The 144,179-nt window shown below is 42.6% G+C and overlaps 4 protein-coding genes across 4 annotated transcripts; 3 read left to right on the forward strand and 1 right to left on the reverse strand.

Moving 5' to 3' along the window:
- Positions 1-7,146: 7,146 nt before the first annotated feature.
- Positions 7,147-21,730, forward strand: iqce (IQ motif containing E; the record flags this gene model as incomplete). The annotated part of the gene is made up of 21 exons (XM_083972167.1): positions 7,147-7,645; positions 7,961-8,002; positions 8,705-8,750; positions 8,845-8,997; positions 9,576-9,677; positions 9,829-9,899; positions 10,897-11,010; positions 11,092-11,142; positions 11,234-11,304; positions 11,393-11,465; positions 11,732-11,772; positions 14,315-14,466; positions 15,380-15,435; positions 15,572-15,801; positions 16,025-16,132; positions 17,012-17,306; positions 17,437-17,523; positions 17,735-17,862; positions 17,984-18,066; positions 21,127-21,237; positions 21,558-21,730. Exons 1-21 carry the CDS (start codon positions 7,574-7,576, stop codon positions 21,728-21,730), a joined length of 2,259 nt encoding a protein of 752 aa, XP_083828293.1. The 5' UTR covers positions 7,147-7,573.
- Positions 21,731-23,644: 1,914 nt separating this feature from the next.
- ttyh3b (tweety family member 3b) lies at positions 23,645-58,029 on the forward strand. The gene is made up of 15 exons (XM_083973573.1): positions 23,645-24,230; positions 25,658-25,837; positions 35,985-36,181; positions 42,072-42,183; positions 42,693-42,913; positions 44,816-44,911; positions 45,002-45,074; positions 45,244-45,319; positions 46,780-46,835; positions 47,000-47,092; positions 47,327-47,419; positions 48,113-48,249; positions 50,230-50,403; positions 52,560-52,635; positions 54,600-58,029. The coding sequence occupies exons 2-15, from the start codon at positions 25,712-25,714 to the stop codon at positions 54,732-54,734; spliced, it is 1,665 nt and encodes a 554-aa protein (XP_083829699.1). The 5' UTR covers positions 23,645-24,230; positions 25,658-25,711; the 3' UTR covers positions 54,735-58,029.
- A 5,513-nt stretch (positions 58,030-63,542) lies between these two features.
- LOC310987360 (beta-1,3-N-acetylglucosaminyltransferase lunatic fringe-like) lies at positions 63,543-73,075 on the reverse strand (the record flags this gene model as incomplete). Its single annotated transcript, XM_083973563.1, has 8 exons — positions 72,662-73,075; positions 67,570-67,618; positions 67,067-67,169; positions 65,867-66,020; positions 65,551-65,636; positions 65,250-65,409; positions 65,030-65,115; positions 63,543-63,609 (listed from the first exon to the last, which is right to left on the reverse strand). The coding sequence occupies exons 1-8, from the start codon at positions 73,019-73,021 to the stop codon at positions 63,543-63,545; spliced, it is 1,065 nt and encodes a 354-aa protein (XP_083829689.1). The 5' UTR covers positions 73,022-73,075.
- A 50,130-nt stretch (positions 73,076-123,205) lies between these two features.
- On the forward strand, positions 123,206-129,220 carry LOC310984446 (neuropeptide FF receptor 2-like). The gene is made up of 3 exons (XM_083969663.1): positions 123,206-123,497; positions 124,847-125,399; positions 126,540-129,220. The coding sequence occupies exons 2-3, from the start codon at positions 124,858-124,860 to the stop codon at positions 127,549-127,551; spliced, it is 1,554 nt and encodes a 517-aa protein (XP_083825789.1). The 5' UTR covers positions 123,206-123,497; positions 124,847-124,857; the 3' UTR covers positions 127,552-129,220.
- Positions 129,221-144,179: the final 14,959 nt, after the last annotated feature.

Genomic DNA, 144,179 nt, shown 5'->3' on the forward strand with positions numbered 1-144,179 from the left:
CCCACCACTGAATATCATCCAAACCATTGCTCATAACTTTATTTCCCTCACATCCATATTTCCCACTATGTTCCCTCTGTCTAATTGAGCTCACTCCTCAGTTCCACATGGATGAAGCTATTCACCGACTGACAGACCACTGTTTGTCCCCAAGGCCCTGTCTCTCTCTCTCTCTGTGTGTGTGTGTGTGTGTGTGTGTGTGTGTGTGTGTGTGTGTGTGTGTGTGTGTTGGCTCTGAATCAAATGGATGAACAGTGAAAAACTATGAGGACACGACACATCTATCAGTCCGTCCGTCTTTGTGGTCAAAGGTAGACTGTGCCATGGTCATACTTTCATCTACTTTGTGTGTAGTTTGGGGCTGTTTATATGATTTGGGATAAACCCTTTAGTTACACACAAAGAAAATCTTAATCAGGGTTCCCACCCACACATCCTGGAAAATGGTTGACCACTTTTCAAGTCATGGAAAAATGAGAAAAAAAGGTCAAAAATCCTCGAAAAGCTTGAATTGCCCTGGAAAATTATTTATCATACTGTGACATCAGCTACTTTAGAGCTCGATTTGACTTTTTCAGACTCTGCTATAAGGATTTATTTTCCAAAGAAGTATCCATAGCGAGAAAAAATAGCGACTTTGAGTTGATGAGTGTTACTGGGCCACGAGCATGAGAGTTTTCTCTCTTCAGCTGAGTGACAGATAGAGGAGCAGCACAGAGCTGTAGTGGGCGTGGTTTAAAAACAAAAACAACATGTTTGCTTTGTTTTATGATACATTTGTCTTAATTTTTAAGTGTAAGAGATTATTTCATAAATTAGAGCCACAGACTGCACCACGTCTTTACATCAGACTTCTGAGAATAATGTACAAAATAAGGGACAACTGTCGAAAAGAGCACTTCTCCAAAGAATGAATGGGATTGGGGGATGTATTAGTGAATGGTGTGATAACATGTCTGAAAACGTCCTGGGAAATGATTTCAAGAAAAGTGTGTGAACTCTGTTAATACTGCAGCATACACAGTCATATTTTTAGACAATAGTCTGCAGCAGAGTTTGTATGAAAAGTTTGGGGAAGGTCCTTTCCTGTTTGAACATAAAAACGCCTCGGCCCATAAAGAAATAGTTTTGTGTGAAGGACCTCTCTTTTGGTACCTAAACTCCATGAAGCGCTTTATGGATGAATCAGAAGAGATATAAATATAAATCCTCCTCCTCCTCCTAGCTGCACTGTGAGCTCTCTCTGCTGCCGGCCTCTCGTCTCCGTCTTCCTCCTCTCTCTGCCTTTAATTGCCCCTGGTGACATCTTGTCATGGTAACGTATATGTGCTGTAGGGTGAGAGGTTATGTCTGTTATAACGTTCGTTCCCCACCCCCACTCACCCTCCCATCCCCTCCTCCTCACACACATGGTTTGATCTGAAAGTGCTGGTTTTTGAGTGCAGCTGTGCAGCCGTGCATGCAGGTATACAACAAAAGCAGTGCGTTAGGATACAGATGCGGTGAAAGTGAGTTTTTGTGTTTGTTGCTTCAGTCGTTTCCTGACCTGGTTCTTCCTGGTGTTGTGCTGGTCAGCGCTCCTCTTCCGTCCTGCTCCCCTGGGCGCAGCCTGCATGTCCACCTTTATTTATACTGGAGACACTGTTGATGGGTGTGTGTCTGTGTGTGTGTGTGCTTATCTTTTCCACATACTTAATACAATAATATCAGCAGGGCAACACAAAACCCCATGGAAAATATTAGTCCAGCTGAGACTTTTGAGCTATTTTGTTTGTTTCTTCCCCCGTGGCAGGAGTTTGACTGTCATTCTGATTATGTTAGCGCTGAAGTCTGATGTGGAGCAAGCGGGCTTTTACCAAGTCTCTGCTTCACACAGTCCATCCTGCTGACAGAGGAAGTTATCCTCAGATGGCTTCTGTAAAAACTGAAATAAACTGCACTCACACTGTTGATATGAATTTGAAAGAATATGACATATTCCATGGTGAAAAATCTTCAGTGTGTTGCTCACAGTTACTGTTGTGTCATACTGTTTATATGCAAATTACTGACCTGCAAAGCCTGTGAGGTGTGTGTGTGTGTGCATGCCTCTGTGTGTTTTGATGTACATGCTGTGTCAATCAATGAGGCATACATCTGCTCATACACATGCACATGCTTTACACGTCTCTGCATATTGAGATAAAGAATAAAACAATCTGAAAAAAGGAAAAAAGAAAGAAAAAATCATAGTTGTGTAAACAAACATAGTATGTATGCAATCACTGTATACCTACACAACAAAAGGAAAGGAGGACAAAAACACAAGACAAAGAAAAGTAAAAAAAAAAAAAAAAAATGTTTACAGCAAGTCACTCTGGTGAGAGCTCACAAATTTTGAGGTTTTGCTTTCAGATCACTGTACACTGAGTTTTTTTGACAGTTATCTAAATGCAATGGACAGTTTTACCAAGCAGTTTTGGTCCGTGGTTATGTGTTCATTGATAAAGTGATTATTGCTCTTATGGCTCGCACTAAGCGTGAAATGCTGTTGCTCTTTCGTTCAGTCTCTTGCTGTTTGAAACGTTTTAATCTCGCTGCTGTTGTGAAATGTAGGAGGAATATTATTGCAATAGGTCCAGTGCTTCTGTAGATAACAGCTCACAAACTGATTTCACCAACAATGAACTCTGCATTTGTGTTTATTGATTAGTGTATAGACTAAATATAGCTGCAGGATACAAAATCTCTGCTGGTTACCTATAATTCTCTGGTGAAGTGATTGGGCAGGAGTTTTGTTTTATAACAAGATGTTCACTGAATTTGTTTGTGTTGTGTCTATCTGCATAATGTTTTCTTAACATGTGGTGTATTGGTCTCTCAGGGTCAGTGTAATGTGTGAAGGGATCATGTTTAGGGTCTGGGCTGTGGACCAGGACTGGAGCAGTGAAGTAATTGGGGGGAAAAAAAGTTGGATCCAGCTCAGCTCAGACCACATCGCCCCCATCTGGACTTTCACAGAACAACAGCAAGGACATGGACCTAAATGTTATATCCAAAGGTCTTCAACAGAGTGGGGTTGGGCAATGGGGGTTGCAAGATTTTTTGGTTGATTAGACAATTGTTATTTTTTTTTTCATTTCCACATTCTATTACAAATAAAAACATCAATTTGAATAGCTCTTATTCATGATTATCATGCATTTGACAGACATTGTTCATATCGGCATTGGTATCAGCAAAGATACTCTATCTTTGGTATCAGTTACGTAACAAGGTTTGCTTATAAATGGCAGTGGCACGACCCCCCACTCACTGTACTTGTACATGTTTAATATATGAACCTGTGTATTATTTGAATAGCTTTCTACATTGGCACTAGGCCCAGTTTAATATAAAATACAATTTTATACAATGTACTACAAGCCGATGTATCTTCAGACAAGAACAATGAAAATCTACACAGAACATAACGTGAAACATTTTGCAGAGTAGATTGACTGTATAGTGACAAAGATTGTTTTTTTTTCTTCTTTAGTATTAACCCAAAGCCACATAGAAGTACAGACCACGTCTACAACACAACTTCTATATTTATTAGATGCTGATTTTGCAGTGACGGCACGAGACACAAGTGTTGATTGGAGTGTTGTTTGCTCGCTGACACCACTGATGAGGCGACTGTTTTCCAGTAGGTCTGACTCTGGACATGTATGAAACACTGGTTGACCTTTAGACCTTTAGGAAAAAACTATGATGTGCATGATAATACAATTTTTAGATTTAGTTTATCTAAACTGGTTCTACTACTGTCCTTGTTAATGTACTTTATTTATTTGTGAGTATAGGTGGGCATGTATACAGCGGGGAAAATAAGTATTGAACGCGTCAACATTTTTCTCAGAAAACATATTTCTAATAGAGCTATTGACATGAAATTTTCACCAGATGTCGGCATCAACCCAAGTAATGCACACATACAAAGAAATCTGAACATTAATGTCCATAAATTAAGTTATGTGTAATAAAGTGAAAGGACACAGGGAATAAGTATTGAACACATGAAGAAAAGGAGGGGCAAAAAGGTATAGAAAGCCAAGAAAGCAGCTGGAGTTTGTCAGTATTTAGAATGTAATCCTGTCTCCTATCAGTGCAAAGTAATATCTGCTGGTTTAGTCCTGATTGATACCTTTTAAAAAGGTTTCTCACCACCAAGGTGTCCGACAATAAGAATTGCATGGTGGGCAATGGCAAAGAGCTGTCTAAGAGCTGTCTAAAGACCTACACAACCTTACTATTGCAAAACAGGAGTCAAAACAATAATCAGAAGGGTTCCCTAACAGTCCAGGACACTGGTGGAGAGCTTCAGACAGACCTGGGATCAGCAGGTACAGTTGTTTCATAGAAAACAATAAGTAATGCACTCAACCATCATGGCCTCCATGCACACACACCATGCAAGACATGGAGGCCATGGCGGTTGAGTGCATTACTTATTGTTTTCTATGAAACAACTGTACCTGCTGATTCCAGATCTTTCTGAAGCTCTCCACCAGTGTCCTGGACTGTTAGGGAACCCTTCTGATTATTGTTTTGACTCTTCTGTCTGAAATCTTTGGTTGTGTAGGTCTTTAGACAGCTCTTAGACAGCTCTTTGCCATTGCCCACCATGCAATACTTATTGTCGGACACCTTGGTGGTGAGAAACCTTTTTAAAAGGCATCAATCAGGACTAAACCAGCAGATATTACTTTGCACTGATAGGAGACAGGATTACATTCTAAATACTGACAAACTCCAGCTGCTTTCTTGGCTTTCTATACCTTTTTGCCCCTCCTTTTCTTCATGTGTTCAATACTTATTCCCTGTGTCATTTCACTTTATTACACATAACTTAATTTATGGACATGAATGTTCAGATTTCTTTGTATGTGTGCATTACTTGGGTTGATGCCGACATCTGGTGAAAATTTCATGTCAATAGCTCTATTAGAAATATATTTTCTGAGAAAAATGTTGACGCGTTCAATACTTATTTTCCCCGCTGTATATAATAAGAATCCCCTCGAAGATGAGGTGGTACATCTCAAGGGGCTATCCTTTGAAAATAAAGTCACATAAATTAGTTTTGTAGCGTGCCGTGCTATGTGCTGAGTGTCATGATGTGTTTGTTATCTCTGGACATGGTCAAAAATATTATAATAACTGAGGTTCTGCAGGGACAGTCTATGTTTTGAATTACATTTCTAGTAAATGAAAAGACTAACGTTACAGCGTATAGTGTGCTGGTTTGTTAACTCACAGCTGGGGGTCGTCTCAGCTTTTCTGGGCTCACAACAACCCTTTTAGTGAAGCGGTTTAACTCTGTTGCAAGAAAACTGATCTGCAACGGGTTTATTTGCTCTGGCTGCGTGGACACGGGGGTCCACCACCTGTAAAAACAGAGTCTGCAAGAATATGATACAGTACCAAGAGGTCGCCGGCGTCTTCTCTGAATCTGCAAGAGAAGAGGACAGTGTGTGAGGAACAATGCAAAAAGCAGGGGTGAGCAGCAGTGTAAATGTGGGAATAGTAGAGGTTTACAAAGTTTTATCTTCACCCATAACTCTGAACATATACAAGTGACTATACAAATATATGTTGCATGATACAAAATTATAAAAACACTAAAGTCCCTTGCTGTGATCAGAGGTTAATGAGCACTGAACAGGGAACTCTGTCTGTCCCTCCTCTCCTTTGCCCCCTCTTTCTCCTTGTCTCTTGCTATTGGAGGAAATTGTTTAATTCCCTCCTTTTAGCACCTCTTCACCAATGGGCAACATGAGGAAATGAGCCAGAAGGAAGGAGAGGTAGAAAAAGTATCATCGTCCAACCCTGGACTGCAGTTTGATTATGAGCTCCGTCAAGCTGAACAAAGCTGAAAGGGCACAACTGGTTTGGAATTTCAAAATAAAATAAAATTACAATTACGTTTTTTATCACAAGTTTCCTTATCAAATAGCATATTTAGGTTGCAACCCATATGAAATACAAAACTAAACATTATTTGGGACAAGTTTGTGCCCTCACTTCTATCCATCTATCTATTCAGCAGCCACACACCTCCAGCCGAACCTCCTGGCTGTGTTTTTATGGTGCCTACCGTGGCCGTTAATGAGGGACGTGAGATGAGCTGAGACGCTCTCCCCTGTGGTTTCTCCTCCCAGGGACGCCCTCAGTAGTCTCCAGGCTGCCACCACGGCTGCTCTTCTGGGGTTCACACTCAGGCTGGAGAGGTATGGAGACCCACCACATAACAGTGATGAAATGTGGAAGTTTGTTACAGAAGCTGCACAAATTCACCAGGTCTTACTTGGAGAAGGAGAATGCTTTACATAAGATCTCTTCCTAGTTTTCTGATAGAGGACAAAAACAAGATGTTGAAGCACAGTCAAGTCAAGTCAGCTTTATTTATAGAGCGCATTTAAACAAATGTTGGCCAAAGTCCTTTACAATTATGTGTAAAACAAGAACTACAATTATAAAAAAAAAGAGAGAAAGACAAATTAAAGAACATTGGGTAGAAAATAAAATAAAAATCAGAGGAAGGTGGAGCATATGCCGAATCAAATACTATGGAAAGCTGACCTGGATTTAAAAAAACCAACCTTTTAGTATTTAGGTTTTAGTATTGTTATTTATTTACTGTTTTTATTTAGTGTATTGTGGAGCCCCCCACAACCTACGTTTTTCACAATGCATGTAGGCTACTTACTTAGCCTGTGTGACAATAAACATCTTGAATCTTGGGTTTTTAGCTGTGTTTTGAAGATATTAAATGGAGGGTGAAGAACAAGCTGAATGTGGCAAAGTATTCCATAGTTTTGGACCAGCAACTGAAAATGCTGTAACACCTCTGCTGGTTTTTAACTTTGCATGTGGGATGGAAAGTAGAGATTTGAGATAGATAGATGTAGCCTATTCAAATGCTATTAACAACAACAAACAAAACAAAACAATAAAGTTAGTTTAGTTTAGATTAGTTAACCTTTTCCAAAAAGTCAGCAGAGCACGAGAAGCCATCCTCAACCGAGGCTAAACAGAAACATGCTAACATGAAGTGTTTTATTTTGAAGGCGCTCTCCCGTGGTTTCCGGTGCCGCTCTGCCGCTGCCTAGTTACCTTAACGCAGGTTATTAACAAACTGCCTGGTTGCTATAGACGACTCAATCTCCAACAGTGATGTGAAAACAGAAACATCTGCTCGGACAGAAAACAGCATTTTTTAACCGGGTTTCGTGGAGCGATGGTTCCCAGAGTCCGACACCGAGTCACCGGCTCGTTACTCCGAGGGTCCGCAGTGTTGTTGTTGTTGCTGTGGACGGAAATCTCCGGTTGTTGTAGCACATAACAGTTAGCTAACGTCTCTTTTGTTGCCCCATGTTTCTACTACTACTACTACAACTACAACTAGTACTAGCAAGCGAGAGAGGGTGAAACCTGGACGGAGAAGCTTCACTTGGAAAAAAAATGAGAGGATTACACACGGGGGGGAAAAAAAATCAAGTTTTCCGACTTTACGTAACGTAACGTAACGTAACGTTTTTCCCCGGTGATGTTCAGTGCAGCTGCGAAAATGTCTTTGGAGGCGAGTGATGTGCAAACAGATGAAGACTGCGAGGAGCTGGTGAGTCTTTTAAGTTAAATGAGTCTAGTTTATGTGTTACTCGATGTTACTGTAAAACTAAACTCAACACAATAGTTTGACAGTTATTCACAAACCTTTTAGCATTAAACCAAATCCATGTTCATGTGGTGACAGTTCAATCTGAGGGACTTTTTTAACGTGTCTGTAGAGGTGACATTGGTAGATAATGTAACGTTAAGAGTTGGTTGGAGTTCAAAAAACAACAATCAAACAGAATGATATGAAATGTAAACATATTTTTGGATAGATCTCAGACTGAAAAAGTTATGATCTTTCTCTGCGTGTCCAACCCAGGTTGAGGATGGCTTCTTGTTCTCTGCTGACTTTTTGGAAAAGGTAAACTAATCTAACTAAATTTATTATTTTGTTTTTCCATTGTGTTCCATTTGTCTGTTGTTGTTAATAGCATTTGAATAGGCTACATCTATCTCAAATCTCTACTTTCCATCCCACATACAAAGTTAAAAACCATCATCCTCCGATTTTTATTTTATTTTCTACCCAGTGTTTTTAAATGTTATTTCTCTCTGTCTTTCTCTCTCTTTTTTTTAATAATTCTTTTGTCATTGTAGTTCTTGTTTTGCACATAATTGTAAAGCACTTTGGTCAACATTTAGTAGTTTTTAAGTGAGCTCTATCCACAAGTTTCCGAACGTCATCTATGGTCAAAACTGGCTTCCGGTTTGCCGGTTTGGTGGAATTTTACGTTTACGTTTCCATGGTTTTCAGGCGTTGTCATAGTTGCGGTAAACGCATGGATCTATTAACGCTGGCTTTTAACACGGATGTCAATTTGTGTGATATCCACTGTTAAAAGCTGCTGTGATGATCCATGCGTTTTACAGATTTTCATTGGGGAAAAAAAAAAAAAAAAATTCATGCATTTACCGCGGCTACTGAAACCATGGAAACGTAAACATAACATTCCAAAACCGGCAAAACAGGCTACGTTTTTGACGTTCGGAAAAAGGTGGATAAGTTAAATACAGCTGACTTGACTTGACTGTGCTTCCACATCTTGTTTTTGTCCTCTATCAGAAAACCAGGAGGAAGAGATCTTCTGTAAAGCATTCTCCTTCTCCGAGTAAGACCTGGTGAACTTGTGCAGCTTCTGTAACAAACTTTTGCACATTTCATGACTGTTATGTATATAATATGTGTTTGGTATATACATACAGGATCTCCATACCTCTCCAGCCTGAGTATGAACCCCAGAAGAGCAGCCGTGGTGGCGGCCTGGAGACTACCGAGGGCGTCCCTGGGGGACACCAGAGGAGAAACCACGGGGGAGAGCGTCTCAGCTCGTCTCACGTCCCTCAGCAACGGCCACGGTAGGCACCATATCAACACAGCCTCCCTCCGCCATGTCTGTCCTCAGGAGGGTCGGCTGGATAGAAGAAGTGAGGGACTGTTTTTTCAGCTGCTTGCTGACTTTGAAGGTGTCTTGCTGATGATAAGAAACTCTGCAAATGTTACAAAAATATTCTAATTGGCTCGTTGCAGCGGACACTGAGTAACATTAACATTACCGTAGAGTCATATTTTTGTCTATCTGAGGAATGTCAGTCCAGTTTCCACCTTCCTCCTGCTCTGTTTGTGTCTTCACCCATTATGAAAGCAAATAAATGTCATTGTGCTTTCCAGATGCTCCTCTAGGTTCACTTACTAGTCCCTTTAAAAAAAAATGTATACCCTTTTATAATGAATTTTGAACAAATAGGCAGATTACTCTTGTATTGTGTATAGGATGTGTAGCACTGAATTCCCACTATATATAAACTGATTTTGTTAATATAGAATGTGCGCTATGTCGCAGATACGTCACCTTTATAGAGCGAGGTGCTTTGTCATACGATAATGAAATTGTACAGAAGCGTAAAAATTGTTGACGTTCACAATTTGTCTCCAGATCTGTCCCAGACTCTGAGATCAGAGTGTGACGTCACACCGGAGCTGCTCAAACAGACGCTGAGCATGAAGAAACACAAACATCACCACTCTGCAGCTAATGGTGAGAGAGAACGTGTGAAAGTGTGGCGAGGGTGCACTGCACAAACGACTATCGGTAGTTTCACACCTGCAGGATGAGAATGTCATTGAAACGTATGTGTGTGTGTGTGTGTGTGACTGTGTTGTTTCCCTGTTTTCCTCACGTGTTGCAGGCTTCACCTTCGGCACAGACGAGCACAGAGATAAGGAGGGCATGTACGATGAGATTATTCGCCTCAAGAAGGTAAAGTGTCACAAAACTAACAATGCATATTTAGAAAAAGAAAACACACAAGTTACACATGTGCGTCAGTGTGGTGTTGTCAGCAGCAACAGGATGGGACATTTTTCTACTGCAGGAGACTTCGGCATCAAACGTCACAGTGTAAAGTGATGCGTGCATCTGTGATCAGTGGAAGTGTCCTTGAGGAGAGCATTGAACGGCGACCTGTTCAGAGTGCTGTTCTGTAGTTGGCTCAAGCCTTTATCACTGTGCAAAAACCAAGATGGCTTTTGAGGCATTTCGCTAATGCAGATTTACAGTTTGGGGGATTCCAGGTGTATTCAGATAAGACCTATCAGGATTAGCATATGTACTCTTTATAGAAGATCTATGCAGGATTTGTAGTTTAACTATGCTACATTTTAATCTTAATTAAACAGTTTTGGAGTAATTGTTATGGTTTAATAAATAAATGAATAATAATATATGAATAAATTTACTTGTTACGAAGGAGAATGGAGGCACCGCGACACAAACACGCCCTGTCACCTGTAATCTCTTGTTTATGACAGATTAAACTACACAGACATACACGTCGTAGCATCGTATATGATATATATCATCATCTACCGCTCTATTTATTGATTTCTCGCCGGCTTTGTTGTAAACAAATGCACATGGCCGGGAGGAGGGTTAGCAACACAGCAGAAAAAAGCGACTGGACTTTCATAGTTCCTCTTTAAGGCTGACTCTCTTCATGCCTTTCCGCTGCACCAGCTCTTTATGACTGAACTACACAATTTTTCCATATTATCACATATTCTATGTTGTAAACTGTTTTCTTGTCTTTACACAACATCTATTGCACATCTGCCCGTCCTGGGTGGGAGTTTTTCCTCAGTCGATGTGAGGATGTTGTTATGATGCTGTGTAAAACACTGTATGTTGTAAAAATGGGCTATACAAATAAACTTGCTTTGCCTAACGTGTGGTTAATCTCTAGTACTGTTCTCTGCAGAGTCTCCTGGCGCAGAAGTCTGACAATCAGCAACTGAAAGTGAAACTACGCCGCCTTGAGGAAGATAACGCTAAAAGAGAAAAACAGATAGAAGAGCTGTTGGATCCCACGAAAGTACGATCATTAAATTGCTTCAGATTTTTGTCGTAGATTTAGTTTAAAAACTTAAATAACCCGTCTGATCTTCCTCCGCAGGGGTCTGATTACACTCGTAGTCTGGTGGATAAGAAAAAGGAAGGGAGCGTGGTGAGTATGTGCAGTCCGCAAATACCATAGATCAGTTTCAGGATGCGGTCTCGGTGTGAACAGTCTCGTCAAACTGAATCTGTCTGTCAAGGTGCTCAACGGGCTGAGGCAGAGAATCCTGAAGCTGGAGCAGCAGTGTAGAGAGAAAGAAAACGCCCTGAGGTAAAACGTCTCACCGTCTATACGTCAGCCCATTTGGTCCACATATGAGGCAGCGCGATGTTTAGTTTATCACCTCTCACTTCTGCAGTAAACTTCAAAGTGAGCTGAGGACGACCAACTTAGAGGAGCTGAAGATCACAGTCGAAACCTACTCCGAAGAGGTAACACGCTGCTTTTTGATATTTTTTCCCCCTCCCCACCTGAATATCAAAGTAAAAATTCATCTCGGCCTGAACACCTGAAACAACCACCACAGGAATGAGAAGATTGGAGTCGACACTAAAAATAAAAGTGTTCCTCTTGCTGCTCTGTCTGTGAAAACTGATGTTATTACATTTACTTTGGTCGCAGCGAGTGTGAGCCCTGCTGTGAAAAAGCGGAAATCTGGCCTAACGTGTGTGTTGTGTTCGTGTGCCTCGTCTTTCAGATCCAGAGACTCAGGCTGCTTCTGGAAGCTGCAGAGAAAAGGTCTGAAAACACCAGGATCATGCAGAAAGTAGAAACATCTTACACCAACACCCCTCACACACCCTGAGTAAACCTTTACATGTGTCAGTCTCACAGCGCTCTGGTATAAGAGTCATCATGGGCCTCATTTTATAATAAGTAGGGGATTTCTATACAGTAACTGTAAAAATGTTATATAGCATTACTGGAACCCCTGTAGTTGAGTCTGGTTGTAACTTGTTCTTGAATATGATTGCAGGTTTTTGAGTGGGTGCTGGTTCCCTCGTTAACTTTTTATGAGTTTACCAAATAAGGAAATGTCCTATAAAATTACAACTCAATGTAAACATTGTAGTTACAAATTATTTGTTTAGTTTAATTTATTAGTTTATTATGTTGTGGGACAATCCCAATTCATTAACTGTATCATCAACAGTAAAAAGGGCAGTCCATGTGAATGGGCCCTTAGCCAACATGGATAATATAATATCCTGCTGTAGTTCCAGGCCAGATGACAATAGGCACCCTAAAAAAACAACAACAATATATTACAGCACATTGATTAAAAAGAGAGAGTTAGGACAGCTAAGAGACAAGATAAATCAATAAAGATGAGAGAGAATAGTGAACAGTTATTTCAAAATGTTCCCACAATTGTGGACATGGTGTTTAGTATTCAGACACAGAAGGTTTTAGGTTGTTTTCACACCAAGAGGAACTCAGTTCAATTGAGGAGCTGAAAGTTGATTTATCATTTATCACTTCGGTTCGGTTCGGTTCTGATTTCACCCTGCCATTTCTGAAGCGTGCCAAACTTTTTGAATAACGTCACGCAGTTAAAAAGGATGCTCGTTGATTGGACAAATTTGGGGGGGGGGGAAATCACTCTCTCCTGACCCGCAATAACAAACAGCAAACATGGAGCAGCATATTAAGTTAGCTGTTTTATTTCATGTATGCCACACACCACCGTATGTGGCGTGTTTCATAGAACCACTGTTACCTCCGTAATTATCCGCTTTGGGGGATTGTGTTTGTTCTTTTTTTACTTATCAAATGCACATGGCTCAGCAAGCCGTTTAATATGACCATCAGGTTAGGCAGCGAGGCAGAGAGCATTTCATTCAGTGAGAAAATGAAAGAAAAACGGCACCGGAGGAAAATTCAGTTGATGCTGGACGTTTAAAGCGGACCAAACAGGTCTGGTGAAAAAGCGACTTTAGACTTCCCTCTGCCTTCATCAACGTAAAAAGGGCTGGCAGGTCTTTTTGTTGAGGAATGAGACAGAACTGCTATAGCACACTTTGACCCTCTGGATGTAGAGGTCGTTCTGTCGTGGATCAGTCAGAGGGAGGGGATGCAGGATTTGTGATAAAAAATTAATGAGACCATCTGGTGATGGGATCACACCGGCCAGGATGCCCCTCGGACATGCTCACATAGGCCGGACCACGCACATCCTAAAACTCGGCCCTCTTTAGTAGTTTAATTTAGTTTTAGTTTATTGTCAGATACATTAAAACAGTGTTTTTCAACCTTGGGGTCGGGACCCCACGTGGGGTCGCCTGGAATTCAAATGGGGCCGCCTGAAATGTCTGGTAATTGATAATTAAAAAAACAAACAAATTATTATTATTTTTAAAATGATGATTAAAAACACAATTAACAAAAGTATTCTATCCACCACTTTCCGGAGAACGACGCTGGGTGTCGCCATGACACTCCATTCATTACATTTTAGATTAACGTTAGCTGGGCTAACCGTTAGCCATTAGCAGTGTCTTAAATAACTCAATAAACACTAAACAGCCCATGAAAAATATTTTTTTTCCAGCAGATATCTTTGTAACAACATGACTGAGCTAACTGGAGTAGTTTCATGTTGTGTCCGACAATGGGAGGGTTTTAACAGCTGACGTCCTGATGTTGGTTTGCTGCTGCTGTTAGCTGTCAGCAGCAGCAAAGCTAACGGCTATGATAGCCATGACTAGTTGCAGAGGCGTGCACACAGAAGTGGTGGTGTTTGTTCGGTAATTAGTTTTGTAGACTTGACAAACATCAGATTAGTCAGGGCGGTTTTGGCAGCCCAGAGCCCCCACATTTGGTGCCTACACCGGTGGCTAGCGCTACCAGTTAGCCGCTCGCTATAATGCTACTACGGGGTTGAAAACCGACTTCCGTTGTGGTGTGACGCAATGGATTATGGGAAAATAAAGTGGTGGATACTTTCACTTTCTTGAATATGAGTCGAGTTTTTAGTGTGTACAGTCAATGTAATGAAAAGCAGTTGGCCAGATGCCTCTTCAACCCTCATCACAATAACAACAATTAATAAGTCAATAAATAGTTATTCATTAAAATAGTCTAAACAACATTCAATAAACAAGGAAAATGATTTCACTTCACTTCCACAAAGTACTTTTAAAACTGCCTCAGAGTGTTGGTTCCAGCTACATGACGACACTCACACACACTAACAAGACAAAAACAACAGCAGCCTGATAAACACTGTCACCTGCCTGTCTTATTAATTCTGCCTCCCTCCGTCTCTTCCTGTGTGCAGCAGTCGAGCAGAGAGCAAATGCTCCCAGCGCCAGCAGAAAGCTTTAAGCTCCATGGTTCACCGTCTGTCTGAGAGCGTGAAGCGGCTTCAGCAGGAGAACACGGCGCTCAGAGAGGAGCTCAACACTGACAGTCCTGCTGGAGGAATCAAAGGTCTTTCCTCCTCGCACACACACACCCTTTAAAAAACACACACTGACATGCCAAGTCCCAGAGCCTCCAGAGCCAGACACACTCAACACTTCATTTATTCCTTTTATCACTTTCTACTTTCACTCCTGCTCTTCTGCTTCTAAATGTGACACCTTTGTCTCGGTTCATACATACCCGTTTCAAAAGCTGGAGTCAGTTTATATGATATTTTGAAATTGCATGTTGCATACACAGGGAGATATACAATGTATTTGCTGCTTTCACAGCCTCTATAATACAAAACTGAATGTTTGGGGGATTCATTTTTCTGGTCAGACAAAACACACAATCAGAAGTGGTCAGCATGGGCTTTGAAAAATTATAAAGAGCTGCTTTTTTAAACAGTTTTCTGACATTTTATTATTACACACAGGGTTCCTACACAAGTATGGAAAGAATAGAAAAGTATGGAATTTGATTTTATGCATTTCCAGGTCTGGGGAAAAGTATGGAAAATGGAAACTATTGTATGGAAATACATTTATCTTAATATTTATCTGGGTTTGGTCTTATGTGAAGTTATTTGGGTTTATTATTTTTGCGCTATTGTACCTATCTCCTGGAAATTATTTGGTGACATAATGGCATACAAATTAAGAATAATGAAAACAAACAATTTATTGCATCATTTATTTACACGATGCACATCTAATTACTCTAATGTCACAAATTATTTGAATTGTTTATTACAGAAAAGTCTGGAAATTGGGGTCTGGAAAAAGTATGGAATTTTAAAATACACTATGAAAACAATCTTTAGCAGCAGAGCTAATCAATCCTCAGCCCAGAGTTAAAGTATGTAACAGCGTATTGTGGAGTCTGCACTGTGATGAAAATGAAAAGCTGTGTGTCTTTATGTGATTGTGTTCCCTAGGTTACAGAGAGTGGAGTAAACAGAGGCTGTTGCGAAGGTTGCTGGAGCTGGAGAAGGTGAGAGGAAGAAGCTGTAAACTAGTGGCTTACACACCAGCAGCAGCAGCAGCAGCAGCAGCATCTCAGCAGTAATGTAAACACACAGAGATCAGAGCTGCATCATCACAGACTGACTCCCGTCTTCTCCTACCAGAGGCCGGAGGACGGCAGGAGACACGCCCCCTCGGGGAAGAGCGGCGGCCGATTGGATCAGGAGGCGGAGGCCACACCCGCCGAGATCCTGAGGCTTTCCATGGCAACAGAGGCAGGGGTCTCCGTGGGAACGAACACTGAAGAAGGGGAGGAGAATTCAGAGCTGAGCGAACGCCTCGGCCAATCGGAGAAGGAGAGGGCGGAGCTTCAGGAGATGCTGTCAAGTAAAGAGTGAGTGAACGGCAACATGATTTAGAATAAATACATGTTCTTTAACCTTTGTACATCTTAATTATCCAAGATTATAAACCATACCAGTGGGAGGAAAGTGTTTTAACGTGGTTTACCAGATGTTATTACAACATTTACAGTGGTTATGAGCATAAAGATTGACTGCATTTTGTTAGTGAGACTGAATCTGAGTTTTTGTTTGTGTGTTTTTTTTTTTTTCCAGTGATGAACTGAGACAGTCGAGGACAGACAGAGAGGAGCTGGAGAAAGAAACAGAGCGATGGAAGGCTGAACAAATGAATGAACGAGACCAAGAGAGACTGCAGCACAAGTATGTTACAGCTGCGAAATGTCACATTTTATATGTGATCTATTTGTTATTATTATCCATATATTATTATATAAACCTTTGAATGAGAGATTATTTAGAGATCACAGCTGCTACGTTTGGCGTGCAGGCTTTGTAGTCCCTGCAAGCACAGTGGGGATTATTATAGAGATTCACCTGAGAATTGTCTTTATGCAAATAATGGTTAAACATATGCACACAGGTGAGAAATGTGACTGAAACAAACCAGGCAGTGGCAGTTGTGTGGGTCTAATCAATATTATAGATCAATAGTTCTCAAAATGGGGTCCGTGGACCCTCAGGGGTCCTTGAGAGGGTTCGAGGGGGTCCCCAACTTTTTTTTCAAAATTTTACCAATTTATTTTTTTTACATAAATGTTTAATTTTATTCCAGAAATTTCTTGAATCCTTCCTAAAATTCATGCCATTGGCAGTAATTTGAACGTATATTGACTAAAAAACGTAACATTATTTAATCTCGGAACAAATATTTGTGTATTTCTGGTGTTTGCTTCAAAATCTTGTCCAATGGTGGTCTGTGGTCTAATTTGTGTCAATTTAGGGGTCCTTGATGTAAAACAGTTTGAGAACTACTGTTATAGATAATAAAGCTTTCACCAAGTTTTTTTTAAGCTAAACTTTTTCACCCCTGTACAAGCCAGTTATGTTTAGCTCAGTCTCTGCTACCGCAGTGCATTTGCCTAAAATCAAAATCATCACATACAAAAGCAAAGCTCTCAGAGAGTGAACTGGATATTGAGCTGTAAACTAAGAAAGCCTCAGCTAACCAACTACCAACTGTCAGAGGACATCCATTATTTCCATATTTATATATTGAATATATTTGTGTGTGTTTCTCAGACAGGAGTTGGAGCAGTTGTGGACGAGGATCCGAGCTCTGGAGGAGGACAAAAGTAAACACGCACAAGCTGAGCTGAGTGCGGGAGGAGACCATGAGGACAGTCCACGGCACAGATCAAGTCAGACGGAGAGAGAGGAGAGGGAAGCCGGAGATAGAGAGGAGGAAGGGGGAAGAAATGGAGATTTGGAAAATATAGAGAAGAATAAGAAGAAGAGGAGAGAGACGAGACAACATAAAGCAAGAGAGAGAGCTGCGAGGATCATCCAGTCAAACTGGAGGCAGCACAGGCACAGGGTATGTAACTCACCACGGTTACATAAAAGGGAGTTATTGATGTGTAAGAGAAATATTATATAAAAACATCCAGACACTCTGTCCCAGATTTCTTGTTCCATCTCCATCTCTTTGCATTTTCTCTCTTAAGGACATTGTGATGCTGCAGTCGGCGTTAAAAGGCCATCTCCTCAGAGCGTCGCAGCTCAAGGACCTGCTGAAAGACACGCAGAAGAAGGTCTCACCTACACACACAAACGCACGCTTCCACACTGTCACTGTATAGCAGTAAAGCAGCTGGAATCTACATATCACTCTTAGTAATAAGCATCATCACTATTAAACTATTGGCCATATAAAAAACATTCCTCTGAACCTCCATTGTCTCCTGTACTCCACCTCTTCCCCCTTTTCTCTCTCCCTCTCTCATCCCAAACTCATCTTTTCAGGCCGTGGAAGCAACAGCCCACGGTGATGAAGCTTCCTCTGTAGCTGGAGAGATGGATGAGGTTGCCTTGACGATTATACAGTCTGCTATCAGAGGACACCTGGCTCGCAGTAGTTTTGCAAAAGAGAGGTGACTCATTTTTATACACACAAAGTTAATTTAAAAATGCATGAAAACATACACAGTAATATAATAATGCAGGAGTGTTTGTGTGTTTTTGTGTGTGTGTGTGTGTGTGTTTGTGCATCAGCTCAGGGTTCTCTGTGCCTTCTCCGATGGGAAACAGTTTACCCAAACTGGAACCGCGACGACCTCGCTCGACCAGCAGAACAGGTCAGGTTCACATACACACGGCGTTCTCTGATCAGATACTTGTTGTTACTTATTGATGTCGTACCCGTCTAATAACAGAGTGTCTTGATGTTGGAGATGTAGGAGACACATTATCAATACAGTCACGATTTTACATTTTCTTGGTATGCTAATTGTCAGAGAAATAATCACGGTATTGCGATTATTATGCATTAAATAATTTCACAACACTATGAATGTGTAAAATCAGATATAGTCAAAATATAATTACATAGCTAATTATATACACAAAATATTCAAAGTATCTATTAATATATGACCAATTATTAATCCCCCAGGGGAAATGTTTGAAATATGTAATATAATAAGTCATTAATCGTCATCTATACCAAATGTTTAAAGGGATAGTTCAACATTTTGGCAAATTGGCCCATTGCCGTAATCCCTATAGTCATAGCAGTAGGTTTGTTACCTTTAATTGTCGGTGCAAGCTATTTTTAGAACGGCGGAGCAGAGCGGCGAGCTGCTCAGGGCTACGCTATGGGGGCTAAGGGAATTTCTTGGTTTCCCTCATCAAATACACAATCCAACAACTCCAAAACGCTCTGGTTGACAAGTTGTGACCTGCACATTCACCACGCTATGAGATAATAACAGAACGTTACCAGACAGAGTTGTTTTAGAGGGAAATTCATGCAAAACCACTGATGCACGTTGCCTTCAGGGACAGATTTTCAGCAAGCAGTCTCTGTATTTACCCTGTATTTACCTCGAAAACGGCTCCGTTTCGTAACGTTCTGTTATTATCTCATAGCGTAATGAATGTGCAGGTCACAACTTGTCCACGAAAGCGTTTTGGAGTTTTGGGATTTTGTATTTGATGAGTTTGATGAGGGAAACCAAGAAATCCCATTAGCCTCCGTAGCGTAGCTCTGAGCAGCTCGCGGCTCTGCTCCGCCGTTCTAACAATAGCTTGCACCGACAAATAAAGTTAACGAACCTACTGCTATTACTATAGGGATTATGGCAATGGGCCAATTTTCCAAAATGTTGAACTATCCCTTTAAGTTTATTTTATTCGTTTTTCTTTTATTACAAATGACCTGCTAATTTAAATTCCTACAAATTCATTGTTAGGTCAAGTAAGCTGACATTAACATAGTTGAACCCAGTTGCTGTGCCTTTAGGGGAACTAAACCCCTCAGTTTTGGATGACGTGCTCTAAGCTTGAAATTCAAAAAATGCCTTGATTATGGGCGGGACTCAGGAGCACTCTCCGATCCCCCCTCCCCCCTCCCCTTGCGCCCCATTCACACCCGCGAAATCACACAAAAGAGAAAAAAAAGTAATAAACACACATCGACACTTCTGCTAGCGCTAACGAGCTACTAACGAGCGACTCAACAGCACTAGTAGCGCGGACACTACTAGGAGAGGACGCCAGAGCCGTGACACAGCATCTACAGCTGATCCGCCGGCTCGTTAGCTCGTTAGCGCCAGCGCCGGCCGCACTAACGATTCCCGTTCAGGCAGCTGTTAGCAGCTGTTAGCTGCAGCAGAGCAGCTAGAGTGCCTAGCAACCGTTAGCGGCAGGCAGCAGCCGGTGCTGATTGGTCGGGGAGCTGGTGGCCGGTGACGAAAGCTGCCTCCAAAACGTCATCTGCCTCCATCTCAGCCAATAGAAAAATTCGATTGTAATAGCCGTGTTTCAACCCATAGAGGGCAGTCACTCTACATTTTTACTACAAAATACACCAAATTGAAATATTTTGACTAAAATGTCAAAAGTTGGACCAGAATCAACTGACAACACTACCTTATACCCAAATATATTTGTTTTCAGCAGAAAAAAGTGGTTTGGGGGTTTAGTTCCTCTTTAAGTAAATGCTAAACTCTTGACGGTATTGAGGAATCTTTATCGATTCCTCAACACTGCGTTAAATACGCGGTTAATTGTGAAAACAAGTAATGGTGACCTCCCTAGTGTGTGCGGCATCATCAGCATCACTGTGGTGCAGCCCTGCCATCAACCTCAGACTCCCTCATCACGTCTTCCCTGACACGTTTATGAGTAGTTATGGATAACGCTGCCACACTGATCTAATTCCAAGCTGCCTGTCTCCTCTGCACCAGCCAGAGCTTTGATATCCTCCCATTAAATGTGATGATGGCACTCAGCAGCCATGTGGTCCAGTGATGTCGCTGCCTCACATCACCCTCCAAATATCTAAATTTAACCACCGCTCAAGAGTCTTGTCCTCAGTTCTCCTCCGACCTAATTGACCCTGCCAGCCCGCACGGCTTCCACCGTAACACCTCCTCTCCGCCGATCCCCTGAATTTCTAATAGGTTGACAGCAGATGGGTGCAAACTAAGAGCAAGAGCGGTGATGTCAGCAGTTTCCCTGCATGTTTATAGACTGCTGCAGGCTTCAGTTCTTGGACTGCACCACCTTCACTTAAGGAGGAACTATGCAGGAGGTTTCCCATAATAATGCTACATTTTTACCTTAATTAAAAAGCTTTGGAGTAATTGTGATGGTTAAATAAATGACTTGTAACTTGTTTCAGGGAGAATGGAGGCTCTCTACTCCTACTCTACACCTAGCATCTCTTGGCTGAAAACCAACCTTGTAAGATCAGCACCTCCGGTGTCCCAGCTCTCGTTTCTGCGCTCATCAACACAAACGCGCCCCGTAGCCAGTAATCTCTTGTTTATGACAGATAAGACTATACAAATATACACGTCGATACATCATATATGATACGGTATCTAACGTTATGCACCGCTCTATTGATTGATTTCTCACCTGCGTCGTAAACAAATGCACATGGCCGAGAGGAAGGTTAGCAAAACAGCGGAAAAGTGACCGGATTTGCATAGTTCTCCTTTAATCTTAGTCCAAGGTTGTTGTTTTTTTTTGCAAAGTGAAGTCAGGTTGTCATAGCTCTGGTTTAGACAGTGCTTTGTTTTACAGAGGTTACGTATATGTTACTGTGTGAGGAGCAGGGATTTAAGCGTGACATGGTCTGAGGACATGTGTCTGAACTGTGCCACTGGTTGTGATGTTTTGTCATCAAGGTGCTGCATCCCTCCACATCGACAAAAAGAAGCAGGCTGATGAAGAAGAAGAAGGAGGCGACCTGTGGCCTGTTTCTAGCCGCCAGTCCAGCAGATCGACACCCACGACAGGTCAGAGAAAAGAGAGAAACATATGTCTCAACGTGTTTCTACGTTAAATGTTATACAGTGTTACCCACTATTTTACATGTGCTGATGTATCTGTATGTAGAGTTAAAGCTTATTTGATTCCCTGACACTATAATAAAATGTTTGCCGGAGGGAAATATGCTGAAACTATAAAATCTGAAATATTTATGTAGAAAGTGTGCATATTGTAAATTTCAGCCTGCTTAAAATTCAGTTTTGAGGACTCTTTAGGTTAAATATAATAAATTAATATGATGCCCAGGTGATTAATCACAAGTATAACTGTGTATCTCCTGCTGCAGACCAGACACGGCTCCATTGCACAGCTGAGACAGGAGGAGCTGCTGCTGCTGCTGCTGCTGCTGCTGCTGCTGCTGCTGCTGCTGCTGCTGCTGCAGTGGATTCTGATGATTCGGACGATATCATTGTGTCTCCCTCACGTCCTCTGAGGAGCAGGGAAGTCTTAATCTCATAGACCTTCTTCTGCCTCTGTGCTCTACTCAGAAACGTAATATCCGACGGCCGTGTTTTTGTCCAGCTCCCCGTCGAAGCTGCAAAACATAGCTTGGATATTCCAATATTATTCAGGACAATATAGAACTTGTGTTTGCCTATTTCGCTGTCATCAAGAACTTCTTTTGAAAGTAATAAACAGAGTATTCTGGGAAGTCAGGAAATAATGGCACATTAACACCTCACTTTGATTGATTTTGCTCTTATTTAGTAAACTGCACCATGTAGAGACGTGTCCAGAGTCCTGACTGACTGAGGATCACCCGGTGGTTTATTTTTAAATTCTTGGGACCATTTGTTTTGATCTGTAATTCTCATCGTTTATCATTTGAGCCAAATATTCTCAGTGGTTTGCCAAAGTGCCTCCTGCATGAATATTCAGATTTAAACTGCATCAGTGAATGCATCAAGTTCTGTTGGAGTGACCGATCACAGATCCTGTCTTGACACTCCAGATGTGCGACACATCTATACACTAATATATCATGTAGGCTTATTAAATTATGACTGATTGTGAGGTATGATTGAGGAGATGATTCTCAACTGATGCACTATCGAGTGAAACTGTGAATAAATTATAGATCAGCCTGCTGCAATACTCCACACAGCTGGTAAGTACAACGGCTGGAGGAATACACAGTATGTCCGACCGACGCCAATGTTTGTTCTCTCAAATAAACTAATGGTAAACAGTAGCGAGGACAACAAAAACGGTGCAGGAGTGCAGTTTCCATACATTGTATGTAACTTAATTTCACTTAATAAAATGCTTTTTTCTAATAATACCTCCTGTGTTTTGATGCAGATCTTTTCTGAAGTACAGTGCAGCTTTCAGGAAGTTGTACTTCACGTAGTGCACACTTTTTTGGCACCGCCAAACCTTGCAGCTGAACTGCAAACTTAGCTGGGTTTAATTTAGAAACGATGTTCTTGCATTGGTCGTCCACTAGAGAAATATAATGTGTGTGTAATAATAATTATTCATTTTGTGGTTTTCTCATGTATGTAGGTTTGCCTCAGCACAGTGTGGGACTGACTAAAGCTTGTGCAGACAAAGTAATTACTCATTATTACAGGCTTTTGCCCTTTTTTTCATAGCAATTTTTTTTTAAAATGTATTTTATATACAAGTTTACTGCAGTGCTGCACTGATGCAATTTTAAACAAACAGTTATGTATTCTTAAATGGTAAAATGTTGCCCCAAGTGGTTGAACCATATTTGGTTTATGTAAACATAAGGAATATCTGCAGGGTAAAGCGTTATCTGACTCTTTTTTTTTACTCTCTAACATCAGGGTTAGGGTTTTGATTGATTGAAACCTTTATTTATCAGCAACAGTTAAAAAAGGAGAGGAAGAAGACATTTATAAAGTCATTTATAGATAATTGGTTAAAGAAAGGTAATTGGCTAATAAGGTTAATAAGTAAGTAAATGAAAGGACAGCATGAGAGATGCATACCCAACTTCTGAAGAAAGTAATAAAATGCCAGGTCATAAGAGAGACATGTCTGTTCAAAAAGTGCCATGTCCGTGTGCAGTGTCCTGAGTTAAAGCTTTTGATTTGGCATCAGCTTAAAAAAACAAAACAAAAAACATATCAGTCGTACCTTACTTTTTATTATTATTAATAATAATAATTTGCTTGAAAATCAGTTGATGGTTGTACTTGGGTTTCAATTACCATGTATCTATGTACAATCTGACTGCATCCTTCAGCGGTGCTGCAAGGGTCCTGGTTGAACATGTACTTCCGTGAATGCAACGCTAGGGGGCGATGTCTCTGCGCATCTGCTCACTCAAACACACACAAATACTCTCTCTCCCTCTCTGTAACACACATACACACACACATACGCGCACAGTGAGAGCAGAGCTGGAGCTGCCGCAAAGCCCCGTCCTCAAGGGCTTTTTAAACACCGTGTTTGCTTCACGCTCCAGCAATATCACCCAATTGAAGAAGCCGCAGCGCTGAACGCACTGAACCGACGACGGACGGTCACCGTGGGAACAGCGCAGACGAGCGCGAGCCGTGATGATGCTTTAACGACTCTTTAAAAAAAAAAAAAAAAAAAAAAACGAAGAGAGAGAGAGACGCTGCTGGGTTGCGGGTCAACGAGTGTAAACGTTAATCTTCCGTAGCGCTGCCGCCGTTGATGGACACGGTGCTCTAAACAAGAAAAAGGCAGCATATCGGTTGAAATGTGAGTGAGTGGGTCCGTGACCGTTATTATTCCGTTACTTTCAATGTGGTTGGGACCGCAGCAGCAGCAGCAGCAGCAGCCGACGACTCGCTCCTCGTTGCAGTTAGCTCGGCACGGCCGCGTTGATGCAGCAGCAGCGCACGGGCTGTGGGGTTCAAATCCACCACCGGATCTGGGAAGACAATAGGTGAAATATATACACGCCGGCCTGGACTCCCCCAAAAGACTACGCTAAAACGAAGAGTCTGCATCCGCCTGGGTAAGTCATATACTCGGTTCCTCTTCCTCAGCAGCACCGCGGGCTTTGATGTCAACGAACGGACATGGAACCTTCAGCTCAGCTCAGCTCAGCTCGTGCCTTTGCCTTTTCTCCTCCTCGTTGCCTTGGCGACTCCGTCCGCGAGACTGCGGTAGTTTTAACGGACAAAAGCGGGATAACCGCTAAATACAGTAACCTAGATAATCCGGGTTTTTGCTAACATTTTTATTGACTCGACGTGGAGGAAAGAATTGAATTGAATCATTGGCTTGGCTTCATGAATATGCGAGGTGAGCCGCGACTGAGTTTGACCTACATGTGTTGGCACAGTAAAAAAAAAAAAATCCAACATAATAGAGCAGCAGAGTCGTGCCTGTGTTTCTGTTTCTGTGTCGGTTTGAGATAACGGCCATTTCACCGTCCACATCACGTTTATCTCACCGAGCCTGTTTTTTTTTTATAGCATGGGCGTAAATTGGGTGATGCGAGGCAGCTGTCAGCCATGCTATTGTCATGTCATAATTCATGTACAGTAGGGATAAAGACAGTATGACCTCATAGGTTTCATGCTCGCTCACAATGGGTTATTTAAATAAATATTTTTTATAGTTAAATAGTCCCTCGGTGTGATATTAAATTGCACATACGCGTGCTATTGACAAGTGAGATGTGTTATATCATTAATATAGCCTACTGCTGGCCATAATTATCATTATACAGACTCATTACACGCCATGTTAGTTACAAAGCAGTAAACCACAATACACCAGGGACTGTAAAAAGGGAATACAACCCCTCAAGTGGTAAAAAATCACATTTATTCAATTCATTTTGGGGGCACTGTCGGTTTAACAGAGACAACAGAAATGAAGTAATGTGTCATATTGCAGTGTTTTGCCCCGTTGTGTGAAACCACACTCTCTCTCACACAGCAACATGTTCAGGAATGTCATTGGTAGGTAAGGGGCATGCACACGGCGGAGGAGGAATACCCTGTTTTTTTCCACAGCTGATATCTGCATCAGCAAATGGACACTTGAAAAAAAAAAAAAAATCAAAATTGTCATGTGAAATTCAACGGCGTGACATTTAGAAACCAGCAAAGTGTTTTCCCAACTAATGGCCAGGTGTTGTGTATGCAATGTTTTGGCATTTTAATGATGACTGACGTGTTTGTTCCACCAGTGCTGGTGACTAATCACTTGATAACTCATCACACAGACCTTATGATAATGTTAGTCATGAGTAATTGTTGTAATTGATTGAAGCAGATTTTGAGTTTTAGTGGTAACTGTATAAAGGACTGTGCATGCCTCATATGTTCTAGTCTCTAGCAGCTTTGCCACAGCCATGTTAGGATGTGTTACATGTTCTTCAAGTCATTGCTTTGCCCTGTTAACTAACAATGGTTGCTGATTTCTTTACAGTGTCTGTGTGAGGAATCGGCTTATTGAGTGAAGCGGGCAGGTAGCTTCGTCGGGATGGCGGCTGTAGTGAACTACTCCCCACCTTGGTGGGTGAATCTACTTCACCGGTTGCCTCATTTCAACATCGAATTCCAGATGGTGAGCAGTGACTTCAGACCTGAGGACTCTGAGTACCAGAAGGTAAGAAGACAAGTGCGGGGGGGAATAATTACGTCCCACTCAGAATTCATCATCATCGTCATCATCATCATCATCCCCTTCATCATGCAGCATCACCTTATCATCCTACCTCCTGCCACCTACCCACATTGTAATTTCACAGCAGAGTGGCCGAGTAGTGACTGAGGCTGTCCTGCAGCCACAGAGCGCAGAGTTGTGGCTTCCCTCTCTGCATCGATCAATGCTGCGTGTGTGAGAGAGACAGTGGATGTCCTTGGTTCAAGGCACTGACCCCACTACCCACTCCATCATGGCTTGTTTATTAATGGTCGATTAGTTTGGTGATCCCCGGTCTGCGGATCAGGGCTCCTAATGGGTGCAATATAAATCTCAGGGGTTGCGAGATTAATAGCAGGACGTGTAGGAAAAAAGGAGAAACATTTTGTTAACACCGAATTATCTTATTACTCTGCAGGAGTTGTGTTCGAAGGCAAATGCAGAGACTGCTTGCCGAAAAACTGCCCCTGACAGAAACGCACATCAGTGGTTTTGCATGAATTTACCTCGAAAACAACTCTGTCTCTTAATGTTCCCTTATTATCCCATAGCGTGGTGAATGTGCAGGTCACAGCTTGTCCACCAGAGTTGTTGGATTGTGTATTTGATGAGTTTGATGAGGGAAACCAAGAAATCCCATTAGCCTCCGTAGCGTAGCTCTGAGCAGCTCGCGGCTCTGCTCCGCCGTTCTAAAAATAGCTTGCACTGACAATTGAAGGTAACGAACCTACTGCTAAAACTATAGGGAATATGGCAATGGGCCAATTTGCCAAAATGTTGAACTATCCCTTTAAAATGACATGGTATCCAAGGGAACATCAAGCTTTGGATGAAGTACTTGCAGCTCACAGTTGAGACATGCAAGCTATAAATTTGGTTTATTGACAAGCTAACGCACTGCTTGCTTGGCTGTCCAAGGGGCACAGGACAAAAAGTGTGGGAACCAGTGGATTAGTGAACAGAGACAAATGATTACTAACAATACTGATGATTGATTAACAGTTTAGATGATTTATGAAGCAGAAAAGCCAGTTCCACTATCTTGATTCTGACGTTTGCATCTATCTGCAGCAGTATAGTATAGATAGATTGATAGACAGATAGATAGACTCTATTGGTCCAAAACTGTATTATTATGTCGTTTCACTGGATTGTGTTAATGTTAATTGAATATGTATGGGCTGTGGGCTTTTAGTTGGATAAAACAAGAATTTTTAGGATGTCTGTTTGGGCTCCGGGAACTTGCGATGGGAATTTGCAAACCATTGTCTGACATTTTATTGGATAAACTATCAATTAATTAGTCGCAAAAATAATCTGGGAGGAAAAACAATCATTAGCATAAGTTAAAAGCATAAAATTAATTGCTTTCTTTCTTTTGATAAAACACTCGGCAGCGCTGCCTTAGAGAGCGGCTCCGTCGAAAGAGGGGCTTTGGCCCAGTTTTCCTACAATTCATTAGAATCTGCAAACAAGGTGACTTCCCTGTCTCCGCGGCAGCAGCGTCTTCTCCTGGAGCCCCGCATTAAACCAAAGACGCATCGTTTAGAGTCGTGTGTTTATATATTTTTTTCATGCGCCGCAGTCATCCCTCAACATAGTTTAGCCGACATGTATTGGGGAGGAGTGGAGGGGGAGGGCGTGCAAGTTCAAGAGCCGGGCGTGGGAAGGCACCCACGGCCATGTACAAGGGACGGAGATGAGAACTGGAGAGAGAAGCATGAGAGGAGGAGGAGGAGGAGGAGTGAGAAAGATAAAAAGAGACTGATTGGAGGCGAGAGGAGAGAGAGAAGGCTGGATGAGCCATGGGAGGTGCTTCTAAATTGCCAAATAGCCACTTCCTGCGAGCTATTCAATGTTTAACTAAGGGCCTTTTGTGTGTGTGTGTGTGTCAATGTGTGTGACCACTGGAATTTTAAGGACCCCCGTTTTTTTAGTTTTTTTTTAGACTAATTACATCCTGACATGTTTGAGCAGACGCTGCTGTTTCTATGTCACTGACCATCATCATCCTGCAACGACGTGATCGTGTGTGTGTTTGTTTGTTTGTTTGCAGGTGATTCGTTAACGTACAGTTGTGCATAATATCATCATATGCGCTTTACGCCACACACTCTGTACGTTCAGTTTCTGTGTCAGTGAGTATTTAGCGCTTAGTGTTGTTTGTTGAGGTGAGGTCACAGATCTCCCTCAGGGGTTGTGTGTGTGTGTGTGTGTGCGTATATACGTATGTGTGTGTGAATATAGGGGTTCTATTCAGGGTGAAATCATTAATTCTGGCTAGACGGGGGGAGGGAGAGGGGGGGAGATAGAGGGTGAGAAGAACAAGAAGGAGGAGGTTGAATTGGGTAGGGGGAGGGAGGGAAGAGAGGGTAGAAAGAGGGGAGAAAGAGGGGAGGGGAGGGCTGTAGTCTGTTGTGAAAGAATGCTCTCTTTCTTTCTTTCACTCTTTCACTGAAGCCCGTCTTTAGATTGGCTCAGTGTATCTGTCTCAAAGGCTTTCATGCATCCACTCATCCAGCTGAGAAACACACACACACACACTCACACATATATACAAACAACAAGGTCCTACACAGTGTCCTTCAGAGAGAGAGAGAGTGAGAGAGAATCTTCTGTGTAGTGTTTTGGCTCAGGTTCATTTGCATTCAGCTCTGAAACTTTATTCTCACACCGTCCCTCTCTCTCTTTCTCTCTCTTTCTCTTTCATTTTCTCACTTTCTCTCTTAAACAAACAAACTCTTTCGTATTCATTCACCAGAGCAGTTGGTCTCTGATGACTATGACTTTATTTGGGATGCGGCTGCTGCTGCTGCTGCTGCTGACTCTTCTGACGCTTTTATTGTTGCAAGAACACTGTTTTATTATTATTTTATTTTTTTCCTGAAGAGTTGAAATCGGAGCTCTCATCCTGAGGTTCTGCAACTCATTGCAATAGCATGTGTGCCTGTGTGTGTGTGTGTTCATCTGTTTGTATTACTGTAGATTTGCAGAGTCAGCTACCAGCCACAGTTTAACAGCTGCAGAACATTACAGAGGAATCATGTGACCTGTAATAACACACACACACATATTCCCAGCTGTGGAAAGTAAGTCAGTAATTGGTATTTTGCGAGTGGTGTGTTGAGGAGGTTTGTACAGTGGAAGACATTATCTCAGTATTTTGAAAAAGGGTCAGTGGACAAAAGGTGCTGCTCTTGAATCTTTTAGAGATTAAGGGGATAGTTCAACATTTTGGCAAGTTGGCCCATTGCCATAATCCCCATAGTTTTAGGAGTAGGTTTGTTACCTTTAATTGTCGGTGCAAGCTATTTTTAGAATGGCGGAGCAGAGCCGCGAGCTGCTCAGAGCTACGCTACAGAGGCTAATGGGATTTCTTGGTTTCCCTCATCAAACTCATCAAATACACAATCCAACAACTCCAAAACGCTCTGGTGGACAAGTTGTGACCTGCACATTCACCACGCTATGAGATAATAACAGAACGTTACGAGACGGAGTTGTTTTAGAGTTAAATTCACGCAAAACTGCTGATGTGCGTTCCCGTCCTCTGCAGTTACCTCGAAAACAACTCAGTCTCGTAACATTCTGTTATTATCTCATAGCGTGGTGAATGTGCAGGTCACAACTTGTCCACCAGAGCGTTTTGGAGTTGTTGGATTGTGTATTTGATGAGTTTGATGAGGGAAACCAAGAAATCTCATTAGCCTCTGTAGCGTAGCTCTGAGCAGCTCGCGGCTCTGCTCCGCCGTTCTAAAAATAGCTTGCACTGACAATTAAAGGTAATGAACCCACTGCTAAGACTGTAGGGATTATGGCAATGGGCTAATTTGCCAAAATGTTGAACTGTCCCTTTAAGACTAGACTATCTGGGTCTACGTCTGGGCACGTTTCTTGGTCGTCTGTGTTGTGGTTGACCTTTGACCCAGTGGTACAGGTGACTATAAGCAGGATGAACCCGAGGTCAGACAGCACCTCTGAAGGGAAGTTGAGAGGATCGTAGGCCAGGCAACAGAGTAACACACAGGCAGGGAGAGTGCAAGGACAAACCGCTGTAGTGGAAGTGATTGATCCTGTCAGCTAAATCACACACACACATTCGCAGCTGAGCACGCACGTCGCACGTACACACACACACACACAGTTTTTAACGGACAGATTGAAAGTAGATCACTGTGCCTGGGCGTTTAACATTTAGCCCCTCCTCCAGCCCACAAGCTGATCTCCAGGAGCAGAGATGCACACACTCACATGTAAGCGCGCACACACATGCACAGCCAAGCTCACCATGCTTATTAGTAGCTAATTGATCCACACTTAATCTGCTCTGATGGTTTGTCAGCCCGACAGTTAATCTAGCAGCCAGGAGGGGAGGAGAGTGAGGTGGCTGCACAGACCTGGTCCTCAGTCAGATTACAAGTTTAACACCAAGAGTCCCGGCTCTGTTGTTATTACTCCATATGCACACTAGTTCTTAGATGATTAGTTGAGTAACTTAGTTAATTGACTTCTTTTTTTTTTTACTTGACAGTATACTGTAAAAGCGACATTCAGTGGCTTTAAAGGTTTGGGAATTGGACTTTCAAGTCATTTGAAGATATCGCTTTTGTTTGTTTGAAATTGTGTTCAACATTATTCTATGTCTAGACATTTTTGAAGGAAACATTTTCCCAAAAACGTTTTGTGATGGACTACAGTAGTGTTAAAATTGCTGCAGCCAAAGGTTATTTTCATTATTGGATAACCTACCAATTGTTTTCTTGATAATCCTTTTTTAAAATGTGGGAAAAGAGTAGGAAAAATTGTAGATAAAAATCTTTCAGAGCCCACGGTTACTTCTTGTAATTGCATGTTTTGTCAGTTGAATATGACCCAAAGAAAGCAGCAAATCCTCACATTGGAGAAACTGAATCGTTTATGAAATTGTAACCCATAAATGTCTCTTTGATTAACCACATCTCCAGCTCGGACAAATAATGATTGGTAATAATTCATGAAACAAAATCTACTTTTTTCCCTTACCCTCTTTCCTATCATATCTGTCTCATCCCTTTGTCATCCTTGGACCATGATTTGTTCGAGATGTCATGACAATATCCATGATTACATATGGCAGCATGAGATTCATCCTCATTATGCAAAGCTTAATGCATGTTAATGTATATGTCATTAAGTCCTGATGTTGATTTTAAAGTCACAATGGATCAAACAATGCATTAGAGGAGCACACAGCACGCCTTCACCTCAGCACAACGTCTCTATCGCTGGCTAAGCTTATAGATAATAACAGAGGATAATACCAGAGACTAGGAATCTGCAGAGCTTATCTCCCCCTTCTCTCCCATCAGGAACCCCCCCACCCCCCCCTTCCTCCACTCATCTTCTTTAACCTGTTGAAGAAAAAACAATCAACTGATTTCCTGTGGCTCAGCCTTAGCTTACCAACTGCTCTCCTACCAGAGTAGGAATGTGGGTATGACAGAAAAAACTGTATCAATGACACATAAATGTGTAAAAGTTGAAACTTGAAAGTTGATTCCTAGTTGTTGTTGTTTTAAAAAAAACACACATACTGTTTCTCTATTGACTTTTGAACTTGGTAAATTATTCATCCAAAAGAATTTGTTACATCTTTCAAGTCTCTAAACAACTTCCCTCCATCTACCCAACCCTGAGCTCATAGCCACCAGTCTAAGAAAACAGTGATACTTGGTAACTGAAAATAAAGAAAATAACGTATATAGACATACTATATCCCTATGACTACAATATATACAGCACACGTGCATGTCATCTGGTAAAAGTCGATATTTAATAATCAACTGAAATAAATAGGAGAGAAAAAAGCACACGTTTATAAAATAAGAAAAAGAGAATATTTATGTATGAAAAATTAAAAAGATATATATATAAATAATAATAATACCTAAATAAAACATAAATCAAATTAAAAGGGTATAGTCTTGGTAGATGTTTGATTTAAGGAGTTAGAAGGATATCAGGTCTTGATTTCAAAAATAAGTTGTTTGTTAGTTTGTCATAGTCAAAATGACTTCATCGCCCAGTTTTTATAGACATTTATAATCAACAAGGTATCTTGTACCTGTTGGCTTCTAGGCAGACAATATTGATGCTTTTAATATCGACTGAGACTTTCAAAGTAAATGCTCCTCTCTCTCTCTTCCAGTGTCACATGACACCAATGCAGGTCACATCCTGTCATATATCGTATTGTGTCCTACAGCGGTCTGGCTTAGTGACCTACAAGCCTGGTAGTAGGATTGACTGAAGCCCTCCAGCTCTGATACATTAACCTTTGCTGGCCTGGTTATACATCTGCTGCAGTTCAGGATTAATGCTGACCTTATTAGGCTCAGGCTGCATTGTTTTTCACGGACAATAAAGGTTTGTGTTTGCAGTGACAGCCAGAATATATCAGCTGCTGGCTCCACATGGACAGCTACTTCTCTGATGCTTCTCAAGTTTAGGAGTTTCCTAGGAAAAGACAGCATGGAAAACACAAGACTACAGGGATTAGAAGGTTTTTCAGATAAGAATAAATCACATTTTGCATACAATCTACATTTGCATGCACAGTGTCTTTTTTTTTTTTTTTTAGCAGTTTCTACTTTGGTGTTCCACCTCCCACCCTCCTGAACAAATTGTTTTCCACAACACAAGACCTACACCAGATGACTCATTCTCAACATTTCTCAGTTGGAACCCACATGATAATATGGTAACATTTTACACTGATCGAGGCTGGTTTTAAGTAAAAGTTGTCACATTTTGGACAAATGAAAATGGCAACAGGTATTTTTTATAAAATGCCTGAACAGAACACAGTCACTGACATTTAAATTCTGAAGGTCACTGCTGCTTCAGAAACACAAACTGTTTAAAAGCTCACAGTCCAAACACAGGGTTTTATTCCTGCCAGGAAATTGAAGCTTAAACATGTTCACATTTTAGAGAACGTCATTAATATTTTCCTCATACATCATAAATTATTTCACTCGCCCAGAAAACCATCCGCTCTTAATCAGAATGTTAATTTTCATGGATACGACTCAGCTCGGAGCATCACCAGTACAGACATCCATGTCCACCGCAGGATGAATTCAAATAACTATGTATTAGGCACACATTTTACAGTCAATTTAGCATACTAACATGCTAAATGAAGATGATGAATATGGTAAACGTTATACATCAGCATGTTTGCATTGTCAGAGTGTGAAGATGCTCGCATGCTGATGACTGATCTCAAAGAATTTCATCAAATATAGATAATAGATCATAAAAATGAAACAATGCCTATAACACCAGCACTAGTTCAGTTTTTTTTTATTCAAGTTAATTTGAACACATTTTTCAGCGATTCATTCATAGATAAGAGGAAAATCAGAAGACTGTCCTTGAAAACCTTGAGAACCAACTTCTGATACATTTTTAAGACACAAAATAACATCATATATAAAATTTTTTTGATTATAATGTCAATTTTGGCAAAGATTCACTCATGCAAGATAACGTCCATATTTACAGTAGAGGTGCATAAATCGCTGCAGGGTGAGAAAACGGCTGGCTGGCTGGCTGGCTGGCAGAGAGGGAAAGAAATGAGGTCAGTAGAAAAATGGTCTGTTTAGTCGGTCTTGGAAGCCAGGAAGTCTGTTGAGTGAGTATCTTGGAGGTGGAGTCAGTCTGTGTTATCATCCACAGAGGAGTCCCCCTGAATTACAATGTTGCTGTTTCTGAACAAGCAGAGCGGTGGGAGGAGGAGGAGGAATCCTTTGTCTAAAATCTAAAGTGATCCTGCAGGTGGAGGAGAGGAGAGGAGGGATTTTGGTTCACCAGAAACGTGCCGTGCCTTCCTTTGGTCCTGTGGCAGCCGAATGACTTTCTCAGACTGATGATCCAGAGGGGAAAAGAAAAACTAACATTGTGTAGCAGCAGTGTGTGTGTGTGTGTTAAAAAAAGATTTCGTCAGTTCCAGGCAAATTGCTTTAACAGGCCTCATCTCTGTCTTCATCCTTTCCTCCCCCCTTTTTTTTTAGTGTTGAGCTCAGTCGTCTTCTTTCACATCTTCTTTCTGTTCTGTCTTTCCAGGCTGTCTATTTTTTTTTTTTGTTCCAAATTTACACCCCCCACCCCCCTCCCCCTCCGCCTCTCTCTCTCCTTCAGTTCTCCGTCTGTCTACCACCACCACCCCTTCTTCCTTCTTTTACACTTCAAAGCTTTTAGACGGTATGTGATCTGTGTGGTGGGTCTCTAGCGCACGCAGCGCCCCAACAGCATCGCTTCCTCTCACACTGTGGAGGTGTGTGTGTGTGTGTCTGTGTGTGTGTGTTTGATGGTGTGCAAATGTGTTTTTCACGGTATCCATCAACCGAACGTCGAACAGACACTATCTCCTTAGTCTCAAATAGCTGAAGAGAAGCACAAAGTGTATCTGTATCTTCTGTCTGCCTGCACAGGAAAGAAAAAACTAAATCATGTGGTCTCTTTCTGTGTCTCTCTCTCTTTCTGTCTCTCTCTCTGTGTATCTGGTTTCTGCTCATATCAGCTAATTTCCTTCCTGTATCCTTAACCCACTTCCTAAATCTCCTCTCTCCCTGAGATAAGGACGACTCTCAAACATGATACGTTTGCGTCCTGAACAACCCAAAAGTTTGACAGAAAATGTGTCACATAAACTGTGTCATGAAATCATACAGGCCACTCATTTTAGATGGTTTGCTTGATAATCCTTTTTTCCAAATGATGGAAAAGAGAAGGGTAGATAAATATCTTTTGGAGCCCAAGGTTACCGCTTGAAATAACATAACAATTTTGTGAATATAGTAGTTAGTTAGTAGTGTTAAAATTGCTGCAGCCAATGGATATTTTCATTATTGGATAACCTACCAATTGTTCTCTAAAATGTGGGAAAAAAGAAGGAAAAATTGTAGATGAAAATCTCTCGTTGCCCAAGGTTACCTCTTGAAATTGCATGTTTTGTCAGTTGAATATGACCCAAAGAAAGCAGCAAATCCTCACATTGGAGAAACTGAATCATTTATGAAATGGTAACCAATAAATGTTTCTTTGATTAACCGTATTTCCAGCTCTGACAATATAATGATTGGTATTAATTCATAAAACAAAATTTTCTCCCTTCCTCTCTTTCCTATCATATCTGTAGCTGCGTTTTCATTACAGGTTTTCTCAAAATAAAAGCGATATTTCTGAAATTTCGAAAAAGTACAATTGCTATTTGCAGGTGTTTCCTTTGAAATGTGTTTTGCGAATGAGCCGTAACTCTCATAAAGTCTAGTCTTGCGATAACCCATAATTCTCGTCACGCGAGACCTCACTTTAAAGCAGAAGTAAGCGGAATGTTTGTGTTAATATAAGTCTTAAATAGTTATATCTTTTGGTCTGAAACACGGGTCTGTCAGTCACTCTGCTCTGCTGTAAGCCGAGGAGAAAACTTTCCTTGTATCCTACAACCTTTATCCAATGAGGAGAGAGAACAGCATAAAGGGGCGGTCCTCTCTGTGTGTGCAGCCAAGGGATGCGCGTGAATGTGGTGACGTAGGGACGAGGGCGGGGACTGCTAACTCCATCGGCTGACAAGAAGTTATCCAAAACGACCGGATCGCTTACTTCTGCTTTAAGAAAGATGGACGTAAGCGTGTTGCTGCTGCTACAGCCATCTTGCTTTAAATGAACTGGTCACATGACCCCCTGCATCATCTCTGGTGAAGCCGGTGATGTGTAAATGCGAAATAAGTGTTTCCACAGCACTTTTGCGATACATTTTTATATCGATACGTCTGAAAAACCACCATATGAGAGTGTTAAAATGTTTTTGCGATATATGAGAGGTTTTTCGGAATGTAGGCGTTTCCATTACCATTTTTTTATTGCAATATGTAGGTTTTGTGCATTTCTAGGGGTAATGGAAATGCACCTTGTGTCATCCCATTGTCATCCTTCGACCATGATTTGCAAGAGATGTCATGACAATATCCATGATTACATACAATGCATGTTACTGAATATGTCATACATGGTATTAAGTCCTAAAGTTGACATGCCACTAATTGTTTCTCTCTCTCCTCTTCAGTCCATCCTGCTGCTCGGTGCTATTGCGCTGCTCTGCTTGGGCCTGGACCTCCTCTTCCTCCTCTTCTACTCCTTCTGGCTTTGCTGCCGGAGACGCAAGAGCGACGACTCCTCGCACTCCCATACGCACTCCCAGCAGCCCAGCGCCGACTGCTGCTGCACGGCCTGGTGCGTCATCATCGCCACACTCGTCTGCAGGTGAGAGGTTATTCCCATAACATAACACACTTACACAGCGTGTGTTTGAAGGTGTTTATTATTTATAAGCTCCTCTAACTCTTTCCACTGCTTCCTCAAGTCAATAAGATTTGTTTTATTAAAGGGCTTATTTCAAAGTTTTCTCTGACGCATAGCCTGGTTCCTTGTAGGGAGCGAGTGGTGGTGGGGAGTGGGGGTGATGGTCTCTTGCCAGCAACAGCTTCAGCTATTGTTGCATTTAACAATACAGGAGGTTGTAATACTCCCTCAGAGCAGCGCCACTTCTTCAGGGCGGCCCGGACGCCACAGTGAGTCACTATCAGAGAGAGGGGGTTAGGTCCTCAGCATGCTCACTTCATCAGAAGAAAAGAAGTCATAGAAGCAGCAGCAAAGCCAGAGTCGACGCTGGAGTCAGCTCCTGGTGGAGGAGCAAGAAGAAAAACTAACAAATAGCTCCTTAAAGTTGATATAGTTCATCTTTCTACATGTGTAAATGAATTGAACTGTAGAGTTAAAGGGATAGTTCAACATTTTGGCAACTTCGCCTATTGCCATAACCCCTATAGTCATAGCAGTAGGTTCATTACCTTTAATTATCGGTGCATGTTGTTTTGAGATCAGTGGGCAGAGACGTGAGCTGCTCAGTGAACACAATGGAGGTGAACGGTACAGGTCGTCCCCTGTCCCTCATCAAACTCATCAAATACACAATCCAACAACTCCAAAACGCTCTGGTGGACAAGTTGTGACCTGCACATTCACCACGCTATAAAATAATAATGTAACATTACGAGACAGAGTTGTTTTCAAGTCAAATGCAGCCGGAACTACATTCCAGACACGGCTGCTGGGCGGAGTGATTTCAAAGTGATTTCAAAAGCACAAGTAGTTCTGAGTGTTCGCTTCATGTGTCGTAATGTTACATAATTATACATGATTATTTCATAGCGTGGTGAATGTGCAGGTACAACTTCTCAACGAGAGCGTTTTGGAGTTGTTGGATTGTGTATTTATTAGATGAGTTTTGAGGGACAGGGGACCTGTACCGTTCACCTCCATTGTGTTCACTGAGCAGCTCACGTCTCTGCCCCGATGATCTAAAAACAATTTGCCAATTTGCCCAAATGTTGAACTATTCTGTTAAAGTTGATACAGTTAATCTTTCTACATGTGTAAAGGAATTGCCCTGTAGACTCAAGTGGAGACTCTGTTTCTCTGGGGATTTGTAGGGGAGGGAGAGGGAGAGGGGGAGGGGTGAGGGGCCGGTGGGGGGGGAGGGGGGGGGGGGGGGTCCACTCATTTGCTGCTTCTGCATACCACAGCACAGCAGCCTGTTGATGTACAGCTGCACAGGACAGTCAGACAACGTGTCTGAGCCACATGGTCGCCCATACCAAGTGGTAGGCTACTACTGTAAATATCCTTGAATTAATAATCATATTTCCTGCCACCAGTTTGTGCATAGTTTCTATTTTGCACGATAAAAACATGTGAGGAAAAAGTGTCAGTATCAGAGAAATGATACTGTAGCAGCTCCTGTTAAGGCTGCTTGTACCTCATAAAGCATTCATGTGACCGGTTCTTGCTAACACTCCACCAGCACGCACAAAAAAAAGACAAAATGCAGCAGCAAAGGACTGGTTAGTGAAGGTGGAGTACAATAGATGAATTTACTAAAACTTAAAACTTACTTCACAATTTTTTGTGTGTAAATTTTCCAAAAATGTGTGTTTATCCAGCCTGTGGGGCATACTGGACTGTAGTATAACCATGTACATACTGTGTTTTTGCAGTTGTGGTATGAAATCATTATCCTTTTTGGGTTCAGTGTGCCTCTCTGTGAATTTGGAGAGAAGAGGGGACAGACAAACAGAAGCAGAGGGAGGGCCTTTAAAAACAAACAGACCATTGTTGAGACAAAAAAACAAAAAAGTCAGTCAAGCATGACACATGGCCACTTTTTTTCACTTCCCTCAAAAAAACAACAGCAGCAGCCATATGTCTCCATTATGACTGTGCATTGCGCCAATCAAGTCCAGTCAGTCTGGTTGAAGCCTGAGAGTCCATGTGGTGCAGCTGGGAGCCGGCCAGGTGGTTACACTCCTGTGTTTGTGTTTGTCTGACTCTGAAGGCCGTGTATGTGTGTGTGTGTGTGTGTGTGTGTACACTGAGGTCGTTGACCTAAGTGGCCCAGCAGCAGCAGCAGCAGAGAGCGCAGTGTATCTCGACCACTGAGCTGCGTGGACTCTGCTCCTCTTGGCACATACCATAATAAAGGGCGCGTGCAGACAGACACAGAAAGAAACTATTCCTCTTTCATTCACCCTCACTCCTTACTTTCCTCCTTCCTTCCCTCCTGACTTTCTCTTACCCTCTTCCCCTTTTCTTCATCTCCGTCAGCCCCCCCCCCCCCCCCTTTGTTATTTATTATTTCACTCAGTTCGGCCTTCTCCCCTGGCCTAGAAAGGTTGCCATGGAGACAGAAGCGAATTTGATGCAGAGACTAGAAATGAATTATACAGTCAGGGGGAGCTATGTCTGTGTGTGTGTGTGTGTGTGTTAGCGTGACTCAGTGCTGAAGAGTGTTTTTGCAGGCTTTAATATTTTATGATTAGCTATAATATTTCTTTTTGAATATTTGATATGGATCTGAACATGCGCACACGTGTTTCTGTGCGTGCTTTTGTGTGTGTGCGTGTGCGACTCTTTGTCCACAATTTAATATGACATCATGTCTTATTTTTGGCACAACACAAACCACATGTGGGCTTCCTCCATTTGTCTGCAGGTGCAGTGTGTTTATCTTCTATTATGTTGTTTACTGTTTTTTTTTATTCTCATTGTCTTTGAGTTGCACATTGTTTGCCACAAATAACGTATTAACGTAAAGGCCTGTGGAAACTGGCAGGCTTCCTCCTTCATTAAAAAAGATGGAGATATTACTGACAAAAATCCTTGGGGATACATACAGATACATTTACATAGTATAGTCCAGTTATTTTGATGTGAAGTGCTGCTGCTGTAACAACCGACTCTGCAGCCAGATTTGTCACTGAATGAACCTGTAACACTAATCACATTTTTGAAATACTTTTTTTGGTCTGCAAATAGAAGAAGCATTACGACATAGTCTATAAAAAAGAAAAGATGCAGCAGTCCAGTACGGTACAGTCCAGAGTGTATAGGTTGCTGCCATAGTTTAAAGGGACTACGAGGAGATTTGGAAGTGTTTTCATACTACATTTCCCATGAGCCTCTGCTTGCACGGTGAAATTCTTGGACCGGCGCAAGAAGGACGAAAGCGAAAGCATTTGCCAAGAATCTTTTCATTAATCAAGAACGAAAGTCGGAGGTTCGAAGACGATCAGATACCGTTGTAGTTCCGACTATAAATGATGCCAACTAGCGATCTGGCCGCGTAATTCCCATGACCCGCCGGGCAGCCTCCGGGAAACTGAAACTAGGAAATGCTGGGCGAGTCGACCACTAAATAATAATATCAAAATAACTATAAAGACAAAATTATATCGAAAATGGACCCACTTGTCCCAGTATCTGGGGATGAGTGAAAGTCATTTTGATTACGTTGTTTAGAAGTGTCAAGGAAGGAGGATTCCTCTGTCGCCGGCACTTTGTAATTGTACCATAAAGATCTCCAGAGTTTTGTATTCTGCTGACTGCTGAGACATGTAGGGGTTTCTCCAGGGACTACAGTAGGATATTAGCCATGCTGGCTAAAGCTGCCCTTTTTACTGTATTTAATGCAGTTGATTAATTGGGACTGTCCACGTACAATAAAACAATAAAGTAATAAAGTAAAGTAAAGGTTCACAAACTTGAAATAGAAATCTGAATTCAGCTCAACATATGGACAGAACCAGTATCTGCCACCACCAGGGTTGCATTTTTATCAATATAGTGACGGAGAAACTGGATTTAAACTGATGATTATTCCACCTTACATCCTGGCGAACTTGGCAATGGTAGTGTTGATAATAGTATAATGTGTATTAGTTGAGAAATGACTGAGATCTGGTGCTAATAAAGTGTCATAATGTGCACTGGCACAGATTGGTTTAGTGTCTTTCTAAAAATAATCCTTAGTTGCCACCCTCTTATTATATTGCTTTATATTTCTCAGAGTAACTGTTTAACAGTCAGTAGTGTGTGTGTTTGAAGCCTCACTTTGTGTACTCAGGTTATAGACTATTACTATCCTATAAAATATTCATGTGTATTTTTTATTCATTTTGGATTCAGGTGAATCCCATTTTGTTTGGCCTTGAACTCATCATGAACCCAATTGTGACTGAGCTCAACATTTACTATGTCATCGACTGAGCCCAGTTCAATGTAGTTTGGTCATTTAAGTGCAGCAAATCTCTACCATGTCACTGGGTTTCAGATGGAAATGGACTGAATCTGTGGCTGTGCCCTGTCTCTCTGAGTGAACGTCATTCAGAACAGGTTGCTGTTTCTCAGGGGCAAAGTTGTGTCCCACTAATGTATCTGTGTGTGTGTTTTTGTGGAGGCTTTTTTTTTTGTCAGAGCTGAGCTGGTCAGTGTTGGCTGTCAATTTGGCTTCTGAACTTGTGCCTGGCCGCAGCTCCTTGCTCGTGTCTCATATCCGAAGCTGTTGGTTAATAAAGTTATGAAACCTCTCGACAGGAGCAGCAGGTATTAAAACAGAGAGGAGGAGGAGAGGAGAGGATGAAGTGGGAGTGGGAATGTGTGGTTGAAGAGAGGAGAGGAGGATGAGTAAGACAGAGAGGAGATGATTTCCTGTTTTAAAACTGAGATGACATGGAGGATGGAGTAAAATGGTGGGAGGCACAGGGATGGGATGGGATGGGATGGATGGGGGAGACGCACAGATGAAAGAGAGCAGCATGTTTACATCACATCAGCGTACGTACGCAGCTCTCATCTTTATTCTGTTTCTCTTATCACGTCTCTTTCTCTCTGTATTTATCGTTGTGTGTTGCGCGCTCACATAAAGTCCATCGTAAAGCACTGAGACATGATGTGTGATTACATACACCACACGCACACACACACACACACACCATTTTGTGTAACACGGGGCTAGTCAAGATCTAATGGGCCAGAATGAATTGCTTTAACAATGGCCATAAATTTCCCCTCCACAAATCTGCCCAGTGTTAGTTTGCAAGCAGGCAGCAGACATTGTGAATGCAGGGAGTACAGTCACACACACACACACATGCACACATACTGTACACAAAGGGGAGGAGGGAGGGGGGTGAGTGGGGGTAAAAGCCTTGTGCGGAGGAGGAGGAGGAGGGGTGTGTAGGGGGCAAATGGTTAGATGTGGAAAATGAGAGTGTGAAAAAGATTTGGTGCAGTGGTGATGGTGGTTGTGAGGGGGTTTTTCAGGGGGTGGGGGGGTTGGGTGGGGTGGGGGTGGGCGAGTGGTTAGTTTGCAGTGTGAACATGGTGAACAGAGGAAAACTCGGGTTTGGAAGAAAGAGAGTTGGGGCCAGGACCCTAAGATATTGTAGCATGTGTCATGTGTGAATGTGGGGGCAGAGCTGCAGAAGGACCATATTATGTGCGGTCTGGTGACCCAATTATTGTGTAGACTCAGTGTGTGTGTGTGTGTGTGTGTGAGAATCATTCCTGGTAGTCCTGTGCTCGCCGGAGGCCCGAGGGTGACACCAAAGAGCTCAGTGCTGCCTGTTGCTGGTTCACAAAGTAACTACACTCGAAATGAACTTGTTTTTGCAGTTTTGGTGTGTGTGTGTGTGTATGTGTGTGTGTGTGTGTGGGGGGGGACATGGTTCACCCACATTGATCAAGTCGATGCCATCCAATGGTTGAATTAGTCATTGTGTTAACATTTGGCACTTCCTGTTTTTCTGCCCCCCAGCGCTGGCATCGCTGTAGGATTCTACGGAAACGGGGAGTCGAGCGATGGAGCCAGTCGTTTGGCATACTCCCTGCGCCATGCCAACCGCACCGTCTCTGGGGTGGAGAAACTGGTCAGTAAATGTTAGAGATGTACTTCCGATACCATTATTTCCCTTCCTATACCGATTCCTATGCTTGTGCTGTGGGTCGATACCAAGTACAATACTAGTGTGTTATTAAAAAAATAAACACTTTATACTGTGTGTTTAGTACATACTACTACGCCTGCATGGATGTGATATGATTATCATTGTTGTAAGGTGTGGTTCAGGGTAAACCCTTTGTAAAACATGAATGAATACAGCTTGTCTGACAGTCAGACACAACTGAAAAACAACATACATAAATATTAAGGAATAAATAACTGGTACAGTTACATGTGGTATTAGATCGGTGCCTGGACTCCAGTACTCGCCGATACCGATGCCGGCAATTTCAGGGGTATCTGGTAAATACTGGTACCGGAATCGGTGCAGATATCTACTGTGTTGTTTGACCTCCTCAGTATTATCTCAAAATACAACTAAAAATGTGATTGACATTTGTTTTTCTACATTTTCTTTGTTTCCGTGGGGCCCAGGTGTCTGACAGCGCCCTCGCCTTAAACCAGACCGTGGAGGAGAGCCTGGTCCAGTTGGAGACGGCTTTCCAGGAGCAGACGGACTACGTGTCTATCGTCCAAAAGCTGCAGGGACAGCTGGACGAGCTGGTCAGGCTGATGGTCGACGTCCCCTTCTGGTCCAACACTGATATTTCCCTGGAGGATTTGGCCCGCAAGACGGAGGCCTTTGACTTTTACAGGTCAGTACCAACGAGCATTGGTCCGTGTTCTGTGCATTTCACTTGTCAACCAACCTGTGGCTTTAAAGTCCCTGAAAAGTGACACTGGATTCGTTTTCTGAGTTAATCACATCCCAGACATATGTCCTATTAACCATCCTGCCAATTTTGGATGCTAGAAAAATTCGTTTAGTAGGTGAAATTAGGTTTTAAAATCATGACTAAATGAGGCAGTTCTCGCAGCTCTGGATGTCTGCTGCAGGCACATAAGCCCCGCCCACTTGCTGAGCTTCGTCAAGTTTCAACTGTCAATCAAATGGCCTACTGCTAACTGTCACATCGTATCCGAGCAGCTACGGGCTTGAGCCTGGGTCTGAGTCCAGCTCTTATCTGAATGTCTCGGATACACACTGAGCAGTGAGGGAAATATGCTGGGGGCACACGAATCTCCGCTACCCTGATAGCGTTAGCTCGGCGGCTAATAGCCCGGCGTTAGCGCGTTAGCTCGACTAGCCCGGCGCTAACCGTTAGCTCGGCGGCTAGCCCCGTTCGTCCCGTTCACCCCGAGCCTCCATGGTCCCGAGCCACTGCAGCATCGGACCCACGGCTCACCACCACAGCAACGGGAGCCTTGAAGGCTACACCACAACAACAATGAGGGCCGCCACCGTCAGCACAGGACGACGGGCCTAGCGCTAGCCGCCGAGCTAACGCTATCAGGGCAAGCGGAGATTTGTGTGCTGACGGCGGCGGCCCTCAGTTTTGTTGCCGGTGTAGCCGTTGCTGTGGCGGTGAGCTGTGGGACGGACGCTGCAGAGGTTCACCTGGACTGTGGCTGTTTTGGCTTTTAGAGTTTTGCCACCGAGCGCCGGCTGGTCCCACTGTGGCAGTCTCATTAGTTTGTTTGAATTAAAAGTGGAGCTTCATGTTTCACATAAGAGCAGCGCTGCCTCTGGGATCTGTATAGACTATGTTCAAATAACACCACATTTACATCAATAAATAAATGTTTTACAATGACCTGATAAGTCTGCATTACATTTTATTAAGACAGAGACCAAGCTAGTGGACTGGTAGCTCCGGCGGCGCTGGTAGCTCTACGGGTAGTGGCAGCAGACGCTCGTTGGCATTCTTGAAGTATTTATAATATTACTGTGCACATGGGAGGAGTTATGAAAGTAGGGACGCCAGTGCGTCACGGCGCCCCCTCTGTAAGCCTGCCCTTAAAAACAAAGACCACTGAAGCAGAGTGAAACTGTGAAACCCTAACCTCTAAAATTAAGCACTGCACAGAAATGAGTATTTTTGCATGTTTTTATCAATACATTTCGAACACTTTTAATATATTTTGAAACAAAACTCCAATTTCACTTTCCAGGGACTTTAACACTGAAACAGTAGAAACATTTGATCATTGATCATCTAGTGCAGGGGTGTCAAACTGATTGTAGTTCAGGGGCCTTATGCACACCTACGGAGGCAGACAGGTGCGTCGGAGAGAACTACCAGAACGACCAACAAACTGAAACAGAGGAAGCTCCCGCACACTGTATTGACTTGCATATGATGTTTAATGAAAGAACAACGTTTCGGTCGCTGGGACCTTCATCAGGTTATGTGAAGGTTACAGTTCAGGGGCCACAAACAGCGCAATTTGATCTCAAGTGGGCCGGACCAGTGAAATAATAGCATGATAACCTGTAAATAAAAAGAACTTTACATGATTAAGATGTTTACAGTTAGTGAACTCTCCTTTTACAAAACATATCATGAACAACCTGAACTTTCGTGATAAAAATAGGTGCCATTTCAACATTATTATGCTTCTTCTCTCTTCTATGTAATTTTCACGCTTGTAAAATTCATCCTGAGGTGTGACACCCCCTGATGTAGCGTATCCTCTGTTTGTATATGTGTTTCCAGGTGGTTGGGATATCTGGGCCTGCTGCTGTTTGATGTGCTCATCTGTCTGCTGGTGCTCTTCGGACTGATACGCAACTCTAGAGGAACTCTGATTGGGTACGTTACCTCCCATCATACCCCAAGAGTTGCTCCTATTGGTCGTGTAAACCTTGGTTTTAAAAATATGCATTTGTTTTTGTCCTTCAGAGTGTGTCTGCTCGGGGTTCTGACTCTGATAATCAGCTGGGGGTCTCTCGGCATGGAGCTGGCTGTCGCTGCTGTAAGTGTAACCATGGCAACATCGCTCGAGCTCTCCGGCTCCGCAGTGATGTAATCTCTCTCTCTCTCTTTCTCTCCACCCGCTGCTCGAGCGAGTGTGTTTTCAAAGACGATGTTACTGTAGCCTGATGTGTCATGCATGTGTGTGTGTTGCTTTTGCCCACTTACAGTCGGCCAGCGACTTCTGCGTTTCCCCGGATACCTACATCACCAGGGTAACCAAGGAGAACGCTGTCATCAACCAAGGTACATATGAAACACTGCATGGTTCCTGCCCATTTATTCGCCATGTAAAAAAAACAACAAAGCAGCGTCTACCCACAGCTCCTTAAATATGACTTTTTGTCGTGGGCAGTTCAAACAAAGACTCATTTTCTTTTCTCCAGACTGATTTATTTTTAACCAGTCTCATTTATGTTTGCAAGAGGAGAACAAAACATTGTATAAATTGTGAATAGCATCCTCACTTCAGGGATGGAGGGAGCCTGGTCACTATAGAGATGCTCCGGGTTGACAAACAAGCAGAAACATCCAGAATAGACTCCACTTCCACACTGTGACAGTTGAATCTCACCCTGACATGTTGCTTCTATTTAAAGAAACCAGTGTGTGTGTGCGTGTGTGTTTATATATGTGTGTGTGAGTGAGTGTATCCAAGGGGATTGTGTTTGATTGACACTCTTGTATCTAAAAGCTCTTACTCTCTCTCTGCTGACTGCAATGCATCAGCAAACCCCTGCACACTCCCTGCTCTCTCTTTCCTCCTGCTCGTCCCAGATGTAAAAAAAAAAGATTCACAGAACATTTTTGCTTTTTTTTTTTTCCACTGTGGATCATTATCTGATTTGTTCTCCCTCTTCATCCTTTTATATCCTACTTTACTTCTCAATTGCTCCCATTCTTCCTCTCCCTCCCTCACTTTTCCTCTTTGCACTCATCTAATGAGTTCTATTGTCTGTCGGTTGTTTCCGCTCTGGCTGTCGAGCTGCTGTAGAGCACAGATGTTGCCTTCCTAACACATATAAAAATACATACACACAATTTTGCTATCACACTTATTTATTTATTTAAAGGTTTAATAATCAGGGACAATGCACATTAATAAAACATTGTAACAAATGTAAACATGCTAGAATTAGCCAAAAGGCTATTTTACGTCTGCTGTCCCTGGACTCATGTTTAGTAGTCAACCTAAAAGAGAATAAAATGATTTAGTTATATACATACAAACAATACATTAAAGGATTAGAAGGCTTAATTTGAATAAAGATCAAAAGGCAGAAAACTATGCAAAAGTCCATACATACACACACAAGCTAACTTAAACTCAGCTCAAACAACAGCCAGTTGCTACAGACAAAACAGAAGCAACGTAAAGCAGCAACACCAACATCAACACAAATTAATTACACAAGACATAATAACAAACTTGCAGGTCACAGCCAAGCAGAACATAAACACTAAACACATTAAAAGCCACGCACAAAAAGCAACAGTAATACTAGACAATGAATAAACCGACAGACAACATGACGGATGGCACCGACAGGCAGAGCAGCAAATGTGGGGAAAAATTAAGCACTAAAATGTAATGTTGACAGCTTTGACCACTAATTAACCACTTTCTTAAAAAGCATAGTTTGCTTGCTGCTTATCTTTTCACTAAACTATTATATTTGAACTGTGTGTATTGTTTGTATATGCAGATATCCTGCAGTATTACCTGAGGTGCAGCCCTGGCCAGATTAACCCCTTCCAGCAGGTAACGACGTGTTTGATTTCTTGCTTTTAAACTGCAGCGTGTATTTTCCTTTTTTGGTCCTTTTTATCCAGGTGATTGAGCTGCTGCGACGCAATAACCAACAGATACATTTGTTTGTGCTTTGGTTTTGTGCGTGGTGCGCCTGACTGTGTGTGTTTTTGTAGAGGCTGTCAGGGAGTCACAAAGCATTGGTGGAGATGCAGGATGATGTGGCAGAGCTACTGAGATCAGCAACACGTGATTATGCCAACACCAAGGTGCGTGCACTTATGTGTGTGTGTGTGTGTGTGTGTGCAATGATCTGTACTGTAGGTCTTTATTTCCATGCATGAGTGGTCGCGCGTTAAGCCGGAGCGAGATGAAAGTGGCATTTATACAAGTGTCGGTACACATGTATTTATTTATCTGTGTGTGTGTGTGTGTACATACATGAAGGTGTGTGTGTGTCTGTATTTGAGGCTGATTGTGTAACCTTTGCTGTGTGTTTGCAGGGGAGTCTCGAGCAAATCCAGTCTGTGCTGAATTCCACGGAGGTCGGTCTTCACCAGCTGACGGCTCTGGTCGACTGTCGCAGCCTCCACATGGTGAGTCACTCTGTTTGTTGTGTTTGTGGAGACGGGAGAGAGAGAGAAGACCTCACATCATCCCAAGGTCTTCTCTTCTCTTCTCTTCTCTTCTCTTCTCTTCTCTTCTCTTCTCTTCTCTTCTCTTCTCTTCTCTTATTCTCTTTTCTTGTTCTCTTCTTTGTCTCCTCTTCTTTTTCACTTTCTTTCTCTTCCTCTTGTCTTCCCTTCTTCTCCTCTTCTCTTCTTTGTCTCCTCTCCTCTTTTTCACCTTTTCTCTTTCTTTCTCTCCAATTCTCTTCTCTTCTCTTCTTCTCTTTTCTTGTTCTCTTTTTTGTCTCCTCTCCTCATTTTCTCGTCTCTTCTCTTTTCTTCTTCGTCTCCTCCTCTTTTTCACTTTCTTTCTCTTTCTCTTCCTCTTCTTCTCCTCTTCTCTTCTTTGTCTCCTCTCCTGTTCACATTTTCTCTTTCTTTCTCTTCCTCTTCTCTTCTCTCATCTCTTCTTCTCCTCAACTCTTGTTCTCTTCTTTGTCTCATCTCCTCTTTTTCCTCTTTTTCCTCTTTCTTCCTCTTCTCTTCTCTTCTCTTCTCTTCTCTTCTCTTCTCTTCTCTTCTCTTCTCTTCTCTTCTCTTCTCTTCTCTTCTCTTCTCTTCTCTCATCTCTTCTTCTCTTTTTCATTTGTTTTCTTTCTTCCTCTCCTCTTCTCTTCGTAGGACTACGTTCAGGCGTTAACCGGCCTGTGCTACGACGGCGTCGAGGGTCTCATCTACCTGGTTCTCTTCTCCTTTGTCACCGCTCTGATGTTCTCCTCCATTGTGTGCAGCGTGCCGCACACCTGGCCTGGCAAGAGGTAACACACACACACATACACACATACACACACTCATACACACACAAACACACACACACAATCAGTCTCTCTCATTGACACAAACAAGCCACACACCAGCCTCTCTGTTAATCTGTACACTAACAGCTAACATGTTACTAGCTCTAACTTCCTAATTGTCGTATGAATTCAGCTGATGGATTTGAAAACATTAGAGAAACATAAATAATCTCCTCGGTGCCCATGCATGTCACACTTTGAGTGTATATTTACCTCCTGAGCTGTCGTATCCTTCTGTGCGTCTTCCTGCTTGTCTTTGCATCCATCGAAGTTCTCTCTGCAAGTCTTTTTGTTGTTTACTTTACTGTTTGCCATTAGCTCCGCCAGTCTGGCTGATTTGTTTGTTTCTATGTTTGTACATCTCTCATTTTATTTTCTCCACCGTGGACTCGGAGCGCCACTGTTGTGTTAGATTGTGTATCACTACGTTTTTTTTTTTTTTTTTTTCCTATGCCCCACTTCCTCCTTCTGTTCCTTCCCTTCCTCCTCTCTCCCTGTCCTGATTTGGAAATGCTTTGGGCTTCAGCGAATGATGATGGATATTGGTGAAACCTTTGACGACCCTTTGGTCCAATTACCGGCCCTTTTCTTTTAAAAAAATACCCATACAAGCAACCAAATAACTCTGTGGTAAACTCAGCGCCAACAGCTTTATAGACTAATACATCAAACCATACGTGACGGTTTTCACTCTGGTGAATGATTTGAATTCTGAATCACAGCTGTGCCATATCAGTGGTGTTTTGTGCTTGTTGGTGGGAGTGTATTACCAGCAATGCTACCGTATGGCTCGGTGGGTATTAAACAAACAAAAAAAACCAAACGAATAATGTCCTTTAATAACCGCTCACCGGATTGGTTGCTGACTGTGCCGCAGCTGCCGAGTCTTTTCTGATGGGCTGCACAGTTCAACTCCATTTCGGGTGAAAGAGCGAAACGCCTCCATCTGGTGGTCGACCAGTGTGGTAACATCTCCTCAACCTTTTGTCTGTGTATGTTTCAACACAGGGCCCAGCCTTTGGTAGCAGTACGTGGGCAGTTGGTATATAGACAACAAAACAGTAGAGTTCACATATACATGTTATGATCTGTTTTGTGATCAATCACCACAATCAATCAAACTCAGTACAAATCTGTAGCCGCCAGAGATCCAACTTCCAAATCAGCACATATCTTATCTGATGCCTCATTCTGTTACGTTGCTGGCCGTTTATTTATTTATTTATTCTTTTTTTTTTTTTTTACATTTTTGACCATTTTATGTCTGAAAATGGTTTTGCCCAAACCAGCCATATTATCTCCTTTTTTCCCCCCCCGACGTTTTTTGCTTTAATTTCCATGTAGCACTCCGAGATGCATGAATATTTTAATTTTTTCTCTCTAAATCAACCAGACAATGGATTCTTGACATTTGACACTGTTGAGCTAAATTGAAAATTTGGCAGTAAATACCAGGAATCCTCCTCTGTGTCACTGGAGGACGACTGCATGGAGAAAATGACTGCATGTTTCTGCGCATTACAAGAACTTTCCAAAAAAAAAAAGGAAAAAAAGGGGGGTTTTCTATTTTCATACAGTTTAATATCATACAGCAACAATAAAAATAAAAAAAGCTGAGTTGTGCATTAATAATCAGAGACCCTACTGTACTTGTTGTGGACCTGTTGTGTAGATAAATGCTGCCCCTGTTCCTTTTCTTCTTGTTCAGCTGCTTTTGGCGGCTGGCGGCCGTCTTAACCAGGTCTTTTGTATCAGGGGACTCCTCCTCCTCCTCGTAGTACCAGAACGCCTCCCCCCTCTCCTAACCTCCTCTTCAACCACTTGTTTACACTCTGTTGTCTCTCTCGGATCTCCCTCCCCTCTACCTCCCCCCTCCCCCCCTCCTTACCCTCCTCCTATCCATCACGCCCTCTCGTGCCCTGCCCTTACCCTGAATTGAAGGACGGATGAGGAAGACGGAGAGGACGAGTCGGGCGCCTCACGGGGCGGTGTGCACGATAACCTGTACCGCGTTCACATGCCCAGTCTCTACAGTTGTGGCTCCAGCTACGGCAGCGAAGCTAGCCTGCCCGCTACAGCCCACACTGTCAGCAATGCCCCCGTCACTGAATACATGTGAGTTAGCAGCACCCACCGCTAGCTAGAGGCTAGCAGGTCAACACACTGCCTGCCGTAGGTAGCTGATGCTTGCCCCCCTGTGACCCAGACTAGCAGCATAGTAACGCTCACTGCCTGTGAATATGACCAGTTACAACAGCTACTTTATGCTATGTACGGCTCTCGCATGTCCTTTGTGACACTCTGTCAGCTATATTTGTCACTCTAGTTACAACCCTTCACTAGCTTCCCCTTAACGGGATAGTTCAACATATTGGCAAATTCTCCTATTGCCATAATCCCTATAGTCATAGCAGTAGGTTCATTACCTTTAATTATCGGTGCATGTTGTTTTGAGATCAGCGGGGCAGAGACGTGAGCTGCTCAGTGAACACAATAGAGGTGAACAGTACAACTCCCCTGTCCCTCATCAAACTCAACAAATACACAATCCAACAACTCCAAAACGCTCTCGTGGACAAGTTGTGACCTGCACATTCACCACACTATGAGATAATCATGTAACATTAAGAAACAGAGTTGTTTTTCGAGGCAAATTATTTCAAAAGCGCAATAGTTCCAAGTATTTGCTTAGTGTGTCGTAATGTTACATAATTATACATGATTATTTCATAGCGTGGTGAATGTGCAGGTCACAACTCGTCCACCAGAGCGTTTTGGAGTTGTTGGATTGTGTATTTGATGAGTTTGATGAGGGACAGGGGACCTGTACCGTTCACCTCCATTGTGTTCACTGAGCAGCTCACGTCTCTGCCCCGCCGATCGCAAAACAACATGCGCCGATAATTAAAGGTAATGAACCTACTGCTATGACTATAGGGATTATGGTAATAGGCGAATTTGCCAAAATGTTGAACTATCCCTTTAAGTAGATAATTAGATGCTTGCTACATCAGCCAGCCTGCCTGTTTCAGTCCACAGTGTTAGCAAAAAATCAGATATTAAACAGTTAATTCAAATTCTGCACTTGCCGCAGCACAAGTTAATAATTTCACCCTGCTTGCTACGTGTTACAGTTTGCCACAAGACAACTGCAACTGCTTGCCCTGATTACAACCACACACACAAAAAAAAAAAAAACACAGAAGAGAAAGAAGCATCTCTAGTCTGCCACTGCTTGCCTCTGTTTTTAGCTGTGTGCTGATAAAGGACCACTTGCTTTTTGCTGCAAAGCAAATAAATGTAACTTCAAGAATGAGAAAGTTAAAAAGTTAGATCAGTTAATTTGTGTCTGTTCTGAAAAGCATGTGTTACTTTGAGATTCTGGTCATTGTCGTTCATGTTTTGGGACTTGAACAAATCCTGTATATTTACAGTCAGAATACTGGTGGTGACTATACTCCAATAGATACCACAGGGTTGTAGCAGGATTCATTTCCCACCACAATCAGCTCTCAGCAGCAAGACAATCAGCTGGACCAGATTTATATAATCCAAGAAAATCAGTTCAGTAACTCACATAGACATATAATGAATGTGTGTTGACCTGTGTGTGTTTATGCCCAAGACACCTAGATAAAAATATCTTTGTGTGGAAAGACTGGACTATTTTAGCAACTGTTTTATGTGCTCCAACTTTGTTTTAATACAATGAACCTTATCTGTTCAGACATTTATAATATCTATTTGTTAGACAGTTGCACTGTCACATATAAAATAGTCGGTTTAATTTGGCTTATGAGACACCTTTGAAGCTTCATAATATTATTTTATATTTAAAACTTTTCTTCTTGAAACTGTTAATAGTTGAAAAGTGATCAACATATCCTTTTATAAACAATGTGTGCTACGGCCGGCAGCCTGCAGGTCCACACACTGATAAAAGCAGGATTTTCTTGAGCGTGTCCCATTGTGAGACTTAATGTTTTTCTTTTTTTTCTGCATTGTTAAGAAAGAATGTAAACTATGTTGGACTGTGGCAGAGGTGTTTAACCCCTGGCTCTATATACGCTACCAGGCTTTTGGTCCCTGACGTGTAATTTACTACTTGAGGCCATTTGTTGTCAGAGGCCATTTGTCTCACAGAAGGTCATAAAGTTTGAACTCCTCCTGAGCAGAGCAGACCACAGATCAGCAGCAGCTCACTCAGCTGAGCGACCAGCCAGCGGCAGGGTGACCACATGCAGTATGTAACCTCTGATTCTGTAACGCAGGAGCCAGAACGCAAACTTTCAGAACCCTCGGTGTGAGAACACCCCCCTGATTGGCAGGGAGTCCCCTCCACCCTCTGTAAGTGCACACTTTCTAGATCACACTCTCCCTCCCACTATCTTCCAATACCCACAAGTGCTGCTGGGAAAAAAATAAATACTCCAAACTGCAGAAAAAACCCACAGATTTTGTAAATTTCAGAATGTAAAGAAGGAAACATCGTGTTGATGAATGTGCTTTTTATTGATGATGTATTGTTGAGTGCATGCTAGTGTGGATATTGGAAGGTAGTCCCCTCTCCCCACACCACTGCAAGTGTCCTCTGTGCTAAAAACTAGTCCGTGATCATGGATCGCCTTCATGAAGGTCATTTTGGCAGCCTGGGATTACCTGGAAGTTTTATCTTATTATCATAAAAGAAGCCTGTTGTTACTGTAGCTGGATGTTCTGCACTTGCATCGAAAGAGAAGCTCGACTCTTTTGATTCGAAGTGTAATTGTTGGCTCGGTCTAATACACGATAAGTCACAAAAGTTGTTCTCTATTTCTGATGTAAAAAGGTCTGGTTGGTTTCACAGTGAAGCGTGAGAGAGGACTTGCAGATCGATCATCATCTGAATATCTGGTGCTGTTCAAATGTTTGGCGCTTTTTTTTTTCCCTTCAATATGAAACAAACCCACCACCACCACTCTACCAGGGGCATGTGTGTTCAGTATGTGACTGTTTTAAAAATACAAACAGGTTGATTATTCTGGCTTTCACTTCTGGTGCTGAGCCTGTTAGTTGTGGATGTTGTTCCATGCTCTATCAAACAAACATTTTATTTTGTTTTGTTTTGGGGGGGGGGGCAACAGAACAGGAGCGTGGACCGACTAAATTTAATCAACAAAACGTAGTAATAACAATAATAATAATAATTCAGAACACCTGCACACCTTTTTAGGATTCCTCATGACCTGCAGTGAAGCTGCAATGTTTTTTTTTTGGGTGACAGTTCAGTTCAGCCCCCACCTCTGAGTAAACTCGAGCCCAAGCCTCTAAAGTCCCCGCTCCCCCTCCCTCCACTCCCCCCTCCCCCCACCCCCCCATCCCTTGTCCCCCACAGTGTGTCTATGTGTGCATTCTCCGGTCGAGGTGTGTGCGTTGTTGTGTGTGTGTCCTCTGTTTCTGTGCCCCCCCCCCCCTCCACCCTTCACCATTTAACAGTCACAGGAGCACACGTTTCCCACCTCCACCGCTGAACCGTAGCAGCCAACCGACAAACGGCCCACAATGCATCACTCCCGTCCTGTCCCGTCCTGTGCAGAGCTGCTCTCCTGGTGTCTGCGGTGTGACGTGGGAACAACAACAAACCCCCCAGCAGAGGCCGGCTCCATGAGAGAGAGAAGCACTAACTCATACCAGGCTAACCTAACTACATCAGAACTAGAGCACTAACTACAAACCACTGACAAAAAAAAAATCAATCAATCAACCACATCTGCTAATAATTTATTGACAATAATAACATCATCCAGACGTAATCAGCTGCTATAATAATATAACTAAGTGACTGTTGTGATCAAACTCCCCCGGCTGTCCAAATGACTGGTCAGAGTACTTCTGCTGTACCTGTGTGTTTGTGTTGTCACCCCACATATCTATCTATCTATCTATCTATCTATCTATCTATCTATCTATCTATCTATCTATCTATCTATCTATCTATCTATCTATCTATCTATCTATCTATCTATCTATCTATCTATCTCGAAACCATTCATATCTGTTGATCTACTGCACATAACTGTGACACTTACAGTATTTCTATGATGCTTCTTTTAATTTTCAGTGTTAAAAAGAGTTCAAGATCATAATCTGTGCATGTTTTTCTTCTCCTTGTCTTTTTTTGTCCTTTTTTTGTCTCTCTCTCTCTCTCTTCCTTTCCCATTGTCTCCTGTTCTTATCTCAAATTCTCACTCTGCTTGTGCCCCCTCCCCTCCCCACCCCACATGCTCATCTCTCTCTCTCCGTCCTCTGTCACCGTCTTCCCGTCTCTCCAGTACACCTCCAGTATGAGAGCCAAGTACCTGGCCACCAACCGACCGGACCAGAACCGACGCTCCGTTCCCAACGACCAACTGGACCCGGCCAGCCGGCCTCACCCCACCGCCCGACCACAGTCCTCAGTCCACTAGAGAAACCAGACACCACACCGGTCCACACAACAACAACAACCCCCCACCACATACACATACACATACACACACACCCACACAGTACTGCCTGAATCCAGTTCTCACAGCCAACAGCAGCAGAGCTCCACCAAAGCCGGGCGCTCTGAGCACCGACAGGACCCCACAGTTGGTTTGAGGTCCAACGAATTTCATCAGAAACAACAACGACAACAGCAACGACAACAACAACACCAGGCCAGAACTCATCAACCAAGCACCTCAGTACAGGAACTGCACTTTGAAGGTTCAACTCCTCTCCTCTACTCCTCACCACAGTCAGAGCCCATCCTTCCTTGAAACATCACCACTTCTACCAACAACACCGCTGTGGCGCGGACCAGCCCAACATACAGTACAGTACCCACAATGCACAGCAGCTAAAGCCGCGGCTCCGGCCTCCACAGATTCTTCTCCTTCTTCTTCTGTCAAAAGTATCTCCACTGGGATCTGTACACCGCCCTCCAGTGGAGACAGCTACGCCACTCGCACCACTCAAACCCTCGACCCCCCCCCCGGACACCTTTACATTCAGATCACACACTCGCAGTTAGACAAGCACACACACACACACACACACACACACACACACACACACACACACACACACACATATATACACACTGTACAGAGCTGTAAATAGTGAACATGTGCTTTGTTCTGATTTCATGAAAAAGTCGACTGTTGAATCATTACTGGTAATGTGGTGTGATGCGTGTTTATCATGGAAATTTTTGCTGTATCTCTCATGCACACACACACACACACATACGAATACACACCCCACACACACACACACACACACACAAATAGGTTGATAGTCTTAACTGAACACTCATCTGTATAGATAATAAGCCAGTGAATCAGAAAGCCATGTTAAGATAGAAACTCTAGCACATCCACATTTCTCTCTTTAGCTTAACTTTGTCGTCTAACCAAGACTTGAATCGTGAACTCGAGGGGGAAAAAAAACGGCGTCCGTCCACGTCGTCTCTCTACTCGTACTTGTTTACGTGCACAAACACTGCACGCGTCGTCAGTTTTAATGCATTCTTGAATATGAGCCAGGAATCCGGTTGTGGAATAACTTGCATCGAAAGCCTTTTGGGAAATGGAGCGAGAGACAAGACAAAGGGGACATAAGACGGCTCAACCTGTGCCAAAAAACTATATAATAACAATGAGGGATGCCTGATTCTGTCTTCTTCCCCTACTGCCTCCACAAGTCTCAAACACAGGAGGGGGAAGAAACCTTCTCTGGGATGTTTCCCTGTGGCTGTAAATAAAATAAAAAAAAGGGAACAGGACAAGACTTTTGAAAAGACAAGACAATTGTGACTTACCGTACACATTTGCCAGGTGCTACAGTACGAAATCCAGTCGAGGTCCCGGGAGACGATCAGCACTGAGAAGGGACGGAAACATGTTTTGTTACTATGATGTTTTGTTTTCATTCAGGGATGTGATCAAGAATATAAAAAAAAACACACAAAAAAAGAGGAAGAAGAACGGCTTTTCATCATTTACTGAATGGTTGTGTCGCAGAAACCTGAAAAAAAATCATGTCCCTGATAAATAATGTTACATAAGTGTTTCAGAATAAAGGCCCGAGGGTGTTTTTTTTTTTTTTTTTTTTTTTTTTTTAATGTTTTATTATAATAAGCTGACATTCGGGATGTAATACTGTGACCAACTGTAGTATTCTGTTTCCTCTGTATTGTCAACTCTTTCTTCCTGTGCTTTTATTTTGGTAACTGGTGACCTTGGATCGACCTCTATTCACCAGGAGTACGTTTTTTGTTTTTGTTTTTGTTTTTTTTCTTCTTTTTTTTTACCCACAAGCACAAATTCTCTTCAAGGTGACTTTGTGAGATGGAGAAGTAAAAACGCACTGCCTGAAACACTGCCAGTGGTTTTTCCCCTCCCGCTCTAAAAAACTCTGTGTACAGTGTATAAAACCTGTAGTCGTGAAACCTGTGTGTGTGACATCACTGCAGTGTGATTGGCTATCGCTATCGATCTCAGTGTTACTGTGTGTAAGTACAAGTGATCAGTGTGTGTCTGAATGGCTGCAAAGAAAAAGGGGCCCACAGCCTATCTAGCCTGAGTCATCGCCACACCAATGCCCTCATACACACACACACACATAGAAACCCAAACACACATACACATGCTGTACAGACACATACACATTCAACACACACACTGCAGTTACCATATTAAAAAAAACCCCATCTTTCCCTCCTTTTATCCTGTTTACATTCACATCTAGAGCTGTAGTGACTGCACGCACGCCCTCTCCCACAGCTGTGACATCACGCCGATAACCATTTGCATTATGGGTGATGTAGTAGGACGTACGTAGCTGCTTTTCAGAGAAGCCTGGAAACCTCGTTAGTTATATAGTTGAGTGAGCAGAGCCCTAACATCCAGACACCTTTCAAACCACCATCCCTGTACAGCATTTTAATATTTTATTATTAATCAATGACCACTTCTCGTATTAGCGAGACAATCTTACATGTGTGATTTTACTAGAAAGAAAATGTCCATGTTATGGTAACAATGCTACCTATGGTCTAGTACTTTACAGTGTTTTTTTTTTGTTTTGTTTTTGTTTTTGCACCATTGATGCAAACAATGTTAAGATCTGTGGGACTAGTCACTGATTAATGGCCTTTCATAATGTTTTTAAACTCTTACAACACTCTTCATATCACAACATTTTTTTTTTTTTTTTTTAATTTTTTCTCTGTCTTGTAAAAATCAAAAAGTTTAAAGATAAAACAATAGCTAGCTGTTTTGTAGGAGAATAAAGGCAAGAGCAGCGTTTTTCCTCTCTTATTAATGGTGAATGACTCTCTGTCTTGCAATGTTTTAATAAAACTATTCCAGTGTAAAGTCTGCATACTTGACATTAAGTTGTATTTGAATTCCTGTGCAATGCTTTGTGGGATTTATCCGACCTGGTACAATGTGACCCGATGTGAAAAAGATAAAAAAAACAAAAAAAAACAAAGGAGCCCTGCTGCTCGTGTTCAAAAGTCAGCGATGTGTGTGTATGTGTGTGGGTATCTATCTATCTACAGGACTTCAAATACACCTCTGTCCAGATGTGACGGACAAGCAATGTTTTCTATGGCTGTTTTTATTTTCTGATGGTTTAACTAAGATATTAATGATGTACATGTCAAAACTGTGGTAATGATATCATTCAGCCTGGAATAAATGTTTTAAAAAAAGAAATTAAAGCAACTTTAACGTACTGGTCAAGATTGTGGCTCGTTATCATTTCATAGACAATAAAAATTTATGGAGGAGTTCATCAGACCTGTGGTATTTTATCTCAGGAGCTCAGAATAGAAACCAGGTTCTGGTTTTAAAGCTTTACTTTGCTTTGTGCCGTTGTTATTATACCTCACTGACAGTTTCCATCCATTTGTATTATTGATGTGTTCATAATTTCAAACTGCCAAGTCAGTCGATATCCATTATATCGAGGAGTATAAATACAAATGATGATTGATGGTGATAAAATGAGTTAAGAAGTAACATCTATTGATCGTAACTGATGATAAGTGTCTTTTAATGTGATGTTTTAAACTTGTTCCATTAGTTTTACAGCAGCCGTTGTATATAAAGTTTCTTTACAAGAGGGAATCGAAGCCATGAATCAGTTTCATCTGGCTGTCATCAGGTTTCACGGTAAATACAATCACAGTTATCAGGTTTATGTTTTAATTTCCTCTAATCTTATAATGAAGATGTCAGTCTTTGTAAAGTGTTTCACATAGTTGCTGTGTTAAATCTTAAAAAAAAAAAAAAAGTCCTGTAGAAAGTAGAAACCCATTCAAACTCACTTCCTGTCTTGTGGAAAGTTTCTACAGTGTGATAAACAAACATCCACCATTCCTGAAACAGCTGTTTTTCTATTTACATATTCTGTATTTAAAGAACAGCATGCACTAGTCAATGTTATGTTTTATTTATTTATTTTAACTTCGTTGTCTCCACCTAGTGGCCTTTTAGTGCAGGAACATCATAGCAAAATACCAAGAATCTGAGGATTGTCTCTGCAGTGGTACAGTGCAGTGTAAAGTAAGTTTCACTGTGATGCTTGTTGTTGCTTCCTGCTTCATTTTCACATTTTTGAATAATTGTTATAAAACACTTCTATGCTGATGATACTATTATCTACTGCATCACTGATTCTGTACAATTAGCCACTGACAGGCTGCAGGCTGCATTTCACAGCTTTCAATCAGCTTGTTCTAAATGCAGACAAGACCACATTTATGATATTTTCAAATTCTAAAACTGTTGTTGATAATGTTTCAATTTCTTCATTAAATGGCTCCCGTATTGAAAGGGTCTTGGAGTATAAATACTTCGGTATCTGGATAGACCACAAATTCTCTTTTAAACATCATATCGATAACCTTGCCTGCAAGCTGCGTCAGAGCTGCATCTTGTACAGAAATAAAACTTGTTTTCCAATATTCTGTGGGAAAGGGATTGTGGAAGCAACTCTTTAATTTATAGGCATGCAGCTGCATCAAAACCCTTGAAAATGAGGGTCTCCCTTTATGAGTTATAAATAAAGGTTTAAAGTAAAAATTTTCCCTGACAGTTACACACAGAGACGACAGGCCTCAGGAAGTCGCAGTGAAACCTGGGCCATGAAACCTGTCACCTGTCAACGTTCAACCTACATGTTCTGCAAACGTGTTGGCGGATGTGTGAAATGTCAAAGTGTCACCAGAGCTTTCCAGATGTCATTTCCAATCAAGAGCACGCACAGTGAAACTGAGCTTCACCTTCAGTCCAATAATCGTTCTGTGAAATTAGCATCAAGTCAACTGACACCGTGTTGTTTCTATGTATGCATGTATTGCTCTTCAGATTGTGAGTTGCTCCACTTCTGCACCATGAGTCAGCAGCACAGAAAGCTTTTCACAGAGGTAATCATGCCTGTCGTGCTATTTCTAGATGTGCTAACCTACTTATGAAAGGCAGAAACAACATTTGGGAAATGGAGGCAATAATGTACAGTTACTGGACCAGTAGGTATAAGAAGAAAGCAAATATGGAAGTGTAAACTCATGGATTTATTATAATATTGAAAGATACCTATTAAGGTATCAAATGTTGTTATAGATAAAATCATACATTTTTGGGCTTATTTCCATCACTGACAGTTGACTTTCCTCCTCACATAAGCTTTTAACAGCATACCTGACCTGAAATACATTTGAAATACCTTTTTATAAATAATTATAATTGTATTTTGTGACAAATTGTTGAAGATAGCGATCAAAGAAGTATTGGATGAGCACCTCAAGCAGCTCTGAACCAGATCTACTTATCAAAACTTTAATTTTTTGGTAAACTTTCTTGGTTGTTGCAGTAAGTCTTGCAGCCAGCAGGTGTCAGTGTCCACTCAGCCACATGTATTGTAGCTTAAAACCTCTGGACTATTTCACAAATTCACTGCTGTGTGTTAAAGTGTTTCTCTAAGCGCTCCCTGCGGTCCACTCAGTCCAACAACATCTCTGGAGTATCCAGTTGGGAGAGAGGCCATAACACACGCACACACAGAGGCATGCAGGGCGCTAATCTCTGGGTTCAGACTTTATCTCCGCAGGGCCGTGTGTACGGCTCAATCAGATAAGGGGACTACTGTTGTTTCAGTGTGTTTGTGAGTGGGTGGGTTTGTTGGAGGAGAAGTAGGGAGAGGGGAAGGGGGATGAGGGGGTTAGGTCTCCAGACAGGAACCCAACAGCTCATAAACAAGGTCAGAGTTTAGAGGTCAGTGCTGTGTCCCTCATAACCCCGATTTAAAATCCCCTAAAGTATTTCCACCATGCACAGTCTCACAAGAAAAGAAGGGAAAAACATTGACGAAAAGCAGGTTTTTATTGTTTTTTTTTTTATTGATTTCAGCCATAACGTCTAAAGACAGTCCAGATACTGGAGAGAGCACAACAGTTCATCATATACATTCACTTTAACTTTAAGGGTCAGAGCTTAACTTAATAACTTTTACTCAAGTTATATATATAAAAAAAAAGCTGCTTTCAATGCACAGAAAGATTAGAAGTCGACCCAACATGAGTCATTTCTCAATAAAAACCTCAAAGGGGATAAAAAATCGTTGTTACGCTGCTATAAAGTTTTAAAAATCAGCGTAACATCACCGACAGATAAAAGCACAGATAAAGACAGGTGATGTCTATTGATTTAAAGGAACAGTTTGACACATTATTGACTGACCGCCCTCATGTCCATGTGCTAAATATGACGCTAAGTAGTTAGCCCATGTTAGCATCGCTCATGTGAAAACAGCCCTCTGGCAAATACTTTTAGTTATCTTATTCTTTTAGTCTGGATGAAAAAGAAAAGTATGAACATAAACCCAAGTTTTACTGGGAGCACATCTGGATAGAGCTAACTAGATTCATATTTAGCGCACAGATGTGAGTGGTGTCCAACTTCCTGCAACAAACTCAAATTTGCCAAAAATGAGCGATACATTTGGATTTGTGATGATTTGATAAGAGGCCTCATTTGTTCATTTTGTTGTTCACGAGTTGTTAAAACAATAGATTGACGTTTAATCGACTTTATTGCTGGGAGTAAGATGAGTAGATTATTGATACCATCTGATTGTCTGTGTTAAATATGAAGCTTGTACCAGCAGCAGGTGAACAACTGAGTTTAGCCTAGCATGGCATAAAGATTGCAAACAGGAGAAAACAGCCACCCGTGCAAAAAAAAGAGAAAAAAATTGTATTAATTAACATTTAATATCATATTTTTTAATCTGTCCAATATGGGAATTTGGACAGAACTGGCTGGCTTCACATTTAGCACACAAAATATGATTGGCATCAACATTTACTCCCAACTTTCTGCAGGAGAGCGAATCTGCAAAAATGTCAAACTGATCCTTTGATGTTCTTTTTTATCAAACGACGACTTGAAAACAGCAGAAATAAAAAACAGCAAGTGCTCAGCCGTACAGTCAAGATAACGCACTTCAAAGAGAGGATAATACTGAACACTGATCAAATGAAACTTCAGATAAGGAGTCTGGATCCTAAGAGATCATTAAAATGTTTTTTTTTCTTCTCTCCACCATTTACCTCATGATGATAAAACATGATTGATGACTGATCTTTGCCTCTGAGTCTGTCTTTGATTGCTATAATGCACGAAAATCCACACTGGTTGGAGCATGTGGGTGAAGGCGGCTACGCCCTCAGTCCATCACAGGTTCGACATCCAGAGAGAAACATCCCCATCATGCCCACATTTACACCTGTGGTGCACATATACAGCTGTGAATTAACCCAACGTGCATGTGTTTGGACTGTGGGAGGAAACCTGAGAGGGTGAACATGCAAACTCCAGACTTGAACCCTTCTCGTTATATGTTCACACCCATTACATTCAAAATACTGATCTCCCATATGTGAGGAGGTGGAGAGGGGACACTGTAAAAATGTTTACAGATGTTGTTTCTGTTTCTTGGCTCCAAACAAGTCTCCACTGTCTGATCTATTGATTCATAAAATATATAAAATAAGCAATCCAGTACAGTTTTCTTGGTCTGTTTTCTGGATTACCATTGATATTTTGGTACAAATGTTTATGGTCTCCAGAGGAACGACGATCTGGTCATTGTGTTTATATCACCCCCCCCAAACTTTTCCTCTGGGCCCCAACGCCCACAACGCATGGGTAAAGGATTAATACCTGTCTCCTTTAATACATCATCTCTAATAATTCATTATGCTGTTGGGGCAAGACATGAGATGTGAGCATTGACATGATCATACAGGTTAAAAACGTAACCGCCTAGAGTTGTTGGCGAATACCTGATCAGGATTATTGCTGACATTTCATGGGTTTGCTCTCTGTTCTCACTCCAAATGGATAGATTTAGATGATCTGACAACATGGGACGTTTCTTAGCGTTGGTGCCAAGGCTTAGATGCAGAAGACAGATAACCACCTCATGCCTGCACAAATAAAATGTGAAGCCGGAGCCAGCAGGTGAAAACTTTGGGAAAAAGAGGGGAAAAACTGGCAGCTCGGCTCATTTTCTTGACAGTTAAACCTCAGTAAACTTAAAACGATTTAAAGCCTGCGCTCATGTTTCTTGTCCCGTCTTGCTTTGTTGAAGCTGCGGAGGCCCTTAGATAAAACACCAAGCTGCCATCGTTAGCCCCTAAGCCTCGATACCGCATGCAAACATTAGCATTGAGTTCATAAAGAGCTGAGACTGAAGCCGAGCGTCGAGAATAAAACAGGAAGAAAGAAGCTCAGCTCTGAGTTTGGTGCTGACATGGCTTTTCCATCGGGACAAACTTTTACTTTTTCTTTCCTTCTTCTCCTTCTTTTTCTAAGAAAGTGGTTCCTCTGTTTTCCACCCATTCATCCGTCCGTCCATGTATCGTGACTTTCCATCCTCTCGTTGTAGTATTTGCCCTTTTGACACCACATCACGGTTCACGGGGTCGGAGTTCAGGTGTCACACTAACACAGTGGTGTCACTCGTTCCTAAAAAGTCAGTGTTGCTGCTGCTCGGACAGCTGTGGGAGCGTTTTGGAGATTCTCCAGGAGTCACGAAGAGGGCAGCGGCCGCTCCAATTTGTCTTTTTTTCCCCTCCTCCTCCTCCTCCTCCTCCACGGACATTTTACTCTTTCTTCTCCCCCAGTCGGTCGGTCTGGTCCATCCCTCCCTCCCTCTTTGTCTCTAGGAGGCTGTTACGGTCGCCAGGGGCTGGGGCACCAAGGAGTGTCTGGGTACAACAGACAATGGACAGACCTGAACCTGAGAAAGAGAGGGGAAATGAGTGTCACAATGCCTGGAAGCCGCCAACTGGGGATTTCAAAATAAAACAGCGAATACAATTAGTCATGCCCACACACACATATGCAAACACAAGCACACACACACACACAATGAACAAAGCCAGGAAACTTGTCGTAATAGTAAAACACACACAATCAGAAGCGCTTACATAAAGAGGAATTGTAGTACACGACTAAGGACTGAAACTTTTCCTGAAACAAACCGAGCAGCTCTACTGTATTGACTGTCTTCAATATGAATATAAATGTGTAAACAAAAATACAATATACTGTAAATCTGAGTTCCTACTGAGAGTTTCTTTTTCCATGAACCCATCCGCCAGTAGGCAATCCAACTTATTTCATTATCTGCAGCCCCTCCCTCCCTCCCTCCCTCCCTCCCTGTAGGCACACTGCCATCAGTGTCTGTTTACCTGATACAATAATGACAATTAGCTCAATTCAATACACAATGATACGATTACTGACCAGAGAGTCAAGAAGAAAAGAAGGGAAGGCAGAAAGGAAGAAGGGGGGCAAAGAAACACAACAAAACAAAAATCCCCTTAAGTCAGGAAGAGCAAAGATAAGATCAGATTGTGTTTTATCCTTTGTGTTGTTTAGTTTGGGCTGTGATGCCCGTATGAATGCTGTTCCTCTCGCTGATGTTTTATAGCCTCCGTACTGTAAATATTCAAAGTGAAGGCCGCCTTTTGTGTGAAGCCGGCTGCCTCTTTTTGGGAAAAGTCCAGAGAAGAACCTTTTTTCCCCTCCATTAGCTCATAACATTTGCTCAAAGGAGTCGAAATAACAGCTGCAAACAGACGAGAAGATAAATCTGAAATTTATGTGTAGGTAAAAGGTGGAAAAACTTATCTTTAGCTGCATAAACTACACAACTGACAACTGGTCCAAGGTAAACGTCATGTGGCGGTGGTGCAGTGTGGGTGATCTCAGCTGGAGAAGCAAAAATAATGCAGCAGCACAACCAGCGATATTGAGTTTGATAACTTTTTTTTTTTTTTTTTAAACTGAACCTTAAGATCAAGATAAAGCTGGTTTTGCATTATTTCATTATGATAAAAGTCCATTAAGCGCAGCAGCAGCAGCAGCAGGAGCAGCAGGAGATAAACAACGACTACCGATGTGCGGCACCGAGCTGGGAGGCAAAGAGCCGAGTCAGCAGTCCAGCCAGCGACTGTCACAGCAGCTTTGGTTAAACCCATTTCCCTGTGTGGATATTCAATTTTCTTTGCCTTCTTTGTGTAATGTTCCTGAGTGTATTATATAGCAACAAAGCCGTCTGACTCAACACACTGTCATGCAGTGACGCACACAAACACACACACACACACACACACACACACACACACACACACACACACACACACACATTTCACCTTGTAGGGTCTTCAGTCACTGAGAGTGGGCCTTTCACATTCACCGTGTTTCTGCTGTTTTCCACGGTGCCGTAGCTGAGAGAAACCTGACAGGAGAGGAGATAAGTGAAAAGTTGCGTCGATGTTTTTTAAAAACCTGCAGTGGCAAGAGAGAGATAATTGCTGCAGTGTTGTGTGTGTGTGTGTGTGTGTGTGAAAGTGTGTGTCTGTGTGTGTATACCTGGTTGTGTATGTCTGACACCAGCCCCAGGTTCTCCAGGTGGGAGTGGAAGAGAGCCGAGCGGGTGAGGCTCACGCCGAGCAGCGCCTCCACGATGTAGCCCACGGTGCAGTCGTCGGGGAGTCGGATGTGCTCGGCTGTCGCCATGAAAGTGCCGTCGCTGGAAAGAGAAGAAGAAAGAGAGAAAGAGAGGAGCAGAGCGGGGTAAAAGGAGGAAAGATTTGATTAAAGAGCTGAAAGGGGGAAAAAAAAACACACACACAAACAAACATCAGATGGTTTATCTAAATGAGGGGTTTACCTCGCCCAGGGTTTCATCTTGAGAGCGAGACCACGGCTCAGACAGAAGCCGGCTCCTCCTGTGGCGAACCAGAAACGCACCTGCTTCTACACACAAACACACACACACACACACACATATACACACCATGAATAAAAATGTATGTGGTGCAGCAGCCTTGGCTCCAGTGCACTCGATCAGTATAGAATCAGTATAGATCTGTGAGCAGTCGAGGCCTGGGGATGTTTCCAGATACGTCATCATGGAGCAAGAACAGAGAGTTGAGGGTTGAGGGAGGGGTGGGGATGTTTGTGTTATCATCACGTGTTATCTTTACCATCTCAGCCGTGCCGAGCTTCTCCGTGGCCTCTATGGGCCGCTCCAGGCTGGGCCGGCCCAGGTAGGCGTCCTGGCTGTGGCTGTACCGGGACAAGAGCTTGAGGAGGGCGCCGACGTTCACGTAGTTATCGTCATCGAAGTGACAGAACCACCTACGACACAGGAGGTTTAGAGTTAGTGTCAGTGACTCAGGAAATGTCAGTGACTCTGTGTCGGCTTTTAAATCACTTCATAAAACCAACTTTAACAGACTTGCTTTTATGTGATGTCATCCTCTTCTTTCTATCATCTATTTTATCTCACAGTTTCACTCAGATGCTCCTAGTTTTACTTTTACGTCTACTCTTTTATCCCATCTTTTCTTATCTTATTGCATCTCATCTTATGTCCTTTTATCATGACGTATACTGCCCTTTAATTTATTTGATCAAATTAAAGGCATAGCTCAACACTGGCCCATTGCCATAATCCCTATAGTCTTAGCAGTAGGTTCGTTACCTTTTATTCGTCGGTGCAAGCTATTTTTAGAACGGCGGAGCACAGCCGCGAGCTACGGAGGCTAATGGGATTTCTTGGTTTCCCTCATCAAACTCATCAAATACACAATCCCACCACGCCATGAGATAATAACGGAGCATTACATACATTGCATGAATTTACCTCTAAAACAACTCCATCTGGTAACGTTCTGTTATTATCTCATTGCGTGGTGAATGTGCAGGTCACAACTTGTCCACCGGAGCGTTTTGGAGTTGTTGGAATCTGTATTTGATGAGTTTGATGAGGGAAACCAAGAAATCCCATTAGCCTCCGTAGCATAGCTCTGAGCAGCTCGCAGCTCTGCTCCGCCGTTCTAAAAATAGCTTGCACCGACAATTAAAGGTAACGAACCTACTGCTAAAACTATAGGGATTATGGCAATGGGCCAATTTGCCAAAATGTTGAACTATCCCTTTAACTGCACCCTGCATTTTAATTTGAGTCCTCCTGGTCTCAATTTGTTGTTGGGTTCCCGTATTCCCTGTGTTGCTTGGGCCGTCCATCTCTTATGGTTTCAAAGCACTCGTTTGTGACTTGTTGGTTTGTCAACCACTTTGTAAACTTGTGTTTTTAAAAGTGCTATATAAATAAAGTTATTATGATATTATTAATAAAATGTTCTTTATGACACATGTTGGATCTATGTTGTGGATCTTACTTCTTGCCAGAGGAGATGAAAGCGTCGTACTCCAGAGCCATTTTACAGGACAGGGCCTGACGGTTGTGGGCCGCTGAACAGTTGGTGTTGATCAGGTGAGCTCCTGGTGATCCACAACAGAAAGACAACATCAGTCATTGTCAGAAAAGAAAGAAAGAAAGAATAAATGAGGTTGTTCTGTTCTTTTCAGAAGCGATTCTGCTGAAACACGACAGGAAACAATAAATTTCATGGTTGCACATTTTTCTGCCCTGGAGTCGGTACAGCGCGTCTGATAGTGAGAAGAATACCTCATTGAAAGTAAAACAATTCAAATGAGTAAGATGAGGAAAGGCCTGTTGATTACACTGAAGTGACTTCCTGCACTTCATGGAAACATAATATTGCCCAGTCAGCAGCCTGGTTCCTGCTTTCCTGCCTCTGCAGATAACACTGCTGCAACTCAGCGAAACTGCTCAGCATGTGTGTGTGTGTGTTTAAGCGTGTGTGTACTGTGCACTCACCCATCCTTTTCCTCAGCTCCCTGTCCTCTCCATCGGTGAACACGTACGTCTGTGGAAAATAAAAAAAGGGGTGTTTTGTGTTATTCCAGGCAGCTTTCACTGACCAGCAGGGGAAACAGAAACAGCATCGCACCGAGGCTCCCGCTGCTCCACCGTCATTGTTCGCGGCGGGTGATTGTTTATAATCTCAGGTGAGGCTCCACCTGCTTCCTCGCGGCAGCAACAAGCAGCGCCGCTGATTCTGGATCCAGGCCCAGGACAAAGGTAAAGCCGGCAGCCTATCAGCAGCAGAGCAGCTGTGGTCACAATCCTGGAGCCATGTGTGTGTGTCTGTGTGCATGGATATTTGTGTGATGAGTGACAGGGGTTGTGGGTCAATGCGCTCAGGAAGCCACGAAGACCCCATAACTTTCCACAGGAAGTGAACACACGCAGCCTGGATGCACAGAGCGCTCCGTTAATAGTCTGCTGCTGCTTCGGCTCCGAGCTGCAGGACCAGAGATTTGAAATTTAAAACGATGACAGAAAGGTTAAAGCGCAGACTCTCCGCTTCAACCTGAGGCTGTTTACATCTGCACTGAGTGAGCGGTGGACAGACTGTTTTTTTTTGTATAAAATAGTCCCTCTGGTTGAGGATAATGCACCAGGACAACAACAGTGACCCTTATGGCCAGACAGGCATCCAAAGAGTGATACGTTCCTGTCTGTCCATGTCAGTCACATGACTTGAGGCCAAATGAAAACAATCAGTTTGCTTTAATTCCTGATCATGACACTCAGTAAACACGATATGATAACAATGCTAGCAGCTGCACATAGCTGGCTCCCAGCTACAGAATAGATGTTAAAGTTCTGCTACTGGTTTATAAATCACTGAATGATTTAAGTCCAGAATACATGAATGATGTGTTAGTAGCGTAAAAAAACCCAGTAGGGCTCTGAGTTCTATTGACTATTGGTCAGATAGTGGAGCACAGAGGTCAAACCAGACATGTGATGCTGCACACATCTGGAACAAACTACCAGCAGAACTGAAATCAAATGTAAGCATTTAAAAATACAGGTTAAAAACATTTCTCTAGCATTAAACACAAAGTGGAGCTGAGGCTGGTTTCTGGTCATAAATTGAAGTGCTGGACTGTTAAAGTTTGATCTGATGATGGAGCTAATTAAAAAGTTAAAGGGAAAGTTCAACATTTTGGCAAATTAGCGCATTGCCATAATCCCTGTAGTCTTATCAGTAGGTTCGTTACCTTTAATTGTCGGTGCAAGCTATTTTTAGAACGGCGGAGCAGAGCCGCGAGCTGCTCAGAGGCTCATGGGATTTCTTGGTTTCCCTCATCAAACTCATCAAATACACAATCCAACAACTCCAAAACGCTCTGGTGGACAAGTTGTGAGTGACCTGCACATTCACCACGCTATGAGATAATAAAGGAACGTTACAAGAGAGAGTTGTTTTAGAGGTAAAACTGCTGATGCGTGCTCCTGTTGGGGGCAGTTTTTCAGTGAGCAGTCTCTGCATTTGCCAAGAAATCCCATTAGCCTCCGTAGCGTAGCTCTGAGCAGCTCGCGGCTCTGCTCCGCCGTTCTAAAAATAGCTTGCACCGACAATTAAAGGTAACAAACCTGCTGCTATGGGATTATGGCAATGGGCCAATTTGCCAAAAATGTTGAACTATCCCTTTAAAAGGGACCTCCAGGTTCCTACAGTTCATCTTGTGTTGGACATGAACATCTGTATTATGATGTGTTACATCTGTGGAGTCATAAACATTAATACTCTGGATCTTAGCTTAGTTTTCTAATGAGCAACAAACCCATGTTGTGACAGGACTGTTGTTGATAGTTAATCATGAACTAATTATCATTCAAACTGTGAGTTGATGACGACCTGAAGAGTTTTGAGAGTTTAAATGATTGTTTTGTACCAGATTTCACGTCCGCTGGTCCAAAACATGTCGAGGGATTTCAGTCTATAGACCAAAGCTGTGGAACGACTATTGTCACAGGATTTCTGTCACAGTTTGAATATTTAGTTTAAACCTTTGTGACGATTAAATGTGGTTATTGAAGTGCTGTTTAACCATTCTGTCCTCTGAATCCACATCTTTCACTTTTTAATCGCTGACGCAGCAACGTTCGACTTTTGAGCCAACAGATCAATAACCGGCTGCTGTGGTCCAGGTCTGACACCATTAGAGGAAGCTCTGCTGATGTTTGCGTCTTGTCGCCTTCAGGCATCGACTGATCGCACCGGACTTGACACCGAATAATAGAAACGATGACTTAAACCTCAGCTGGTGTCAATTTATCTGTCTTTTTTTTTTTTTTTTTTTAATTCACGTCCCCTCAAAGAATTAGCCTTGATGCATAGTTCATCTGATGTGGTTGTAAACACGCTGCGAGCACTTCTTTGAAGTCAAAGTCTTTGTTTCATTTCGAATTCACAGCGAAAAAGATTACAGCTGAAAAATGCCCCTGATCCTCCTCCTCCTCCTCCTCTCCGACTCCACCGGCCCGCTCTGAAGGAACAGGCTCGGAGGGGTTTCCACTTTGCAACCCACTTGCCAAGCAGCACAAATTCAATAATAAATCTTTGGGTGCGAGTTTTTTTTTTGTGTGATCACATCCCATGGGCTGTGGTGGAGAGAGGCTGAGAAACAGAAACACAGAGGAGAGAGAGAGAAGAGAGGGAGAAAGAGAGAGAGAGCGGCCAGCTGTGAGTTTTTGTCAGTCTTCCTTTTTTTTTCCCCACTCTGAGCCTCTTAAGCCTCTTGAGAGCAGTCGGGCTTCTGCAGCGTATGAATGTTTGAGTGTGTGTCTGTGACACCAGTGCAGCAGGCTGAGCTGAGCTGAGAGGGCAGAGGAGGGGGGGGGGGGGGGGGGGGGGGGTGAAGGGGAGGAGGTGAGGAGTGGGGGGGGTGGGGAGGGGGATTTACAACACAGGAAACGGCAGAAGCAACAACAACCACCGGCCAGGAGAAAGTGATGAGGGTGTCTGTGTGTGTGTGTGTGTGTGTGTGTGTGTGTGTGTGTGTGTGTGTGTGTGTGTGTGTGTGTGTGTGAGCACGCGCATGTTTACTCTTGTGATCAGACACATTTTTAACTTCCCATGAGAAATCTGGTGAGTTCCCAGGGCGTGTGTGTGTGTGTGTGTGTGTGTGTGTGTGTGTGTGTGTGTGTGTGTGTGTGTGTGTGTGTGTGAAGGTAACACTGTGGGAATGTGTATGAGTGTGTGTGTGTGTGTGTTGTTGCTGCATTTCCATTACTCAGCAGTCTTACAGTATAGAGGTGTGTCTGGGAAACAGGTAGAGTTACACACACCTGACCGTGAGAGCAGATGCAGGAATGCGTCACACACACACACACACACACACACAGCAGCTGACCCCCCTCCCTCCTCCTTCATAAGCTGTGTTTACATGGCAACAGTGCGGCGGCGGCGGCTGCAGCAGCAGACGAGAGAGAGACGAGACCAGAGCGAGTCCTTTCCCTCAGACTCCGGGGGTTTAAACGAGGAATCAGAGCGACCGCCGGGCGCTCCACAGTCACGTCTGCCTTCCATTAGGAGCTGTTTGAAGACGCATGGGTGCAGCTCACCACAGAGTCCCATCCCATCATGTGTTTCATAGCAGCAGATTCATCCTTGACTCACCCACTGTGATTCAGACCAAAAAGCTGTCTCTCTCCATCTGCTTTGATCTCAAATATTTATCTGTGAGGCTCTGTGACTGAATCGCTCCCTTATTTAAACTCCAGTAATCATGTTCAAACTCCTCCAGATCACACGCCTGATGATTTAATCCTCTACCTGGAAACCGACTTGCAGCAGTTTTCATAATCTAACTGGTAATCTTGAGAAAATTTTTTAGCTTTTGGCTTCTGAAAAAGCAACTTTTTTTTTTTTTTTACCTTTTTCTTCCTCTTCTATGCTAGTGCACTGAATATTAGGCTATGTGCTTTTAGACAGTTGTGCAGATGAAGAGGAAATCACCCCAGGCTCTAAAATCTGAAAATCAAGAAGCGTTCAAATGGAAGTAGAAAGCAGCAAGTTGAAAGAAACCGAGAAATTCATGTAACATACTAGGTGCATTTGTCACGTCCACCTCAATCTGAAAAAACAGCCCAGAAAGCACTTTGAAATCCAACTTCAACGAGTTCAAAGCCTTGACATGTCAGTTCATATGATGCTTGAAGCTGTTTTTTTTTTTCTTCTTTTTTTATTAATGATGCAGAGCTCGACACGTCTGTGCACGGTGAAGCCGGCCTGAGCCTCGGCTCAACATTCGTTTTCTCCTGGAAACAAATCTGCATCATGCACCTCGCTGAGAAAACCAGGGTTCATGCATCCGTCTCATCAGTCCTTTAGTGTCCTGTCTTCATGCCCCCCCCCCCCCCCCCTCTCCTCCTGCTTGTGTTATACCAACATGTTGCAGCAGCAGCAGCAGCAGTGTGGTCGGCCTGTTAACCCTCAGATCTCCCTCTCATACATTACAAAGCCCTCTATCTCTGTTTTACAATGCACAGGCTGCCTGGATCAAAGAGCCACTGGACCCAGTCACATTACAGGGGGTTTACAACTTACAGCTTTGCAATTGCAGCAGTAGTAGAGGATGAAGGAAACATTTTAAGGATACTACTTCCCCTTCTGTACTGGGAACTATTATTAACACAGGGACAATGTATGAGATTATGTGCATCTGGCCTCTGATCTTACAGGATCAGCACAGATCTGTGAAGCAGCAGACACCTTTTATTTATTTATTTCCCTTCATGTGACCTGACCTTATAAAATCACATTAACACAAGGTCACACAATGTACTATGGCACAGGCAGCCTGTTTAATTCCCTGTAGTGTGACCAGCAATAGCACAAAATAAACACAATAAAGGCTGATGATTGTTCACTTCCTGCAGTGAAGCATGGACTGAGTCTGAGATTTCTCACAGCTGCAACAGCCAGAGTATGTGTATGTCTATTTATTTATACATCAAGTGAATCTCTGTGTGTTTTCTTATAAAAAAAAAAGAAAAAGGAAAAAGGAGCCTGCGTTATTTCCCAGTGACAGCCAGGTAAGTATCAGCTCACCTGTTGCATGTTTCTGGAGATCCAGGTGTCCAGCAGCAGCTCCAGCCTCTGCCGGTGGTACCTCCCGGTTGTCTTCACCGCCAGGAAGAGGTCAGCGGGGGTCAGATGCTCCACGGGTCCGGCGGCAGCGCTGCTCTGCGGGGGCCGGCTTATCGCTCTCCTCTCCCGGGCCAATCTCTTGAAGTAAGCCGAGAAAACTTTCCCGCCCGCCGCTGCTGCCGGAGGCTCCGGAGCCTCCCCCGGGTCTGTGCTGCTCGGGTGGCCGACGGTGACGACGAGCATCCCGGTCACGAGCAGACAGGTGACCGCGGCGGCAGCAGCGGTGAAGGAGCTCCTCGGTTCCCCGGTGGGTTTCCACATTATGTCGGTGAGGACGGTTTATTATTATTAACAAGAATTAAAACATAAAACAAAAAGACAAAAACCACTTCCTCCAGGTCACAACATCTCCGCGGAGCAGACACAAGTCACACCGCCTCACAGCCTCCGACAGCGGGTGACCTCCCACTGTTTGAGTCGCTGCGTTACTTTACAGTGAAGTTATAAACTCCGCTGGTGGGCGGGGCTTCCCGGTCCTCAGCCAATAGCAGCTCTAAGCGCCCGATGTGGGCGTGGCCAAGCAGCAAGGAGGCGGCCATGTGGATCTCCACATGGCAGGTTGAGGGCCTCATAGAAGTGAAATGTGGTGGTGGATCATCCTGTTAGAGGGCTCTCCAACCTTTTAAATTGTTTATTTAATTTTGTATTAAATAGTTTATATGTTTTTGTTTTGTTTGAGCCACTGTGGTAAAATAAAAAGTGCCTGAGAGAGCTTTGTGTATGCGGTTATATTTATTCTTGTCTAATATCAAAACACTCAAACTTGGCTCCAAAACAAACCAGATGAATAAGTTAACTCACAAACTCATCAAAGTTTGGACGAAAAAACATTTGAAACTCACATCAGACAAAAATCTGAGTCAGGGTGACACCAACACAATAAATCTGATCTGAAATCAAAGAAATAAAAAGCTCCTTTGTAAGTTATCAAGGCTACATCCAGTGGTACATAACAAGCAGAAACATAAAAAAGCTTTTTTCAGTAAACTTACATTTTACAAGATGTAAACAAACAAGGACTAAAAAAAGTTTAACTCCTCTCATCCATGGCAACACATTTCCTGTTTGTATAACAAGTTTTGTTTATCTCTGTTCTGTTATCAGAAGAGTTGCTATCACTTCATGTTGTCCACAGCTGATCAGGTATAAACAAACTTGACAATAACTGACAAATTAAAGACTTAGTGTTAGGGGTGTATATTTGATTTGGTTGCATTTAGACTAGAATTACTGACTTGTGAATTGTGTGACTTTAAGTTTATATTATGCATCCTTGGTTTGTGCCACTGGTGGCCAGAGAGAGAGCTGTTACAGACCTCTGTCCTACTGATTTAATGTTTTTTCTCACCTCTCCGACTGAAAATAAACAACTTAAAATTATAATATTGAGATGTTGGTGCAACTTGAACATCATCATCATATACAATAAACCAAATATGTTCACATAAACTCACATAAAGACCAAGTGCGGTATAAGTTTACATGCTCTGTTTCCATCAAGTCACTATATGTCCTCCTACGGCATTTTCTTTTTTAGCACACTGGTATTTTTACATCACTACATGATGCAAATGCAGCGACAATGACAATAAAGCTTTCTTGAATGTCATGGACGAAAAATGGATGACCTGCATTCTTCCAAAAGATATTCCCTCATTAATCATTCAGTCGTCCCTTGAGCCCTACATGGAGACATCTACATTATTAATGTTTGTGACTAATTTATTCAGACTTTTCCTTTAATTCATCATCTGTCTCCATTTGTGTGTGTATGTGAATGTGTGTATGTGTTTAGAAACATTTTAAGGCTGCAGTGAATTGGGTGCAATCTAGCAGAAAATCTCTGATTCTCAAAGGGGCGCCGCCGTGTCACGTGCACATATGTGGCCTTTTGCCTCGCAGGCAGCAAACCTTTCCATTGGTACAAGGATTAAAATATGGTTGTGGTAACATGTAAGATAAATCAACACATTAAAGGCATTTTGAGTTCCTGAGGATGAAAGCAGCAGTTTGATTTGCTGGAAAGCAACGTGCCTTGAGTTCCTCTGTGCGGAGAGGCCTGGTGGGTCATTCTCCAAGTAGACAGATGTTGAAAAAGACCGTGACATTGGAGTGTGTGTAGCCGTGCCAACTGCACACACACACACACACACATGGACACACACCCATGCAGGACAGGAGACTGACGTGCCAAACGACCAGGTTGCCAGATCCACCAACCATTTGAGGAATGTCTCCTCTAATAATGTGTGGTGTGTCTGTGCTGCATATCTGTGCTGCTCCCTCGAGCAAAGTCGGTATAATATTACATTTTCAAAATATACAAACGCCCTAAACAAGTATATGAGTACATTTAGAGAGAAAATGTGTGCCATCAAGCATGACAGTTGTATTAAAGACTTAGGAAAAGCGCAGCAAAGGTTAGACTGTCACACTTACAAAACTATTTCAATTTACTGAGAAATGTTTCATTTCACAGAGAAAGTCTGACTCAAAGCTCCCAGACCAGTTTTTCCTTTGACTTTCGAAAGTGTCTCACAATATTGATCAACAGAAAAAAACTTGAAAATTGGAAAAACACATAAAAAAAAAAAATCCCTTTTAAGTACACTGAGTCATAATAGCCAGCCACAGAGCAGCTCCACACTGTGCAAACTTTTCCATTTAGAAAACTCATATTACTGTAAGTCACTGAGCACTTTATAAACACCAGTGCACCTTCTTATCCATGCACTAATCCAACCATCCAATCATGTAGCAGCAGTGTATAGTGTAAAATCCTGCAGGAGCTCCAGTTCATGTTTACATCAAACATCAGAATGGGGGCAAAAAAAAATAAAAAATGTTTTTGATATGATTGTAGTTAATCAACCTCTAGCAGCACAGACGACCACGCCTGGGGCAGAAAGAGCAGAAATCTGAGGCTGCAGTGGATAAAACTTTCTAAAACTGGCAGGGCCGTTGCATAGGAGATCCTAGGGGCCCACAGCCCAGGAGGCCCCACAACCCCCCCCCAGTAGCCTATAGTCTTTCTTTGAATTATTCTCCACATAACCATGACTAATACTCATACTAATGCTGCATCAGCATCAAAACAAAGCCGCATAACAATGTTTATAAAATACATTTAATTTTCCAAGCGATAACCCTCTGCCTTCTCTTAAAAAATGGTTTAGTCCATGCTGGAGCAACTAGTAGCCCCCCACAAACTCTTTTAGCTCACATAGCACAGACAGGTTACTATAGTGCTAGCTGAAAGAACAGAGAATGACAAAACATATCAACAAGTGGAGAGTAGGGATGGGTATCGTTTAGCTTGTATCTGATACCGGTGCCAAACCGGTACTTTTAAAACCAGTGCTTAAAGAATGGAAAACATACAAACTTTTGGTAACACTTTATTTTAAGGGGTCCTTGTTCCTGTGTATCTACCTAATTAATTACAGTGTAATTACCTATGTAACCGTATGTAATAACATGTACTTACATTGTAAATACATAGTGTATTTTGGTGTACTTACAGGTCCTTGTTACACTTGTAATAAGAAATGCTTGTGCAAAGAGAGGCCACTTTGGCATTTCTTATTACAAGTGTAACAAGGACCTGTAAGTACACCAAAATACACTATGTATTTACAATGTAAGTACATGTTATTACATACGGTTACATAGGTAATTACACTGTAATTAATTAGGTAGATACACAGGAACAAGGACCCCTTAAAATAAAGTGTTACCAAACTTGGTAAGCTCTAACGACTCCACGTACAGTACATGTACTCCATAATGACTCCATGACAGAAAATGCAAGGATTATGGGAAATGTAGAAAACTGGTACGTGGTGGTATGCTCAAATATGAAACCTCAAACAGCCGTGGACAAGACAAAGTTTCATGAGGTATAGTGGAGAAGTATTAAATCAGAACGACTGGCATGTTGTCTGTATCACCCACCAAAAAAAAGAGAGATGGTGAAGATAATGGTGGGTGCCCAAAATTACAAGAAACTGCCCTGAAAACTGGACAATTAAAAAACTGGAAACAAGAAGTGTGGTCTGATGAATCCCACAGATGGTAGGATCAGGATTTGGCTTCAGCGCCTTGAATCCATGGACCAAGTCTGTCTGATGTCAACAGTCCAGGCTGCTGCTGCTGGTGTAATGGTGTAATGGTGTAATGGTGTGGTGGGGGAATGTTTTCTTGGCTCACTTTGGGCTCCTTAATACCAATAAGTCATGGTTTGAGTGCTATGGCCAGTTTGAGTGCCATCTGAATATTGTTCCTCACCATGTGGCCACAGTTTATCTATCCTCTGATGAATACATCCAACACAATAATGCACCATGTCACAAAGCGAAAATTAAACTAAAAGACCACCTTCGGGAAGTGGTGGAAAGGATATTGGCCGCATCAATGTGCAGCTGACAGATCTGCAGAAATGAGCGGAACCTCGAAGGAAAGTTTCCACCAATTCAATTAAACACTGAGTCAAGTTTGATTCTTGCATGAAAAACACTGTATTTTGCCATAGACTCGTCAGCATGAATGCGCTTAGCCTACACACTCAAAATATGTACTACGTTTAAGTACGGAAGTGTGGGAATCGAGACACAGCTCTGGCCTCTTTCTTTCGAACCAACTTTCCAATTGCGACTCACTGCAACCTCCAATCTGCCCCGGAGTTGTAACACGAAGGCTCAAAGGCTGATACACCACCGGCCGCAGCAGGAAAACCACATTTGCTGGAAGAAGAAACCTACACAAAGCCCCCCTTTTAACACTTTATCTAACCCTAACCCTGGATCCTACTGTTGCACTTGTTGCATTTGAACACATGAAGAAACATATTCCTGAGAACAGGCCGCCGTGATTTCTTTTGTTTCTGCGTTTCTTATCACAGGGGAGGCAGACATCCTGCACCACATGACATAAAGAGGAAACACAGCTGATAACTTAAACAAACATACATATTGAGAAAATCAAAGGGGCGAAAACAGCCGAAGCCTATACCTCTGATTTATTTCTCCTGCCGTCTGCCTCTCTCTTCATCCCTTTCCCTTTTAAAGATAAGACCGGCTCACTGCCTTTACTTTCATCCTGGTAGAGATCATGTAGAAACACAACAGCTGAACTGCAAATGCCCCCCCCCCCCCCCGCCCCTCCTCTTCCTCCTTTCTCCCCCTCCTCCTCCTTTACTTTACGATGGCTTTTCATTTCCTCTCAAACCATATCAGCACCACAGCCACTGAGGCTGTGTTTGTGTGCACCAGTGTGTATCCGCAGAGCCGCTGTGGTTGTGTGAATGGATGTGGACTGGAGAAACTCTATTTATAGTTTTGTCAGGAGTGCGGTGTACTCTCTGTTTACAGTTTGACATGTGTAACTGAAACATACAGTCAGTCAGTCATTCCTTCTTCATGCTGTTCCTCCGTCTCTTCTCTTTCATCTGCAGAAATCCCCTCTGTCCTCCCCCCACCCCAGCATAATCCCCTTGTCTTTGATTTCTGCTCCTAAAATCTCCCTCCTCTCTCTCCTTTTTGTCTTCCCTCTCTCCTTTCTCCTCCTCCTCCTCCTCCTCCTCCTCCTCCTCCTCCTCCCTTGTTTCATCCTGTCAATATGTTGCAAGATTGCAAGAGTGCAAGGTCACGGTTTTCCGAGCCTCAAGTCGGGGCATTTCCCTCATTTCCTCCCTCCTCACTCTCCAAACTTTGCACTCACTCACTCACTTACACAAAAACAAAAAAAAAAAAACAAGCTTTTTAAGTCGCTTTCATCCCCACGTTTAAAATTAATCAAAGATCAGCTCCTGCTTTAAATGTGGCTGCTCCTGTGAAAAGGAAAAAAAAAAGGAAAAGAAACTGTAGAGCTTTGTGATTGCGAGTGGGAAAAAGAACAAACAACAAGGATGTTTTCCTCCTTTCTTCTTGCCAGAGCGAGGGATCGCTCTCTGACCACATCTAGAGGAGGGGGCCGGGGCGGTGGGGGGATGGAGAGGGGAGAAGCTTTGTGGCCATCGTGGCGTCAGTCACGGTTTCAGGGGATTCTGGTTCACAATGTGATATTGATTAAAGCTTTTCTCCCCCTCCTAAAAAAAAAAGACACGAGGATCAGGAAACAATTCATCTACTTGTGTGTTTGGGGCTGTGTGTGTTTAAAGAAATGCTTCAGTGAAAATCTGTCTTTTGAGGAGAGTTGAAAGGTGGCTTTGTCGCCTCTCTGCCTCTGTACGCCGGCTGCAGTCACCTTGGATTCACAGCAGCAGCTATTACAGGCTCCAATCAAGACCAAGAATAAAAAAAAAATCTTTAAAAAAAACTTGTCAGAGAGCCTTTTTGAACTTCTCAAACTATTCCTGCGGCTCCCTGCTCTCAGGCCGTTGGCTCAGTTTGCAGCCAAAGGGGCAAAGTGGAAAAGTGCCAGAGGCTTCAGACCCTCAGAGACGCGGAAAGCCTCAGAGGTGGTGTCCTGTGTTTCAGCTGGCGTTCTGCCACGCTACCATGCTGGATCCAAGGTTGGCAGTGTCACTTTGTCCTTTTCAAGTCTGCCTGCACCACCTTGAACACAAATTTGTGACTTTACATAAAACGACTGGACGGATTGTAAACTGGGAGTTTTTTTAATGGGTCACGTAGAACTCGTTCCTGTTCATTTATTTTATGGACATGTCCTTTCCTGCATTTTAATTGCCATTTATAATCGGACACGCTCACCTTTTGTGTTATCAAAACTGAATTAAAAACTTGTACTTTCCCTTTATTATACATTCGTTAATTGTATCCACTTTTGCTGATAAATTAGTGTTAAAGGGATAGTTGAACATTTTGGCAAATTGGCCCATTGCCATAATCCCTATAGCTTTAATAGGTTCATTACCTTTAATTGTCGGTGCAAGCTATTTTTAGAACGGTGGAGCAGAGCCGTGAGCTGCTCAGAGCTACGCTACAGAGGCTAATGGGATTTCTTGGTTTCCCTCATCAGACTCATCAAAAACACAATCCAACAACTCCAAAACGCTCTGGTGGACAAGTTGTGACCTGCACATTCACCACGCTCTGAGATAATAACACAACGTTACAAGACAGAGTTGTTTTAGAGGTAAATTCATGCAAAACCGCTGATGCGCGTTCCTGTCGAGGGCAGTTTTTTGGCAAGCAGTCTCTGCATTTGCCTCAAACAATTGGCAAATACAATTACAATCAAGGTAACGACCATTAAAGGTAACAAACCTACTCCTAAAACTATGGGGATTATGGCAATGGGCCAGTTTGCCAAAATGATGAACTATCCCTTCAACCCAAACTATGAACTAAACTGACTTTTCTTCACCATCAATGTAAACTTATGATCAATTATACCAGTTAAACATCAGCAGGATGATGTTAGCATATTAACTCAAAGCTGATTCATTCTAATGAGTCGCCATGAGATTTAATTAAAGCTGCTGCAAATCCAAAGGTGCTTTCTTCCTCAAAAAGAAAGACACAAACTTATCTGAGGCAGTTTTCCCGCCAAAGGTTGTTAGCCTACTGTATATACTAGTATGTGAAGTGGAGGTTTCCTTTATGACTTGACTTCTGAGAATACGGCACCGCCATGGAACAAGGATGAAGTCGATTAAACACTGTCAGACCTGGATGATGGAAAAACCTGCACAGTGCTCTTTCTGTTACTCTCTTTCAGTGTGTGTGTGTTTGAGGGAGATAAAGAGAGAACACTTAAGAGAAAACAATGTGTTTTAGAGTCAAGGACAGACAATGAGAAACAGACAGAACTTTTATAGAAAACAATGTGGATGTGGAAGCAGACGGGGGCTTCAACTGGCTCAGCTCACATCACTTTTAGTTTGTTCTCTATTTTTATCCTCCCTCCCTTCTTTTTCTTCTGACTCTCTCCATTCACTTACGTTTGTTCAGAACATTGATTATCTCATTGTGTGTCTGTCTGCGCAACACCGTCCGTCGTGGTGGTGTGATGTAGGTACTTTCCACTGTGAACCGCTGAACAGAGAAGAGACGCAGACAATTGCATGTGTGTGTGTGTGTGTGTGTGTGTGGTCATGCCAAAAAGCTCTGTGCTGCTGCTCGCTGCTTGTGTTTCACATCATGCGTCTCTTTTCTTTACTTTAATGCAATTACAACCACATTAAGAATGAAAAATGTGAATGTTTTTAATCAGAGACCTTCTGTTTCTCCTCCTGAATAAATAAACGCGCGGACAAGAGAAGTTTTCCTTCACTACGCGGCATGTTTGACATTTTCCAGTATACGCATGTGGGGATGCCTGTGCATGCATGCTATGCTTGTGTGTGTGTGTGTGTGTGTGTGCAGCTACAACAAGAGGTCTTGCCATCTTAACCAGGATTGTACAGTCATGTGTTTCTCATTAAAATGCTTCCCTCCTTTTTGGTCAAAACGACTGATACTGCACAGTCGATATGTTAATTGTAAAAAAAAAAAAAAAAACTAGAGCTGTGTGTGTGTGTGTGTGTGTGTGTGTGTGTGTGTGTGTGTGTGTGTGTGTGTGTGTGTGTGTATGTGTGTGGTCTCTGTTTAACTTATTTGCTGTTACTGTTGGTTAAAATCCTAATGAGGAGACTCATAATTGTTTCAACTCACCTGCAGTAATGAACTGTCACTGAGACTTGATTTGTTGTTTTACACTGTTTCAAATTTTGTGGTATCACAGCTACTAATACTGCTGCTGCTGAAGAAGATAATGATGATGATGATGATGATAATGAAGATGATCTAAAAAATCCTCAGATGCAGCAGAAACTTCCAGACTGAAAAGATCAGCAAGTCATAATCATATGATTAATCAAAAGCAGAAATAAATCTTCATGGATGACCTGGCAGCGACTTACGTAAAGCTGATTAACTCGGACCATGTGAGTTCATTAAATGATATCGTAACTACACATACCACCCAACGCGAGTGTGTGTTTCTCTGTGTGTGTGTGTGTGTTTCTGTGTGTGTGTGGGTCAAAGGCGCCTCCAGGAGCACTTGGAGTCAGTGTACGATCCGCGGGGAACTGAAGCGCAGAATCCCTGATCACAAGATTTCACAGCAGTTCACTTAAAGGGATAGTTCACCCAAAATTCAAATTTCACTCATTATCTACTCACCCCACTCATGTTGACTAAGAGCTGTGATAATGAGTTACGGGGGGGTCCGCGCGGCACTGCATGTCCGTATAATGGTTGTGAATGGTGCTGACTTTTCTTCGTTCAAAAAGACACACCAAAAAACATCCAAATACCTCCATAGTGCTCATTTGTAATGTCCCTCTTGTATTGAATCCCCGACATGAGAAATTGTTCCGAAAAAAATTAAATAAGTCTATATTTTAAGCTTGTTTGTAGCGGAAGCTCCCAGTGTCTCAGTTCACTGCTTTGCCTTTGTCAGTGCAAAGGAACAATTTCTCATGTCGGGGCTTCAATACAAGAGGGACATTACAGACGAGCACTATGAAGGTATTTGGATGTTTTTTGGTGTGTCTTTTTGGACGAAGAAAAGTGAGCACCATTCACAACCATTATGGACAAATACTGCTGCGCGGACCCCCCCGTAACTCCGAGAAGGCACGGAGGACTCTGAAACTCCTCCCAGCCCTTAGTCGACGTGAGGGTGAGTAGATAATGAGTGAAATTTGAATTTTGGGTGAACTATCCCTTTAATGAGTCTGCTGTGTGTACATTGTGTGCATGTTACATGGTGTGTGTAACTGTCTGCCTTTGTGTGTGTGTGTGTGTGTGTGTGTGTGTGTGTGTGTGTGTGTGTGTGTGTGTGTGTGTGTGTGTGTGTGTGTGTGTGTGTGTGTGTGTGTGTGTGTGTGTGTGTGTGTGGCTGAGAGGCAGGGTGAAGCAGAGGCTGACAGATGTGACTTTCACAGGCCTGTTGATGTGTTAAAAAGTCTGTTGAGCTTTGATTAATTATTAATGACAGAATATCAGACGTGGTGACGGATGGAGACGGAGAGAAAGACGCTGTTTAAAGGTCCGGTGATAAAAATAACAACAACAAACAAAACTATCCTTGGTTTTGTTTGTCCAGGTGTTTAAGTATTAATAGAGATTTACATAACTGAATACATCAGAGGTGAATGAGATCCTGCTGTGTCTGGCAGGATTTAACAGCAACATCTCCTCCCAGAAACAGAGAGCATTTACATTCACGCCGGCCTCCGCATGATCGCGTCTGTCTCTGGAGCATTCAGGTTGCGTTTGCCGCATATAAACACCCTGCTTTCAGAAGCCAGGAGAGGCTTTTACGCACATTAAAACCTGGAGTTATTGAGCTTTTGGGCCAATTTGGAAGAAAAAAAAAGAAAAAGAAAAGCATGTGGCCTTGAACACACCACAAACCAACCCTATGTCTACGTATCCAGCAGATACACAGCGACATTATAGCCTCCACTTTGACTCATTACAGATATTTATCTCCTATTAGCTCTGTTTTGGTCGCCACCAGCTCCCGTGGGACTAAACTAAATGCTCCAATGTGTTCACAAGCTTGTTTAGCTAACTGTGCCCGTCTGACTTTTTGTGCCCGCTGGATCGACACCGTGGCCGTGAACCTAATGACGTGTAACGTGTCCCTGGAAGAAGAAGCCAGGCGCCTTGCACAGGACAGACCAGGCTGGAGGAGATTGGTCTGGTTTGATTGGTCAGCTCTATGCGCTACGTGCAAGAGGATTAAAGGGAAAGAAAGAAGACTTTTTGTGCAGGAAGTGTCGGCTACAGTGGGTGTGTGGAGACAACAGCTGCATGTGGCGGCTGGAAACGAGCGTGATGAAAATGAACCAAAGCGGTTAAAAGTAAGAAGCCAGACCGCATCGGTCTGGGAACCACCCGTTCATCTTTTTGTATGAGGCGTGCTTTATGAAAGCCCAGAGCTGTTTATTGGGCGCTACGAATGTCTATCAAATGCGTCTGTACGTAGCTTATAGCCAGTCGTATCAATCATACCTGATGACGCATGTAGAGCGACAGAAATCCAATGAGGAAAAAAGCGCTAAACATTGCTCTTTTTTCAAAATAAACTTGCGGTGTAAACTACTTAAAGGGACAATGAGGAGTTTTGGAAGTGTTTTCACACTTCATTTCCCATGAACCTCCTCTTGGACCGGCGCAAGATGGACGAAAGCGAAGACATTTGCCAAGAATGTTTTCATTGATCAAAAATGAAAGTCTGAGGTTCAAAGACGATCAGATACCGTCGTAGTTCCGACCATAAACGGCGATTCGGCGGCGTTATTCCCATGACCCGCCGGGCAGCGTCCGGGAAACGAAAACCAGGAAATGCTGGGCGAGCCGACCACTAAATAATAATAACAAAATAATGTTAAAGACAAAACGATATATTTATCGAAAACGGACCCATTAACCCATTAACGTAGATTCATCCACATTAATATGAGACTCTTTTATAACCAAAAGCAAATTCCTCGCTGTCCTTTTAAAACACTTTCTAACGCTGCATCGAAAGGTAAAGCGTCTGCCACCATGTTGGTTCGACAAGCTATCAACAAAGTCGCTTCAGTCATGTCTTCATCGTCTTGCTGCCCCCTCCCCCGTTCTGTGATTGCCTCTCTCTTTGAAGGAAAAGTTGGGTCCCCAGGCTGACTTGCAGAGCAAATAAAATTGCGTGCAAGGCAGCGTGGGTATACCCAGGCTAAAACGTAAATAAAATCCAAACAAAAATGGCTCCAAAGAGCTGAGGCAGTTCAAGGTTTCACTGAGGTTTTGCTGCAACAAGTGGCTCCTTTCACTGTAAACAGCCATTAGATCCACTGCAAAGATAACAGTAATGATTATAGCAGCCGTATAAACAAAGATAATTAACTTGGCCCCTTTGTCAAAGTATCTGCATGTGTTTGTGTGATGTTTTTAAGATTGTAATCAGTGTGTGTGTGTGTGGAGTTTATGCAGAGACGGGACCTGCTGAACAGTAGAGGAGTTGTGGATGTCTGACTCATTCATCTAAAGTCGGTCGGACTCGTGACCTTGTGATGCAGAATCCGACACCACAACAGTCGAACATGGAGGCAGAGCAGTGTTTGCTTTATTTTTCTTTTCTTTTTTCCTCCCTTCCTATCACCTTCTTCACTTCCTGCCATCACCTCTCCCACGATCGCACCACATGCTGCACAGCACTCCCACTGCACCAGCTCCACATTATCACTCACATCAAAGGCATAGGCGTAATGATAAAGCCCAGTGTGTTTGAATCATACAGTGTGTGGAGCTGCAGAAAACAAATAATGAAGAGAAGAACTGTTTCATTTGGTTCTGAGCCAAGAGACATGTAATCACTCTGGATTAATATCGCCACACATATGTGTATATAGACACACACACACACACATAGAGGGGGGAAAAGGTTGAAGGGAGAATAACAAATGAATGAAAAGAAAACAGAGGAATATGAAGGCGAGAGATTCATGCGTCTGGTGGCAAACACACACACACTTTCCCAGGATTCAGACGGTGGAGCCACAGACAAGACGGATGGATGAATCGATCTCTGAATAAAATAAATGATGGGATTAGACTGGATTAGAAAGCTTTATTGATCCCCCATGGGGAACCTGGTTTAGCATCAGAGCCAGAGAGATGTACAGTACACACACACGGCCACTGATGAAAAGCCAATAAGACAAAAACAAAACAGGAAGAAGAGACGTATAAATTAATAAATAGATAAATACCCAGTGCAACAAATCACATCTAACAATATCCATTGAAATATCTGACTGCTGCAGGGACGAGTGAAGGACCTTCACTGGGGCGCTGAGGCATCACTAATCACTCAGTGAATGAGCTTAGTCTCTTACAAACACAGTGAAGTGGATGTTTATCAAAGAAAAGTGCTGTTATATACAGTATATGTATATATTTGTATATATCAACCAACCTCTTGTATGGGAGTAAATGGAGGAGAAAATTGCTGTTGCGATGATTAAAACGTGTTTATTTCTTTATAAGAAAGAAAGAAAGAAAGAAAGAAAGAAAGAAAGAAAGAAAGAAACAGAGAAAAGGGAATTCATCAACTGTGGAAAATGTTTTTAGAGCCACAGACCTTGGTTTTTTTATTTATTTATTGCGGCTTATTTTTCAACTGAAAAGCATAATCGTCTCTGTTTTGCGAATCATTTTACACATATTTCCACCTCCGTCTGACGTATTTGGTGTGATTGAAGGTTTCAGGTGGAATTTCAGACACATTTCTCGGCCGTGCATCAGAAGTTTAGTCATTAGACTTGTTTTCATACCTTTATCATTGTTTCTTTTTACCTCAGCCAGCTGTTGCTTTCCCCATACACTTTCCCTTGGTGATTCCCCCCTTGACCTCTGCTTCCCCTGCTCCCTGAAACTCACACCATCTGCCCTGACCTCCTGAGACACACACACACACACACACACACGCTGGCTTTCACATGCATTTAGTGACGACTTTAACCCCCTAGTTGGAGGCTCTGTGAAATCCAACCAACCGACTCGGAGCCATGACAAATGCAGGGGGGAGCCTCTGGTCTGTGTGTCGTGATGTCTCGGCCGCCGCCGCCTGAAGCTGGAAAAGTGAATGTGTTGTGAACCGATACGACCTTCAGGTAAAAAGCCGACTGAGCCTCTGTGAAGGCTGAAATGTCTCCGCTCTGCTTTCTTATACACCTTTCACTGTAACCGGATACATCCTTTGAGTGAATGCTGAGTTAAGTGAGTGAGGAGGAAGATGATGGACGGACGGACGGACGGAGGAACATGATGAAGCAGGGGATCGGGTTTTGTTTGTCTCTGCAGAGTGATAAATCAACAGCTGTTATTCAATCTTAAACATACGTGTCTGGTTAAAGTGCCTGGTGGCCCGCAGCGTGAGAGAGAGAGAGCTGAATTTAACTCGCTGAATGAGACTTTCCATTTTACAATGGCAACTGGTGTGTGTTATAAATGTGGCTGCATGCATGGGAACATGGATTCACATTCATCTATCGTATGTCATGCTATAAGAATGTAAAGCTATATAAAAAAAAATATCCCCCCCCCGCTGATCATATAACTCAGTGTGTAAAAACAGACACACAAAAAACAAATGGGACACACAACTATGCATCTGTAAACAAAACTATAATAACTCACAGCAGCTGGAGCCTCAAGTCAAATCCGCCTGACATCTGTATTTTGCAAAAGGAGAAGCCTCAAATATTCATTACATCACTGAATAATTAAAATGTGCTCAGTGTCACAGTCAGTAATAAATCATGTGTGGGTTGTGACTTATATCGAAAGAGTCAGATTGTCAGTTAATATTGCTGCTTCAGCTGGAAAAAAAAGAAAGAAAAAACGTTTATAAAGTCACCTCTGGATCCAATATGAAAACTTTTGTGCTCTTTGTGAGGTCACTGAAAATCGAAGCAGTGCGTCCTGATGAACACGTGAATGTTTGTGCCAAGTTGTGTATGTTCACTGTGAACTTGACCTGTCTTTGGCCATCAAAACCTAACCAGTTGAGTCCAAGTGAATGTTCATACGAAATATTAAGTGAAATCCACTCAAAATAATGTGTTTACAAAGCCGAATCATGTTTTGTCAGGTCACTTTGACCTTTGACATTTGCCCACTCAGATCTAGACGGCTGATCCTTGAGTTCAGGTGAACATTTATAGTAAATCTAAAGAACTTCCCTCAAGACGTAACAGAGACGTCACGTTCACAACGCTAAGGCTGTGTTGTGTGCAAGGGGGCAGTTGTCGGTCTGAGAAGTGAAGCTCACTTCCGCGTTCAAAAAACTGCAATCCCCTCGGCTTCCTCTGGGGGCTGGTGTCAGAAGGGAGCATTCTCCATAGACCCCCATGTTAAAATCGCCGACTTTACATCCTCAATAAACATGATCAAAGCCTGGTGTCAGCACGTTTTTTGGTCTCAATCGATAGTTTCTACCCCCGCACACACTCTGAGGGGGGTGATTTTTTTTTTTTAATTCTACCGTTTTACTGTTATTAGATTAAAATTCTGGCCAATTAGGGCGCGGAAACGTTGAGTGACAGTTCCGAGCAGCTCCGTGGACAGCTGCTTTGAGGCCAGTGGTCGGGTTCTCGGCCGGCCAATCCAACATGGCGCTGTTCAGGCCGCCATATTTGAGTCACAAAAACGACTCCCCAAAACCAATGGGTGACGTCACGGACGCTACGTCCATATTTTGTACAGTCTATGGTTGTGAGCAGCGAAATCTGATCAGTTTATTCTTGATTATAAAACGGAAAGGTGAAATCGGGCAATCTGATTGGTTATTAACTGTAGTACAATGAGCGTATAGCCTACTGTACCACGGCTACTATTCTAAAGTAGTAATTCTAAAGTCTTATCATAGCGTATCACTCCGTGTCAGGCACGTATGAATGGAAGTTTGCTGAAATGAATCCAAGACAATATACTGTTACAGTCGGTAGCAAAAGGCAGCCGGTGCTTTGAGGACGTTAACAAATAGACTAAATTAGTTGAATTCACATGCTCAAGGTTAACATTCACCTTAGGGGAGGGCTAACAATGGATGAGTGGATTGAGCAGTGACTTTCTCCTGAAAAGAAAAAAAAAAAGCAGAGGAAAAGACGACATGCAGAGCTAACCATCTATCCAGAGAGGTGGGGCTATTTTATTAGATAATATGTATCTCTGATTAAATAAAAACTACATGAAATTTGATTGTGTATTCCTCTTTCATACTGCCATTACTGTTAATTGTTTTCAGAAAAGCAATACATCACTTAAGTCCATGATATACGCTCATTATACCAAGCTAAAAGGGTATTTTTTGACCCGACGCAACCTCCTTAGCGTGGTATAATGAGCGTATACCAGTTAGCGGGTTGACATAAAACGTGGGTCGACCTGCTTACAATTGGCATATGGCTCCTGTCCCACTGGCCAAAAAAAACGGTGGTCAGGTCCCGCATGGATCAGGAGAAGCTCTTATCTCGCCATGATGTCTCGTCAGTGCTGTGCCATGTTGAGTCTTGTACGAGGTGCAACCGGTGCAGTGTCACGTAAGTTAGCAGGTTGGTTCAGGTGTAACGTTCCCACTGCAAGCCGATTTCCCACCGCTGTCAGAAGCCGATTGTTAGCGGGTTTAAACAGGATTTTTTTGCCAGTGGGAAGTGAATGATTGTGCCAAATTAATAGAAATTCCTGAGATAAACAGAAACCTGGAAACCAACACAGTGTGAAAACCGCAACTTGAGAACAATGAGAAAAACCTCTGCAGACTTTCTTGCTTCCTGATGATGAATCTATTGACTGGTCGGGCGGGACGACCTGCAGGGATAGGCTACGAACGGCACCACAACACTTCAATATAAACAAATTAGAGGGCAAACTGACATAAAGAGGCTCAGTGCGTCGCTCGGTGTCCCAGAGCAGCTTCCCTGCTGTTCTTTAAAGTTTCATTCTTCAAAAATATTCTCATCAAACCATCAGTGACCCCATCGACATTGCGGTCCTCCCTCCTCCTCCCTTCATTTGTTCACCGGTCAGGGAGCGTCTCAATTGCCCCATCATTTAATCAGAGGACGACAGCGATGGTTTGACTGATGATCACAGAGAATATGAATCACCAGCCAGAACAAAAAATCTGCATTAAAAAGGCAAGAGAGACACAGAATGAGTCAGTATTTACATAAAAATCTCAAGCGACGTCCGTGTAACCTCACAACTCTAAACTCATAACTCAAATAAAGTCACAGAAAATCAATAATCTCACAGTCGTATCAAACATACTGATTCTGTCCAAAAGTGTTTTCCCAATAAAAGACAAAAACACTGTTGCCTCATTCTAGTGAACATGTGGCTTTAGTTTGTCCCACTGCCACTAATACAGCGCGTTCATCCGCAGCTGAAAATAGTCCCATGAGCAAATACACTTTTGTTTATTTACGGAGCCAATTAACGATGCATTTAAGACCCGATTTTAATTGATTACATCTTGAAGTTGGAGGAGAATGAAGTGGTGCTGACAGACACAGATGGAAATGAGACAAATAAAACACTGTTGGTTTTGGTCTTTGTTTTTTTCATAACAAGATTTGGTGATAAAAACAAAAATGTAGAATAACACCAGACTTATTACCCTTTACAAAGCGCTCTGGTCACTTCCCACATTGCAGCACTGGCACTGATTTAAAAGGGATTGTGAAATGCACAGTCCTTGGACACAAAATAAATACTGATGAAAGAAATAACGGTCAATTTCATTTCATAGTAATGTGGAGAAATATAGCCAAGAAATAACGATTGATTGTGTAGAAATAGCCCAGAAATATTGGTCAATTGCAAAGACTTGGCGGAGAAAAATTCTGGACTTTCCCGAAAAATTCACGACATGAAAAGCATGTGTAACCTTTTGCTTTTATAAAAAACATGACATTACTATGAAAATGTTTTATTTATTTTTTATTTAACCTTTATTTAAAACAGAAGTAAGTGATATATTTGTGTTAATATAAGTCTTAAATAGTTATATCTTCCGACAGCAATCACTTACATAGAGTGTTTGGACCGAAACACGGGTCTGTCAGTCACTCTGCTCTGCTCTGAGCCGAGGAGAAAACATTTATCGTATCCTACAGTTTTTATCCAATGAGGAGAGAGAACGGCATGCAGGGCTGTGTGTGCAGCCAAGGGATGCGCGTGAATGTGGTGACGTAGGGACGAGGACTGTTATGGTGCGTTCAAGGAAACTCGTAACTCGTGTTTTTCCGACCTGTGAAGTCATACCAGTTCAATCTGGTACGAGTTCACGGGTCGGAAGTTACGAGTGGCCGTTATAGTGACTTTCACAGGTAAAACAGGTCGGAAAAACACGAGTGGGTTGCCTGGAACGCTACAAAGTCGTAAGTTGTGACTTGAAGCTGTAATTTACGGTTTCAAAAGCCTGCCTGGAACGCAGCATTAGCCAAAACGACCGGATCGCTTACTTCTGCTTTAACCAGGCGAGCAAATTAAGAACAAAATTCTTATTTTCAAGTGCAGCCTGAAGGGGAAGGGGGAGGGGAGTGCTAAAAGTGAAAACAAGGTTATATAAATTACACAGAAAAATTCAATATAATACAATACAATGCAATACAATAAAACAGTTGATCAATAGGGCATGACAGAGGCCTATTAGCAAGTGCAGGAGTTGACTGTGATTTGTGGCAGATTTTGTTTGAAGACAGAGAGAGAGGTGAAGACAGAAAGTTTAAGGGTGTTTTGTAGGGTGTTCCAGTCGAAGGCTGCAGCGAACCGGAAGGCACAGGTGCAGAAGAGAAGAGAGGTAGAGAGGTGTGATGCCGAGAATGGTTTTGTAGATGAGCAGAAACCAGTGATGCAGCCGCCTGGTGTGAAGGGAAGTCCAGTCTACCAGGTTATAAAGGTCGCAGTGGTGAGTGGTGAATGGAGCCCCAGTGGCAAAACGGATGGCGGAATGGTGGAGTGGGTCCAGTTTACTGAGGGTGGAGTGGGATGCAATTCTGTAAATTGACTGTTATTTCTAGGCTATTTCTTGACATTATCACATAATTATCACGTAATTAGCGGCCTGTAAATTAAAAGGTTACCCAATATTCATATTCTTATGTTTACGGTTATGTTCATTCTTTTATATATATATATGTATATACTGTATATATATATATATCTTTATATACAGTATATTTCTATAAATTGTATTTTAGGTACCCTTGTATAAGTAAATTGTATTTTTGTGCCTTAAGTGCCTTTAAATGTCAACTGTCTTGGAGTTATGTTCTTTGTGTTTATTTTTATGTTTCATGCCTTCACAAAGGCAAAACATACTTGACAATAAATACATCTCTGATTATAATTGATCAGTTAATCAGCGGATCAATGCCATCAGTGTTAATCCACCATCCTGTTTCCCATCTGATAAAACTGCACTTTACACAGAAGCAGGTGAAACACAAAGTTAAAAACAGCCCCTCATCGTCATCATGGTAACGTCCTCACAAGCACGGAGCAGCAGGCGGGAAAGTGTTTGAGCCTGGTGTGTAAGAGAGATGTGTGTGAGTGATGATAATAACAACGCTTCAAATATGGCAGCGCATTTATCTGTCAGGACGCCGACACCTTTCAGTTTGTGTGAATGTGATACAGTGACAGACACACAGTCTAATCTTATCAGCGAGGCACTAACAGGCCCGCGGCAGAGGTGTGTCGCATCAGTCTGACACCTGCAAATCTCCTGCACTCACACGCTGCCAATTACATCCTCCTTATGGACCGATCTGTCACACACACACAGAGCACACACACAATGAACCGCGATACATAGCCTTAGTATTTAACTTGGTTTAATCTTTATGCATCAGTCTGCATATTGCTTTATTTGCTGCTGCGTCATACACCAGATATCAGACACTATTGGTTCGTTCCATTTACGTTGGAGCTTTGGACGTCACCTAAGTTCAGTGCTTTCCAGTTGAAAAACAAACAGGGAAGTCAGAAAATATAACAGTTTGATACTTGTTAATTTAAAGGGATAGTTCAACATTTTGTGCAGGTCACAACTTGTCCACGAGAGCTTGCACTGACAATTAAAGGTAACGAACCCACTCCTAAAACTAATTATGGCAATGGGCCAATTTGCCAAAATGTTGAACTATCCCTTTAAGATTTCAATGATGACAATTCATAACGATTTTAATAAGACTGCTAGGCACTGCTGACCATTGCTTGTGGGATTCGTCCAACTTCTGGGGGTGTTCAAGGTTAAAAATTAAAGATTAACTCAGAGCTTGGAAATTCCACTTTCCAGGTGCAACTTGAACGCACCATATAAGTTTTATCCATTCAATATACTAAAATACGGTGGCCCAGAGAGTTCAACACAAGTGGAACTCAAGAAAACACATGCACATATACTCAAATGTGGACAAACACATGCAAAACCAATGGCTCTGTTGATGTTTGTGCGCATGCGTGAGATTTGCTGCAAGATGTTCGTTCGTCGTTATAAACCATCGGATGTATGATGTAAACACAGAAGAACAACAATAAGGCTAAAAACAGAGATCAAATTATTATTATTTTTTTTCATGTGGCGGTTTCAGGCCACTTGGGTCAGTACAGACGAGCAGTAGGGGAGAGTGGGGTAATGTGAGACACCGGGTAATGTGAGACACCCCCTATATCTAGAAAACGGAACACATTTATGGTCATCTGACCATTATGTTTTCGAGCCCCTTCCATTTCCCCATGGTCATGAAGAAGAGGACCCCATGATGCTGTGGAAAGCATGTTTTTTTTCACAAAAATATGATTTTTGCATGTAAAAGTAAATTTTCTTGCTGTCAACTTAATCAACTGTTGTGCCAAAGCAAATTGATTCAGGTAGAAAAACTTATATGATACATGATGATGAACTACCAACACATAAAACCATTTGATGATGCTGGCTGAAAATTAGCCTGAATTTCTAAGAGAGGTCGTTTTTTCTAAAATGGGGGTGTTGGGGTAAAGTGAGACAAATGCTGCGGGGTAAAGTGAGACCATGGATGTATTATAATAAATCCATGAGTGAGACACTGTGAGCACCACACACAAAGATTTACAGAATCTCGTCCCCCAAGCCAGAAATCTCGCGTGATCAAACATGATCTACTGTATAGCCACACTGCTTTGTTATGCTATGTGCTCTCAGTCAGCTCACGTCTTTATTGGTTACATTCAATTTTAATCACATTCCACTTTGTCGGCTCCCAACACACACAAGAGGACTTTTGATCAAAATGGTCACAATTGTCGGGTCCTACAGTCTGACCCCCCCCTGACTATCTGACTGGTTCTATCTGTCATTTGAATGTTAATTAAAACATTCTTGTGCTTAATTGACCTTACTTGACCAATCCCCATGATTCTGTTACTAGTCTGACATTAGTTTTGGGATGTGTGGTTATCAAGCTAGCTGTCAGGATTTTAACTGTGACAACATGTGTTGTTATGGTAGTTTCAGAGTGGAAAAAGTAAGTGGATCAGTTTACCCCATTGATTTCTCTGGTTTGTCTCAGTTTACCCCTGAGCTGGGGTAAAGAAACAATCATATTTTCACTGTCCTTCGTCCTGAATACATTCTGATAATTTCCATTGCTAGGAAACATCCTGAATTAATGGGAAATGTGTACATTTTACTGATAAATCATTTTAGCTTGCTTAGAGGGGAGCAAATGTAAAAAGTGTCTCACTTTACCCCACTCTCCCCTATGGAGGTATTTGAATGTTTCATAGTGTGTGTTTTGGACGATTCAAAAGTGAGCTCTATCCGCCGCCATTATATGAAAACCCGTTGCCAGCCGCACCCCCCCTGGAACTCCAAAAGTGTTTTGATGACTGATTTTGGGTGAAGTATCCCTTTAACAGGTAGTGAGACATGACCTGTGTGCGTCCAAAAACATCGACTGACTAAACTTACAGTAGAAGTAAACATTAAAAAACAAATGTTGTCACAGTGTGTTTGCATTTTTTTTTTTTTTTTTACAGCATCTGTGTTAGATTAGTGATATTGGAGGTAACTACAGTGGAAACAGACAGAGCGTCGCTGCTGACAAAAACTGTGTCAAAACAGGATTTAATCAGCGTTATTGATCAGTCACACGGGATCGTGAAGACAGACTCACTTCGCCTGTTTGTCATTTTCTGTAAAATTAAAAACACAACGACGTGAATGACACAATTTCACGGCGACGCCATCAGTCTGCTGCTCCTCTCAGCTGTCACACGGACTTGGCAGCGTTCATTAATCAGCCTTAAACACCCAGCGACAGTTGTGCGAGCTGTGTGTGTGTCTGACCTGAAAACTCAGAGCTCAGTCCTGCTGTTTCAGAGCAAAACCATCCACAGAGATCGGACTCACTGGAACTGCAGGTTTCCTTCTGAGATAATTAAGATTTTCCGCTGATTACTTTTGTGATTCACACTGTTTTCAGGTACAAAAACAACAACTCCTCGTCTCCTCATCGTTGTTTCTGGTTCATCATTTTCTGCCCCCCTCCCTGCTCCCGCTACCTGTGTGCACATCTCACTCATAATGTTGTCTTGTTAAAGTTATTTTGAGCTCTGCTGCTTCTAGAAATAAAAGAGCAATTTATTTCTCCCTGTGCTGATGACTCACAGTTGGATCAGTCTGTGGGTTTTAGATTTTGCATTAAACTCTGCTGGTTCAATCACTTGCAATCATGTTAAAAAAGGAGAATCTGTCTCTTTAATAAATAGTCGGAAATACAAATTCTGTCTTTTGAGGAGAAGCAAACTCTGATTCCAATGGTGCATTTCTGCAGCATGTGGAGACTACTGAGGCTATTGTGCTGTTTATTATAGGTGTTTTGCATCTTAAAGAGATGGTTCAACATTTTGGCAAATTGGCCCATTGCCATAATCCCTATAGTCATAGCATAAGGTTTGTTAGCTTTAATTGTCGGTGCAAGCTATTTTTAGAACGGCAGAGCAGAACTGCGAGCTGCTCAGAGCTACGCTACGGAGGCTAATGGGATTTCTTGGTTTCCCTCATCAAACTCATTAAATACACAATCCAACAACTCCAAAACGATCTGGTGGACAAGTTGTGACCTGCACATTCACCACGCTATGAGATAATAACAGAACGTTATGAGAAGGAGTTGTTTTAGAGGCAAATGCAGAGACTGCTTGCTGAAAAACTGCTCCCGACGGGAACACACATCACCGTTTTTTCATGAATTTACCTCTAAAACAACTCTGTCTGGTAACGTTGTGTTATTATCTCATAGCGTGGTGAATGTGCAGGTCACAACTTGTCCACCAGAGCGTTTTGGAGTTGTTGGATTGTGTATTTGATGAGTTTGATGAGGGAAACCAAGAAATCCCATGAGCCTCTGTAGCGTAGCTCTGAGCAGCTAGCGGCTCTGCTCCGCCGTTCTAAAAATAGCTTGCACTGACAATTAAAGGTAACGAACCGACTGCTATGACTATTTATATAGGGATTATGGCAATGGGCCAATTTGCCAAAATGTTGAACTATCCTTGCAGGTCATCTTTCTAATCTGAGGCTCATGGGTACTGTAGTACTGATGGATTTAATATCAAACATTGGATAAAACATGACAACAGCATCATAATGTATATCCACATGTTCATTGCATCATACAGAGGAGTCCTGTGCTGTTGTTTTGATGTTGTGGATTTATCTGAAACGGGAACACGCTCTCACTTCACAACCCCATTTCTTGGATAATCATCATTTCGTCATTATACACTTTTTTTTCTATATCCCTTTATATCCTGCTAAGTCTTCTTCACGGAGCTCGTCTGGAAGCTGTGTAATCCATGAAAATATGATTGGTCGGGGAAAATATTCAGCATATGAATAGCCAGCTGAAGACGCAGTCTCGCAGACGGTGAAAAGTCTCTATTGAGCTTTTTCTTTTGTTCGCTGTTGGAATCCATGTCGGCCCTCGTTCCTCATGAGGGAGCAACAAGCTGGCTTTTCAGACCGTCGGAGGGTTTAACTCTGTCCCACCGGCTCCCTGTGATCCATTCAGGGGGGAGCGAGCTAAGAAACAGTCTGTATTTTTGACGATGTGAATTTCTTTTACGTGCTAGTAGAAAAGAGGGACACTGCATGGTCCATGAATGAAGATCTTCAACATTAACATCGACAGAAGTTGTTTATTTTTAATGAAATGTTGTAGGTCTTCTAAGCAAGAGGGAGTTAATATGAGAGTGTGAGAATGTGTGTGTGCATGTGTGTCCATGTCCTAGAGAGAGTAAATCAAATCAAGGATAAGTGATACCAAAATAAATCAGAACAGTGTCTGTTGTCACCAGTGAGTCATCATAGCGTGAGAAGAACAGCTTCTCACAAACACAGACACACACACATGCACACACACACATACACGTGCACAAAATCAGCTGCCCTTACAGTGCAACACTTTCCACTGACACCGATAAGCAAACAACCCAAGGGGACGCGGTGAATCATTTTTAGTGTTCTGTGCATATGTGATTGACTATCTGTGGCTTTTCACATACTTCACAAACTGTTTGTAACTTTCTGTGTGTGTATGTGTGTGTGTGTGTTTGTAAATGTGTGTACATTACAGTAAGCCCTAAAATTCTTAATAGCATGAGGGCAAAATTACCCCCTCCTCCTCCTCCTCTTTCTCCTCGTCTCACCGAACGAAGCCATCTAAGGGTTTAATTCTCCTCAGGACTTGAACATGACAAGAAGAATCAGTGGGAGCCAATCAAAGGATGACTTTGAGGAGCTTCAGAGCAGATCCACAGGCGGACCTCTGGTCAGATTAGACTAATCCACGCTGCCGTCCCTGAGACCATATCTGGAGTTTGTTTCGGGCACTTTACGGTCCCGTGGACAAAAGGATTCTCCAATCCCTGAAATACTTTTGGACGTTTTTGAGCAGGCCCTCAAAGAGCTGCTGCTGCTCGCTTTGAAGCCGAAGACGAGCTCGACGATGCATCGATGAGCTGCATCAGTAAAAAGTCTGTTCTCCTGAATCCACTGATTATAACGTGCAAACTATCAGCTACTGTAGCCTGTTATTGTATACAGCTCTCCCTCAGGAACTCACTTGTTGCGACAGCTGATCTGTGAAGTTAACGTGTTTGATCACAATTGAAAGTGAGACTGTGAAATTAATTATCACATGGCATTAAAATAGCTGGTGGTGGAAGTTAATAGGCTTTATGCACAGCTCCACTACTTCCTGAACTTAATGCTGCTCCTTTATTTATTTGTGCATGGTTGTTGCTAGATGGAGTACATGATCTGCAGGAAGTGATGTCATAGACAACATGCAAACTTTACTTATCTGTGCCTAAACCCAACCAATGGCTTCACTTACTTTTTGCCCCCCCATATTTTACACCTGTACATGTCAGTTTTACTAAATTTAACCAGTCGGGAGTTCTCAACGATTTTTGGTGAGGTTCTACGTCACTCCATCTAGCCACAACCGCTGTGCATAAAGCCTATTGTTCTCCTGATTCATGGCCGCAAAGCAGGAAGTGCATTGACACAGTTGTGCTCTCTTTGTATGTTACAGTATGTAGAAACCGCCGGCCTTCGCGACTTTGTTTGAAATACTGTAGAACACAAAATTATCACAAATTCTGTTTCACCGTGTGAGTCAACTTCATTTCAATTTATTAAAAAGGAACTATAGGATCTTATCTATGCTACATTTTTTATCAGCTTTGGAGTAATTGTGAGGGTCTAATAAATGACAGGTAACTTGTTATGAGGGAGAATCTCTGCCTTCCACGTCTCTTGGCTGAAAACCAACCTTGCAAGATCAGAGCCGCCGCCCCAGTGTCCCAGCTCTCGTCTACGCACCACGCTGTAACCCATAATCTCTTGTTTATGACAGATAAGACCACGCAAATACACACGTAGTAACATCATATATGATATATAATGTTATGCACCGCTTTATTTATTGATTTTTCGTTGGCGTTGCACATGGCTGGGAGGAGGGTTAGCGAAACAGCGGAAAAGTGACTTAGTTCCACTTTAAAGTACGTTTTACACTTATTTTTGGAATATACTGACGTCATAAAGCTCATTTCCATGGGTCGGTTTAATATTGTCACTATTCATATAGCGCCAGCTAGTGGGGGGGTTGGGTGTGGGGGGGTTGGTCAAGTTGATGTAATAGGATGTAAACATGGAAGGTGCACACAGCTGTAACAGGTCCACTGTGCATTGAGCTCTAGGTGAAAAGCTCTGTGGGGATTTGTTATTATTTAATGTCATTTAAATTGATTAAATTTGCTTTTAAATCTTTTGTGTGAGTGTCACCGGCTGAGCAGAGCAGCGCTGTGACAGTCAGTCAGGGTGTGAACTCCTCTCTCAAGCCTCCGTTTCCTTTTTGCAACATTATTTCATTTTAATTATTTGATTTGTCACATCTCACCCCTCTCTCTCAGTGTCTCTCTGTCTGACAGCCGACTTTTCACCCTCCCTCGAGTGCTTAAAACTCCAGAAAAACAGGTACCTATGAATAGTTTTCATTTAAAGGAGCCTGGACGATAAATTGTACTAAACGAGTTTGTCTGCAGCTCGCCTCAGACTCCTAATGCCGAATTCTTCCTGTGAAATAATTTGCTATTCAACCACCTGCTTCCATATTCAACACTTGACACAATGACTGCTTGATTTCCCCCTCATGCCTGCGTAATATGACAGAATGTGAAACAGCAGCTGAGACAGATGTTCTCATTATTAGATCAGTGCTCAAACTCACACACATACTAGTCTAACACACTTGTATCACTGTCCTCGCTCAGTGTGCGGACATCAGTCATTCCAGCCATTCTGGACTTAATCCACCCATGTTTTCATTTTTTTTTTTTACAGTGTGTGTGTGTGTGTGTGTGTGTGTGTAGCTTGTAGCTCCCTTAAGGCGATCCAGGCAGCTCCATAAAAATATAACAGGCCACAAAGACTCTCACGCTTTGGTATTTCTTGGAGCTTGTTCCACTTCACTCCACTCACTGCTGCTGCTGCTCGACACATGCACAAGTTCAAATGTTGACATGAGGTCATTTCTCACCACTAGATGGTGCTGCAGCTTCTTCCTGCAGCGCAACACTGTCTGTCATACAGTAAACACATAAAGGCGTGTTAAGTTTGTTTAGCTCCAACACAAACACACACACAAATGTACAGATGAATGCATGGATAGAAAATCATTTTTTCTTTCTTTCTTTCTTTTTCTTTTTTTCCTGTTTTTGAAAGTGATGCACTTTTATTTTGAAAATCCTAGCAAAGAGACACACTCAGCTGCATCTCCTCAGGCTGCTGCCATCCTCAGTGAGATGGATGGGTTATGTACAGGATGAGAGGAGCGGCAGGAGGAGGAGGAGGAGGAGCTGACGTGATCTCCTCATCATGCTACTCGTACATCTTCCCCATGAAATGGACACGGAGGCGTCGACCTGTCAGTGCATCACAGAAAATCGCAAGTGAAAAAAAAAATTAATCTTGGAGCATACACTGACACAGTTTGTCTCCCTTCCTCGCTCCCTCCCTCCCTCCCTTCTCTTCCACACACAAACACACACACACACACACATGCATGTTCAGCTCCCTCCACCCTTTCTCTTCTAACTACGCCCCCTGGCTGTTTGTGTCACTGTTCTTCCAGAAAGTGTCTGGTTGAACACAGGGTGGAAAAACCTACAGCCTGCAGCCAGCAGATGAAAGAAGGCCTGCATGCGCTCGCTTTTTTATTTTTTATTTTTTTTTAACCCTGTGACGTCACTTAACTTAACTTATACTGCAGGAGTGGACGAAGTCTGGAGTTCAAAGATGAGTGGGAGAGCAGAGGACCAGCAGCAGCCCCCACCCCGACCCACCCCCACCCCCGTGTCTCCATCCATATCATCCTCATTATTGCACAGCGAGCGCTCGCATGCAGGCACAAGGGGTCAGAGGGAGGCTGGTGATGCATTTAGGGGCATCACCTGGAGAATGTGATGCTAATTATAGAAAATGCATTTAATACGTGGCTCAATTTCATATTTATAGAAGCTACACAGTTCATATAATCATGTTCGAGCCAAGAGGTGCAGCTCAGACTTTTTACTCACTGAGTGGTGTCTCATGTTTATTATCACACTGATGAAGAAAAGGCCTTCATTCCCCCCCCTTTTTTTTAGTTTTCAATCTCAAAACTTCATTTTGTTCAAAACTCAGCTATTAGAGAGTGCTTCAGTCGCAGTCCACTGGCTGCCAGTGTCTTTTCAAATAGATTTCAAGGTTTCATTACTTGCTTTTGAAGAGCTTGATGGTTTGTGATCCAACAAAAGCTCTTGGATCTTCAATTGCCTGGATTTTAACGCATTTTAACTCAAAATAAAATGAGCTGCAAAACCATGGTATACCCTGCCAAGAGCTATGAGAGATGAAGACTTGTTTATATAATTAGTTTTTAATTGATTCTCTCATATGTATCTACTGTTTTTTATTATTGTCTTTTTTCACTGTCCTTTTATTCACCCTTGTGTTGTGCTGTTATTTTATTTTTATTTGAAAATAGCTACATCTCCTCTGTGAAAAGGGGCCTATAATCATTATATTATTTTTGAAGAACAGCCAAACCCTAAAAAAAAAAATAAGAGATCAATACTAAGCTTATTACGTGAAAAGTTAGACATGGTAAAAAATGAACATTAGCTGCTCTATTGGACAGACACAGCATCTCACTGCCAGCCATGAATAACAAAACAGAGAGGAGAGAGAAAGAAAGAAAGAAAGAAAGAAAGAAAGAAAGAAAGAAAGAAAGAAAGAAAGAAAGAAAGAAAGAAAGAAAGAAAGAAAGAAAGAGGAGGAAGTCCGCTGGGATTCCCTGACATCAATCCAGAATCAGATCTGTTTTCAGACCCCACTCTTCCAAAATCGATAAATTCACAGCATGATTGATCACCAAAACGTAATCCAATGAACAAGCTGCGCTGTGTGTCCATTTACAGTAACTGTTATTATTACTGGCACTGGTTCGCTTGTACCGTGTGCTGTGAACAGTTAATAATAATAATAACAACAACAACAACAACAACAATAAATAAGTTACTGCAGAGAAAACTGTGATGGATCCCTGCAGCTGTTCATCTCTTCACCTTCTAACTTGTACGGTGAGCTCCACAGGCTGCAGCTCCTCCTGCTCCACAGTTTACCCTCACCCTCTGATTTGTGTTGTAAATCCACATTGTTTTTTGCCTTTTTATATTCCTCATGTGTTTCATATTGTCTTTCAGGCAGCCTTTTATCTGAATCTACTGTAGCGTCGGTGCAGGTGTGAGGACTGAAAATAGACCTTTGTTAAAACACTGTAATAAAGGTGCTGTGTTTGTGTTGGTCCCTGTGTGTGTTGCTTTAGGCCAGATAATGAAATATGAAATATGAAAAAAAAAACAATCCAAAAAAACAAGTTTGATAACAGAAGAGAACAGTGAATTTGGAGGAACATAGTTTATAAATATCATCACTGTTGTAGAAACTGTAGAAACTCAACATTAATGTGCCACAGCTCATTTCTGACCCGACTTGTTTCATTTAAACAAATAATGAAAACAACTGTCGATATGAACACGATCTCTGAGGTAGAGACAGGGCAGTGTGCATCTCTATATTTAGCCCTGTGATAGACTGGTGACGTGTCCAGGGTCAGGGCACCTTTGTTAGCTGGGATTGACTCACCCTACATGGATAAGGTGTAGAATGGATGGATGGATGGATGGATGGATGGATGGATGGATGGATGGATGGATGGATGGATGGATGGATGGATGGATGGATGGATGGATGGAGATATGACAGGAAATGGGACATGCTGGCAAACCCCATCGGAGCAACCCCATAAGTTGTGACTTTGACCTACAACTAAAACTTCTTTGAACTGTGGGTGGAAGCTGAAAGCCTGTGCAGACTTAAAGAGGAACTATGCAAGAGTTTTACCTTTAATTAAACAGCTTTAGAGTAATTGTGATGGTTAAAGGACTTGTTACTATAAGAGAATGGAGGCTCTCTGCCTTCCACCTAGCGTCTCTTGGCTGAAAACCAACCTTGTAAGATCAGCACCTTACCTCCAACCCGGTGTCCCAGCTCTTGTCTCTGCAGCACCGTGACACAAACACGCCCCATAACCTGTAATCTCTTGTGTATGACAGATAAGACTACACAAACACATGCAGCGTAAAACGTTATATGATTTATAACATTACCCACTGCTCCATGGCTTGCCTTCTTGCTGGCTTCAGTTAAAACAAATGCAGATGGCTGGAGGGGGAGAGGTTAGCAAAACAGAGAAAAAGCGACCGTATTTGCATAGTTCACCTTTAACTCCACAGAACTGTGCATCACAGCAAATGAATAAAATAAGCAGAACACACAGGTTGATAAAAAGTTATGTTAAAGTGCAGCAGGAGAAATGTCAGAGAATGACTCCGTCAGCCATATGCTGTTGTTTTAATGTCAGATCCTCCGTGAAACTGAGCAGCCAGCAACAATCTGTGCAGCGTATCACACCGTCTGTGCTCATCACATTGATTCATGGGCCTAAAATACAGAGGGGTCTTGTACAGAATAATAATAATATAAAGTAATTTGGCTGCGATGCCATGTACGGGTCGGGGGACTCTGGCTCCCACAGAGTGAATGGTAATGCATGCGGCTCGGTTGATTAGTGACTTTGTGAAATTGCAGATAATTTACTTTTTCTTCATTGTTTTTATTGCAGTTTTTGTTTCCACTCAACAGAACTACAATAACACAAAACAAAACATACACGACAGCTCTTACATGAGAGATGAACATATGGCATAATACAAGAGGCGATGGGTCAGTCTTACAGTGCACATCAGTCCAACCTGCTAAACCCCAGATTCTCCCATTTGGGGGACTGGCAGACATACAGAACAACCACAGAGCCTCCACAGCACTAATTATGAAAGAATATAGTCATATTTTACATCCAATTAAACAGCAGAAGCTGGGCTACAACGTGTAAAAACCATGTTTATATGACCCAAACACAGCCCAAACACTACTCAAACAAACAACTAAACATCAAACTTCATGAAGCACCTCTTTGTGGACCCAGTCGCCACATTTCTGGCTCGTATACTACTGTACATTATGCAAAACACATCAGCTACCGCTCATATAAAAGAGCCGGCTACAAAGATTGAAACGTTACATAGCAACCGCGGCTACACAGAAGCTACACAGCAGCACGGCAGAGAGAGAAGCCAACAACCAACAAAGTCGAGCAAACACAGACACTGCTTGGCCAAAACATGGTTGTACATTTCCTCTTACCTTTGCTGTTTTGCCGTGAAAAGTTTGTTTTACGGGTAAATCCACAATATTTCCAGTTTGAACTTTGACCGGTGTTACATCTAAATCGGTCCGGACGGGCTTTAGGAGCCGGGAACCTTTACGAGCGCCGCACACAACAGCCTGCGCTTGGATTCTGCTGATTCTGATTGGCTGCCAGTACAGTCAATCACATCAACATGGGTATAGACTCATTCTATTGGCTCTAACGGTTCGAATGAGCTGTCCACCCAAATAAGCTGCTCTCAGTGCAGCTTTACGCAGAGGGACAGAGGGCCTAGAAAAGAGTTGTTATTTAGTCCGGGTTGATTCTTTTTCAGTTAATTTATGCAAATTGTGTGAAAATAAAAATTAAACAGTGGTTTATAGTGACAGGTGGTTCCAAGCTGTGCCAAAAATGGACAAAGCTCGCCTGAATATTTTGTAGTAAAATCTCAATCATTTTGTACTGCTTCACTTTATCAGAATCAACCACTGCAGAGACAATGTTCATACATTGTGCAATCATTTTATAGAGGTTTTGAGCTTTATTAGCATCATTCTGAAGGGGACTCATCTAAAATATGATTTTTTGGGGGTGAATATTAATTGTATTTAATTTTTTCTGTGTGCCATCTTCATTTACTCTTCATCAGTAACACATATACTGAAATTTACACATCTCTTTACTATGAAACCAAAAGTATTCAAATAGACCTTGCAATTTCGAGAAAAGGCCTAGAAAATAGGCTTGGTTTTTAGAATGGAGGAAAGGTCCAGTCTGATATAGTCCAAAAATGGGCGCCACACTCTACTGATCTACGCTGTGGTGTATGACATTGGTAAGATATTCTAGAGGGATCAGTTCAAAAATGATTTTACGCCAACCACAGACAGAAGGAACCTTGTCACTGACCCACTGCAAAAGAATATTTTTCCTTGCTGCCAACGTTAGAATATTATACAATCTTTTGTATTGTTGACTGCTGTTTTTAAACAGTCACTTGGAAGACCTTGAATCAGGGACATGGGATCAATTTCTATATTAATATGAAAAATTCTCTCCATTTCACTTATAATTTCAACCCAATATCTTTGAAGTTCATGACAAGACCAAAAACTATGAGTTAAAGTTCCCACATCAGTTTTACACTTGAGACACAGAGGGGAAAGAGAGCGGTTGAAGAAATGCGTGCGGTGGGGGGACATACATGTGATTGTATTGAAATTGCCCGTACTTGGATGTGAGTGTGTGCATTGTTCGTCCTGTGATAGACTGGTGACCCGTCCACGTTGCACCCTGCCCTCGCCCTACAGTATGTGGACTGGGATTGGCCCAGGACCCCTCCACGACCCTGCATTGCTAAGCAAAACACTGCACTGGGTGAATAGATGGAGCAGAGAGTGGAGAACAGAGAACGACCTCCTGACCTGCTGATGGAGTCCTACGAAGTGACTATAAAGCACCGTTTTTGTTAATATCCTGCTCTAAAAATCGAAAACTTATTGATTCCAGGAACAAAACTCTGATGGAAAAACTACAAAATGCTGCATGGATCACAGTGACTCGCCAAAAAAAAAAAAACACAAACAACTCCCGTGACCTTACACTGCTTAGTATCAGCTTTTTCACCACCTTTGCTCACTTCGCCCATAATATCTGTGTCAAAGTCTTCCGACCACATCCTGTTTTTGTGGCTGGAGCTGAACTCGAATGCGACAGCGAGAGCAGGAGGTTAGAGGGAGGAAATTAGGGAGGGAGGGGGGGAATATAAATCGTGGATGGAGGAGGATGTGAACGGTTCCTCGAGGAGATGAGGTTTTTGCCTGTAGATGTGGCCCCGCGACTCTGCAGGCGAGACGAGGGTAAAGGCCACACCGACCAGGTCAACCACAGTGGCGAGCAGCGGCGGGCTGCGGGCTGCAGACTTCAGGCTGCGTTCACGTACTGGTGTCACTTTGTGGCCTTGTTTGCCAGCTGTGTGGATCTGAGTGTGATAAAGCAGCTGTGTCTTCTCAAATCTGTCGTTTCTTCTCTTGTAAGGTGTCATATCTGTCAGTAGCTCCTTCATATCAGCTGCAGAGGAGGAAAAAAACATGACTTAGACATGAATATTTCTCATCTGTGGTCCAATTAGCACAAGCAAAAGATAATCCTGAGGAGTCATACTACAGTACCTGCTCTCAAGCACACACATACACACACATAAACACACACAAACACACACACAAGCAGAAAAGGGCAAGAACAAAGGTGACTTAAGAAGAAATTAAATATTTATGATGTAAAGCAGAGGGTTCGGAGCGAGGAATTGCCCCAGGCTCATCGAGTAGCTGCACTTCATTTCAAAAGCATCCGTTTCTTCTGCAACACACACACACACACACACACACAAATAAAACACTCCGATGCGCACACACACACACACACACACACTCACACATGCAGCAACACGTGCTCAGGTGGACTGTCTTGGTGCTGTCACATGCACCACTCAACAATGAAGACAACTTCCAAGGTGACGCTGCAGGAAATTGGATTCGTGGCGAGGAGGACAGGTCGCTGCTTGCTCATAAGGCAGAAAATGAGACAGTGGATGTGAAATTACAGCTTTTTGAGCACATGCTGATGTTGGGTGGGCGAGGGGATGGGATGGGGGGAGTGGAGGTCGGGAGGTGTGAGGCGTATAGAGGAAGCATCATCAACTACTAGAAAATGCAAAAACCTAGTATACCAAATCATTCTGTAGCGTAGTAGAGCATGCATTTTCATGCCGCTATGAATATTCAATGAATTATAAGTACTTTACATTATGAATCATGTCATGAGGCCTTGATCATCATCATCACTATCATCATCATCATCATCTTCTGCAGCAGCAACAACAACAACAGCAACGTATCTCTGAGTATGAGCCATGTTTGTGGAGACTCTCACCCAGCTCCAGCTCTGACCTTGTTTATCAGTGAACCTTCAACCACCAAACCTGGAAATGAACTGTGATGGATGATACCCAAACTGTATTTGATCATCGTTTCCTATCCAGCTGCATAATAACCCATTGTTTTTTTTTCTTCTTCCTCCCACCACCTACATCAATGTTTTTTTTTGCGTTCCAAGTGTTCAACAGTGTGAGGATATCGTTTAGCAGTCTGATAAGGACGCCTCGTACAATGGGGAACATGGCGACAACAATAATAACCATAGAAAGCCGTCACCATTAACCTCTCACCTCCGAATACATAAAATGCAAGAAAAACACACAACGACGAAGCCTTTTCTTTCTTTTTTTTTGTCTTTGTTTTCACCATGGAAGTGTTTAGCATGAAAAACACACACACAACTACCCCACAAGTGTTGCCCTTGACAACGGCTGTTGTTGCTGAAACCAAACAAAGATTTTCAAGAAATAGAGAAGATGTTCAATAAAACATATGCAGATTGTTGATATTTTTTTACTTCTCCTCATGTAATGCACTTCCAAGCTGCATTAAATGTTATGAAAGGTGCTGTATAAATTAAATATATTATTATTATTATTGTAGCTAATGATTACAGTTGTTCTTACATCATCTTATTCTAATGAGCGATAACAATGAAATGAAATGAAATCATTCCTTCCACCTACGTCACATAACAAATGCTTTTCTCCTCATCTAATCTTCCTGTTTCTCTACAGCAGATTAAAAAAACAAAACAAAGATTTCACGTCACTAATTCACAGTTAAAGATCTCTATGTTCAGACATGTTACATCATCTCCAATAAAAGTTTTTTTTTTTTTTTTGTACGGTACAAAGCCCATGACGTCCGACTCTGTGCTTCACATGCAGACGTTTGAGATGTGCTGGTATTTTGTTATCGTTTAGTGTTTCCTTCTCTGACAGTTATTGCTGCTGCGGCTGCACATACTAAAGGTCATGATAACATTGTTGCTGTCGTTTTACTTTTTTATTAAACTGGGAAAGTGGTTGAGGATAAGAGGAAGAGAACAGGACTGTGCTTGAACGTGGATGTTTGTGGGTAAAACTGATACGAGGGAATCGAATGCAAATTGTGGGTTTGTGTTACTTGAGTGGAAATAATACTGCGATAGTGTGAGATCCATTGGTTCAGACGCAGCTGTGATGTGAGGTTATTATTATGAAGAAGAAGAGCGGGTGTATATAATATATATGTGTGTGTGTGTGGAGCGGGTAAGCAGTGCCTCAGGAAATTGATTGTCCTAATACACACGTCCTAATGGCTGAGATGGTTCGTTAAACGCTTTCAGAGATTCAATTAATAGCAGAAATTAGATAAGTCTGTGTGTGTGTGTGTGTGTGTGTGTGTGTGTGTGTGTGTGTGTGTGTGTGTGTGTGTGTGTGTGTGTGTGTGTGTGTGTGTGTGTGTGTGTGTGTGTGTGTGTGTGTGTGTGTGTGCACATGTGTGCAAGTGTATGCGAGTATGTGGTTTCTGTATATGATTCATGTGTGCCTTCAGCATCAGCACAGAGAGGGGATGCTCTAATGATTTATGATAATCACTTCCTGTCCCCAAAGGAAGTGCAACATAAAATATGATGTCAGAAAGAGAAAAGCAAGAGAAGAAAAAGTGAGCGCGCTGCATTTATTGTCCTTTTTTTCCCCTTGTCTCTTTTGTTGTTGGAGTGCATTAACCTTGAAGCTTTGGCAATATTCAGCTCGTTCACACCAATAAGGCACAACTGAGGTGAATTGAAATAGAGGGAGAAAGGAAGATAGACAGAGAGAGCTGAGGTTGCTTCCCTCATCATGCTTCCCTCATCATGCCACGGCCACGTCGACCTGTCACACAGAACAAGAGCAAAAGACAAAGACGTTTTCATAATTAAAATACAGTTGCCCTCGATCGCTCCGTCTGAGGGACGATGCGGCACAATGGGACGTGACATGTCGGATGAGTCTCCTCCAGCCTCCGTCTTACCCAGTTAATTTTATTTTTTGGGTACCGTAACGTCTTTGGGCAAAACTGATGATTAGTTTCTTGAAGGAAAAACATGTTTGTGAAAGTTTGAATTCATTTTGCAGTTGTGTCAACAATTAAGGTGACTGTCAATGACAGAGAGTGGGAGGGAGAGGAAGTGGAGAGTTTTCATTATTTATTGTGCGACAAACACTTACCCTAACCCTAACCCTAACCCACACTTATAATACCTAGTTAAACATTATGAAATACTTAAAGCATCCCAAGTCAACAAGGATCCTTAAAGTATCTATAAACACAGTAATACATGTATAACTCTTGATCAAAAAGCTCATAATATTGTGTATAATAATAGTATTTTCATACTTAATAAATGATGGATTCAGCATTTACAAATTTAATATCATATTGATTACACACCTGCTTATTTGGGAGATGCCACTGGTTTGTGATAGCATCTTTAAAGTGTCAATAAATGATTAACAAACATTTATGCTGCATCTCTACACACATCGACGTACTCAACTGACATTAAATACTGCAATTCATGATTAATTCAGATGCTACTTGCTATGGTTAAGTAGTGTTAGGTGCAGTATGAGTAACCACTTGTGCTTTATAAGACTCCAGTTTAAAGAGGATGTTTGGCTTCAGGATTAATGTAGATTATGTTATAGCGCAGGATGTGAAAGTCGCTGAGGAAGGACAATACATTAAATCAGAGCTGATGTTAATATACAGTGAATATAGAACGGATTTTCCAAGGTCAAACATAAACTTCACAAAGGCTCATGAGCCTGGAAAAGAAATCTTGAAGAAGAAGTAGAAAAAAAAGAGAAGAAAATTAAAATATCTGCCGACTCGGATCATGTGATATGTTTGAAAGTACCACAAAACAGCAACTAAATGGACTGTGAAGATTGTTTTCTACAATGTGCATGTGTTTAACCTCCTGCTGCAAAGACTTCTTCTTTTTTTTCTTCAAAGGGGGGGTTGAGAGGAAAAACAGACTGGTGTTTCAGCTGTTGTTTGAATCATTAGACTTTTAGATTTTGACCCTCCCCGCTCAGATTTAGCCTCAGAGTAATGGTGTGCAGTGGAGGGTTGACAGTGTGTTTTGCATCCAACAGTGAGAGTTAAGAGATCTCGCCGTTTGTGAGTTTCCTCTGCATCTATAATCATGACTGCATGTGGCCACATGTTGACAACAACTCATCGTCTGTGTGTCTCTCTGTGTCTGTCTGTCCGTGGAGGATTTCCGCTGGCGTGTTCAATGTCTGAAGATTCATCAATAAACTCATCTTGAGTTCACGATCCATGAAGTGACAGCGCTGCGTGTCGAAAGGTTTACATCCGTGTATAGGTTCTTTGGCAAGACGCAGTGAATAACAAACTGACAGTGGAGAGAGAAAGGTCTGTTTTCTCTCTGTTTTCTCCTCATTTCTCAGTTGTGCATGTGTGTGTGCATGTGTGTGTGTGTGTGTGTGCATGTCGTTTTCTTATTCGAACCGTCAAAAGTATATATACATGTTGCCTGTTGGGGTACTGTATAACATCAAAATGATTCAGGTCATAAAGCTCGTGCAGAACAACAATTTCTCTTTCTCTCTCTCACACACACACACACACACACACATACACATACACTTGTTTACATAATGCAGTCCCTGTTAGAGCTATAGGTTTACACATGGTTACTGTAGATATTCCTTGACATTTGAGGTTCAGTGTTCAACTGAAACTAAACCAGACTGAGAAACATTCACTGATAGACTGTATGTAATCGGTGGAAAAAGGGTTAAGACAATAAAAAGTCTGTGTGCTCATGTCTGCCACCTGGTCAAGAGGTCAGCAGATAAAAAAGAAATCTTTACCTGACCTTAGACCCCAACTTTATTTTCTAACCCTCTCCCTGAAACCAAGTCCCAACCCTTGGGATGCAATATGAAGTCTTTCAGAGTGAGTGAGAAGAGATTGAAATGTCCCCACTTTCAGACAATGTCCTCACTTTGCTACAATGTCCCCACTTTGCTACAATGTCCCCACTTTCATACAATGTCCCCACTTTGCTACAATGTCCTCACTTTGCAACAATGTCCCCACTTTCATACAATGTCCACACTTTGCTACAATGTTCTCACTTTCCCAATATGTCCCCACTTTCATACAATGTCCCCACTTTCATACAATGTCCTCACTTTGCTACAAAGTCCTCACTTTCATACAATGTCCACACTTTCATACAATGTCCCCACTTTCATACAATGTCCCCACTTTCATACAATGTCCCCACTTTCATACAATGTCCCCACTTTCATACAATGTCCTCACTTTGCTACAAAGTCCTCACTTTGCAACAAAGTCCTCACTTTGCAACGATGTCCCCACTTTCATACAATGTCCACACTTTCATACAATGTCCCCACTTTCATACAATGTCCTCACTTTGCTACAATGTCCCCACTTTCATACAATGTCCTCACTTTGCTACAATGTCCTCACTTTTATACACTGTCCTCACTTTGCGACAATGTCCTCACTTTGCTACAATGTCCTCACTTTGCTACAATGTCCTCACTTTGCTACAATGTCCTCGCTTTCCCAACATGTCCCCACTTTCATACAATGTCCTCACTTTGCTACAATGTCCTCACTTTCATACAATGTCCTCACTTTGCTACAATGTCCTCACATTGCTACAATGGCCTCACTTTGCAACAATGTCCTCACTTTCATACAATGTCCTCACTTTGCCAATATGTCCTCACTTTCATACAATGTCCTCACTTTGCAACAAAGTCCTCACTTTCATACAATGTCCTCACTTTCCCAACATGTCCCCACTTTCATACAATGTCCTCACTTTCCCAATATGTCCCCACTTTCATACAATGTCCTCACATTGCTACAAAGTCCTCACTTTCATACAATGTCCTTACTTTGCTACAATGTCCTCACTTTCCCAATAAGTCCTCACTTTCAAACAATGTCTTCTTTGTCCAAATATGTCCTTAGTTTCCTAAAATGTCCTCAAGTACCCCAAAAGTCCTCACCTCCCGAATACGCCCTCACTTTCATACAATGTCCACATGTTTCCTCACTTTCTTATGATGTCCAACTGTTCCCGAAAGTCCTCACTTTTCCAATATGTCCTATACCTTTAATACAACGTACTCACTTTGATACAAAATCCTCACATTCGCAGTAAGTCCTCACTGTGTTGGACACACACAGATACCACAGGAGTCCCCCCCATAATGAATGAATGAAACGACAATATTTTATTCTTTATCCCTCGTTTAAGTGGAAATGTCTTTGTTTCAGTATAGATCTAAAAAAGAAAAACCCATTTACCACTTTATAAACTCTCCCACAATCCCAAGTCGACCACTTTCAAACTCTATTTTCTGCTGCTTGTTTCGAGTCACTTCACATTGTTTTCAGGGAACTGGCTGTTAGGCCTCACGTTATTGACTTGAAGCAATCAGCTTGTTTCAGCTGAGCAGCAAATGACCACGGTGTCGTTCTCATGATGGATGATGTTTGCAGATTGATCAGGAGTTCTCATCAGCAGGTGGACATTTATCTGTGTTACAATTGCTGTTCCTGTCAGGAGCTCCCGTTTTCCCTCCAAGTATCTGCATTTTTGTCCAAATGTCACATCTGTTCAACTTCACGCAGCAATCACCCCACATCAAATGAAAAATACGTCCAACAAGATCTTTCCGACTGTGTCAGTTTCGATTGAACTGGGAGTATTTCATTCTTGTCAAAACATTTAAATTTCGCCTCAGCGCCTCTGTTTTCTCGGCCAAGGGGTGGATTTGTCTTCACTTGTGTCTTTTCACCGACTTTACATGTTGTGTTTTAAAAATATGCCTCAGATTCTGTTTGAACTCGCAGCAACAGTAAAGTCCAACCCTCTCCCTGCAGCTGCTGTCCACAGCGAGAGGAAGAAAGCGGACTGCACAGCAGCAGAATCAAGGGCTCGACAAACAGAACCAAACAAATATTTCCTCCTGGTTGTGAGTTTGATGTGAATAGAGGTCACATTACATGAAGAGCTCTTGCCTTCTCGAGCCTCTTAACTCCACTTTTATATGCCAGCAAAAATAAATGTCACCTCTCTGGAGCCACTGCAGCTGAAGGTACCTGCTGCTGCTGCTGCTGCTGCTGACGAACAACTGATACCAGGTCTGTCTGGTGCATAATCTCTGCCGCACCACTTCCTGCAAATGGAAGAAAAGCTGAACACAGAGATGCAGCTTCAGGGCAGATTTGTTTAGGTGGTCAACTCTCAGTGCCGTGGATATTTCTCCTGAGCCCTGCTGCTGTGAGAGTCACTGCTGCAGTTTGGCTAACTTTTGAGTTTTTTCTGACATCATTTTGCTGTATCCTCAGTATTTTAACAACATGTTGTGATACATTGATTATTACTGTATGTCCTATAAAGAAAATCTCTGTCAACATATTTTTTTTATCTCATAAAATAAAGTCCCTGCAGTCTGATCATCTACTTAAAGAGGAACTATGGAAGTCCAGTTGCTTTTTTGTTGTGTTGCTAACCCTCGTCCTGGCCATGTGCATTTGTTTTCAACGACGCCGGCGAGAAATCAATCAATAGAGCGGAAGATAAACACACACACACACCTATACACACACACAGTCCCTTATATAACATGTGGCATGTTCTCTCTCTTTTTGTGTTAAAGACAGAAACCATCATTTTTCAAAAAAAAAAAAAAAAAGATTTATGGTGTTTGAATTTATAATCAACAATATTGATGTTTGATTTATAATCATTGTTCAACATGTTCAGACTGAGCCAACAATCATTTTAACAGGATAAATTGAATATTAACAAAATGGGTGGGTCTAGGTAAAAAATGTCATTTTCTTGAAAACTATTAAAAAGGATTTATAGCGTTTTGGAAAAGAGCTCCTCGGTGACTCATGCGTGAAAGGCAGAGAGTCTCCATTGTCCCTCGTAACAACTTAAGCCATTTATTAATTACTCCAGAGCTGTTTACTTAAGGTAAAAATGTGGCATAGTTACTGCTCTTTAAATCAATAAAAAAAGATCCTCTGATATTTTAATGGCCAAATCTTCAACCTGTGTATTGATACAATATTGCCACACAAAATATATCACAACATTACCTATGTATCTGTCATTATATTGATAACATTTGTGGAAATTGGGAGTTTTTTTAATATACTGTAAGGACTCAACAACACAGTGTTGCAGTATTTTAAGAAAAAGTTCTACGGGAAAACAGTGAAAACACCTATGTGTGGTACATACACACACGTACATACATATAGTATATGTGTATGTATGTATACTTATAAACATGTATGTGTTTTGCGTGTGTTTTCTTTGTGTCAGCTTCCTGATATTTGATGATTGTGACATGTGGGAGGATGTTGTTGCTGCTGCCCTTTTGTTTTGTGCCCTTTTCATGTTGAAACACAGAGAACGAGTTTCTAAACAAACACAGCTACGACCCCGTCACCGGAGGAGCTACAGAGAATGGCATGTTCCCACTAAGGGCGCAGAGTTCTTGCAGACAAAGTCTATTTTACCCACTTGACAAACACATGTCCTCCCCATTAAACGTCATTTTGAGGTATGCATACAAGGCCACGTGAGTGTTTTCAGCCTCTTAATGATAAAAAGACACTTCCTGCTCTTATTGAAAAGACGCCTATGCAGCTCATGTATAAATGGCGAAAAAGCTGCCATTAATCTGAAAATGATGAAATGATAACCTGCACAGAGAAAGCACTGAAAGCACCTTATTAATCTAAGTGCTACATCTGTTCCTCTCCTAATTTTGTACATACCTTTTATTTATAATTATCCTATATTTGGAATTCAGATCAAGCTTAATCGGAATCAAAGAAAATTATAAAGTGTTATGTTCAGGGAAGAGAAATCTCTGCTCCACAGGATCTGAATGTCGACTCTTGTTGGAAGTTTCCAAACTCATCTTGAGGATAATTATGGAAACATCAATGCTTTTTAAACCACGTGGAGAAAAAAAAAACAACCTCTGTGACGTTTAATTACAAACTGCAGGATGTGTCCTGAGCGTTTCTGACACAGTCCCGAGATTCACCAGTGAGAGATGGGGAAAAAACATAAATGATTCAGTTTTTAAAATTGACCTAAATAATAAATATCTTGAGCTGACTCATAACTTCCACACTAACATCCACGCTAGCGGTCAATATTGCAGTGAAAGTCCATTTCTGTTTTGTTTTCTTTCCATATTCTTTTTAATCTTTATATCTGACATCTAAATTTAAAGCTAAACTCCTCGAATACAAAGTGATTTAAAGTCAGAGAACTTGAGACAGACCTGTCACCCAATACCTCATCTAGTTTGAGGCAGAACTCCAATAAAGAGGTGGTCTTCTTGATTATATTAGTAAAATGTATTGATCCCAATAGGGAATCTTGTTTACCACCAGAGCAGCCATACATAGACACACACACACAGCCCCCGTAACATGACTAAAAGCCATTGACACATGATTAAGAGCCAATAAAACCAAATTAAAGTGTAAAAAAAACTATACAAAATACAAAAAGTTTAAATTGACCATGCCTCCTCCTGTTGTGGAGATGCAGATACTGTACAACCATCTCTGTCCTTTCTAGTACTGTGGACTCATGTCAGTCCAGGTCAGTTCATTGTTCAGGTGACCACCCAGGTATTTGTAAAATCACTCAATCACTCCCAATAGGAATAGGATTAGGAATAATTGTATTCATCCCAATAGGGAAATTCATCTATTAGAAGAATTAAAAGTGTTAAAAAAGCCTGATGGCTGTAGGTATGAAGGATCTTCTGTATCTCTCCGTCTTGCAGCGAAGAGAGAAGAGTCGTCCACCACTGCAGCTGTTTTTTTTTTATCCATCAAGGTGAGCTGTTCATAATGGCCTCTACTCTAACACCTTCAGTGACTAGAGACTAGAGCCAGCTTTCTTAACTAATGTGTCCAGTCTCCTTGCGTCCTTGAATCTGATGCTGCCTCCCTGCAGCACAGAGCAGCACACTGCCACCACAGACTGATAAAACATCTGCAGCATCTTACTGCAGATGTTGAGAGATCTGAGTTTCCTTAACAAATGTCCATACCTGTTCACCAGTGCAACAGGAGAGTGTCTCTGCCTGTGGACGTCCACCAAGAGCTCACGAGGAGCTCCCTTTACCAGCTCCTCTTGACTGGACTACCCTATTTTCCATATTATCCCCCATATTCCATATTGTAAACTGTTTTCTTGTCTGTACACAACATCTATTGCACTTCTTCCCGTCCTGGGTGAGGGATCCCTCCTCTGTTACTCAACCTAAAAGTTTCTCCTGTTAGTTTCCCTGTTTTCTTGTGAGTTTTTTCTCAGTCGAATGAGCAAACACAATTGAATTTGAATTGAAATGTACTGATCCCCAAAGGGGAAATTAGTTTGTCCTTGGATCACATAGCAAAACAGTATATAAATAGACAGATGAAAGTAGCCTATCCTTGACACACATCACCCAGTCAAATTTAGGTCAGTTCAAATGCACAGTCCTCGAGGCTACATGTGTATTGTATCGTCCGATAGCCTCAGGCGGAAAGGGCTTGCTGTAGCGCTCCCTCACGCATCTGGGCTGCAGCAGTCTTTGGCTGTGGCTGCTCCTCAGGCCGTGCAGAGTGTGTAAAGGGGGTGAGAGACATTGTCCATGAAAGGATGTTGTTTTTGTTGCCTTTGAGACAAATTGTGTAAAAATGGGCGATACAAATAAACCTGTCTTGCCTTGACTTCAGGGCCGACCCTGGCCAAATTGGAACCTTAAGCAGAATTTATTATAATTTTTTTTTAATTATCTTTCTTTTATGAGGACAAAGTTTTGCATTTTACTTCAACAAAATACTCACCTACAAGTGGGGTGAAAGCTTCCTCTTGTTTTAAGTTTTTTGTTCCTCTCGTCTCTTGGCCGGCATCTCTTCCCCTGACCCCTGCAGCCTCTGACCAGTGATCGGTCGGATGTTGATTGTTGTCAATGACTGCAGCAATGTGTTTGGTGTCTTTACAGTTCTTGTTACTCTCTTGCTTCGTACTGACTTGGTGGCCTTTGCACACCTCGGGCCCTAGTTTGCTGGCGCAGCGCAGGTGGCGCAAGGTAGCGCAGCCGGTCTAATGCAAGTTTCGACCAGCGCAGCCGAGCGCAAAGTCAGATTGGGAGATTTGTAGATCGCGCTGCGCTGAGATAGGCGTGGCCGCGCAGCAGGGGGAGGCGTCACAGATTCAGCTTGGTGCAGTGGAAGTTTTGTGCGAAAATGTCTCGCCGAGGTTGCGCTGAAAGCTCGCCACCTCCAACCAGGTCTAGTCTCAGCGCAGAGCGGAGCGCAGCAGGTGCAGTGGAAGTTTGGCTGACTGACCTGCAGTGCACACACGTCACCAAGACCTCACAGGCAGATCTCCACAGTTCCAGACACATTTCAATGCAATAAATATCCACAATAACCACTATTTAATGCAACTAATGGAATCAACACGTGAATTTATATCTATATAGATTGTCCCGTCACATCTGACGTCAGATCAAAGCAGAGATCAAAGGCTGTCGGCGCGTAAAGGAAACTCCACCTGAATTAACACAGCAGGGACGAACTGGCACTGAAAAGCAGCTGTGGATGTCCCAAGCAGGACTGAGGGTGGATGACTGCATGTCGCTGCCGTGTTGAGATACCACTCTGCCCTTGTGATGATCGCTTTATTTATTTATTTACTTATTAATTCATTAGCGCATCAGGCAGCCGTACAGTAATGAAAAACAAAACACAAATCTTCATCTCTCTTAGTCCACCACAGCCTCGGTATCAGATAGTCAGTATATAGCCGTATACTCAGCATCTCTATCACAGAAAAAAAAGAGAAAAAAAGAGACGGACAGAGAGAGAGAGAGAGAGAGAGGAGGACAGAGAGAGAGAGAGAGAGGAGGACAGAGAGAGAGAGAGAGAGAGCGTCCTTTACGCTGATTTTATCCGTTACGCATGGTGTTTGTTTATGTTGTATTATACCTCTCATCTTGCTTACAGGGTTTGAATAAATGTGAGTTTCTTTATTAGTTTATTAGTTGTTGTTTCTTTCATTGGGCAGGGGTTCTCAGTGTATCAGATCAAACCTGATTAAGGATATTTGTATTATTATTAGTAAACTCATTATTGGTCACTCTGAGCTCGGACCTCCGGGGAAACAGCTGTTTTCTCCGGGGAGAGGTTCGGCCTCTGGCGTCGCTGTCTCCTCCGTCCAGTCCAAGTATAAAATGACAAACTTGCAGCGCGCATCACCCGCCGCGCAGTTAAAGGTGAGGAGAGGAGCTCATTTGATTGGTGAAGATCTGACTCGGCTGTGTCAAACCCACTCCACGCCTTTCTCTCCTCCTTCTGTCTCCCTCCCGCCCTCTCTCCTCCCTCTTCGCCGTTTGCGCCGGTGGGAGGGACGAGGGGAGGGGCTGCGCTGGTCTAAGTCTGACTGCGCGGCCCACGAATCTTGCGAAATGGACCTGGTCCAGCCCCGTTGGCGTGGCGAAGCTGCGCTGCACTTAGACTTCGCTCGGTCAACGAAACTAGGGCCCCTCATGTTGGGCAGTGCATAAATTGTGCAATTTGTGGATATTGCTCAAAATGTTTGATTTATCTTAACTTTATTTTACTTTCTGCCCTTCTGTTTCCGGTACATGGGTCCTCAAAAGCGAAAAATTATTAATGAGATTCAATGGGTAGATAAATATAATTTTCTGGTCCCGTTTGAATTGTGCCATGGATTTCACATATGTTGTTTGTGATATTAAAGATAATGTTTCATGCAAAGAAGACTACAATTTAGTGCAAAGAATTTTGATAATGTTTGGTTTTGTGTGAGCCCGCTTTGTGAACTACAGCTCTTCGCTCACCACCCGCACTTGAACTCTGCGACATGGCGATCTCGCTGCTCCACTTCACCGCCTTTTTCCAAGGGCAGAAGAGCATAGAAAGAGGAGAAAATCATTATAAATCGGGGCATGTGGAGAGTTTTACTTGATTCGCTGTGGATAAAGAAGGAAGGGAGAGAAAGGGTGATGACGTGACATCACATAACCCTAACCCATAAATGTAGTCTTTCTCATTGTGTTTTCTCATAAGCATTTAACTGAACAATGGCACAATAAACGGTCAAACTCTCGACATGAAAAAATATAATTTAAGCCTATAAACAACATTTATAAAACTTTAAAATTTATAAAACATGATTATTATTATTTTCTGTCCATTGAACACCATTAATTTTTTACGCTCTAAATGGTCGGTGGAAGGGGCGGGACTTCGCCACTCTGTGCCCTGTGCTATATATTTTCGTTGTATATCTTTTCTGTGGTATGTATACAACAACGATAAAGAAACTTTGAAAATGCGGCCCTATATGTGCAAACGCCCTTCGCACAGTGTGTTCTGCGTTTACAGTAGGCTGCGCTGCTTGCCTTTGGTCTTCAAAGTGTTTGCTGGGGCTCAGTTCTCTGTACAAACTGTCAACCTTGTCAGTGATGATGCAGAGATCTCTGTACTGGAGGTGGTGGTTAGCAGTTTGTAAAGAAAAGGTCTGCAGTGTAGAGCTGAAGAAACAAATTCCTGGATCCTCACATGCTGTCGGTCGGTGAGGTTGTCAAAGATCCACGTAGTGAGATGGAAAAAGCAACTTGAAACTTCATTATTTCAGAGATCATTTTTCTTCATTGTGAGGGAATGGAAATTGAAACCATCTCGCGCAAATGTAGATTTTATTAAACACTTTCCTGTATTGTATTTGAAATAATCTCACATTTCATGGTTTCGGATATGAGGCAGACGAGGTCAGAAACGCCAGAGTGTTGCATTAAAGTTAAATTTACCAGCTTTATCACTCGAACGTGCCGGAGAAAATGTGTTGCTTGGCTTTAGCCCACATTAGAAATGTGAGAACCGGATCTTTTGCCACCAGCCATGAAGTTGCTGTTTTATAAATAGATGAGAGACACAACCTGTTGACCTGAGACAAAATAAATTCATCTGCGGGGGAGAGAACGACAGCAGGGTATGCATAAATTGGAGCTCAGACAATTTGATCAAAACGGTACGACAGGGAGTTAATAATTCACTGATAGTGGGGCTGAAAGAGGAGCCCCAGAGATCCACGTCCATAACACTTTAATTGAACCTTCCAAGTTAATTAGGTGGAAATAAATTTCCCTCTGTATGATCTCACACTTAGCAGCGGGTTAGCCTTTCTGTGCATGTGGCAGTCATCACAGTGATCTGTGCGCTCCATGGTTATCAATATTAACAGACTGAAGGTGTGGTTGGGTCAATACCCGTTCTCTATCCAATTATCGCAAACCATTTGATTAATTTAAATACATTTCTCTCTAAGTAGCAGCAGCAGCAGCAGCAGCAGCGGCGGTCAGAGGCTGGTTCTCACTTTGTCCTGAGATAACGGCTGATACGGGAGCAAACATCTGTGAGAATCACACTGGACGTATGATGTGATGTGGTTTTATATTAAAAATACCACACGTCCTCTTCGCCCCAGGAAATTTCACTTTTCATACATTACGCTTATTTCGTATGCAGTCCTGTTTCAAATGATATGCAAAACACAAGTGCTTTATATGCACATATATTGTATCTTATGTTTAGGGATGGAGTTTTGGAGGCTTTTACTACCTTATCTATCATTTACACTACTCATGAAAAGTGAGGGATATTCGAATTTCGGGTGAAATTTATGTGAAATGTAAAAAGTTCACGCTACGGTGAGATTATATCATGAAAGTAGGACATTTAAGTAGAAGTATGGAATGGTAATGTCTTCATCTCAAACACTGTAAAAGCTAACAAACATGTCAATGTGTCAATAAGTTGTTATGTGGCCAGAGAGACGTCCACTCCTCTGTCTTTCTGTGACTCTTCCAGTCTCTCTGTGTCTCTGTTCAACCTGCTAATGACACTGTGACACTCTGAGCCCAGTGGACACTTCTCTCTGACAACATCCCAAGCCTCAACATGACCCAGGTGGATCGTTATACAGGTGTGGTCTTGGTCTCATGATGTCAGAATGTGGACAGCAGTATGGGCGGCTGTGGCTCAGGAGGAAGAGCTGGTCGTTCACTAACCTCAAGGTCGGTTGTTCGATTGTTCGACATGTGGCTCATCTACTCCAGTCTGCATGTGAAAGTGTCCTTGGGCGAGACACTGAACCTTACTTGCCCTCCGATGTATCATCGGATGTGTGAATGTGTGTGTGAAAGGGTGAATATGACATACATACGGTATATGTAAATCACTGAGTGGTCTGAGTGACTAGAAAAGCTCTATATAAGAGCAAGTCTATTCACCATGATGAAGAGGACTGTATCAATAGAAACTGTCAATGAACCAGAACATTTAGTGGTCGATTCATGGAGAAGACACTTTTAGTTAGAGACACTGTTAGAGAACAGCATGTTATGTTATAAAGACTCAAACATTGAACAATTGGACATGTGCATTCAAAAGTCTAGAGAAGGTCAAATTAAGTTCAACTGTAAAGGTTATAGCGCATTTTAGATGCATTCTGAAATTTCATCCAAATGCTGAATATCCTTAACTTATCATGCCCTTTAAATTGAGATGTTTCTGTTTTTTTCTTCTTCTTTTTAACAAACCTTTAAATTACATTCTTATTCATTGCAAATTGAATCTGTTCTACGTACTGTATGTGAGTTTTTCATTATCTGTGACGCACGCTGTGTTGCATCCATTTGCATTCAATGTATATATGAAAGTCATGAATGGCGAGAGCTGGTTCTTTTGAAAACAGTTGTGCAAGTATAGAGAGAGAGAAATCAAGGCTAAACATTTTTTATCTCACTTGAAGAAACCATCCACGTGTTGGAGAGACAACAGGCTGTGAGTAGACTAGTCTAGCAACATATCCCAACCACTGTCAAGGTGACGTTAAACATACATACACGTGACAAATGATCTTTTTGCAGCAATGAGTTTACAGAGTAATGTGTTTTTTGGTATAATATTGATTACTGTACTAATAAAGAATGAACTAAAGTGGATGTGAGGGATACTCAACTATCATCTAATCTAATAATCTAATCTAATCTTATCAATATTAAACTGTTACATATCGTTGACAATCAGCAGTGCAACGACAGTGACTAATTAAAATCTAATGAATTTCAAATGCCACAGCACTGCATATGTCCTCGCTGCTCAACCCTGAGTGGATCTGCAGCAGCAGCAGCAGCAGCAGCAGCAGCAGCAGCAGCAGCAGAGTGAGTCCTTAATGCCCGTGGGTCATTAAGACATTTACATTACTAATTATAGTCGATTAACCTCAGCTTGTTTAACTGATTTGTCAATAGATGATTGAACAACACAGATGGGTGAACTGCAGGATCTCTGGTGTCACAGAGCTCAGAGCTACTATTAACCCTAACCCTGATCTAGATCCTTACAGTCAATATTATTTATTATGGTATATAATCACTTTTCTATTGCTTTTGAGGCAAGGTGAAGAGGGCCCAGGCAGGGATTGAACCCACACCTCCCAGGTAAGAGTCATGCGCGCTTGCCAGTCACCCAAAGTGACATCCCCTTGGCCAAGTAGCCATGGCACATGATCAATTGGAGGCATAGTGACAGGACCTGTCAACTGTCACACTTTTGATAACAGGAATGCATGTTTGCTGTGTTAAATCTTAATACTAATAGTAAAATTCCCTTATGACTCTTTTTTTTTTCATAATCAACTGGCTGTTTATACAGTTGTAATACTATATTGCAGTTTGGAGACAGTTGGTTATCACTCCGGCAGATTTCTGCTTCTCTTTTCTTGGTGCTTTGGGAAATCATGAAACTCAATGAATGCTGTAGTGTAGAGGGACCCAACTAAGTTTTGCTCCAGTGCTCGCTGGCAGGTAAAACTGTTGTGATTAGTGTGAATGTGTGTGTCTGCTGTGCTGCTCCAAGGAAACAGATCGAGATGGTGAAGTCACCTTCTCTCTATCACTGCCACAATATTGTCTTTAGATTGCGGTTATAGTACATAGATATATTTATCTCTTATTAATCATGTTTCTATTTCCAGCCCTTAGAATGAACTCACTTACCTTGATAGATAGAGATGTGGTAACTGTAACTGCAGCCTTGATAGGAGCAGCTATAATCGATGTGCAACATTGATTTGGTCAGGTCAACAATCTGTTGTTGGTGTTTGTTGACAAAACGATGACATGGCAAATCAGACGCGGGTCAATTGGCAGTGTGTCTCTGTCTCAAATAATCGATATGATTACAGGCTCCCAGAGTTGTCTGTACTAGTACTAATCCTGAGCGCGGAGAGGAGAATTGTAAAGTTAGAGAGAGAGTGGGAGAAGTGACGGCCACTTTTTGATTGATTACAGGGTTGTGGAAGTGCCATAGGTGCTGAGCGGCCGCGCTGTGTATGAAAGCGTGTGTGTGTGTGTCGGGCAGCAGCTGCGCTCTCTCTCTCTCTCTCTCTCTCTCTCTCTCTCTCTCTCTCTCTCTCTCTCTCTCTCTCTCTCTCTCAGTCCTGCAGCGGCGGACAGACAGGCTTGCTTGGTGCTCCACGCGGCAGAAGCGCGTCGGAGCCAAAGAGAAGCGGAGGGAAACACAAAGAGCTCCCGACAACAAACCCCAGCCCAAAGACGGATTATAAAAGCGCACACACCGGCTGTAAACGATCCCGGAGCAACTTTACCACTCTCCGTCCCTTTTTTTGTTTCTTCTCCTCCTTCAGTCAGTCAGCACCTGGCTGCCTCTACAACATCTTCAGCATAAAAGCGGATCCGCACACGGTCAGTGACTGTAACTGGGATTTGACTGGATTTGCTTCTCCCTGAGGGTGAGCTCATTATTTTTGCAAACAGCTATTCCTCCTCGCCTCTTATCCACTTATGAGTCAAAATCTGTCATCTCTGGGATATGGGCTTCAGTGGGATTATTTGTTTTTAATTTCTGTAATTCTACATTTTGACTTTTGCCTCTCTCTATCTCTCCTTTTTAAAAAGGAATATAATGAGATGATGATTGTGACTGACAACTCTGCAAAAAAGCAGCTAATGTAGAGAGTGACATCCAGCTACGTATACTTACTGAATGATTCATATGAAAGCTATACTCAGAGCTTCTTTCTTTTTTTTACCAAGTCAACATTTTAAAATCAAATTGTAGTTTGCTGCTTGTTTGTGTTAGCCCTGATCCAAACTCACACACACACAGGAGGAGACGTTAAAAGCTTTTCAGTGTTTTTCCATCCAGGAATGTCTAGTTTCTGCTGTTGTTTGTTCAGCTACAGAGCTGTTAACACCGCTGCAGGTGGAAACAGCCTCAGAAACCTTTGTTTCTCTAAGCAGACCTGATTGAATCCCTGTGATGGACTAAAAGGTGTGAGGTGGAGGAGAGAGTGAAGAGGAAGAGGAGGGAGAGAGGAGGAGGAGGAGGTTTGCCATCTTTTAGAGGTGAGAAAGTCTATTACCGGCAGGTGCTGGATTATCAGGATGAGACAGCCACTCCCTGGAGCGATGAATGTACATAGGTTACATAAGAGCTGCACTGGGACCAGTGGATGAGCAGCATCACGACTTGAGCTGATTCATAAGATGTGGCGTAAGACGCGGGGCCACGGGTTACCTCCGTCCACAGACAGACAGATGTCTCCTCACTCCGAGCACGAGGACCCACAGAGCACCAGACTGAGACACAGAACCTGATGCTGTGATGATGCCTTCGTTAAGGATTTCACACTTTCCTGGACTCTGATTCTTGGTGCTTTTTCCTTTTTCTTTTTCTGAATGTTTTTTAATGAGGACCCGTAGGGAAACCTGTGCACTAAGTCTGGTAGTATTGTCACACAAAGCAGCATGGATCTGTCCCGGGACCGGCCGTCTGAGCCCAGCTTCTCCCCGCTGCTGCAGCACGACGGCTCTCAGGACCGACTCAACCGCTCCTACGGCCTCGGCCACGGCTCCCTGATGCTCCCCTCCACCTTCAGCTCCCCCACCGCCTCCCTCAGCCAGCCCCTTCCCTCCTCCCTCATCCCTTACCCCTCCCTCATCCCCTCCCCTTTTCTCTCCACCTCCTTATCCCTTCGACAAACATCCACTTTTGTCTACCCACCCCCCTCCTCCTCCTCCTCCTCCTCCTCCTCCTTTGCTCTGTCCCTTCCCACCTTCTCCTCTAATGACTTGGCAGATCTGGAGAGCATGCTGCTCTGGACCGTCCACGAGCCCAGCACCATCGCTCTGACCATCATGTACTGCCTCTCCTTCATCCTGGGATTCATCGGGAACTTAATGTCCCTGCGCGTCCTCACCAACAGACACAGCCGGAGGTTGGCCGGCGTCAGCGCCACGCGCAGCCTCCTGGTCAACCTGGCCGTGTGCGACCTGGCCGTGGTGTGCGTCTGCATGCCCATCACGCTGGGCAGCCAGATCTACACGGCCTGGGTGTACGGCGACCTCCTCTGCCGGGCCGTGCCCTTCACGCAGGCCGTCTCGGTGTCGGCCAGCGTCCTGACGCTGACGGTGATCAGCGTGAATCGATACTACAGCGTGAAGTCGCCCCTGAAGGCCCGCTCCATGTTCACCCGCCGCCGGATCTTGGGGACCGTCGCCGTGGTGTGGATCGTCTCCTCCGTCATGTGCGCTCCCATCGCCGTGATGAACAGGAGGCGGGAGATCAGCTTTGGGACGTTTGCCATCCTGGTCTGTCAGGAGGAGTGGCCTCAGCATCGCCTTAAACAAGGGTAGGTGTTCCTATATACTCTTTATAGACGACACTGTGGGATGCATATGTATTTATACATCTACATGACTCACAAGCTGAGATTCGGCCTGGGAAGCTCTTTAGTTTTGTTCCGCCTCATTGGTAGAAACCCACTGACAGATTGAGCTCTCTGATTGGATGTTCAGCCTAGTTTCACCTGTTTAAAGCACCTTCATCACCCGAGAAGCCAATTTCTAGACAGATTTGCATTACACGCTTTAATGTTTTTTACTGAATGCTCTTTCTGTGGTACGTGATACATCATCAATCATTGCAAACTTAAAATACTGACGGGTTATATCATTGCAGGCAGGCACGTCGCATTCATCTGTACAGTCTGGGAGCAATTTGTAAAAAAGGAAAAGACGACAAAAAGCAAACAGGAGGTGATCAATCCTCATCTGTCTCAGACACCTCCTCCAGTTCGCTGTGCCAGGGCCTTTTTTTGGATTTAACATATGGACGTATCTGCCTCTCAAACCAGTGGGGTATTTAAAATCCGCGCTGTCAACGTGAACTCTATTTTGTACTTAAAGCACAGGTTTAGAGACAGGTTCTTAAAATCCCCGTCTCATTTTTCCTTAATCGTGGCTTGGCACGTGTCTCCAGAACGACTCCTGTTGTCCACAGTCTGTACTCTAATCTTTTCAGCCCGTTGCGCCGTTATAGCTTTATTGTCTGCGAATCACTTTGTGCTGCAAAGTGTGAAATAGCGTTGATTATCTGCAGATACCCTCAGATCTAATTCTCCTGGGAGTCCAAAGACGAAAGAGTCGTTGGTTATTATATTGTCGTAGGCAGCCTTGTAATGTTGTAGCAAATTAAATATTTTTGAAGACAACTCTTTGTGCTTCTGAAATCCGTACTCAGACCTGCGATCTATAACTTCAATTGGAGCACGTTGCTGCTGCAATAAAAGTATGGTTGACTCACCAGGCAGTTCCACATAGCGGAGTATGAAGTGTGTGTGTCATTTTTACTGTTTCAGCACAAACAAAGGGATAAAGAAGAGAAATGCTACTTCCAAGACACATAGATAAGATTTCATGCTTATCTATCATCTTTGAAAAGAAAAGCTTTCCCCGTTGTTAATATCTACCCTTTTTTTTTCCTTCCACAGATACAATGTGCTGCTGTTTGTCATGCTCTACTGCCTGCCGGTGACCTTTAACCTCACCATCGGCTTCCTGACGGGCAGGCGGCTCTGGGGCGGGAAGAAATCCGCCTTTTCCGATCTGGATCCTCGCAGCCAAGCTCTGCACACCTCGCGCCTCAAGACTCGCCAGAAGATCGCCAAGATGGTGGTGTGCCTGGTGCTGCTGTTCGCCGTGTCCTGGCTGCCGCTGTACCTGGTCGACCTGTGGATCGACTGCGAGCAGCGGCCGCCGTCCTGGCTGCTGCAGACGCGGCCGTTCGCCCAGTGGCTGGGCCTGACCAACTCCAGCCTGAACCCCATCTGCTACTGTTTCATCGGGGACCTGTACCGCTCGGCGAAGGTCATACGGACGCGATACTACCAGAAGGTCGCCGCTCTCTTCGGCTCCTCCTCGTTCTCCAGCTCGGCGGCCGTGGCGTCGCCCGCCGCCGTGATCGCCGACACCAAAGTGACAGATTCCGAGTGTGGCCATATCTCTGCTGGTGCGGCAGCGGCGGCGGCGGCGGCGACCGCATCCATGGCGACAATCCCCAGGCTGCTGAGCTTCGCATGCAGCCAGGGATTGGGGCCGAAGGTCAGAGGCAGCTCAGACAGCCGAGCCGGGTCCGACCACAGCATCTCCGACTGGTATCGGTCCAGTCCCAGCGAGTGCGACGGCTCCCTGCTGCCCTGTCGCCTCCACACGCTCCAGCACGCCGCCACACAGAGAGCGGCGGACGTCCTGCCTACGAGAAGACACTCGGTGAATGAAAACGCTGGATCGTTACCTTTAAGAATTGAGTCTGTGGAAATAGATGTGCTGCCTTTGAGGAGGCACTCGGGGGACAGGATATATGGTCTGTCAGCTGATAAGAGAGACATTACCACGGGCAGAAACGCTTCCCGTTCCACTGGGCAGCACAGAAGCAAAACATCAGAAACGTACTCTCTGGTAGGAGACCGGGAGGAGGAGACATCTGATATAACCTGCCTGTGAAGGCCACAGATTATCTGATGTATCAACAGGGAGGATTTTTTCTTTTTTCCCCTTTTTGTCCTACAGGCGGCAAAAACACACGCAGCTCCAGATGCACAGTTTGCAGTTGACAGTGTGGGTTAATCCCTTCGGAAAGCCATTGTTTGTGTTGAGGATAAACTGACCAGGTCTATACGACGCGCTCTGTGTTTTTCAGTGGCGTCTCTGTGGGATCTAAGGCACAGCCGGACGCGGGACCAATGTTTGCACCGTTGGGTTCAGGTTTTTGAAGGCATTGCAGGTGGAGGGAGGGAACCCTGCTGTAGCCCTGGGGCTAAAAAGTCAGTTATTATCAAGACAGAGATAGATTGCAGAAGCTATTCCATGCAAGTCACATCAAAAATGATACAGCTGCTTGTCACAGTTGTGTCTTACATCTGCTTAAGCGAATAATGCAGCAGGACGTAGAGTGTGATGAGTTTTTTTTCTTTTTTTCCTTTCCGCTGAGATATTCATATCGCTTCGCTAATGGCTTGGCTTGTATTTGTTGCACACAGAAAGGTTAAAGCCCTTTGTCACAAGTCAGTGTCCGTGGAAAGAGTTTCTGACAGATCTTCACAGGTTAATAACACGATCGCTGTCTGCCGCCTGTGAAGGCAGATATGCAGTACCAGCTGCTGATGTGTGCAGTCACACAGATGATTCATGGGGGAATATGAGATCGACTACATTTGAAGCGGAAAATGAAAACTCAGAACACAGGTAGCGGCTTTGAATTGCACATAAAAAAAGAAGTGTGATATCGCTCTTGCAACTTTTTTTTTGGTTCGTGTCACATTTGCAAGCGAAAGCCGTGCGCTGAACCTAAAGCCTGAGACGAGCAGGGTTACTTCATTCAGAGGGAATTTGAAAAGCAAAATAATAATAATAATAATAAAAAAAAAAAACATTAAGTGGTTTCTAACTCTGGGGATAATTTTGGTCCAATTCGCTCCGACTCTTCCGATGCCACCTGCAATATGTAATTTAAGTGGCTGTAATTTGAATACAAATAATAATACAATTAGAAATGAAACAACAACAGGCTGACATGATTGCCATTTAATTTTCACCTCATTTCACCTCAGTCTGACACTCTGTACCAGTCAGTTGTTTTATTTTTAGGAGGTAGTGGAGTAGTAGTTTTTCAAGAGGGTCACGTGCAACTTAAACGTGCCCTGCAGAGTTCAAAATCAAAGCATATTGTAAGTGTCCTTGAAGCCCGATAAATCTGTTTCCACTTTACAAAGCTGATTTGTTTTGAAAAGACTGAATCGTGCAATGTTTACATTGCATGTTTACTTGCTATCAGGCTTCTTCTTTTCCCTGCTGCCTGCAGCCTTTGCTGGGTTGCATCGCTGCCACCAAGAGGAGTGGTTGCTCGAATGTTGCTCCATTGCTCGTGGTCAAAAACATCACAGGGGGAACTCTCATAATGTTACCCTGTCTCCCCAAATCTATCCACGCTTTTCACACTTCCTCTCCCTCCTGCAAAGCTCTGATTAGTGGCTGTTCCCTCAGCTGGAGGTGAAGTGAGGATGAAAAGGAAAATTACATTTACATCAATCGAATTGGAGAGACAAATATCTCAAAACTTGAATAAATCAGCCCTAACTATCCCTCTATTTCCTCTACATCTAGATGCCACTAAATGCCAGATATTTGTGTGGAATGACCCTTTATTTGTTGCAAAAATTACACTGACTCTGCTGTGACTCGCTATAGGAGAAAACAAGAATGTATCAATGTTGGTTATTTGCTTACAGGAGAGGATTGGTCCACGCAGAGACACTGCCTGTTAAACCAGCACATGCCTTGTTGAGTAAAGTACAGAAACAGGGTGCCAAAATAGCTTTAAAGGTTAAAGAACTAAAACACACACACACAGAGACAGACACACACACACACACACGCAGATGCATGCACACAGTCAACAGAATCTAATCTACCCTCAGGCTGCTTCCAGTTGTGTGCAAGACAGAGGTGGTGAATAGCATGAACTGCTGTGACATCAAGCTGCTAATCACACTCTTGTCCTCGCAGCGAAAGTAGAAGTGATGCAGCACTCAAGGCATCAAACTGTGTTGAAACTGTCCTATTTATGTCATTGGATATGGTTGCTTTGTAAAAAAAAAAAAAAAAAAAAAAAAAAAGAAAATATCTCAATGCCATTACGCTGTGACTGTGTGTTTCAACTCCCTTTCTGTCTTTTACTTTCATCTACCTCTTTCTGTCTCTCTCTCTGTCTCTGAGTTTTTGCACTGTGTCAATGAAGGGCATGTGTACTCGATTATGTGCATTTGGTGTTCCATTAAAAAAAAAGAAGAAAAAAAAGGTGCAAGTTTGTCTGTGGTTACCTTTAACTCTTGCTGCTGCCGAGACGTCCCAGGAATTGGTAGCTACTTATTTTCAAAGAACCTTGAACGCAGCTGTTCTTAGAAGAACTTAAGATAATAGGGGACATAGTAGCGGGGAGGCTCGGAAGAGACAGATAAAAGACTTCTGCACAGTCCTCAGATCCTTTGTCCAATCTTCTCTTGTTTCCCTCGGGCGTGATTAAATCTTAAAGGGGGGATGTGAATGTGGTTATGAGAAGCTCTCCTTCCTTTATTAAACAAATTAACAGATAAGTTGAAGGAGGGAGTTGCCCCAAAAGACAGTCTCCTTGTACATTTGTCGAATGGACATCGCTCCACAGCGAATTTGATTAGTGGCTGCAGAACAACTCGGGCATTTTAATTTCACTTGTTCACCATGTGGAAAAATTAACTAATAGATTTCAGAAAATGAAAGCACTTTGTTGAAGCCTTGGGTGAAGTTCAGGCTCATATGCAAGCGACGGTTTTTGGCAACTTCTGCCAGAGACGAGACGTTATTAAAGGGATAGTTCACCCTAGAATGATATTTCGCTCATTATCTACTCACCCTCATGTTGACTAAGGGCTGGAAGAAGTTTCGGAGCCCACCGTCCCTTCTCTGAGTTACAGGGGGTCTTAGCGTAGCAGTGCATTTCAATGCCATGGTAGCAAAGGGACACCAGAGCTCTTCGTAAAAAAAACACACACAAAAAAACATCCAAATACCTCCATGATGCTCGTATGTAATGTCCGTCTTGTGCTGAAGCCCCAAATTGCGGAATTGTCCCGAAAAAAATTAAATAAGTCCACATTCCAAGCATGTTTGTAGCATTAGCTCCCAGTGTTGTTGTCCGGTCTTCCGCTGCCAGCGCGCATGCGTAAGAGCACATGAGAGCACTGAGACCGACTCGAGTCTCAGTGCGAACATTGCGCATGCGCGCTGGCAGCGGAAGACCGGACAACAACACTGGGAGCTAATGCTACAAACATGCTTGGAATGTGGACTTATTTAATTTTTTTCGGGACAATTCCGCAATTTGGGGCTTCAGCACAAGACGGACATTACATACGAGCATCATGGAGGTATTTGGATGTTTTTTTGTGTGTGTTTTTTTTACGAAGAGCTCTGGTGTCCCTTTGCTACCATGGCATTGAAATGCACTGCTACGCTAAGACCCCCTGTAACTCAGAGAAGGGACGGTGGGCTCCGAAACTTCTTCCAGCCCTTAGTCAACATGAGGGTGAGTAGATAATGAGCGAAATATCATTCTAGGGTGAACTATCCCTTTAAGTTTCATGAGAGAGAGGGTTTTTTTTCTCCCTATGGATTTTTACTTCTGAACAAACTTCTATTAATGTTGAATGTTTCTCACCTTAAAGTTGCAGTCTGCATCCTTGCGGCTTCATAAAACAATTGCATGTCTGCTTTCTAGCTCACACTCCTCTTCTTTCCTCCTCACATCCTGAAATGCACACCCAGAAACATCATAATCAATTTACAGAAGAGCGACGAATTAAAGGAAAAACTATGTAAATGTGGAGAATATACATAACAAATGAAGCCACTTCTATAGAGCTGCGCTGCGTGATACTGTCACTGATAGTTTTATAATTAGGGCACCAATGGCAGGAGCTTCAATCACAGAGAAGAGAAGAAGAAATGTGATTGGATGAGCTGTTCCTCAACATATTCTTGACACGTGTGGCGAATGCAGCCCTCCAACAATAAATTATTATATATATACTGTTAGTGTAAGAGCAGATAATGAGGAAATTGATGTTAATTGGGTCGCAAAGTGATTGATTGGCATTTAACCTAAGAACCTTTGTGGTTAGATAAGTGTTTCTGACCATGCTGCACCATGCACCGTGCTGATGTGTGTGTGTGTGAGAAGATGTTTGATTTTGAAAGCGTGAATGAAAAATAAATGAATCTTGTGCAACGTAACCAGAATCGAAGTGGACTTTTATTCATCTGGCAGCTGGTAAAGTAAGCGTGTCAAATAGGTTCCCTACCTAATTGGCTCAAAGCGTTATTGGCTTAGCCGCTACAATTCAGGTCAAAAACTGTTTCCTTCTTCTAGTCGGAAAAACCCGTCGAACCACAAACGTTCAAAGGATAAATAGGTTTTGGTGTCAATCCCTTTGTGACCCAATCAACATCAATTCCCTCATCATCTGCTCTTACCTTTAGTTTGCTATGTCCTTCCAGGGAGAGACAAGTTGTACAAGGGTTTTATGGTTCAGCAGTGTGACACGTCCTTATTCTCCTTATGTCAAAAACTACAAAATAATACCAAGTATTAGGAATTGGGACAAAGTCAAGAATGTAAGAAGTCACCACTGACCGGTCACGATGTTGATCCATCCAGTCAGACTGACCTCCCGCCTCTGTGGACTATAGGGCATCACGCCACTTCCTCCGTTTGCTTGCGACAGACGGATCACTCCACTGGCACCAGAGGACACTGTGACTTAAATGTTAACATATTATTTATGTATCTTTTGTGAAAACAAGACACAATGCAGTACTTTTTTTCTTTTCCTTTTCTTTTACTGTAACTTGGAAGGACGGCTCATTAGCTGCGTCTCTATTCAGCAGCTGCATCCTTCTGAGGACGTCGTCCGTGAAGGACTTCGTTGTCTTTGTTGACAACGAAGGCCGAAACCGAAACGAGCGCTGACCTATGGAGCGACTCATGGTTTGTGCCCATCCTTGTCACCTAGCAACTTGGACAACATGTAACCTTTTCAGATGCAAAAAAAAACATGCAAAAGGCCCTCAGTTTCTCAGCAGTCAAGAGTTCATTCTGAATCACTAGTAATTTAATATAAAGCTTTTATATCCGATAAATCACTACATATAACTAGTCTCACTTGTTCAGTGTTCTGTCTGATCGGTGTGTTATTCCTATTACCAGCATGCAGTGAATCACTTGTTGGAGCCTTGTGTTGCTCAAGGGAAAGGAGGCCACATTTCTTTGGCAGCATTTGAAGCCGAGCCTTTGAAAGCCCGGTCACACTCCTGTGACGCAGCCGCTCTTCAAATGCAGCCTCTGCAGGATGTGGCCCCTGAACTGGGTCACAGCTATTGTGAAGAAACAGTACAGATACTGGCTTCCTTGAACTGTTTGGAAAGACTTGTCCGATCAGAGGAAAAGGACATCGCTTACGAGAACGAAGTTGACTTTCATATAGCGATTAAATCTTTCTATGCGGACGATGGTGGCCTCTTCTTGGATGACGATATCTTCATCCCCAGAGAGGGAGGAGTCACGTTGGCTACTGATGCTTGTTTTTATTGTATCATTTCACTTTCATCCCAGCATCAAAATGGGTCTACTTGTGCCTCTCTCCATATAAACCTCACTGCGTATTTGTCATGCTAACCTCTTGTCTGTTTTCCTGTACGACATAATATCCGTATTTGACTTCAGGACAAAATGACTGATGGAAATTTTCAGCAGTGCCACTTTGCTGCTGCATGAAATGTGCAACCTGCAGCGACCTGAGTTCACAGCAGGCATCTGAATCGTCAATAGGTTCTTCAAGCACTTACATAGATGTGAACACACGCACACATGCGCATAGATGCACATGCACATGCACACACACACATACAATTTCATTCCACATTTTCAGATATCCCGAGGACTCATAATGAGGCACTTCAACTCCGTGATTGCTTTCATTTTTTCAGACATCTGGTCTTGTTGATCCACTCATATCTTTCCTCTGCATCATTTCATCATTCTGTGTTGTTCTCTGTACTCCTTCCTATTTCCTTCCCCCTCCCCTCCCCTCCCACCTCTCTTCCTCTCCTTCTTTTCTTCTTTCGCTTTGGTCATCTCTTCTCTCTCTCTCTCTTTCTCCTTGGGTCATTGCTGTACCAGTGTAAGAATCCATGCCAACAATAGTCTGTTTCTCTTCCTCTTCCTCCTCTTTCTTCTTTACCATGTAGCACCGGCGGGTTTACCCAGAGGGGTGGTGCACTGCACACTAAGGAAAAAAAAAACCAACAAAAAAAGAACAATGTTGTGAAATAATGTACAGTACATAGTGGTGTTAGACCTCTGATGAAAACAACCTGTCATTTGCAAAGCCAAAAACATCACCTCCTTTTTTTTTTAATGATGAGGCTCATTGCAGAAGTTTGGAGGAGTGTTTTCATAGAGAAACTATGTTCTGCTGTCGACATGATGTCCGAATCCTTTTGCCTAAAAAATTTAGCAACCGTGGTCCAAAATTAAACATTGATAGCAGACTGTGTGTTTCACAACAGTCCTGACATCACTCATGTTATCTTAAAAGGATACAAAGTTTTATATATACAGGAGTTATATATTATATTTATGTTTTATTTGGCTGCTCCCATGTTCTCATTTTTACACAGCAACCCTCCACACAAACACACGCGCGCACACACACACTTATAAGGGATTTTCTGCACACACATGTTTTGCAGCACATATAAAGTCTAGCATTGTGCAATCTGCAGTCTGGGCCTCGGATCTTTCTTTCTTTCTTTCTTTCTTTCTTTCTTTTTTAAAGTACTACTATTGGGGATGCTCGGTCATCGAGTGAGAGCACGTTTTGGCAATGCCCAGTGCAGTGTTTGCCGGATCAATTCCCCAACGTGTCGATACGTGCTGCTACACATCATTCCCCCAGTCTCTTTCACCACTTTCCTGTCTCTCTACACTATCTTGTCAAATTAAAGGAAAAAATGCCCAAGTAACATTAAAAAAGTGCTATTCAACCATTTTTAAAAAAAACACAAATTAACTTATGACATGTCGATGTGTCAAAGACAGATTTGTTACGCACACCGTCGCTAATTCATACAAGTCTTTCACCCTGGTAGATTAAGATTTGCTATTAAATCAATAAAAGTGCAGACTAATCACAGAGACGATGTCCCTGTCCTGTTCGACTGTCCTAGTAAGATGTTACCAGAGTGACAGTGAGTCAGCAGGCAGAATATCAGGACCGTGAAATTGGAGCAGCTAAATGGAATTCAGCCATTATTCATTTTTCCTATTTTTGTGCTTTTCATACTGTGATGCAACTCACCCATCAGATGCCAGGGCAAGTTTTCCATGCATCATTTTGTACCCCAGAATAAAACCTGAATTGTTGCGGGCTATAGCCGAAAACCAGACCAGCTGTTGTCACCATCGGCATCGCAGGAGGATGTTTGTCACGAGGGTGATGCAGGGGTCAGTCTTAAAGCTATTGGTGAGTCAAACCTTGTTCCCCCGCCACCGCCTCAGGCTGATGAACCTACAAAACTGCAACACACAGGCCCACGCGCTCATACTGCAGGCAGGTGATGCACAAGTTATGACAGTTTAAAATTTCTCGGTCACCTAGCAATTCGATGCAGCGACTTTGCAATGCAATAAGAAACTCAACCTGCATCATCATGGCCGTACATCACAATTCTTGCTCATGTTTGTCGCTGCTGTCGGGACTTTCAGTGGTGGATTCAGATAAGTAAAAGTACAACAAACTCAGCAGTGGAGGAAGTGTTATTCCAGCCGCCCCCTGTGCTCTGTAAAGTTAGAAATATTTTTTGTTGTCTCTGGTCAAGCAAAGAGGATCTTTCTCTTCAACAAAAGAGATTGATCTCTGTGGGAGTCCTCTCCAAAATGTGGTGTCAGCCTGTCAGTGGCAAAAACAACCGGTTTGGTGGACTTACTTTTGATGCTGACAACGCCCCGTTGCTATGGCTTCAAGCGGCATGGTGACAGCCACCGCCCAATGCTTGATGTTATCAGTCTGTCTGTCCGCTCATTCATCCTGGTCGTCTCATACACACGACTCAGTCTCAGTAATGCCCTGAAATTTTCACTTTGGAAATTCACTTGGACCCCAGGATGAACTGATAAGAACTTGGTGGCCAGAGTTTAAAGGTCAAGGTCACAGCGACATCACAAAAGATGCTTTTGACCTCTTGAATGTGATATCTCCCCGTCCGACTCGAGGCTATTTGTTGTTCAGACTTCTAATAAACAACATGATATGAACAAAGATGAACTGATTCGATTTTGTGGTGGTCAAAGGCCAAAGTTCAAGGTCACTGTGATCTCATATTTGAGTACATGCGATATATCAGTAATAGCCAGAGGGAATTTAAAGCAGAAGTAAGTGGTCCGGTCGTTTTCGCTAATGCTGCGTTCCAGGCAGGCTTTTGAAATCGTAAATTACAGCTTCAAGTCACAACTTACGACTTTGTAGCGTTCCAGGCAACCCACTCGTGTTTTTCTGACCTGTTTTACCGGTGAAAGTCACTATAACGGCCACTCGTAACTTCCGACCGGTGAACTCGTACCAGATCGAACTGGTACCACTTCATGGTCGGAAAAATACGAGTTTCCTTGAACGCACCATAACAGTCCTCGACGCTACGTCACCACATTCACGGCGTTCCTTGGCTGCACACACAGCCCTGCATGCCGTTCTCTCTCCTCATTGGATAAAAACTGTAGGATACGATAAATGTTTTCTCTTCGGCTCAGAGCAGAGCAGAGGGACTGAGAGACCCGTGTTTCAGTCCAAACACTCTATGTAAGTGATTGCTGTCGGAAGATATAACTATTTAAGACTTATATTAACACAAATATATCACTCACTTCTGCTTTAATTCTGTGTGGCCTTGATATTAATTCAAAGGTCACTGTAGCCTCACAAAAACTTTTCTTTGCTCATAAATCACAGATTCACACACAATTAAACTGACTTAAAAAGGAACTATGCAGGATTTGTAGCTTCACTTTTACCTTAATTAAACAGCTTTGGAGTAATTGTGATGGTTTAATAAATGGCTAACTTGTTGCAAGGGAGAATGGAGGCTCTCTGCCTTCCACTAATTGCGTCTCTTGGCTGAAAACCAGTCTTGCAAGATTGGGCCACCGCTCTCGTCTCTGCAGCACCGCGACACAAACGCCCCTGTTACTCGTAATCTATTGTTCATGACAGATTAAACTGAATAAATATACACATCATAACATCACGTTCTCGCCAGCTTCGTTGTAAACAAATGCACATGGCCAGGATGAGGGTTAGCAAAACAGAGGAAAAGCGACCAGGCTTGCATAGTTCCTCTTTAAGATACAGTGATGAAGCGATGACAGTTGAAATCCCAAAAACCTTCACAGTGACGTCATAATGTAAAAACCACACAAAACATCTTTCAGTGCTGTAACTCATGAAGTAGAGACTGGGACCACACATTAGTCCCTGAAACTTTGCTGGTTAATGGAGGCAAAGAGCTCAGAGCTGATACCTCGTTTTAGCTGCAGCAGCCGTTGCTCAATGGGCTCTATGCACATAAGCTCCACTACTTCCTGAAGCTCCTTTATTTCCTGTCTTACATTATTGGACAGACTGATTAATCCAGCTGTCTCTGAGTAGTCACAATGGTCAGACACACCTGGATTAATCAGTTTGTCCAATAATGTAAGACAGGAAATAAAGGAGCTGTCTTCAGAAAGTTCAGAAAGTAGTGGAGCTGTGCATAGAGCCCATACTGCACCAATTCCAAATATGTGATTTGTACGACCAAAAAACACGAGAAAAATAAGACTGATAATCCCAAGCGTATCTCCTAAGTGTTAAAACATTTGGATTTGAGGGGCTTTAAGAAAAGAGTGCAGTTCTAAAATTGCTGTGACAAATGCTCAACTCTCTTTTCTCCTCAAACACTTTTTAGGACTGCAGCAGTTTTATTCAGACCTCAACAGTAATGGCTGCTCAGCAGCTCCGGGCAGTTAGATATGAACCACTGTCAGTCATCTGGTTGTTTCTTCTCTGTCCCTGGTGGTTTTAGTTGTTTTTGTGTTTTAATAATATACTCTTCACCATCACTCTCGTACCGACTCAAACACTGCTGTGATATTGATTTAGTCCTTTGGAAAAAGCAAAAACTGAAACAGCAGAGTTGATATTGAGTGAGACTGCAGATGCACCACCACGTTTAAAGAGAACTTCCTCAGACTTTCACATGGCAGGAAGGTGAAAAGTGCAGAAGCTGGACGTGAACTTATGAGCACTGGGTAATACTTTCCCTAATTCAAAGACTTCTGTTCTTGCTTTTCCCCAATCACATCCCCTCCAAAAACCAGATCCATTCAGCCGTAACATTAGAGATCTGACCAGACGAGCGGGAGGTCATCGTTCTGCCAAATGTAATTTTACCAAATGAACAGACCCATCACCCCTGGATATGAACTTAAGTCTGTCTGTGTTTAAAACTTAAATTATTTTTGTAATTCATTTATTTATGCTTAATTGTTGAATCCTAGCCAGTTGTGAAATCCCTGTTTGTGTGACTATGTGTGGAAATATAAACACGTTCAACCACACTGACATCACTTTTAAATGACTGAAAAAATTGGACCGTTATCACTACAATTATAAACAATTAAAAAATATGGGAAGCATTCTGTCGGCTTTGGCTGATTATCAACTGTGCAGCCAGCTCTTAAAGCGCTGGCCCCAGTTGCAGCTTGTGATAATGGCTTCAGTCGTTTGGCAGCTTCGAGTGTAATCTCTCATCCCCGCTAATTGGATTATTATATTTAATGCAATAGTAAACTGAGTATCTTTGAATTCATGGCCATGTTCATGTTTGTTGTGTTGCTGAGCTGTCCATCATCAACTGTCAGTCAGCTCCGTCCAGCTGCGCCTCTAATTGTTCATCTTTAACACAAACGCACGTGTTAATCAATTAGCTTGTTTGGCGAACAGTCTCTTTGTCTACGACAGCTGCGGCGAGCAGAGGCGGAGCCAAAACTCCACTGTCAGTGTCTGATGGAGGCTGTAAACAAATATTGACGGGCGTATTTTAAAACTTCTGTGATGAAATTAAAGCGAATGAACTTCTGGGAATGAAGCAGAGCTGTTTAGTCAGCAGTTGGCATCAAATGGTCAGCTGTATCCACATCAAGGCGAGGATGCATCCAAGGAAAAATGAATGAAAAGGCACAATATGTCATGGTCTCTCTTCTGATCCCTGTTTTATTTTGAAGTTCTATGTTTCGTCTTCCTGTATTTCCCCTCTTGTGTCTCACTTGTATTTTGTAGTTTGCCCCACCTGTGTCTTGTTTTCTTGTGTATTTGACCTCTTGTGTCTGACTGTGGCCGCAGTCAGGTGGGTGATCCAGTCATCTGCACTAAAGAACTACTCATAACTCTGTTAAATTGTGTCTGTATGAAGCTAAACTATTTGCAAAATGTTACTATAATGTTTCTTTCATAGAAAAGTACATGATTCAAATTATTCATAATTTTAAGTATGCCATATCGTAACTGCATTTCTGACGTTCGTAACAAACCCAACTGTTTGAAAATAGGTCAAAAACTGAGCAAGTTTTGGTTATTATAGTAAAACATGCACCATCTGCTTATTGCTCTGAGGGAGCGAGCTGACCAACGCACGATGGCGGTCGTGTGACAACGCCTTGTCATTGGGCAGCACCATCAGGTGAGTCATCTAGTCTTCAGTATATATACTATATATGAGTGTTTTTCCTTTGCCCTTTGTTGGTTCGTCTGCGTTCAACTCGAAAACAACTCCGTCTTGTGACGTTCCGTTATTGTCTCAAAGTGTGGTGAATGTGCTGGTCACAACTTGTCCACCAGAGCGTTTTGGAGTTGTTGGATTGTGTATTTGATGAGGGAAACCAAGAAATCCCATTAGCCTCCGTAGCGTATCTTGCGGCTTTGCTCCGCTGTTCTTAAAATAGCTTGCACCGACAATTAAAGGTATAAGCCTACTGCTATGAGTATAGCAATGGCCAATTTGCCAAAATGTTGAACTATCCCTTTAACCCTCAGTATTCCTGCTGCTGTTCCTTTGTTTTATTTGTGTTTAATACATCTTTTTCTCATCACTTTGTACCTGGTGCTGAGTCTGTGTCTGCATTTTGGATCCTTCTTCACACCCTGTGTGACCCAGTAGCAGTTTTACTTCAACCAAGCATCCATCCATTAATTGGCTTTACCACTCACATGGCCATGGGACAGCTGGAGCCAATCTCATTTGACACAGTGTGAGGTCGGACAGGTCTCCAGTCTGTCACTGAGCCGACACATCGAGACAAACAACACTGACACACTCACATCTTTGGGCAATTTAGAGTTGCCAAAGTCTAGTGTGCATGTTTTGTTTTTTTCCTGTTGTGGAGGTAACCAGGGGATTTAAACCTCAAATGTTCTTGCCCGAGGCGACAGTGCCAACCACTGCAGCACTGTGCCACCTGTTCATGTTGCACTACAGCCCGAGTATCGCCCTCATGGTGGCGCCTATAGGAAAATGTCTGGGGATCAGCATTAGGAAAGTCATTACAGCTCATCCTTTGGGCGCCATGTGTAACTGTGTGATAAATAATCCATCCAGTAGTTGTTCATACAACATTTCATCAAGTGGTGGACTGGACAGCATCAGAGTCATGTTACTACTGTGGCCCAAATACCATCAGGAACACGTAGAATAAATGGCTCTACAGCCCAGTGTGTGTGTGTTTGTGTGTTTCTACTCGAGGTGTATGTTTTACTCAGGATCCCTGAGGAAACAGGGTGATGGGAAACCCATTAAGGAGCCACTACCAGATGTCCTGGATTTATTTCGCTTCAACTAAATGAAGTTTATTGTCCCCTCTTAACATTTTATGGATTTGTCTGGTTTTAGGCCCGAAAGGGCAACTTCTCTAAGTTTTCTTTCTTTTTATTTTTTATTTTTTTTAATTTGAAGAAAATGATTCGCAAGCTGCTTTAAGTGCTGGATCTTGCACTTTTCTGCTCCCAATTCTTACACACGTTTGCTAAAGTATAGAGCTGCATACTGTATGCAGACTATTAATTAACATAATACACACGGTCTAGATTCATACTGTGAAAAAACAGCTGAAAATGACTAATTCATATAAATGTATGGCTTTTCCTGGCCCTATTGTGTTTCACCTATGTCTCGTTTTCTCCTCGCCCCTTGTATAGGCTACAGTATAAAAGCCAGTCCGCCAGTGCGTTGTCCTTCCCAGAGAATCAAGAGTGTTTTCATTTTTTGTGTTTCCTTAGGGTTTTTTGGTTGTTGAGTCGTTTTGTACTTTTGGTTGCAGACTCATTTTCAGTTTTGTGTGACTCTTCTTTGGGTTTTCCCCCTTGTTGATCCCTCAATAACCTTCCTGGGATTCATTCACCTGTGTTTGTTTGTGTCTGCATTTGGGTCCAGTCACCTTCAAACCCTGACATTTCCTTTTGCCATAAGCGAAGCTGTTTTGTGGATGACTTCCTGTATCCTCATCCTTCAGATACACTGTCATCAGGTGAAGACTGGTTAAATATCGATAAAGTCAACACAACACATGTTTATCTTACCTTTGCCCTTTTTTTTTTAATTTTTTTTTATTCAACCAACACTGCAATCTCTACAATCCTAAAAAGACACCAATGGATTTTCTTTAGGAAGTGAATGTGTAATCAATCTTTTTTGTGGCACATCACAGACAGGAAAAAATATTACTCTGTAATAAAAAGAGAAGGAGAAATAGAGGTTGTGACCTAGAAACAGAACAAGTTTTCCATCCACCAAAAGGCTTGAGGAAGGGTGAGGGTATGAGAACATAAGTTTTTTTTCTTGTTCGTGTGAGTTACAAGTTTATCGCTTTTGCAGAAAGTACATTTTGAACAGTTGTGATTTCTTTTACTGATAAACCATGACAACAAATGCATTATTCTACTGCTAAAGGGAGTTATTAACATTTCCGTTGGCAGCAATAACTCATTGTATGCAGTTGTGCAGTGCATACAATAACACAGTGCATTTTTATGCACAATGTTTTGTGTACATAGCCATTGGCAATCATGTTGTCATTGATATGGAGCAACGTTAGTCGTCTCTGGGGGCCCCCTTCCAGCTGGGGGCCCGAGGCAAGTACCTGCTCTGCTGTAACGCCTCTGTGTAAGACATGTTTTTCTAAGGCATGTCTTTTGTAGTGGGGTATATTTATGTACACCTGTGTTGCTTACCCGACAGGGCGACTATAAAAACCTCCACTGAACAGACTTCATTGAGCTCCAGCACATGTCAGAGTTCACCTGCTAAATCACATCTTGTCTTGTTGCATCTTTATGTTGAAAAGGGAGAAACTATTTACTCCTTAGAGACCTTCAGTCGTCCTGTTTTGCACAGTAGCTACCACAACATTACCAGCAGCGTCACTGTGCTCAGTGTTTCCTGATCAGACGGGTGAACTGCAGCCAAATCTGTCTGTCGTCAAAGAGCCTAAAATACCGACTCGCAGCAATTTGTGCTTCTCCTCCTGCCATCAAACAGAGTGGTTTCAGCCTCCCCGGTGATCGACTGAAGCGCTGACTGAGTGACACAGCTATCACTTAACTGTCCACACACTGTACTGTTCAAATGTTTAAATGGCGGTGAGACCTCTGCAATAAAAAACCTGTGAGCATAAAGGAGCTCCGGTTTCTGCATTGCACTCAAAATTCTTCGTAACTTTTGACCGGGAGACGGAAAATGTGTTTTTCCACTGGTGAATAGATCTGCACTTTAATTATCTTCTCTCTCCCTCTCTCTTTCTACACACTCACTCTCAAGCTCCTGCAATCTTGCACTCACACGTCTATTAACTGCTTCACACACACACACACACACACACACACACACACACACACACACACACACACACACACACACACACACACACACACACACACACACACACACACACACACACACACACACACACACACACACACACACACACACACATTCCCACATATTTTACCTCAGGTGTTACGCAAATCTGCATCATCACATAATTATTCTCTCTCTCACTTGATTTTCACACTTCCGCCTCCCCTGCACACACACATATGCACACACACACACACACACACAAATACCCATACACACAAACAATCAGGCCTTCATTCACTTCATTCAGAGCTGAGCGGTGCATAAGACCATAAGCGAGCCGACAGTCAACCTTTAAGCTCTCTGTTTGTTTCCCTCTCTCATTTAGAGTCTCAATAAACACACAAATGCACACACAATGGCATACACGCACACACACACACACACACACGCACACACACACGCATAAGCCCCTGAGTGGATTTGGAGAGTGTAAAATGAGTGCGTCAAGTGTACTGAACAGTGGAAAACTCAAGTGGTCAGCAAAGCAAACCCCTGCCAATGCATGCATCAGCTCAAGCACACACACACACACCCAAATACACACACACACACTCGCAAATACACAAACACACACACATACGCGCACACACTCACTCACTCAATCAGAAATGAACCTGAGAATGGCAGATAAGGCTTGCTTATTTCCCCAAATGCATCAGCTGAGATGGAAACTGCATTTGCTGGCGATGTGTCTGTTTAGCTTTGCCAGTCTATTAGACGACGCCGTTGATACCAAGAATGATAAAAATCTGCAGTTTTCTGTTTTTCAAACATTTGACAGGTTTTTCCCTCATTGATGGACTCACCCTACCCTGAAGTGAAGGGCAGCGCTCTCCAGACGGAGGAGGCTCTTGTAATCACGCTGCTCTGTGCCACTATACTGTCACCGATTTCCAATACACGTCCAAATCAAGTGAAGCATAAACAACAATTTTTTTTGTATTATTCTTTTTTCCCCACTTGGCGCCAAAAGAAAGAGACAACCTGGTGAGATTGGCTGCAGCCAATCGTTATAATACAGTAATGCTGACTAATGAGCTCCAGAAATAGCTGTTTCCTGTTTGTTTTCTTGTTTTTTTTTTTCTTTCTCCCAGCTAAAACGCAAATGAGGAAGATTTTCCTTTCACAGTAATTCAGGGACATCGGCTTTGTTGTAGAAAAAAAAATCCCTAAAAATCTGATTCAAGGACTGTAATGGCGAATCGAATTAACATACTGGAAGCTGCAACAGAGAAGAGTTTCTGATTTGGAAATGGTGATCACACACCTACTGTGGAGCCCAGATGGCTGGAAAAAGACAAATCAAATCTCAAATAATGATACAACTGTGTTGCTGAGAACTTTGGCATGAACATCAATACATTTCAAAGAATAACTGCAAGATTTTTACCCTAATTAAACAGCTTCTGAGTAATTGTGATGGTGAAATGACTTGTTACAGGGAGAACGGAGGCTCTCTGCCTTCCACCTAGCGTCTCTTGGCTGAAAAATAACCTTGCAATATCAGCCTCCGACCCGGTATCTCGTCTCGTGAG

This window comes from Trachurus trachurus (genome assembly GCF_905171665.1).
Source record: "Trachurus trachurus genome assembly, chromosome: 1".
NCBI lineage: Eukaryota > Metazoa > Chordata > Actinopteri > Carangiformes > Carangidae > Trachurus > Trachurus trachurus.

Bases quoted from the DNA above. Each gene is read 5' to 3' on its own strand.
- LOC310984446 (XM_083969663.1), top strand. From the start codon at position 124,858: ATGCTGCTCTGGACCGTCCACGAGCCCAGCACCATCGCTCTGACCATC. The intron at 125,400-126,539 runs GTAGGTGTTCCT...TTCCTTCCACAG, and splicing joins CAGCATCGCCTTAAACAAGG to ATACAATGTGCTGCTGTTTG.
- ttyh3b (XM_083973573.1), top strand. From the start codon at position 25,712: ATGGCGGCTGTAGTGAACTACTCCCCACCTTGGTGGGTGAATCTACTT. The intron at 47,093-47,326 runs GTGCGTGCACTT...GTGTGTTTGCAG, and splicing joins GTGATTATGCCAACACCAAG to GGGAGTCTCGAGCAAATCCA. The intron at 52,636-54,599 runs GTAAGTGCACAC...CCGTCTCTCCAG, and splicing joins GGGAGTCCCCTCCACCCTCT to TACACCTCCAGTATGAGAGC.